The sequence below is a fragment of the Amblyomma maculatum genome, chromosome 3 (assembly GCF_055883805.1).
Source record: "Amblyomma maculatum isolate TAMU_Amacu chromosome 3, ASM5588380v1, whole genome shotgun sequence".
In the NCBI taxonomy this organism is placed as follows: domain Eukaryota; kingdom Metazoa; phylum Arthropoda; class Arachnida; order Ixodida; family Ixodidae; genus Amblyomma; species Amblyomma maculatum.
Window position 1 is genome coordinate 172,515,813 of NC_139346.1, and position 144,179 is coordinate 172,659,991.

Here is a 144,179-nt window from a genome sequence, read left to right on the forward strand (position 1 = left end):
CGCTCTCCGCAAGACAGAACCGACAAATGTAGTCTGGGACGAACAAAAGGAAGCCTCCTTCGTAAACCTGAAGGCTGTGCTGATTAGCCGTCCGGTATTGCGAGCTCCAGACTATGACCGAGAATTCACGGTCCAGTGTGATGCCAGTGATCGAGGGTTAGGTGCTGTTCTCTGCCAGAGAGATGACGACGGTAATGAGCACCCCGTGCTCTACTTGAGCAGAAAACTGAGTTCTAGAGAGAGGGCTTATTGCGCGTCAGAGAAAGAATGCGCTTGCATTGTATGGGCCATTCAAAAATTGCAGTGCTATCTTGGAGGGGCCAAATTCACCGTAGAGACGGACCATTGTCCCCTGGCTTGGCTGCAAACTGCGACATCGAAGAACAGTCGCCTTCTTAGGTGGAGCTTGATTTTACAGCAGTACAATTTTGAAATAAGATACAAAAAGGGGAAGTTAAATGGGAATGCGGACGCGCTTAGCCGCTCTTTCTAAGCGGTCCGAGATGTTCCTCACCATGTATCCAAATTGATAATCAGGTTTTTTTTTTTCGTGCGCTTGTATATGTGTGACTATGTAAAGCAGCACGTTTGGTTTTCTAGGCATACGTGGGTCCCGAACGTCTTGAGAGTGGGCTTTTCTCGAACAACAATGGCAGTTTTCTTTTAACCTGGTCTCTTCAGACGGGAGCCGAGTGCTTGCTTCGACATGTGGTTGAGTTTCAGACAGCTCGAGCAATTTGGCCTACAACAATCAAGACAACGCGACAAGCAACAGGGAGGTTCAAGCGTTCACGTGCAGACCATTAAGTCGTCTCTTCATGCAGCAGCTGGGACTGCTGCCCTCCGAGACTCTTCTGGCGGGGGAGGAGGCTGTTACGACCAAGCATCCGCATTTGCGCGCTCTATTGTTCGCCTGTGGGCATGGAAAAGTATTGTGAATATGTGGTGATGGTCCAATGGCTCTAAGTGAGCCTGTTTCCAGGAATCCTGTTTTGTAAGCCTGTTTTGCTTTGTGGAGGCCTGCCAAATTGACCCTGTCAAGAAGACGTCTGGAAAAACACAAAGAAACGTCCCCCTGCGGGAAATGCAGGAAGTGCTTTCTTTCTTTTGTTCACCCTTCCAGTCGAGAAGCCCTATCGTCCAGTGAGGAATGTCTACTTTCCAAAGGAGACCACAGAGTGACATGTCCGCTGACGTGCAGGACAAGAAAGGAGCATGACGCATACAGCCATTAAGTGATTTCCTAGGAATGCAGGAAAGATTTGCAATTGTCGAAAACGGACAATGCTGGGAGCGGATGCGGCGCCACGTGCACTCGGGTTTCTGAGAAGTAAAACCACTTGTCAGAACCAGCCTGTGGTTTCTTTGCTGAAGAATAGAAATGTACCTCCTCTCCTCGCCGTTCCCAAGCTTTTCCCGCCAACAAGTGATCACGCCCAACGAATGAATGCCGGACCAGTCAGTGCTTCAGACCATCAGTGCAGTGATGTGTTCGATTGGATGCCGATACCTGAGGGGCGTGCCCTGGATTTGGTTGGTCAGCATCTTCAGAGAGGGGCTGGACATAGGGGGTTTTTAAGGACGCTGCAGAGCACGAAATGTCGCTCTGGGCCCTGGGTAAACGGCTCATCCAGTCGCTTCTCGCTATGAACTCTTAACGCTTGCCATTTTGCTGATGTACCCTTCTTTTTCGTGTAAATATTGTAAATAAGTTTTCTCAAAGTGCCATTAAACCTGCTTGTACATATTTCACCAACTTCGAAGATTCAATCCTACTTCAACCCCGAGTCTCTGCACGCTACCAAGTGAAGGCCGGGTCGACGTAGCCCCAGCGTCACGACAGCCCAGCTTAGCCCCATTGTAGTTTGCTGCATCTTTTTCGAATTCAAGCGGCCGTTTCCTGTCCGTTCGCACTCGATGCACTATATATAGTTCAGCTGACAGCTAACCATTTCAATTCCTCTGTAAATTACTTTCGATTCGATATTTTTTTCTGAAGTACTGAGAAATTTAATGTCTATATTTCGGTTCTATGGCCTTTGTAAGCCTGCGCAAGATCAAATAGAGATTACAAAGAGGCGCTATAAAGTGCATGCCGGGAAGACGCAAGATGTACTGGGGCAGACAAATGTAAACTGATCAGGCGATTGGCTTCAAACATTTTCACACGTCGCCTAAATAAAACTGCCCGGTTTTATATAACCATCAGGCAGTATGCAATACAATGCGTTTCCTTTTGGACAAACGCTGTTTCTTCAATACCCGATAGTGAAGGATTAGTCCTCTTAGAAGGAAGTGTCGTGCTGCGTTTAGTTGCGCCTACGCGTTTCAAGCATGTTCACTATGAAGTGACTGCCAGGCGCTAACAGGCCATTGAACACACATCACGTAGAACACCCACACTTTAGCCGTCTCAAGCGGCTAAAAAAGTTTACAATACATTTCTCAGAACTCTGGAAAGGTTGTAAACTAAAAACATATTTCAGGTTCACTTGTGAATTAGATGGCACCTCTATTCAAGGTGTTCCTTTCTCCGAAAACATTACGACATTTGAAAAATGCTTACATGTCTTATTTTTATTTTCTCCTTGATTACGTTGACCTTATAGCTTAAAGCAGTTTTGCGCTAATTTCTTACTATTTCCATCCACCGCCTTTCGTACAATATCGACTTGTGTTGTACTATGCATGCAGAATTATATGTGGCGCTGTCTTCGTAGCATTCCTGATACGTCGTCCTCGCGTTTTCCTCTACAGGCAAAGTCTACGGGCAATTTTCTATTGATTAAACTTTTAGTCATTGAAAATATAGATGCAAACGAAATGGTTGCGAGTAATTTTCTAAAACAAAGCTTCATGATGCTATTAAAAATTACGGGGGACTACTAAGCTCCACCTTTAAATGTATGCCGCGATAACGTAGGCTACCACCCCACGCATAAAGCTCCGCTCTAACCAATCCGTACGAGCTTACCTGCGTGGCCTAGGGGTAACGGAAAAGCAAAGATCCTTGTAGGATGATGCTGACATCACTCTCTAATATGAAATGAGAGAGCCGAGTTGGCAGCTCCTGCTCAGCGTAACGTCACAAAATTCAGCACAAATATAAGTCTCTGGGAGTCTATACTGAGATGAGTGGAAGAAAGATACATTTGAGTAAGCGCAGTTCTCCATAAAAAGCTATAAAACCGCATCGCATAATCTCCATTGTGAGATATACGCTTTTCTTGCGACTAGCCACGACATCTGCACAATATAAGTACAAAGCTTCCGCGCAGAGGCATAGAAACGAAATGAGCGTTGAAATAATGTTTTTTTTTTTCTTTCGGTAATATGAGTAGCAAGAAAGAATCCAAACTCACAGTCAGTGTACGGAGTGATCTCCACCGCCGCAGACAAAAGCACACAGCTGGCCGCCACCACCAACGTGTAGACAACGTAAGCCGAAGTCGACTTCATGATGCTTCCACAAAAAGTTGGACGATGTACAAATAACGACACGACGGCAGGAACCGCAGTTGATGTACTACAGCGGAGCACGATCTCAAATATTCGAGACGGGAGTACACCAAGATCCAACCTCAGCCGAGAACACCGGTGTATCTGACAGGAGAAGACGCTCGCACCGCTACTTTAATAAAGCTCGCGCCGACGACGATGAACGAGAGTGAATCGTCCACCGAGCGCGCGTGAGGAGGTGCGGCGATGTGTGAGTAAACCGCACACGTAAGAGCCTCTCTCGGCTAGGAAAAAGCGAGAAATAATAAAAATTGGCGAAGCTATAGTAGCGAGTGGAGAGTGAGCAGACGAGAATGAACAACACGTATATCGTCGTCGTCTGCAACACAGAATTAGTAATTATCGTCTGCTCCGAAGAATGGACGATGCGCCAGCAAGTGAAAGAGAGTTCGTCCGCTACGTAAGAAGAGGGAGAGAGGGAAACGGACAAAGCGCGTGCCACGATCGGAATTTCTTTTTCCTTCTGTTTCTCTCTCAAAAGGTGAGGGAGTGGCACACTCTGAACGCCAGCGCGATGTATCAGCGCCACCAGCCTCTCTCAGCGGCAGGCAGCTCGCGTAGGTGTTCGCATCGTGGCACTAAGGAGAGTACACATTGCGTCATCACCTGCTGTTGCGCGTTCGTGCACTCTCCTAGAAGTGTGTGTGTGTGTGTGTGTGTGTGTGTGTGTGTGTGTGTGTGTGTGTGTGTGTGTGTGTGTGTGTGTGTGTGTGTGTGTGTGTGTGTGTGTGTGTGTGTGTGTGTGTGTGTGTGTGTGTGTGTGTGTGTGTGTGTGTGTGTGTGTGTGTGTGTGTGGCGCAGCCGACAGGATATGGGAGAGTCACCGGGGCTTCCTTGCCTAGTTTTCCTTCGCGGCCGCTCTCTGCTGGTCCGCTGCCACCGCACAAACACGTTGAGAGGGATCGCGATTACGCACGAGGGAAAGTCAACGTGTGTCGTTTTGCCGAGGCCGGCCTACCGGACGCGGGGCGCTCCGGAATGCGTCTACTGTTGCCGACTTCCGAAAAAGATATGACAGGCTTGCTCGTCGCTATGCTGTACAGAAGGCAACGGAGTCTCCCGTCACGTGCAGCCGTGTTTGTTTGCTGTAGATGGAAAAAGAAAGCCCAGAAATGTACTGATTAGGCGCTTGTAAAGGCCAGTGACCGTACCACGACTCCTTGTTTGGAAACCACTATACTTACGTGTGTCTTAATCGCCAGCGACGTTTGCGAAGGTTTCAAAATCGCCATAGAACTCTTCATTGGCTTGTGAAAATACGTAGCGAAAGGCTGACTTCAAAATCCTGAGCATGTAATTTGAAAGAACCTGAAGGTGGTTTAATTAGTTGATGTTTACTCAAGACATGGAACGCATACGGGCAGAGTCGGTGCTTCAACAAGCAAAGATTTCGCAACAAACAAAATATTAAGTGCTGTAATCGCCAGATGCTTCCGCAGATTACTATGCGGCTGCTTGCTGTCATATTCCGCTTGGGAGCCCTGGCGAAATTATTACGGGGTATGTGTACGAACTGCATACAAAGTGTTCAAGGCAACGCGAAATGTGTTACCATTTCAAGCTCCCAGCCACGGATAGAGAACTGAATAAAAATGAAGTTCAATTACCCTTTTTAACTCCTCCATGAGCGTCCCTAAACATTTAAGAGAGCGCTATTACTCTAACAGATACCCAAAATTTGTATGATGTCCTCCACTCTCTTTTCGACTCCAAATGTATTTATCTTCGTACGATGGTGAACGATGCATGACAAATGTCTTCTGAGAAAGAATAAATACAAGTATGAACTGTATTCTTCGTACGTATCTCATCCGCAACATAAAATAAAGCAAATAAAAAGACGTCAACAGTAAATTTTGAACAACAATGGATACGGTCTAACGCAACGTTATTGTCTAACGTTTGTTTGCAGTTGCATGGATCCACCGAATGAGAGCAACGCCCCCTTCACTTTATTTTGTTAATTGGTTTCCGGGAGTTCCATTTCTGTGTTTAGATTCTTTCAGATTGTAGCAGTTATTGCAGGGGCTGGATAAGGTAGATAGCGGCCTAGTTTTTCTTCACTTATACTCTCACCTTGCTTTTGAGCAAAAATTTCTTCGCAATTTTTACGTCCATACAAAAGCGATGCTAATGATTCCAAAGTGGCATATCTAACTGGCGGGTTTCTCTCGCCCCTTTGGTCGCCTCTGTAACCCTTCCTACGAACCGGGCAGAGCAAAGCAACGGAAAAACATTATCTAGGTCATAAGGAAAAGTAATTTCGTAATCCGACCGCAGTACTATTTCGCGCCGTGCATTTCTAAAAAAAACATTAACTAGCAAATGTGCCAGCTCGATGAGCCGAAGCCAGCAAGGGATCCAGATAGGTAACACTGAAGAGGTTTTGTTATATGTATATGCCGTGGTGCTGACTTGACTGCCCTGTTCACGTAAGCACGCGACTACCTTTGAGCATGTATTATTCACTTGAGAAGGCTCCCGAAGTTAGCCTGCTGATACACCTAACAGAGGCAACAAGCGCTAAGCACAACTTCTTTCCACATGCATGGCAAATAAGATCCGTGGATGCCGATAAACAAAATAGTTTGATAACCCTGCAAAAGAGAAAAAAAAAGCAACAACGAAATACCGTTCCAATGACACAGTCGTAATTGCGTGCTGCAGAAGGCTACCTTGAAGCCCGGTACTGTGAACATTTTCACTCTTTGCACAGCGTAAGCCCCGCCGCAGTGGTGCAGTAGTTAGGGTGCTCGACTATTGTGTCCAAAGGTGCGGCATCGAATCCCAGCTGCGGCGACTGCATTTCGATCGAGTCGAAAAGTAAGGCGCCCGTGTGCTGTGCGACGTCAGCGCGTGTTAAAGAACCACAGGTGGTGTCAATTCCCGGAGTCCTCCACTACGACGTCTCTCGTAGCTCGAGTCGCTTTAGGACGTTAAACCCCACAAACCAAACAAAACCAAACCTTTACGCAGCATGGTCGAGTTCGCGTGCACCTGGACTGTGCCGTGTATGCAGACTAAGTTGCATCTGTGAAATTCAATGGCATCGAACGCTGCCGAAACAGCGCCGTAGTTTCAAACTTGGCTGTCCGTATAGCGGAAAATAAAAAGAACAAATGGCAGTGCGTGTTTCCCCGGACTTCATATACGCATAGTGAGCCGTGGCAGCTGATCGGCCGCTAGATTACATATTTCACAACAATGTAGAGGTGAGAAGGAACCATTTTTATTCTGTTGCTTATTTCGCAAAAGCACAGAGGTGATTAGGACCCATTGTTAATCAGTTGTGTCTCATACATTTGCAAGCATATATGGATATGCATGCATACGCAATGGTTGGGTTGTATACGGGCATCAAAAACGAAGGAAAGCTAGAAACCATGACCATTTCACCGCACAAAAATATGGACAGTCCTCACGCTTCAGAATAACGAGTCCTGGTAAGCAGTCTTCGCTTGCTCGAGCGCCAAGTTTTCAGATATAATAGACCTTTGCGATTTCGTGTCTGAGTTGATATCCTGTACTTCGCCTAGGTGAAAGCGCTTTTTTTCCAAAGAGCTTGCCAATATGTGTCAGTTTTCGAAAACCGAGTTCAAGTTCATTTATTATGAAGTTCCATACTGGTTCTCTAAACGGGAACACAGATTGAGTGAGGTGGCATTTTTTTGTAGTAGAAAGAAATGTTTTTTTTTTTTTTGTATTTACACAAAAACACATCGGAACTACTGTTGCTATAACAGCTCATTTTGCCTTTATATCATTCGTCATGGCAGAGACGCATCAAAAATACCTGGACCACCGACGGGCACTGATCGTGTTAACAGATAAAATTAAAGTGGGAAGAAACCATTGCTGAAATTTCGTTGAAAGGGTCAGTGGTTTTACCCGTTCGGGAAAACAGCATTGCGTTTGCTTCCCTCGCGCACACAAATGAAGTCCGAAAGGGATTTTGTTTGGAACAGACACACCAAAGACGGAATTTGACACGAACAAAAGACACTTAATTTTTAACAAGGGTGCAAATAGCAGGCGCGATCGGTATATCATCGCACGCTTGTTACACACCATGTATATTTGCGCAAGTGGCTGGTACAGAGTCTCGGGAATCGCACGCCCATACTGCCGCAGGTAGCTGCTGGCAGGCGGTCAATCGCGCGCCGTCCTCGTCGCATTCCGGGATACACCCTCCTTCGGCGGCCAAGTGACGACGCACGGTGCGTCAGTGGGTCGTTCGAGCCGTCGGAGTCGTGAATCATGGCCGCGCACACAAGCGCGCATTTTAGCGTTGTGTGGACTCGCCACGGGGAGGCGCGCGTGTACCGTGGCTTGTGATAGCGTCGTTGCGTCCGAGGCAGGTGACCTCGAGCAGCGCGGATGACGCCCCCACAGTCGCAACCCGTTTTCTTTCTCCGGAATCACCGTGACCGAGTCTCTGGCGGACTTAGTCAGTCGAGTTACTCAAGCGGCCTTTCATTCTCGCGTACTCATGTATTCGCAATCTAAGAGCAACATACACGAGTTTTACAGGGAAGTGAATGGCTGTGTGAAGGGAGTTCCCAAAGCGTGGTTCGATGAGTGACTGTGACCCAGTGACCTCAGCTTTGCTTGAAGCCATTCAACGCGAGCTTGTTTGGGCTGTTCTATAGAGACAACTACCTTCGCTTGCGGGCTGTATTCTCCTCTACCCTTTGGCGATGCTGGAGCTGCCTTAAATGGCCATCTATTTATTCGTGTGTGTGTAACAGAATATGCTCTTCGTAAAAAAGAAATAACACAAGTGATGGTTGTGTGTCACGCGACGATATTTGCTTTAGCAATGTACAGGTGTGTCAATGGTGTAATTACGATTCACGCTCGTGATGTTCGAAATTTTCCCACGCGTTTCGCAGTGAAGGTATCAGTATTACTTTGATCCATCTGCGGGCGTATCAGCGGCGTGTATTAACGTATCCATAAAGCCGTTGCTATTATTCGCTAGGTTAAGCATGAAAAAAATTGTAAAGACGATTACTATACTTTTAATTCGAAATTTGAGCGAAGCTATTTATATGTTTTTGCGATGTTTTGAGGGAAAGTATTTGAGATGTGCTTGCATGTATGCATGCGCAGTTGTAAATCACTTTGTATTTTCTCAAGGGACAAAGAAAATATCTCTGCAAAAGAGGAATTTTCTTTGCCTCGTGACTCTCGCTCTTTTACACCGGCAATGGCATTCAAGGTGACGCGACTCAACTGCGGAACGAACACATAACACTTGCGCTCTAAAATTTTTACCATCGAGGCGTGCTCTGTATTGGTATGGCCGCCACTGTATACTATACGGTACATGTACAAAGTACGATGACTTAGACTATGGATACAAAATTTTGACTAGGAAATGTATTTGCTTATGCGTTTTAAACCTCCTTGTATGTAAGGACGACTTGGCAATTTTTTTCGTTATATCCAACTCTTTAATTTTATGTAAGTACTCCGTCTCTCCTCTACAAGAGGAAAAGTACTTCCTCTCTGCATTTTACTCCATGCCAAGTGGAAGGTGGAAAAGGCTTCAGAATTTCAGATATTTTCCTGGGGGGGGGGGGGGGGGGGGGGGGGGGGGTAGATGTGCCTCCTTGTAATAGACGCAGTAAAATGATGAGTAAAAAATGACGGGTGATCACACGATGTGCTGCGACAAATGGCTTTATATTTCCTTTTTATAAAGCTCGCCTTCCCAGTATTTGATTTGACGCTTTGAACGTGTGAGCGTTAGTGATCCCATGTCAGAAAAAAATGTCTGCCGCCGTCGGCTTCGTCCGTTTGGAGCCTTGAAGCCTCGAAAAATCTCAAGCATGTCTTTGGTAGGTGGCAAGTATCATGGCCCATTATGGCCCAAATTAGCCGATAGGTTGAGTGACGTCATGAGACCAGATGCATAGTCGAGTTGGAAAGAGCTTCCATCTCAGGCAGCTCCATTTATTTTAGTTAGTTAGTTTATGTGGAAGTGTGAAATGGCACTCGAATACACCGGGATCCTTGCACAAGCCACGTTAGAAGCATCGTCTTAATCATCATAAGCCTGGCTATACCTACTGCAGGGCGAAGGCCTCTCCCATATTCCTCCAGTAATTCAGTCCTATGCTAGCTGCATCCACTTGACCCCTGCGAACTTCTTAACCTCATCCAACCACCTAACTTTCTGTCGACCCCTGCTGCGCTTTCCTTCCCTTGGAATCCAGTTTATTACCCTCAGCGACCGTCGGTTATCCTTTCGTCGCACTGCATGTCCTGCCCATGCCCATTTCTTCTTCTTGATTTTCACTAGAATGTCAGTGACGAGTTATTTCTCTGACCCACTCTGCACTCTTCCTATCTCTTAATGTTATCCCTACCATTCCCTCTGCGTTGTCCTCAACTTAAGTAGAACCCTCCACGTTTCAGCCCCATAGGTAACCCCATAGGTTAAAAGCATCGCAGCATCGAAAATCACCTATCATGCCTCTGGCGGGGCAGTAATTAGTCGGGCACTAATTAGTATGGACATTATTGGTCCGCGGATAGTGTAGCATTACTAGACCGCAAGGTATGAGCTGGCAGGAGCTGCCATCTTGGGTAGCTTCTTTGAGGTCGGAATCGAACGCCTCGGATCCTTTGGATTGGACTGATTCATAAACGATCGAGTGTCTCATTCATTATGTAGGCGTTAACATAATCATGCAGCTTGCTGTAAAAAAGTAACGCTCACCCATCTAGGCCGCGTAAGTTCATTGGTCGTCTGTGAATATTTGTTTGTAACTTGTAATTAATTTTTTTTTATTGTTCAGCCGCTTTTGGTGAATATCTGCATGTTGGTGGAAACCCTCCGGGTGGCGGAAGTGGGTGGAGGCCTTCAAAAAATAAGCGGAGGTGGGTAGTTGGGTGCGTCGTGGGTGGAGGCTTCGGGCACTTAGCCGAGATAGGGGTATGGTTGCTAACTCAGTCAAAGGAGGAAAACTTCTACAAGAGAAAGAGGATACAGGTGGGGGGAGACGTTCAAGCTCCGCTTTAAAGGCATGACGCGCCAGGGATAATGATTCCCATTGTGTATCCTCGTCCCCGTACATAGACTTCGGTATTTCCTTAATCACTAATTTAATTTGTTCCCGTTATATTTCACTGAAACCTATTAGGATATACTCGTAAGCTTCCACTTTACCTGAAAGACCACTGAAATAGATGCTGAGCACCAACAAACGTTCCTGCGTGGCTTACGGGTAGCCTGTGCGATTCGGGATCCGAAGGTGTCGGAGGGTTAGATTCCCATCCCATCCTTTCATCCCAAAAGGCTAGTTGGTGGCTGCTGCCATGTCATATGGTCTCCTTACGACACAAAGCCCGATGACCAGTCAGTGCCATGTCATGCAACCTGTCATTGGTATGCCCGTGGTTCCTCCCTCAACAAGGATCCTGGAAAAAAATATCCCAATACCTTTCAAGCATAGAATCTGCATTCAGTCGTTGTGAAGTGACAAAATCTGGCCTCCGCTCTCGATCGCCTTGTCATCCTTGTTTCGAATTCCAGCAACATCCGTCTAGATCCCTCAATTAACTAAGCTATATCAGGCATTGTGAAGAGAAAGACGCTAAGTGGACGTTCCAACGGGGCAAACACGACTTTAGAGGAAAGTGCAGATGATGAACCTCGAGTAATTGATGCCAATAAACAAGTTTGCATTTGTTACTGGCACATAAGTCTTGCGCATTTACGGCCACTTCTGCGCTATGATCGAGTATAGTATACTTCAAATGTAGGTGGCACGTGCACAGACATGCAGATCAACTACCGGACCTCCCTTTTTCGAGGGATGTTTGGAGCACTACATTTGTTCGGTACGCATGAATATGTAATTCATATTGGGGAAAAAGCGTTCTATAGCCATTCGGCTCATACGTTCCCTACTAAACAAATTGTACGAGGCAATAACCTCACATTTTATCACACAGTCTCACTGAATTCACAAGGAAATCACATACAAGTCGCATATAATTGCGTAAGATCTCATAGTTTCTTGCACATGAACATAAAGTATGGAAGATATTTTATGATAATGAAATGCACTGTATGAGAGTCTATGTGATTTGATGAGATTGTGCGAGGTTATTGCCCCGTAGAACTTTTCGTTTTTTCAGTAGGGTTGGAATGAGAGGGTATGTCGGGAATGATGTTGATATTCGCCACCCAAAACTAGAAGTTCTTTCAATTGAACTCCCACTTCCGCGGAAGCAGATTAAATGATGATAGTCGTATATTGCGAATAGAACTCGAGGACTGATCCCAAACTAGTCCTATGAAGCTCCTATAGTGATCGGACAAGGTCAGCGGAATTTCCATATCCCCGCTTGTCACGCAATTCAGCAGAAATCTAGAGCAGGCCGAGGTGCACATGTGGCTAAAAACAATTAATGAAAAGGGAGGTAAATTCGACACATTTGGTGTAACGTCCCAAAGTCTAAAATGTATCTCGTTGTGGGGCTCCGCGGGATTTTCGATCACCTGTAGCTGAGAACACGGACGTCTTTTGCTTTTCCTATTCACTTGAAAGTGGTCACCGAGGCTGGGATTCGGGCCATTAGCCTTGGGCTCTACAGCTAAGCGTATTGACCCCTGAGCCCAACAGGTGGCCACACAGTGGAGCGATTGTACAGAACTGCTTGCTCTAGACACCAAATTTGGAAGTGGTTGGAAAGAGGCAGGACGCCGTTGCTTTTAAATACGAATCTTTGTCCGAGAAACTTGCAAGCGACTGCGCTGCCTTCGAGGTTTTTCCCTCGGATGGGTCTCGAAACCCAAAATGAATCTCTAGATTGAATGCAGGACCAGATTCAGGATTCAAGACCATGCGATTCTACTTGCCTGGAGGCAACTCAACGGTCAATGTTTTAGGAAAGAAAAATGACTTGACTTCAGCCGAACGCCATGAGATCATCGAGGAAGTAAATCTTTGTTCGTTCTAAGGGGAAAGTGAAACGAGCACTCAATACGGCCCGAACACAGGAAGTTAGATTGTGGCGCGGAGCCAGGAATGACGAACCTGTATGATTAAAGGTGTAATGTATTTGACGAAAAAAAGAGAAGGCCTGCAATCACGACACCGGAGAGGTCTTCCGCGCCACTTGGCAGCGGAAATTGGCTTGGAAGGCAGGCGTGTTTCGCTTGTCGCAAATCCCTACGCGGTATGGGCAATAATATAAGGAGCGTACAATATTGAAGCGAAAGCGTAATTAACAGAAAGAAAAGGGCATGAGCTGAAATAAACAAGGTGCAAATTTAAGCTGATTAATTCTCACCGTATCGCCCTTTCCCTCAGCTGTGTCATGAAATGGAGAAATAATGAACACTGCTACCAGAAACACTGAAGTTCGCCGGTGTTACCACCAAAGTAAAAAGCAAGTGTTAAAAATAGCTTGCCGTTCTGTTCTTATTTTCATTCGAATGACAGCAGCTATTATTATCACATGTTCTCAACGGGATCGCAAGACATGTTTCATGACTTCCAAATGCGTTATTTATCCTTCCCTTCTCAAGTTTCTGCTGTCTTTGTTTATCTTGTTACATGTGTATTTTTTCTCGTTTCGATCATACTTCATAGAGTTAGGTGGGTAAATGAAATTAGGAACTTTGCGGTAGTAAGCTGACCGCACCTGCCATAGGATAATCGGAGCGATATGAGAGAGGACTCTCCTCCAGTGGATGTAGTCCGGCTTTATGTGGTAATAACGATGATGATGATAATAATTACAACGACATGCTTGACCGCGTTAGATGAAGAAGCGAAAGACTTGCGAGAGAGGTTCTTTTAGCTCTGCTTGCCCTAGTCTGCCCAGCATCCATCTGTAAACAAACCCATCTCCTAGGCAGAAATATAACATACCTAAATATGGACGCGCAGCTTCGTACTCATTTGCTTACTTATTTGCTTGAAGTCTCCGGTACGAAGTCTTATCAATATATGGCATACGAAAAACGGCTATATTTCCCTGAAGTGGTTCTAGCCGCGCCAAACTGTCTTTATAATCTTCAGGGACGTCTTAGGTATCCAACAGACTGATGTGCAGCACTAAACTGAGCCCACAGATGTCTGCGACCGTTAGTCTGACCTTCGACGACCGCATCGCGCGCTAGCAGCTATTGCCACCGCCGACCTAGATCAATTGCTACGAGGGTATATAAACTAATAAAGTTTCCTTTGGAAGCCTTTTTCTATCTTCTTCCTGGCTGAAGGCTTTCCACCACAACATAAAAACATGTACGAATTCACACATCCATTACAGAGGCAAGGCGCTTAATTATCTTGACGATAAACAAATGCCAATGTGCCAAGTGCACATAACACATGTAAAAACGATCAACTCGTGTCACTTGATATCAACGCGACGTAAGCTCAAGAGAAGTTTTCTCATATCGAAATCATATCAATGGTTATTAAATACTGAAACAAAATTCGTATTCCACATTTCATTCCCGTGCAATCATTTCTGTGTCCTTGCCTGATAAGAGCAACCCTTTGGTGTTTGAGGGGGATTTTCAGTTACTTGCATTATTTTACATATTGAAGTAAATTGAAATAATTACTTGATGATTAATGAGTCTTCAGTAAAGAGTCGTTGGGTTGGTTTATATATTTCAAAAGACTGAGGTAATGTTTTACTGGTTCAACGCAGTTGAAAATTCTTGGCAATAAAGAAGAAAAAAAAAACATAAGAAAGGAACATTATCCACCACAGAAGTATAAGTGGTCATAATTGTCACAATAAGCGTCAGAAATATTTAATGATTTTTAAGTAAGGTTATCAAAGCAGGCATTACACGCGAAATTTTCCTGAAAACATGTCACCAGAAATTTTTGCTATGCTCCAGTTGAAGTCGAGCACATTGGAAAATAATATTGTAGTCAGTGTTTAACTGTTAAGCGAGCAAATGTGTGTGTAGATATGTGAGTAATAAGCTGTAAGTTATTATCACGCGTCTAGATGGCAAGTATGGTAAAAATAATTGTCAACAACAGTGTTCTGTAGTTCAAGAAGTGTGGCGAGGTATGCAAAATATTTGTCATCTGCGCGTAGTGACGAGATAAGCAGTGATATGACAATTACCGGTGGGCGTCGTGCTCCCATACTCTCTTTTTATTATTTTTACCTTACCCCTACCCCGTCCTGTCAGCCTGTCGCTCCCATTGTTTATTTCCTCTTACTAGCTGCTCACCGTCGCTTTGCTTCCGCCACAACAGCTCAGGTGCCCCGAGCGCGATGGCAGATGCCGTGACTGAGCCTCACACAAAACTTTTCTTCTTTTTTTTTTTTTTTATGGCGAAAGCAATACTACTCTAGGTTTCGAGCCTTCAGCGTAGCGCGCCCGGTAGCCCCGTCTTACCCACGTGACGCTGTGGCGTCACACCCCACGTGACACTAGGGTGAGAGCTGGGCTACCAACTCAAGCGGTCGGCAGGAGCTCCCAACTTGGGTCTCTCGTTTCACATGGGACGGTTATGTCAGAATCAGCCTGCTAGGACCCTGGCATCCACGTTACCCCTATAGGCCACTAAGGCACGTTCATATGGGTTGGTTAAAGCGGGGCTTTATATGTGGGCTGAGGAAGAAGAAAAAGAGAAGAAGAAGAACGGCTCGGTGACCTGCAGCTAATGCTTTTGCTCAATATTTGGTTCAGCAGCATTGAACCCTTGTAATTTTTTCTTTTTAATTATTTTTAATAAGCTGCTTTATGATTACGATGGCGACGACGAGTCCGGCTACTGTTCATGTCGGTATTATATTCATAACAGATATTTATTAAAGTTTTCATTTCACATGATATGCTTAACCTTGTAGCTTTATCTATCTTGGCAAATAAATGTTGACAATATACTGTACTTGCCATTTTGGCTTCAGGCTTCATCAAATATATATTGCACATTAACGTATGCAACTCAATTACGATGGATGCGCTGCAGTCATACAAGTTACAAATGGATTCAGGCTGAAGCTAGTACAACTAAGTACAACGATGTGCAGCGCCTCCCCTCGGGTTGCGGTGCGTTCTACATTGATGCGGGGCACACGGCTAAAGAGAGGTGGCGCTTCCTAGTTTTAGTGACAAAAAGAACAGTAGGGAGCGATGGTTTGTCTCTATCTATTTCTTTTCCACCGGGTTAAGTGGAGAGATATGGGAGAGGCCTTCGCCCTGCAGTGGGTATAATCAGGCTGATGATGATGATGATGATTTCTTTTCCGCGGCAGCGTTATGAAAGGGCAAAAAAATGTAAGCAGTAAAGCATACCCAGAAATTTTGAACGAGCTCGCCCTCCCCCCCCCCCCCCCCTCCCCAAACAAAAAAAAAAAAGAAGAAGGGTCAACGACGAGAGGCAAGGGGTGCTCATACGTGAAGTGATTCCCCTATGCCATAAATAAAGCTGAAACCACAGAGTAAAGTACTATGTGCAAAAGCCATATGTCTTTACCTTCAAGCCGAACCTAAGCGTAGCCGTGCAGATTGCCCTCGCGTAACGCCAGGCTTAACCACGAGCTAAACCACAGCTATTTTTTTTATTTTGGTCTTTTACCCCACTAATTATCATGATTTATTATTATTTTATTAGTATTTGTTATTACCTACCATCATCACTATTTATCATTTTGCATACCCTGCTAATGCTTTTATTAGTAATTGGCTTACAGCTCACTGCGGTGGTGAAGTGGTTAGGGTGCTGAACTTCTGCGCCCAAAGATGCGGATCGAATCCCGGCTGCGGCGGCCCCTCTTCGGTGGAGGCGAAAAGCAAGGTGGTCGTGTGCTGTTCGATGTTGGCGCATGTTAAAGTACCCCAGGTGGTCGAAGTTTCCGGAGCCCTCCACTACGGCGTCTCTCATAGCCTGAGTCGTTTTGGGACGTTAAACACCACAAACCAATCCAATATAATAATAATTGGTTCACAGGAAGGGAAAGGCGCAGTATCTGTCACACTTGTTTCTGTGGACACCTGAACCGCGCCGTAAGGGAAGGGAGGAAGGTAGGAGTGAAAGTGGAAAGAGAGAAAGAGGAGCCGTAGTGGAGGGCTACGGAGTAATTTCGACCACCTGGGGATCTCTAACGTGCGCTGACATCGCACAGCACACGGATGCCTCTTCGTTTCGCCTCCATCGAAACGCAGCCGCCGAGATCGGGATCGAACCCGGGGAAACGCTGCCTTCAATACCATGATTCGATTCAATGCCACTGAACCATCGCGGAGGGTTCATTGTTGCTTAAAAAGGATGACTCTGTCGTTCTGTTAATACCCCAACGCGTCCATGTATATTTCCCCTTTGTTTTTCGCATGATTTAAGTTGTATTCAATGAAAGCGAGTCGTTGTTGTCGTTCTTTTTGTTATAAAGGTGCCTACTCATCAAGGCATAATCCCCGCATGACGAATTCTTCGTCTTTATTGTTGGTCACCGCTTGTGGTGTCGTAATGACGCTTTTCTCCTTCCAGCATTATTCTTTCAAAAACGATAAGAAAGGGGATCTTGAACAGAAACAGCCTGATTTTAACGGCTCAATTAAAAGAAAAACGAAATAATACATATTTTGTTGTTTTCAATGCACGATAACAAAAAAAAAAAAGGTGCCTATGTCGTCCATATCTCTTAAATAGTGTGCTCCGGTTGGGCTAGAAATCAGAAGAAATCAGAAAATACACTGACCGGGAAGGGGTGGTTATCAGAATCACCAAATTAAAGATGCTTTCACGCACTTTCTGATATTCTGTGTTCAGATTTTCGCTAGCGAAATTTGTACTTTTTTGTTTTTCTTTTCAGAGCTGATGCTTTCACATGACCAGTGTCATCACCAGCGACAGGAGCACCCAGCATGTTCTTTCGACGTGGGCCGTACACGTGGGTGAGCACGTTACCCTCCTGCTGCCTTAATTATACTATTAGAATAGTGACCACGTGTCCTGCAGAAATCCTAATTAATTCGATTAACTAATTCTCTTACTGTGATGTGTGAAGAAGACTGGCTGATTATACTGTTTTTGTTTAGTTTTTTTTTTTTTTGCTCCTGTTTTTCGTGGCCAAACCGCAGATGTGGGCCTTCTTTCATCTCATTACCAAATGGAGCGATTGTGCAGCTCACGGAGAATTTCGTAAGTATTTTTGCAACAACGAGACACCCATTCTGCGTGCTTTTTTTTTTTTTTTTTTGGTAAGGCTTGGAAGTAGGCGTTGGGAAAAGAGCCACAACACTATGCCTCTATGCTACCCCGATCTTTCTATGTATTGAAGCACTGCTATTTACGATGGTGACGAATATGTCGTATTTGAGGGCTCATTACTGTCATCATTCTCGTCCGCATCACTCAATGTTTCATCCCTCAAGAGTTGTGTTTGATGATTTGTCTACTTAATGGCATCCGCCACCTTACGAGCCGTGTTTGAGGCGGTGTCTGCTCAATGATCGGAGTATTTTCGACGGACCTTCCACTTGTCCCAGGCACTCGTGTTGTTGACGCAGATTGCTCTTGCTTCCCGTGCGGTTTAGGCATATCAGCTTCGTTTCGAGGTTAGATCCTTCGCAGGAGAGCTACCTCGTAAACTCTAACAATATTTACAAGATGAATTCGTACACTGCGTCATGGCTTATTCGTAGTCTCCCTTCGCCCACGAAACCGAGTGCACAAGACACAGTTGTCTCCGTTATTTCTATTGATAATGGGGTTAAATTCGACAGGAATATTGGAGCATCATAGATGATGCGCCAAGTCACCAACAGGAGTGACTCATAGCGCCTGTGTAGTGCGTTTTCAGCGAGAATGGGGAACATTCTGGTTCGATTATTTCAGCTGCGCTGACGTCAGCTGCAGGAAACCACTCGCAGCATGCGAGGGATGGGGACGCCCAACACTGGCTGAGCCACGAGAGGTTCATCCGTGAGTGACGTTTCTGACGTGTCTCTGACCCCGCAACCAACAGATGCGGGGCATGGCTAAACGCAACGACCTATTAGTATCTAAATTGTGCCTAGCGAAAAAAACCGTATGAGTCACAATAACCTCATACAGGTTTCTCATACGAAACTCATACTAAACTCATACAGCTCTCATATAATCTCATATATTTCTCATAAGCTGAATATTTGTATGAGATAATATGAGATTTGTACGAGTTTTGTATGAGTTCAGTATGAGAAATCTGAGTGAGGTTATTGTGACTCATAGGATTTTTCACTAGGGATATATATGCTATATAAGGTATACAGGGTACACATGCGGCTGCGTGGTCTATGCGATGAGAATTGTAGGCTACCTATGTCCGAGGGACAGCTTAAAGTTCCCCTGAGTTGAATTTTGAATATGTGTTCACTGTGAACGTACCGAACTTTTTTCTTCGTTTATTATCGTAAAATATTAGCGTAATAGAATAAAAACATTAAGACTGCGAATTCAAATGACCATGCAGCTTATCAATCTTAGCGGCGGTAATTAAAAAAACAGCGCAAAAATATATTTGCCTGGCCAATATTAAGTTTAGAGCGAACCTTACGAGGTTATTATATGTCGATGTCGCTTTTATGTCGACGTAATGAATTTTTACGTTAGGTCCTTGACGGAAGCTTGCAAATTTGCTGTTCAGCTAGTGCACCGATCGAATAGTCGCCATGATGATTAAAGGTTGTGTTGTTCGTAACGCTGCCTACCCTCACCTTCACATCAAAATAGAACATAATGTAACTTTCTCTGTAGAATTAGTGGAAAATATTGACGCCACCGCTACCGTATTCCCTTTCTCCGCATCGTCAGTCATTAGAGAGATTTAGCTTACCGTGAACCGCGATCCGCCAACACGACCATCTACCGCCCGTGGGCGGGGCGCACAAGCTGATTGGTCACGACGTGGCAGGTCTATGTGCCGACATCAAGTATGTGGCGCCATCTATCGAGGTCAAGTGGATCTGGGCATGCGCAGTGGAACGCGCGGTGGCGGATCACGGTAAGCTAAATTTCTCTAATAGCTGGGAGTAAGGAAAGTACTCATGGCAGGTGCCGTACAGCTGTCTCTTTAGCTTCCTTGCGCCGATGTATAGCAGGGCTGATTTTCTTCCCTCCACTCTTATTTTCTTCTCCTGTCTACACAGAGGCGTACAGGAAATGCAGAGCCCTCGATTGGAGCTACGGGGCCCTTCCACCCTGCCCGAAATTCGACAACGCCGATGTGCTGAGTGAGATATTTTGTTATTCATGCCGAACGGCGGTTTGTATTCTCTGCGAAAGAAACATCTTTTCCTTTTTTTTATTTTATTTTTTGAACAACGACACTGCGTGAGAGGCTCATCCGATACGTCTGCGGAGGCACAATTGGTACGACCCAAAGATCAAGCGGCCGTCGCGGTGCAACGCGTTAACAGGAATGATAGTGCACCGGCGGCACGCACCGCCGGCGCTATCTCTTTTGCAGGAACAAGGTTAGACGTTCTCGAAGCCTTGCGAAACATTTCCTATCCTTACCTCGACTAATCTTTTCGGAGACCGCTGCAGAAACGTACCGCATGATCGAGTGAACACCCCTCCCGGTATTCCCATTTGTTTCACTTAGCCATGCAGTGTTGTGGAAAGCAGACCAATGAGCTCATATTTTTAATACCGAACTTTCTGGATCTGGTTCGAGGACGGTATCAGATACGAAGTTTTAGGGGTGGCTTTTTTTTTTGTTTGTTTTTTTTACGCTGCTCGCTTAAAACATAAGTGGGAGAGTTTGACTGCCCACTAGTGTGCAATTAGCGTTTTATTTATCATCATCATCTGAATCCTCTTAATGGAATCTCGAAAATAAAGACATTTACTGGTAGTTCTTGTCTGGAACTCCGAGTATTTCTTGTGACTTTTTTAAGCATAAGTTTTCGGAAGACAGCGTTGATTTTTTGAGTAAAGGGCCAGATAACCATTACTCAGGTTTAGCGTTCCTTTTAAGTAAACTTTCCTCTCTCCTAAACAATCATCACTCAGTCGTCGATCTCGCTAGCGTTCCTTGTCAACTTCCCTCTCTCCTAACCCTTTAGACTATTGCTGAAGCTCAAAATAACTCGTGTTTACTCTTTCCCTACACACTAGGTTCCCATGCTCGGCGAACCTCACAACACCTGCGTTACCTTGATATGGGTACTGCCTCGGCACATGCTTGCACCGGAGCCAACATATATTGATCTATCGACGCGCAGTTACATGTAACAAGTGTTGATTTCCGGCTAGGCGAGAAACGTACCTGTCAGCGCATTATTTTCTATCACGTATACGCCAATCGAGGAAAATTACCGGCGCCAAGTTTTACACCATATGTATTATGTCACAGCTAGGTTTTAAGCCTATGGCGATCTCCATTTGCAAGTATTATATTGAACCATGCACCTCCACCAAACATGTAACGGGTGGAAATCACCCAGTAGGGGGTAACGCTATTCCAGACTCGATGGGCACCTCTTAAATACACACTCAACGTCAGTGCGACCAAAAGCTTCGTCTTCCACTTGCTCGGTACGCCAGATAATAATATTATTATCAAAACTTGTCATCTCACCTTAACTGTTGTCAGATGAATATGACTAATTTCATTTTTTTTTATTTCATTGCTCCTAATGTTTTGCCCAAGCATTGCTATGCTGGTCTCGGAGTTGATAATCTTGCCTCATTGCGCACTGCTCTGCAGTCAGCTATATCATATGTGAAGCATGAAATAAATCAATGTTTAGACACATAAAGTCATTACCTATAAGGATAAATTGATCCACTGATTATATAAAGCAATCAGTCTATATATTGAATCACTACGTGACCATAACCAATGACCTCCGATGTAATATGTGATGACCTTCGACGCGGTCAATTGTCAAGCTATGCCATATTCACGCAGACTCCAGCGGCTGGAATCATCGATACCCTTCGTGCGACGGCTCCCAGCAGTCGCCAATATCGATACTGTTCTCTCAGTCCGAATACAAGCGTTTCGAGCCCATGCAGTTCTTCAACTACGACTCGCGGCTGCAACTCGACGTCGAAATTTTCGGCACCACAGGCAAGCGGTCGAGTTTGATCGTCTTGTTTATCCACTGCGTCTGTGACCGAATCGAATCGTCTGTGGAAGTCGTGATCATTCGCGATTATTACGTAGCGTCGGCGTAGGTACAAGGCCGTACAAGCTGACAGCAGCTTATCCGTCAAAACCCTCGAAAGGTTTACCTAAAAGGTATTGATGGCGCATGATACCACAGTCGCTCGCTTAGGCGCTATAAAACGCTGTATAACTAACTAACTAACTAACTAACTAACTAACTAACTAACTAACTAACTAACTAACTAACTAACTAACTAACTAACTAACTAACTAACTAACTAACTAACTAACTAACTAACTAACTAACTAACTAACTAACTAACTAACTAACTAACTAACTAACTAACTAACCAACTAACTAAAATAAACTAAACTAAAAGATATTGACTTCCCACGAAGCTGCGGCAGTTTGGATGGGAGGTATTCAAGTGACGTCACGGGAGCCATTTTGCGGTGCTGAGCACAGCTTCAGCAGTGCAAGTCGGAACTGATAACGATAAGCTGATTAGATATGCCTGCAGCCTTTCGCGGTGCTTCATGCGCCATAAATTGGCTACCACTGTGACGTAGGTGCATACGCCCTATAGCAGGCGCTGAAATCATGCAGTTAAAGAAAGAATGCAGATAACTTTGGCTAAAATTGTAATATTGCGCGTAAGCGGTGATACACAGGTTTTGCTCGTCTGTCGTCTAGCTTTCTGTTACTGCCCTATTTTTAATTTTTTTGAATACTCGCATATCTGTGACTAATTAAATATTTGTTCTGACTGATTGGCTGGGCTACTGCAGCGCCATACTGTGGGACTTGCGTTGCCTCGGCAACGCGTTGCTATGCCGTTGTTATGCAACTGCTATGCACAGCAGCGCATTGCTTTGCAGCTGCTCCATAACTTAAGACAAGATTTTGCTCGGGGTAGTAGATTCCGCATTTGTGCTTTCAAACTGAAATGCAGTAGGGTTCAGTGCAATGAAGATGTATAGAAACTAGAAGCACTCTCTCTGGCTCATACCAACCAATGAATACCTTCCACATGTTGCAGTTGCCATGTGGCAGCCGTCACTGATGAAACAAACACTTCCAGACAAACATAAATGCAAGAATTTTCGAGTAATTATTCTTAGTAAGTGAACAATTCTAAAGCTGCAGAAATGGGTCGCAAATAGCAGGCGTTTGATCACAAAGACTACATGACAAAGAACGCGTGTCCGAGTAAACAAGTTCACCATGCGGGCTGATCTGTCTTTTGAATGTTAACTTTTCAATAAGAGGAGAAGCGCAGATTATTAAAAATTTTCTGGCATTTTGGCCTTCCTTCAAAGCGAAGAAAAAACAAGCAATAGCCTTCTACTCCGCCGCTTATTTTACGCCCAGTCGAGTAAAACAAGTTATGCTGCTCAACGCCACAAAGCCGCGGCAGGGGCATTCTCCTTGGAGTCTGTTGTCGCCAAACAAACAGGAAGGCACGCGCGTGTGCGTCGGTGTCGAAATATTGTGCGGCTACGCTCCGCCGCAGACTGACGCGCAGGCACCCTGCGTTCGTGTCCGGAACGGCATACCGAGTCCTCTTAACGTCGCGTTTTGCGAACTTGCGACATTCCGTAACAGCGTGAGACCACGTGTTCCTAACGCCAGGCGTACGTTATATACTCCCCTCCAAAAAAAAAAAAGAAAAAAAAAGCAGAGCACTATTTAATAACAATATGTTCCGAAATCCGATTGATCATTTATTTCGATACTCTTGAAAAAAGCTGGGTAACCACAAAGACCTTCAGGCCGATGATGTTAACAAACACAGCAGACAATCCTATCTCTAAAGGAAGTCATAAAAGGCCTCGTCAAGCGTTTCGGCCAAGGTGGTGTGAGAATGGGGTGCAGTTCTGTAGTGCAGGCGTGAGGGTCACGCCGTAAAACAAATGCAGGCCCAAAATGCATATTTGAGGTCTTCAAGAATGGTACGCGCTGGTCACGTTGAACATCAGTTCAGTTCAGTTCAGTCGTTCAGTCGTGTCCGACTCTTCGTGACCCTATTGACCATGTCACGCCACGCTTTCCGGTCTCTCACTATCTTCCTAACATCACATAATTTCATCTGCAGTGCCTCGAGGATGCCATCTAACCATCGCGTTCGCTGCCTACCCCTTCTCCGGCGACCCTCAACCTTGCCCAACATCAAATCTTTCTCCAGCGACTCCTCTCTTCTCATCAGATGACCAAAGTAGCTGAGCTTTAACTTTAGAATTTGACCCTCCAATGAGCAGTCAGGGTTTATGGTCGACAATATTGACTGATTTGATCTTCTGGCAGTCCAAGGAACTCTCAAGAGTCTTCGCCAGCACCACAATTCAAACGCGTCAATTCTTCGGCGGTCAGCCTTTTTCACAGTCCAACTCTCGCATCCATACATCACAACTGGAAAGACCATAGCACGAGTTATACGGATCTTGGTTGGCAGACTAATGTCTCTGCTCTTTACTAGGCGGTCAAGGCTAACCATTGCTCTCTTTCCCAGAAGCAGGCGTCTCCTAATTTCATGGCTGCAGTCTCCTTCCGAGGTAATCTTGGAGCCCAAGAAGAGAAAATCTGTCACAGCTTCCACTTCTTGTCCCTTGATGCTCCAGGACTTGATAGGGCAAGACGCCATGATCTTTGTCTTTTTAATGTTCAGTTTAAGCCCAAACTTCTCACTCTCTTCTTGTACGCGCATCAGAAGTCTCTTGAGTTCCGCTTCACTTTCTGCCATTAAAGTGGTATCATCCGCATATCTAAGGTTGTTGATACGTTTTCCAGCAATCTTCACTCCAGCTGAAGACTCGTCCAGACCAGCCTTCCTCATGATGCACTCTGCATATAGGTTAAATAGGCAGGGCGACAGTATGCAGCCTTGCCTCACTCCTTTCTCAATCGGAAACCAATCAGTAAGACCATGCCCAGTTCTGACTGTGGCCTCTTGCCCTTCATACAGGTTCCTGAGGAGACAGATGAGGTGAATTGGAACTCCCATCTCTTGGAGAGCTTGCCACAATCTGCTGTGATCTACGCAGTCAAACGCTTTCGCATAATCAATAAAGCAGAAGTAGATGGGTTTCTGGAACTCTCTTGCTTTTTCCATGATCCAGCGAAGGTTGGCAACTTGGTCTCTAGTTCCTCTGCCCTTGCGAAACCCAGCTTGCACGTCCGGAAGTTCCCGATCCACATACTGCTGCAGCCTACCTTGGAGGATTTTCAACATCACCTTGCTAGCATGCGAAATAAGCGCGATCGTGCGGTAGATGGAACAATCTTTGGCACTGCCTTTCTTTGGAATGGGGATGTAAACTGACCTCCTCCAATCCTGTGGCCACTGCAGGGTTGTCCAAATCTTCTGACATAATGTATGCAGAATGTTAACAGCGTCATGGTTGAGGTTTTGAAGCAACTCAGCTGGAATTGTATCAATTCCGCTAGCTTTGTTCTTAGCAAGGCTGGCTAAGGCCCATTCAACTTCACTCTTCAGGATGCCCGGCTCGAGATCAGTGACCACAACCGTCTTATGTTGGGTTTGCACATTCGGGTCCTTCTTGTACAGTTCTTCTGTGTATTCCTGCCACCTCTTCTTTATCTCTGCGGCTTCAGTGAGGTCCTTGCCTCGTTTGTCCTTTATCACGCCCATCTTAGCACAGAAGCTTCCTTTGATATCTTTGATTGTCTTATACAGAGCTCTTGTGTTCCTTAATTCATACAGGCCCTGAACACGTTGAACATACAGATTATTATATCTTTGATAAAAGGGGGTGCCCTTTTCTTTTGCGTTTCTCGGAAATTCACGGGCTTTCTTCAGTGTTTATTCCGCAAATCAACTATTTTATTCAATATTATTACAATTTTTCACTTTTTAGGTATTTTATATGATGGATCCCTGTGCAGTCTAATGTGACGCAGAGTTTGTCTTGGCCTCTCATTTAACGCGTTAGCATTAAACTTCACGTTCTGCTGAAAATTCGCTTTGTCGTCGTTCGAAGAATCACGGGCATGGCTATAGCAGGTGGCTGTAGGCAGGTGGCAGGTGGCTGGCGACATGTACGCGTAGTGATTTTAGGCAGTTTGTCCGACTTTACGAGACCATATGACATGCCTCGGGCCTCTACTTTCAAAAGGGGAGGTGATATGGGAATGGAGCCTACGAGTACCCTTGGGCGATGAGTAAGACACGCAATTCTTAAGCTTCGCAGATACGTCTGCAGGACTTGATTGAACAGAGTCCTATAGATATCGTTGGTCGGTCTTTCACGTGACTGGGCATTTTACGACTGTATGCTAATGAATATATGAAAGATAACAGAGGCACAAATTAATGGATTAGACAATAAGCGAAGTGGATATACACGAAAGAGGTCACACAAAAGATGACGTATAGGGGGAAGCCATTAACGATATCACTTCATACTCTTAAAAACAGAAGCTAAGTGCCCTCGATTTCTTTTTTTATTATACGAGCAACCCACGTAGCAGTAGTTAACACAGAAATGACAGTATTCAGATACATCCCAACAGAACGATGTTGTGCAGTCGTAACAAAAAGGAGAAACGTTGTAGTTAGAGGTTCGGGTCGTGAGGCAATGTCGTTAGAGAATGTGCAGTTTTAAAGACTTGTCGTTTATTTACTGGCTGCCCTCAGCGCTGCCATGCGGTTCGTGTGCGTACGAAAGCAATAAAACTATCTCATAACCGTCGCGGAAGCCATAACAGGAAGGACTCTGTGGTTCCGCGTTGACGCTTGCTAGGTGTACGGTTCCAAAGATTTGCCGGTGTCCTCACGTGCAGTGGAGAAACCGGACCGTCAGCTGCACGCCTGTGTTCGTCGATCACTGCGACAAAGCCCTCAGCCACGTTACCAAATTCTAAAGACAACATTATTCCACCGTGCTCTTAGTCCCAATGTTTTCTGTATTTTTTTCCGTGTCCTACTCTAATTTACACTAAATATTTAGAGTGGTCCAATTGCGATATTTTCGCCAGAAATCATCATCATCATCAGCCTGATTATACCCACTGCAGGGCGAAGGCCTCTCCCATATTTCTCCACATAACCCGGTTCTGTGCTAGCTGCATCCACTTGACCCCTGCGAACTTCTTAATCTCATCCGCCCACCTAACTTTCTGCCGCCCCCTGCTACGCTTTCCTTCCCTTGGAATCCAGTTTGTTACCCTCAGCGACCATCGGTTATCCTCTCTTCGCACTACATGTCCTGCCCATGTCCATTTCTTCTTCTTAATTTCCACTAGAATGTCGGTAACTTGAGTTATTTCTCTGACCCACTCTGCACGCTTCCTATCCCTTAATGTTACCCCTACCATTTTTCGTTCCATAGCCCTCTGGGTTGTCCTCCACTTAAGTAGAACTCTCTTGGTTAGCCTCCACGTTTCAGACCCATACTTAACTTTTTTCAGTTAAAATCGAATTTGCAAAAACTGATTCGGCTTACCTTTACCGATGTTATCAATTTGAACAAGTTCGACCGTATACCTGCACAGTAGTAACAAATATAGCGATAGAATAACAGTGCACTGCAAATGCGGACATCATGTTCAGCCTTTACCACACTTTGAAAAATCACCTCAATGATGGTCTATTCGTTTGAGCATTTTCCTGGCATGCGTGAAGTACAAGGTTTGATGCCCCTATTATTGATTGATAATACAATGGCTTCAAGCTTAAGTATCACTAGTACTCGGCCTTATTTGTTGAAACGCTTTGAAAACATTGGGTCACTGACATATCCCCTTGAAAAGGGTGAATACACACTAGTCATGGCGTTATTTATCCAAACAAGCTGATGTTGCCTCGTTAATGATGCTTTTATCAGTGGAATGAACCTGTTGCTCGGCTTGGTGATCTTTTCCCTCTCACCCACCCAACCTTACCGTATAGTGTTCTTCTACCCATTCGGTATGGACCTGGGAGTGTTCGGCGGACCCCTGTACGTGCAGTACAGCTTCTTCATGGGTACCCTGCACTTCGGCATGGAACCGCACTCTGGCTCCGAACACGTTGTCGAAAACCAGCGGTACGCTGCGGAGGTGAGTGGTTGAATCAGTGAAGCCTATAGCTGGTCATGCAGAGTTGCCCGCGTGCACCCAATGTATGACACTGCATGCATAGAGTAACATAATGCACAAGAGGGGGCACTCGGGCCGAGGAAATATGAGGAAATAAAAAAGGGATCAATTTGGAGATAAGGCAGGGTAGGGGTATGGTAAAAAAAAAAAATAATGAAAAGGCAGTATGAGAACATGATGCCTGCCCGCTATTGTCTCAGCACTACACAGCTGGTCACTACGAGCGGGAATGCTGATCGCATAGCGCACACAATTTCACTTGCGCGAGCAAAAAGAACAGATGCAGATCAATTCCATCCGACCCGAGAAAAACGTTCACACTCCTCGAGAGAGCCGAAAACACTTTCGAGAGCGTGCACTAACCGAAGTTGTGTGCGCTATGCGACCAGCAGTCGCGCCTGCTTCGGTCGCTCATAGCCTAGCTGGTGCCCCCACACAGGCTGTTCTGTGCAGTGTACCGCGCGAATGTTGTTTATACTTTTTCTCCCGCCAATAAAATCAAATAGTGATCGTCGCCATAATTCGAGAAAGCACAGTGGAAAGTATGCGACGGTCTTGTTCTCACGCAGTTGCAGCTTGTTCACACCACCGAGATGGCGAGCGATAACGACTGTCTCCAGGAGGCCAATGGTCTGCTTGTTCTGGTCATCCTTCTAGAGGTGAGTTGGGGTCATTATAGTTGCCGTCGGTCGAATGCGTGCTGCTTTTACTAGCTTTGAATGGGGTTTTCTCAGACTAAAGTGTTGCCGTCGTATCTTGTAACTGAGAATTCTTTCACCTATTCCTTGCCAACGAGGGTAATGTTCACCTTGACCTAGGTGATAGGGGACATAATTATGGGGCATTCAGAGCAACACAGACACACACAAGAAAGAAGATAGCACACGTGTGTCCATGTCGCGCTGAATACCATATATAATTATGTTTGAGAACCAATTAGCTCAGCAGTTAACTCTCCTAAAGTGACAGGGGACCTTCGGGCCAAGGAGTGGGTGCCTTCGATGATGCCCCATGTAAAGTCACATAAGTCACCGTCCTTGAGGAAGGCTCGCTACACTATCGCTGTCGCTGAAGGCAATATCCCTGAGAAAGGGGATTTGTCTGAGAGATTTCTTTACTGAGTCACCATTATCGGACAGTCCTTTCCAATTCAGTATGCCGTTTACCTGTCCCGCCATAACTTCTCTTCTTAGAGAACCTTCTGCGTGCTTGTGTGTTTGTCTTGCGGGCTTTTGGCTGAGCTCGTTCCGTGATCCCTTCAGGATGAAATTTAACTGTCGTCGCTGCTGACGCAGTTTTCGCCGCTGGCCTTAACACTGTCGTACCATAACTGCATTTACCCTATTTGTCGTCACTGCTTTCATCTTAACCACAGGCTATAGCCTCCCGTGCCAGCTGCCTGGCAACTTCATGCTAGCAAGATTCCTGATCTCATAGCCCCTCTCTCTCTCTTTCCCCTCCCCACCTAACTTTCTGCGGCGGTCGTTTCCTTTTCTTGCTTTGCCCGATATAGTTATCCGTTCTCCGCTTTATCGATCCCGCTCAAGTTCCTTGAAACCCGGCTCTTCAGTTCAGCTTAGATTAGCATCAACTTGAGTTTGCTCTGCAATTCAAGCTTTTCTATTCCTGTTTCATAATGTTGCATCTATACTCGTTTCTCCTCCTTGATATCAAATAAAGTATTTATCTCGTCTTGTACGTTTCAGCCTCCTTGGTGCAGACCATATATTGGCCATATATTTTTTTTTTTCGGGGGATCGGTAAGCAGCTGCTCAGCGCTCTAGGTGCACACACTTCGACCAATTCTCATTGTTCTGGAGATTTCCTTACAATGTGCCCTGCGTCCTAAAGGTCGATATATTTTCCACTACGATGTTCGACGTCTTAACCATTAATTTGATCGGTCTATGAAGTCACGAATCGACGTCTATGTCTATATAGTACGATACGTCCAATACGCTGTTATTTGTTCGCATTACCGAAATTTGGCTAAGAACAAATGCCAATTTCACACTAGTGAAGAATAATTTGAGAAGGCATTTGTTAAAAACCTCTGGCGTTTCGTTAAACAAGGCGAAAAGAGCTTAGGTGCAGTGAGGAGCATTTTAGGCCGTGCATGGTATGTGCGACTCTACGCTGCAGTTTTTCTCACGCCACTAACAATATAAGTCATACGGAACGGTGCTTCAGTGTGTCAGTGCGAGAGTGCAAAATGTAAAGTAAACAACAAATGGGAAAACCGCGCATAGAACTTCACACTTTATGGGTTGTTTTGATGAGCAGTAGTTTTAAAATGTAAATATTCTGAGCTCGAGCCGAAGCACATACCTGCGATACAGGTGACAAAAATTGTTTTAAATATTGGGAAATAAATGCAGCTAATCCTGCACAAGGTTACCCGAGCTATCTCACGGTGATTCGTTTTTCGCTTATCATGTAGCGGTATAGTTACCGAATTGTGGAAACTGAATTTGAATTCTAAAAATAAAATTAGAAACCGTAACCTGTGCATAATAGTTTAGAAAAGCAGCTTTAAATGCTCGTCGAGAGAAGAGTACCTTGAATGACTTTTAAAGCAAACATGAAAATTATTTGAAAGAAACTCGAACGAAGTTTGAATTAAATCACCAAGGAGCTTCCGTCATATAACAAAATAATAGATAATACGCTCATACATTTGTTTCAGAAATTGGATGCATTTTTTCCCCCGCACTATACCGTTCTTTTGAGGCTGCCGTGCACATGTGCGGCAAATTGTACACTTGGCGGCATAGGGGACGTGCCAGTACTGTTTGGTCGAGGTGCGGAAAACAGGTGCAAAATTTATAGGGGTTCTTCTGCCCTCTGTATTGTCCTCTCCCATAAACCCTGCTCTTCTCCCATGCTTGGAATGTTTCAGGGAATTACTTGCAGTCAGCACTTGACCCACCCTCATTTCCTTCAGGCATTCGTCCACAATTATCTGCTTTCTTGTTTCTTCAGCGGTGACGTGGTACATGACCTAGCCTCAAACGTGCCTATGTTCTCACGAGGTCATCGTCCTGTTATTTTGTCCGTTGCGCGTTCGCACGTACGCTCATATAATGAGGACAGACGCACCCTGAACTCTCGGCATACAGGGATTTGCAGGCTATAATTGCATAAAACAAAAAAGGGGCAGGTAAAAACAATGAGCGATCACCAAACACAGTTGTAGCAGTCATTCAGGAGGAATTCATTCGAGCGCTTGGAGAGCAAAGAAAGAAAGAAAGAAAGAAAGGAAGAAAGAAAGAAAGAAAGAAAGAAAGAAAGAAAGAAAGAAAGAAAGAAAGAAAGAAAGAAAGAAAGAAAGAAAGAAAGAAAGAAAGAAAGAAAGAAAGAAAGAAAGAAAGAAAGAGAAAGCGGATGAGCCGAGCAGGCGCTGTTCGCATGCCGAAAGGGGTAAAGGCTGAGCAAACTAAACGAGAACGCTTCGTACCGTCATTGGATGTCCGTCCATGCTCCCAGATAAATTTTATGGGAGCCATTATAGCCGCCTCGTCAACATTTTCGGCCAGATATGATTGTTATGTCGTAATTGCCGAGTAAAATAAAGGTGGCAAACGATCAGTGAGATTGTTATCACGAATCCCATTCTCCCTGCATGGTTGAGCTTTGGAGATTGCGCTTTTGACAGCGATGTTACGTAATAGAGTCACCCAGTTTGAGGCCTTACGATGGGATCATGTCAGCGCTATACGGCGGCCGCGCTTCCGGTGGTGGTGAATTTGCCGTCGAAGAATTTCCTTCCTTCGCCGAAATAAGTGAAGCGATGTTCCGCATAGTAACCAAACACATTTCTGAGAGAAACATGGCCAATTCTCTGCTCGCAACACACTGTCCAAAAACGTCGACCAGCACGAAAACCGACACGTGACGCACACACGACCGGACAGCGGGTTAGGCTTCCGCGCCCGAAGATCGTGGCCTTCTCTCGCTGTAGTGCCGACGAGAATCCAATTTTCGGAAATATAAAAGCTCCTACCGCTACTCCCAACGACGGTCTACTAATGATTAATTAAAACGCGGCGCCGAGTGATAATAGTTAGAAATTAACTATTCGATATCATCTGACTAGCTTTATAGACAAAATTATTTAGCTGTTTCCCGATGACCAGCGCTGGTAACAATACTACGCTGAAGAAAGTTGCCCCCTGCCAGTTGTATAATAACCCGTTCATAACTCGCAATAACAGCTTGTGGTGAAACAGAAGACTGCGTATATGAAAAAGCAGTAAATGTAACTGCCTGCCAGAGGACAAATTGTTGGTCTGTTTACCTTCAAGTCTGTCACCGTACATCAAATTTCATTTACGCCGTGCTGTATTGGTACAACGCGAGCGTTAGGAAAATGCCGCTTAATGTATGCGGCAAATTTTGTATAAGATTCCACAAACGTGACGTCGAGTTATGTTAAGATTAACACCTTTCACAAAGTGTAGCAGTGCTAAGATGATCGAACGGATAATAATGTCCGCGTTTTTTAAGCGGGTGCGCTGTGACATTTCAATTATAAAGAAATAGAACTTTGGGGACGCTTAAGATTCGCCTTTTAGAGTACAATGCGATTGCGTTATCAGGTCCTATTGGTATCACGCATTCAGTAGGCCCATCTTTACCCAACCTGAACCAGCGAGCATTTGCTGTCGATTGCTGGATGACATTCTTTGTAAATATTTTGTACGTATATCACATTCTTGCGCATAACTGCGTGTAATAAATACCATGCAAAAAAAAAAAAAAAGAACGCATTCGTGGCTTTTGGACGTGGCCGTCTAGCAATTCCAGGGTCCTGATGGTTTTTTTTTTTTTTTATTCGATACGTTTGCCATCAGGCACAGCAAAAAAGGGAGCGGAAAGTAGGAGAAAGAAGTGTAAACAGGTCTCTCTTAAAAATTCATAAAAGTTTCTGATAAAATGATTATCTAGTGTCCACTTGCGGTAGTCACATTCAAGGTCACACCGCAGGCCTACTTTGGTAACACTGTCTCACGGGTCCTGGTTGGAATTCCACCCCAACACAAATTAACCCAATTTTCTTTTCAGCTCACTTGTTTCTTATGGTTTCCCTCCCTCTGAAATTTGGCGTCAATCCTAACATTTTTACCTGGTCCTGATTTTTATTGTTCAATCCGGATTTTCACGGCCGACGACGGCGAAGACGATGTTGGATTTTCTGCGACACGGGACCGTTAAAGTATAGTTGCCTTGAAAAGTTATTTAATTGTGCATGCTGCAAGGCTCTGCTTCATTACTAGGATTCTCCTTGGTCACCTTTTTGAACGCTGGGTGAACTGTGACATTGAGCAATGTACGACACCATATATATATATATATATATATATATATATATATATATATACGCAGTATATGTGCTTGAGGGGTTTATTTCAAAATCACTAGTGATGACGCGTCTATTCGAAGTCGTCAAGTCTTGAGCCAACCCGCATAATTTTTCAACGATAATCATCACAGATATTTTTTTCTTTGGGGCGAACGGTGTCGTCAACTCCGTCATTGTCGAAAAAGCCAAACTGACACAATTTCAATTTCTTGTCGATGGCATTTTTTGTGTGTGCTCAGGCCATGATGTACTTGACCTGTTGACCGAGGCAGGCTTGTTTCTAAACATGGACTGTGTTCTTCTTCAAAGCTCTTAGCACGATACTGAAGCATTGCAGGAGCCACATTTCGCACGTGCCATCACCTGTATCGCCCTTGATTAGCTGCCTTCTCATACTCTATTCAGTAATCGCCTGACGTGCAGGAGGTCGCCGACAACAACCAGGAGCTGCTCCCGTTCCTGTACGCGCTACAAGAGCTGTCCGCCCAGCATAGTACACACACGATACCCGAGTTCCCCATCTCATCGCTGCTGCCCCGGAGCACAATGGAGTACTACATCTACCCGGGCTCACTCTCGTTTCCCCCGTGCACCGAGAGGGTCATCAACGTCGTCTTCAAGAGGACCGTTCCCATCGGGCAGAAACAGGTGCGTGTAGACGTACGTTCACGCTTCGCGTCCTATAGTACTTCGACCACAACAGTGGCCAAAGAAACCCATAATCAAGCTCGGTAGATGACAACCCCAATAGTTTCTGAAGGTTAGCATGATGTTTAATATACGCAATGACAGGCTAGTTGGCTGTGCGTGATTTATTAAGGCGAAAGCCCTTATAGGCTCATGGATGTGCGCACAAAGTGTCCATCTCAGAGGGTGTCACACTATCCTTGTCGAAGAATGACGAAAGAATGGTTCTATGCGGTAGAGGGTGAAAATATGTCTTTGTGCAAAATTTCGTTGGTGTGGAATAATAAGTTAATTAGAGCCCCAAAAATTAATCCAACGTTGAAATAGCCATGAACGCTTGTATAGTGTGAAGACATCAAAACAGCCAAGAATGTCAAAATTGTGCAAAAAACGTGCAAAAACGTTGCAAAGCTTTATTGACAGACCTCGTGATTGCGTTGCAACATCGAAAACAGTCAGCCAAGAGTAAAAGAGGAAACAAAGCAGTGAAAGAGAAAAAAAAAGCAGTAAAAAGCAACCAAAAGAGAAAAGTTGAGAAAAAAAAAAGGGGGAAAAAGGAAACAAATGAGTGAAAAAGCGGCAAATAAGTGCTAAGAGTCGCAGGAAAGGATTTCGCCTTACCGGGCTTACGAGAGATCTGAGTGCCTCCAACAAATTTTTCCCTGTCGTGGAGCAATAGCTACATGGAGGAGCCTGAACACGAGACTGCATGAAACCACGCACGCAAGGGAGGAAGGTGGGAGTGAAACTGGAAAGAGAGAAAGAGGAGCCGTAGTGGAGGGCTACGGAGTAATTTCGACCACCTGAGGATATTTAACGTGCGCTGACATCGCACTGCACACGGACGCCTCTTCGTTTCGCCTCCATTGAAACGCAGCCGCCGAGGTCGGGTTCGAACCCGGGTACTCCGGCACAGTAGTCGGGCGTCTTACCACTGCACCACCCCGGCGGGGCCCGAGCGAGTTGGGACAGACGCGCTGCTCGACTTGGACCGGGGAGAGAAGGTCTCCGGGTTACGCCGAGAGGAAAGAGGGAATCCCGCGCAACATCGCCGCGAGAGGCTGGGAGGCGGTTGGGGGTGGCCAGTGTTAGCGCCATTAGGTGGCTTTGCCAGTGTGCCCTCTCCTCCGCCAACCTCCTTAACAGCGCGCGTAACTCGCGGTGTAATTACGCGCTGCCGTTATTATAAGGACAGGGGATTGTGAATCCCCGCAATTGGGAATAATCGTGAATTATATATCGAGGTATCTCTTCTCCACATTACTTACAACAATAAAGCACAAAACGTATCCCTTTCATGGTTCTACTTGAGTCGATGAGACACTTGAATGTTTTAGGCATAAATTTTCCAAGAAGGACTGTGCGTTACATTCGTGCGCTGCCATATTTTTAGCGCCAACTGCTTGAACATAATATATCTTCTTCAAGTGTTCATGAGTCAGACGAAAACTTTTTCCGAGTGCAGTTTTTGCTACAGGCGTTTCCTAGACGTTTCTGTATAGTGCGCTGAAAACATCATTTGTAGCTGTTTGAAGACATTTGTAAGGCGTTTCCTGCTCAGAATTTAGATGTCTCCCTATTACTGTTGGGAGGCCGCATATACCAGGCGCAAGTAATGCATATTGCAAAGTGCAGGTAACATTCTGGCGACGCTCTTGTCATACAGGTCACGTTTTTATGCTTTTCTTTCTCGGTGTTTGTTCTCAGCTCGAGGAACTCCGCAAGCTGCGCTGGAACTTGGGTAGCGATGCCTCCTGCTTTGGACTAGTGGCCGACAACGTGCGGGCCATTCCTGCTGGCGCCGGCATCCAATCTAAGCGCACCGTGTTCCGCTCCTTCCTCTCTGTCAACGGAGCCACCTCCAGCTCAGAGTTCAGCCGTGCTGCTGTTCTGGCAGCAGTTATCACTATTGCATTTTCCCAGGCCAGTTTGAACCATCATGCCCCAATATAATTTGCACGTCAAGTTCGGGGCGCATAGTCGATCGTTTTTGGATAATATATAAAACGTCTCAGCCCTACAACCAGCGCTACTGGCAAGCGCAAACTTTAAGCACAAGTTCGTCGGGAGGACACTCTACCTCTGCTCTGCACCCCCCCCCCCCCCCCCCCCCCCCCCATGTCGAAAAGCTCCTTCAGTGGCGGAACTTGTGATGGCGAGAACTGTACATTGCAAAGTATACGGGAGCTAGAGAGAGAGCATAATTCGTGGACCACATAGATGAGTGTGAAAGTTTAGAGTATTCATGTGTGTAATAATAAACGGTTTTCTATATTAAGCTCGTTAGTCTGTTTTGTTCAGCAGCGCACATACCGTCTCCGAAAAATTCTCCTCCTGAAGAAAGCCAGCATATCCACTGGACTCTCAATATTTTCTGCACTTTCTCTCTTCTCCCTTTACTAGTATCCATAATTGTAAAACAGCGCGAACAACAGTACACAAGACCCTACCGTGTCTTTCTCGTTCTTGTGCACTGTTGTTCGCGCTTTTTTACAATTATGAATATATATTACCAACTAGCCCAACTGAACATTCTGCTTAGCTACTCGTATCCTGCGTTTGTTTTCTTTGGCTGACTCAATTCAATTTAGTACTAAGAAAAGAAGCGAAAATAATACGCAAAATTTAAATTGTAGAGAACAAATTGAAAAGATTTCTTCCTGGGACTTTAACTGTATTGTATCGCATGGCATATTGTATTTCGCCATCTGACATCCTCGCCACTGGATGCGAAGTTAGCTGCCTGTACGTGCTGGTTCCTCAAGAGGGTTCATGGCTTTGCTCTCGCAACCAAGCGCTGGTCACCCTGTCATGTGTACATGTGCATTAGCGGGCTAACAAGGACGCGGGGTCTAATCCCTGCCTTGGCGGCCGCTTTTCGACGGAGGCGAAAAGCAAGGCGCCCGTGTGCTGTGCGATATCGGTGCACGTTAAAGAACCCCAGGTGGTCGAAATTTCCGGAGTCCTCCACTACGGCGTCTCTCATAGCCTGAGTAGCTTTTGGACGTTAACCCCCACAAACCAAACAAATCAGTAGAGCATTGAAGCAGCCAACATTCACGTATCTTGCCGAATGCCTCACTATCTGGAATAAACTATTGTCCTCAGGGAAGAATAGACCTCTCTCCCTAGAATGCTTCTGATCTCTGAATGTCATGCATTTGCTGAAAAACCAGGTGGCGCAGTATGCATAAATGCAGACAAAATCAACTTGTTTGGCTAATTCCTCTCCTGAAAATTCATATGATCTTTGTGCTGTCGAACTCTCCTTGTGCCTCTCTTGAGCCCCATGACAATCAAGACGCATATTTTCCTCTATTTTCACCCCCACCTCTACCGCTAGGGGTTTGGAACGCGGTCTCAGCTCGCGTCGATGACACCAGGAGGACCTAGATAATATGGCGTCAAACTGCTACATCGTATCTTCCTCTCATTGTTTAGTTCCCTCATCCCTCATCCATGAAGAGTGAACTGAAGCAGAGAGGATCGAGTTTTTGACCAGTTTGGTGATACATTATAATTGAGATTTAGCCTCGGCACAATGACGGTCAGAGAAGCACACATCACGAGCGACAATCAGCAATTGAAATGTTAACGTTCCTTTCCCGTTACAGAAGTTTTGCATACATGCAATATCAGCGATTACCTCTGAACGATGTTGGGTCTGTGCTTGCGGGCTTGCTGTACCTTCAGTTAATCGTTGATTATCTACTTTCTCTTATTTCTGTTCCTGCGAAGAGCCCTGGAGGTGGTGATTAATGGAAGAGGAGGGGGCGGGTAAAATGATACGCTGAGCTATACTCAGCCCAGGGCGTCACTGATCACTTCTCCATTCCCCCAACGGCTCCAAGAGGTGCCCCCTACGAGGGAATGGCAGACTACCAGCCTTTTCCACATCGTATAGCTAACAACATTACCAAAACCAACTGTACGCCTCTATTGCCGTTTGGCGTGGGTGTTGGACTTATGAGATAAAAATCGCAAGCGTGCCTCTGGCAGGGGGTAGTTTTCAGGCAACATTACCGGCCAATGACTGGCCGACAGCTTGCGTGACGTCAGGGGACTGCATGACGTGGCCAAGTTTGCAGGAGTTTCCAACTCGTGTATAGCTTCTTTTAGATGGAAATCAAACCTGGGACCCTTGGATTCCGAGTCGGCCATGCCACCTCTATAATAGCCTTCGCAAGAGCGTTCGCACGGCTTGGTTAATGCTGGGCGTATACGATATAAGCGTTTACGTAATATAGCTACTTAGACCGCATGCTAATAAGTTTGTGTGATACGATATAAGCACAAATTAATCAGTAATTAAACCACTACCAAAATGTATGTACGTGAACGAGGATCCACAAAGGAAGAAGCAGACGGGATTCATTAACTCCGTCGCGTCATTTCAAGTTCCCAAATTTTGGTATAACGCGATTTCGTTAAAGACCCCGTTTTTCAAACACTTAGGTGTCGGCGTTGACGGCGTTGTGAATGAAAAATCACTGGCGTGACTCCTGTGGGTGGTGGTTGGCAGATGACACGGCTGTGCAATGGCGTGGCTTGTCAGATTGTCTGATGTCACAAGAACACACGACATGGCCGAGTCCGAAGGGGCTGTCAACTTGACCATGCTTCGCCTTTGGTATGGGAGACAGATCGGAATGCAGGCCTCCAGGGCCCTTGGATCTATTGTCACTCGGGCACTTTCGTTCGGCTTGCTTAAAGTGGGGCTTTACATCTATTTCGGATGGCCTTACAAAGTGCTTGCTTAATTAAGACTATATACTAATGAAAATGTTTGGAACAATAGAACACATATTAAAAGGTTACTAATTAAGCGAGCATCAAGATGTATGCATACGAACTAGAATCCGTAAGGGGAGCCATCAAACGGGAGCCTCAAAACTGCCCCATCAATTTTGGGGTTCGTGTTCTATCCACCGCAATGATGTATAAAATATTACTGTATACGGATCACCACGTGATATTAGCTTACGACCGCTAAATAATTTCCAGTCGAGCTAATTTTTTCCTCTGTTTCGGTCTTGGTTTCAATAACCGAGTCAGTTAAGCGATGGTTGTGACGTCCAAGTCAAGTCTAGGTAACGTGAGGAAAAAAAAAACAAACAACGCCTGATATAATCGTTCGTGCAAGTCGTTTGAATGCAGCATACAAAGCTAAAGCCAGTCTGCCTGCCTCAAGAATAGGAATTACAATGAGTGAATGGTCGGCGATTACATCGCTGTCATTTTTTTTATCCATTTCGCGCATGGCCAGACTTAATTGTGATGTCACAACCGTCACTCGGTAGCTGAAACCTAAACCATAACTGGTAAGAAAAGAAAATTAAATTAAAATTATGTACCGACCGTAGGCGAAGACCACGTGTCGTTGTTGTTGTTGTTGTTGTTGTTGTGGCTGTAAGAAGAAGGAAAAAAAAAATGCACGGGCCTGCTACTGGCTCTGTAGCTGAGCCGCCTCCGCTGCCTCCTGCGGACAGAAGAGAAAATAGAGAAGAAAAAGAAGAGGGAGAGAAAGACGCGCGTCGCAACACATACACAGGAATTTCTTACGCATTATTAACAAGAGAAATGCCACCAGAATTTGGTGCCTGTACTTCTTTAAATGTCCCTTCAATTTTATTCAACTACGCAGAACCATTCGAAGCTCGCTACCAGCGAAGAAAAAAATGTAGAAAGGTGTAGACATTGGGCCCTGTTTTAGTATGCTCTGGCGCCTAGCTAGCCTCTCCGCGGTTTTCTGAAGCGATATGCTGGGCCTTGGGACGAGACGGATATGCTCTTCTTGCTACGGTGGGGTGCGCGAAATGCATATGGCCCCTTTGGCTGCTTACACTAGCCACAGGACAAATTAACCGAATCGAATTGAATTGCATTCGTTTTATTTCCGTGTAATTTAAAGTAAAAATAACTCGCGGAAACTCTACTTGCCTCATTTAAAGAAAATATTTGAGAACAACGCATTTTAGAGCTCTAGGTCTCGGGAGAACGTTCTTGGACAAGGCGTAGTAGCGCCGGTAGTCGGCAACGAGGCGAACTTGAGAGGCTGTGCCACGCACCCTTTCTCCTCCGTCGCGTTCTTTTTGTAAAGAAAGCGGTTTGGCAAGCTTGTGTTCGCCTTGCGATCTTTAACTAGCACTGATATCGTACAGCACGCGGATGCATATTCGTTTCGCCTCCATCGAAACACAGCCGCCGACGGTTGGGATTGAGCCCGGGTACTCCGGCCGGCACAGTAATCAGGCATCTTAACCACTGCAACACAGCGGCGGAGCTTGTTATAATTGATTAAATTGACCTTGAACTAAGTGTAGGTGTCCGCCAAAAAATGAGGAAGATACGGAGCCTTCCTTTCCCCAAAAGCTAAATAATAAAGTAATAAAATAATTGGTTCAAGGAAGGGAAAGGCACAGTATCTGTTACACTTGACCTGTGGATGCCTGAACCTGCCGTACGGAAAGGGAGGAAGGGGGGAGTGAAAGTGTAAAGAGAGAGTAGTGCTGTAGTGGAGGTCTACGAAGTAATTTCGACCACTTGTGGGTATTAACGTGCACTGACAAACTTCGAGGGAGTAGGTGATGAAGGGTGGCAGTTCCTGGCCCTACGGGGCTGGGACGGTAGGTCAACGCCGCTTGCGGTGGGGGCTAGCCAACCACTAATTTTTATCTGTTGTAGGCCATCATTGCACCCGCCACCGCTTCGGTGGTGGTGGACGACGGCTGTTGCGGCGCGCGTCTTTCTCTCCCTCTTCTTTTTTCTTTGTTGTCTATCTTTTCTCTTTTGTCGGCACGAGGCAGCGGAGATGGCTCAGCTACGGAGCCAGTAGCAGGCCCGTGCATTTTCGTTTCTTTCTTCCTACAGCCACAACAACAACAACTGACAAACTCCCCTGATGGGGCTGGGACAGGTAGGTCACCGCCGCTTGCGGCGGGGGCTAGCCAGCCACTGACTTTTATCTGTTGTAGGCCGTCATTGCACCCGCCACCGCTTCGATGGTGGTGGACGACGGCTGTTGTTACGGCGCGCGTCTTTCTCTCCCTCTTCTTTTTTGTCTATTTTTATTGCGAAGCAATACTACTTTAGCTACCACCTCAGCCCGTGCCATGCCGCGGCCGCATATCCACGCTTGACCTTTCGCGTGACCTCGCTGCGTGACGTCATACCATCTGTGTAAAAACGGGGCCCCATCTCACGCCGTCGGCCGCGGCCTGACTCCCGCTCCTCTCACCAGGGGCGCTGCGCGCTATGTGACGTCATACCATCTGTGTAAAAACGGGGCCCTATCACACGCCGTCGCCTTGCGCGGCGCATAGCCACGGCCGCGGCCTGACTCCCGCTCCTCTCACCAGGGGCGCTGCGCGCTATGTGACGTCATACCATTTGCTTAAAAACGGGGCCCCCTCTCACGCCGTCGCCTTGCGCGGCGCATAGCCACGGCCGCGGCCTGACTTCCGCTCTTCTCGTCAAGCCTATGAGATGCCGCCTCCAGCCTATACGCTTCGGCAGGTTGCAAAGAGAAAGCATCAGCGAGCTACGGAGACAGAAGAAGAACGAGAAGAACGGCTTTCCAAGCGACGAGCTCATGTGTGTGTCGTCATTCTTGTCTGTGCGTGTTTACCCATGCCAAACATAGCAGAAACATAGCACAGCCAAGAGTATCACCATAGCCATACTAGCATAAGCATAACCAGAGCATCACCACAAGCGGTACAATAGCAGAACCCACGTATTGCTTCGCAATTACCAGGCTTAACCAAGCTGAGCCACAGCCAATTTTTTCTCTTCTGTCCGCACGAGGCAGCGGAGGTGGCTCAGCTACGGAGCCAGCAGCAGGCCCGTGCATTTTCGTTGCTTTCTTCCTACAGCCACAACACAACTGACAAACTGGGACAGGTAGGTCACTGCCGCTTGCGGCGGGGGCTTTCCTGCCACCGAATATTTATTTGTTTTAGGCCGTCATTGCACCCGTCACCGCTTCGGTGGTGGATGACTGCTGTTGTTGCGGCGCGCTTCTTTCTTTCCCTCTTCCTTTTCTTTCTTCTCTTTTTTTTCTCTTTTGTCTGCGCGAGACAGTGGAGGCAGGCCCGTGCATTTTCTTTTCCTTCTTCCTACAGCCACAACAACAACCCCTGTATGGAGCAGGTGTCCACAGAGAAATTTTGACAGATACTTCGCCTTTCCTTTCCTGTGACCTATCATTATTGGTTTGGTTTGTGGGGTTTAACGTCCCAAAGCGACTCAAGCTATGAGAGAAGCCGTAGTGGAGGACTCCGGAAATTTCGACCACCTGTTATTATTATTATTATTATTATTATTATTATTATTATTATTATTATTATTATTATTATTATTATTATTATTATTATTATTATTATTATTATTATTATTATTATTATTATTATTATTATTATTATTACATCAACTGTTTTACTGGAGCCCCCCAGACAGCCCTTTCTCATTTTTCGCTTTCACTCCCACCTTCCTCCCTACCTTTAATGGTGCGTGCCAGGTGTCTACAGGTGTGACAGATACTGCATCTTTCCTTTTCTGTGAACCAATTATTATTGTTAATAATAATAATAATAATAATAATAATAATAATAATAATAATAATAATAATAATAATAATAATAATAATAATAATAATAATAATAATAATAATATATTATTATTATTATTATTATTATTATTATTATTATTATTATTATTATTATTATTATTATTATTATTATTATTATTATTATTATTATTATTATTATTATTATTATTATTGACACCAAATATACTTTAACACGAAAATGTTTCTTTACGCTCTCATCTTCTCTGAATTTTATTCCTGCGGCAATGAATTATTTAAACCTCGAAGGAAATAGCTTATTGACATCGAAAAGAATTTAGCTGCAAAAAGTATCCATGGTCTACATAAGCCAATTAAATTGTGAGAAATCATTTTACCAGGGTTTTGCTTTGCGCTATAGCATTCAGAAACTGGCACGGTGATGTCAGCGCGTGTACGTTATAGAATCCCAAATGATCGAAATTTCCGGAGTTTTCCACTGCGGCGCCTCTCATACCTTAATAGCTTTCTTACTCTCAGCTAACCTAGATGTATTTAGTTTCTTTCTTTTTTAAGGGAAAGAAGAGCACAGTATCTGCCTCACTCCTCGGTGGTCACGTACACGAAAGCGGGCATACAGATGTTAAACGATTTTGTTCGGGTCAGCCTCCGGATTAGTGCTTTGGCACTACCAGAAAATCGAATATTTTTATTTTCAGCCCTGCGGGTGGAGCATGACCGAATGATTTTTTCGCCGTTTGTACGATCCCCAGGTGGTCGCAGGGCTTCGGAGTAATTTCGACCACCTGGGGATCTTTAACGTGCGCTGACACCGTGTGCTGTGCGATGTCAGCACACGTTAAAGGTCTCCAGGTGGTCGAAATTACTCCGTAGCCCTCCACTACGGCTCCTATTTCTCTCTTTCCACTTTCACTCCCACCTTCCTCCCTTCCCTCACGGCGCGGTTCAGGTGTCCACAGAGCAAGTGTGACAGATACTGCGCCTTTCCCTACCTGTGAACCAACCAACCAACCAACCGACTGACTCTCCAGCGCTTGCCTTGCGCGCACCGCATCGCGGAATACGAAACCGAAATAGACTGCTCCGCAAAACGTGTTACGACAAAATATTTGTCAAGGTTTAACATATTGGGGTAAGAAACAAGCCAGCACATTTTTTGGCAAGTTTACGAGCAGCTTAACATGCGTGATGAATCAATCAGCTAGCTCAGCTGACCGGAACTGAGCCTTAGCAGGCCAGATGGCGATGAGAGCGTTGCTTACTTTTTTGTTTCTGTCACCGTTCAGGACTTCCGCTATGCGGAATGAGCATCCCCGAAATGATGAGGTTCCGAAATTTTGTACTATGAAGTAATCGCATTCCCGTGACACAAGTGCATCACCATGGACGATAAAAGCATGGACCATCAATCTGAAAACGGAGACGCTGAAAGTGAGTCACCTGTCGGCCCGCGAAGTGGTTTTTTCACGAGAGCCTTAGGCTTAAACTGCATTTTGTTGACGACTCGCAGCCGTGCATGATTCGCCCCAAAGGCGAGACGAACGAATTTTACTGCTACATGTGAATGCAGCTCGTCTAGGAACATGTGGGGCATTTGTGGCGAGGCTGACTAAACTCTGTCAAACGCGTTCACTGGGCGTGTTTCATTTATTAGTATAATGCGCTACGAGAGTATACTCGGTTCTAATACAGTGAATGTGATCAGCAGGTGATCGAGATCAAACGATTGTAATGCTCTGTGCAGACTAGTTCGAACCGGAGAAGCTTTGGGTGTTGGCACGCCACATCACCTGTTTTCATCTTTTTTCTTTTGCATTTACTTGCCGAACACGGAAGAAAACCAACACTGAGAAACTGTCGTGGCAGTGTTGCTTAAATAAACTTCTGGTGTATCGGTGACTGACGTTTCGTAATTTATAATCCTCCTTTATAATTTTGCACCGTTGTCCGCTGTCGGGGCGTTTTCGGTGAAGTTTTGGTATTTATCGCGTGGCAATATGTCAGCAGGAGCTGGGGCCTCAGCGTACAACAAATATTTGAACCTTCCCCTGATCGTTTATTTCAGGGAGCAGGATTTCTGCATTTGTGTTCTCTTCGCTGAAGTTTACAGTACCTGTTGCACCTGCAACAGGTTTGCCAGCTGTGGCGTAAACATCCGTTATTTTTTATTTAAAATTTTTTTGTGTGGCAAGTGGCTTCCAAACAATATTGCTCTGCCATGGACTAGTGTTACACAGTTCAGAAACGAAAGTAACGTGCATTTAGGTGCCGTAAGTAAGCAAACATTTGATTTTTTTTTTTCTAGAAGGATGGCTTAGTTTAATTACATGTAGAAAACATAAAATAAAGGGAAAATGAGAGGAACATGGGAAGCCCCAGTTCTTTAGTCACCGTTTCGACATGAGCACTTGTCTTTGAAGTTGACAACAGAGACAAGTCCTCTTGTCAAAATGCTGGCTAGTGAACTGAGGCTTGCCCTCAACCCTTGTTCACACTTTGTTTTACGATTGACAAGTACCTCCTTGCCCTCTTTTTTGTATGAACCTTGAAAACATGTAATTTTGAACACATTTGGCACATTCAAATGTACTGTGCCATGGTCGCTTTTTGCAAACAAGTGCACACAGTGCAATAACTTCATGATACTTGGTACATTAATGTTATTGCACTCCGTGCACTTGTTAGCAAAAAGCGAGCACTTGTGTACTGGCCTGCTGCTGTTGCTCGGGGGTTAGCAGAACCAAGGGACTTGGGGCAAAATGCAAGGCTCCCGTGTACTGTGTGATGTCAGTGCATGTTTTCCAGGTGATCAAAATTTCTGGAGCCCTCCATTGCGACATCCCTCATAACCCGAGTCGTCGAAGGCTGTTTCATGTATTAGATGTGCTAAAGTCCATTTTACCCATTCTAATAACATTTGTAAAATGTTAAAACCAATCATTTTCAGCTTAGTCTTTTTCTGCTCATAGCACAGCATGCAATTTCGGTGTTTTTGAACTTTTTGTAGTTTATGGCTGCCACATTGTGCAGAGGGTAACAGAGTGTGATCTGGTTTGCCATTGAAATTGAAAATATGCTGTAGGAGCTGTTCTTTGAAATCTGGATGGTCAAACCCCACTTGACGTGTGTGGTTGAGCTTTGCACTGGTTGAAGTTGTGGAGGAGCCACCTAACGTGATAGAAATTTTTGTGTTGCGAAAACACTATCAAATGGAAATAAAGTGACAGGAATGCAGAAGAGCGTGTGTAACTACTCAAGAGCCAGTTGAAATTGAAAATATGTTTATCTCCACAACTTGGAAGTCCCAGGCTGATATTTGACTAATCCATCATCCTTGCTGTAGTCAGAGCTCATGTAGTCCCCTTCGGACACTTATCAACTGCTGTCATGAAAAAAATCCGCAGTAGGAGCAGTGGAATGGTGCCGAATCCTTGGTATGCCCTGATGGGAGGTCGACACCATTTTTAGACAATTCAGACCATCCCACTTCATGTAATTATTTTTTCTACATCGCTGCCTGGCGAAAAATGTAAATTACACAGGAACCGAAACTGTAGTTTTCGTACTGTCTGCGAAAATGGGGCTAGCTAGATGTTCCAGTGCACAGAAGTTTCCTTTCGGCAACGGCTGTCATCTGTGACGCCTTCTTGCAGCTCATTGTTTGCAATTACTTTATCACGCTGTCACTGCCGAAGTTCAGCGGCCGCTGCCCACAAAGCATGTGACCGCCAAGAGCATTCTGGCATTTGAGTCGGGGCTCTCGCCGAAATTCCAATTGCCACCCCCCCGGTCAGCTTCATTGACTGAGTTGTTCCGCTATCTCTCGACAACGCGGCCGTCGCTATGCTCTGGGCAAAGCTCGGAGAGTTTTTTGACTTAGCCCCCAGAGCTAAGCTTTATGGCAGATGTCAAAGAAAATCAAACCAGCACCCGCCTCGACCGCCGTGACTGTGGTGGGGCCAGAAGCAAAAGTGTATGACTCAGGGTTGTCAATAAACGTGTCTCAATTAATTAATTATCATGCTGCTCTTGCGTACATGCCATATGAATATCAATGATCATCTGCAAATTTTTGTGCTTTGCAATACCTGTGAAAACGGAGCAAGCTGGTGTGTTTTAGCACTACTGAGACATTCAGGGCATATAGACTCACCTATTAGTTGTAGATCAGTGTGCACGGTGCACGGAAACACAGGTTTCATTACAGTTGTGCTACTTGCCATTGCGGTAAAAGCCATTTATAAAGATAAGGTGTTTTCCCATGTAGCTAAACACACAATGGGCTATTTACAGGCAAGCTGTAGGGATGTTTGAACTTAATGTAATTCGCGAAAAAAGAAAAAAAAAATCACAAAATTCTTTATAACGTAAGAGTTCAGGAACTCATTTCTACTCTGCTGTTTATTCTTTGGGCAGTTTAGCTTTCAAGAGTAAAGTGCTTGCTGTGCTTTCTGCAGCTTATATTCATTCTCAGAGATCCTTCAAGGAATGTGATCTTCAAAGTAATTAGTGAATGATATTGCACCATGAATTTCGAGAATGTGATATTTGCGAATGATTTGCCCTCCTTCTTATTTGTATTCAAGTTGACAGTTGCCGGATTGCACCTGCCTGCAGCAGGCTATATTTCGGTTGTGGTGAAGTGCAGAAATGCATGTATGCTATGTAATACCGCTGCATTTAACTGCATCCATGGCTCATTTATTTTATGTGCTGCTCTTGTTGCAGACTTGGCATTGCACAGCATTTCCCTCTCTCGCACATTTTGTTCATTAGGAGTGTAGTAATGAGCTGCTCTGTTAAGAATGATAAATTTCACTTATTGCTAACTGAGTGGACTGTGGTTCAGAAGCTCCAAATAATTCTTATGGAGACTCCACAAAGCCGTGAATTTTCATTTTATGTGTTAGCAGTGTTGAAACGTCCGTCATTTTTGTTCCAGTCCTGAAGCAGGAGGTATGTTTTGCGCATGAATATGGCACTGCACTGTTAATTGTCAGTGCACGTAACCCAAGGCAGCCAAGATTACCTTGAGCTCTCTTCTATAGCTTCTGTCCTAACCTGAATTGTTTTAGTATGTTGAACCCCAATGAACCATAAAACCTTCTGTAGCGAAAGCTACCCTACACTACTTTTGAACATTTCACCGGTGCTTGAAAGAGTGCCAACTTGGGTCTCTCCTTTCATGTGGGATGGTGTCATTAGAATAAGCTTGCCTTGACATTTGAATTCGCGTTACTCCTACGCCACGCAGGCACGTTCATAACGGGCATGAAAGTGGGTTCTGCGTAGGACACCGGTGAACTTTGGTGCGGTCAACGAAATGCTGGTTGTGTTCGATGCAACGCTCGGTCGCCCGCAGCAAAAGCTTTTGCTCCACATTTGGTTTAGCAGCTTTGAATCTCCATAATTTTATTTTTTTTCCAGATGTGGAAGAGGGGCCATTGCTGGTACAGCTGCGCAAGGAGAAGGAAACCATGGAGACAGAATTTGGGCTAAAAAGGGCAAAGTTTAAAGAACTCTTTATGCAGAAAGAAGGTACGTCTGCTGCAGAGCTACTCTGTAATTATAGATACTCTTTGCACATGGCAGTGCAAGTGAGAAACTAAGGTCAGCTTTGTTATAGTGCCCTCTTGTGTTTTACATTATAGCCTGCTATTTATAAATGTGGCATGTGAAGGTAGCAAATTGCTGTGCAAACAGCTCATTGGAGACAGCAGAGAGGAGAGAGCAGAAACAGTTGTTTCTAAAGAGCTGCTTTGTAAACATCATATGGTTAAGCAACTCTGGACTGTTTTGTTTGGGGGGGGGGGGGGGGGGGAGGGGTCACTTGGTATGGCGAGGAAATGTGAAATTAACAGTGCGGAGGGGGGGGCACTTGAATGGGCCGGGACGCTTGCTTGGAAATTTAAGGTATATATTGTTGGACACTTTGGGCAATTGTGTGAAGGGGAAAAAAAGGGATGGGGGCACCAGGGGTAACCAGTGGCAGCTTCCCAACCTTGCCAACTCCAAAGGGATTCGTCCCCTTGCTGTGATCCCACCCGCCAGCTGTTAGTTGCCCAGTCCTCGATCCTTTTTGCGGCTTGTAGGCGTAACAAGAACACAATAAAAATGGATGGAGAGGTTGCCTTGGTTATACAGTAATCGCTTGCAAGCTTCTGCTGATTCGGTACACCTTAGTTTGGTGCTTTGCGAATGAAGTGAAATTTGATCCATTATTATTATTTTATATTTTAAGTTGGAATAACATTCATTTTCATTGATTTATTTTTGTTTTGCCCTAGTGGCTGGAACGCATGAAAAATCTTATCAACTGAAATAAATTGGCAGTGAGAAACATTGCCGCATTAGTCCTCAAAGTTGCGGGTCACTTCTCTCGAAGCTGAGGAAGCTGCCTTTTTGCTAGTTGACATTAGAGAAACCAGTTGTTTATTCCTTTCTTTCTCTCTCTCTTAATATCAGCTGAGCACTACCTAGCACGATCATCCGCCCTGCTTACTAGAAGCAGTGATGGCAGAGCTCACCGATCGTCGTTGATCACATATTTTGAAGCTGAAGCTATTAAAAACAGTGTTTGCCGCTCTCCCAGATCAACGCTGTACAAAATAGAAAGGGCCACTGTGGAGCAAGTGTGGCTTTTTCATGCTGCCGTGCTCCGTTGCCCGCAGAGGAACTCCAGGCCGAGCGTCAGCAGCGGGAAGTCTTGGCAGAGAAGCTCCGCGTGCTGCAGGGGGACCTAGACGAGGCACGCTCGCTGCTGCTCGTGGCCCAGTGCGAGCAAGAGAATGAGCTCGAGTCTGAGCGGCGCAGACACCGCGAGGAGATGGCCTCCCTGCGGCACATCCTCAAGGAGAACACTGAAGAGGCACTGCACAGCTCTGGCCGCTACGAGAGGGAGCTGGCACGCTACAAGAAGCACGTCGAGAGGCTCGAGCAAGAGCTGCATGAGCTCAAGGCACAACAGGCCCAGGACAGGTGAGCTTAAAACTGTCATCTCTAGGAGTGAAATCGCCTCTGCCAGTGTTTTACCGGGCTCCCAGTTAAAGGGGCTATTATGCAGCTACGCTTATGTTACGGCTTTTCCTGTGACCAGACCAGCGGCTATATGGGGGCCGTGCCTACATCTCACAAGACTTGCTTGAGTTCTTTTGGCAGTTGGGGCCATCGCTGCCGCAGCAGCTCTTAGAGACTTTGCACATCTTCTTTCACTGTGTCTCACTGCTTTGCACTTTCTGATTTTTTGATTGAGAATGGTCAGTGTTGCTAGCGGTAATGCAATGTGCAGAGTTTGTGGAAACTGTGCATCAAGGCATGGTGTTCACTTAACATCAACTAGGTCCAGTACTGTGGCTGTACAGCGGTTCCAAGTCATTCAGCACTCGTAAATGCATTTAACATGCCAGCCTTGCAACTACCGTTGGGTTCTAGCTACACATCTTTACAGACATGTCATTGAAGTGAGCCATCTGGATCTACTGTTTCGATCACAATACTGCAGGACATGGGAACGCATGGCAGGCCAGCGTTCTACGTCATCTAATGGCACACACCCACTCTCTTTGCCCTTGATGGTAGTGCTGTAATCTCGCGCCTATCTTATGTCATCCGTTCATTGATGAAATCAGTATCTGGTGCCGCTTTGATAGTTTGCGCACCGAGAGATCATACATTGAGTGTCTGTGCTAGCCATTGTAATCGGAGGAGGAGATCTCTTACCACCTTTCGTGGGGTGGCAATTTTCGCAAAAGGTGAAGGGGGCATGTAATCCTGTATTTTTAGTTTACTTTTGCATTCTTCATAGGCGTAGCTTTTAATTTTCGCTGCCGGCAGACCAAATGGTAGCAAGGTTCCAAATGCCATAATAGTTAACGGCTCGATCACAAAGAGAGCTGGAGTACCAATAGAAATGAAGAAACAACAAGAATGTGCAAAATATTTTACACCATACGCTCAAAATCGCAGGCAGTAAAAAGTCTCCCATGGAGTTACACTATTTTGCTCCAGGCTAATATGTTCCCGGATAACGCGATTTCCCGGTTACTACGTTCGAAATTTCCAAAAATTGTGGTCGTATATGTTTTTGTGATCAACAGGGCATGCGCTAATGAGCATTCGCGATCTGAAAAACTGATCAGCTGCACTCCTCTGCCCCAGTTGCTTTTCTGCAGTGCTTACATGCAAAGGGGCGAAAGCGTTGGAGAAAGCCAACGAGCCAACATACGAGGCGCCCGTTCCCGGCGAAAAATTTCATGAGAAGGGACACGGTGGCTTTTTTCCGGTGTCTTAGAGGCTTAGGGGCGATCCATTTGATAACTACAACTAGTATTCGTTTTTCGTACGAGTGGACCAGGCATGGGATTGCAGCACAAGCAAAAACATGGTGGCTGTAGGCCATTGCGACAGTTTCATCGCATCTGACTGGTGTAAGGGAGCGCAGCATCTGGAAACAACCAAGGAAGTCATCTTGGCTCGTCATTGCCTTCTACGAACCAGATCTTTTACTAAATCTCTTCCGTGCTTAAGACAATGCGAATAAGGACTGAATTCTGTGAGATCTAAAAATAGAGCTGTGCATACTTGATGTTTGTAAATGCTGATCTGCACATTTATGCAGTAAAAGTTTCAATTCTAAATGCCTTGGTACCTCAGTCAACAGTTATATTTTCAAGGTCAGGCTGTTTGGATCATACATTTTCCCAGATAATACATTTTTTTGCAGTTTTCTGTTTTCTTAATACATGTACCATCGCGGTTTTACTACATGTGAACAGAACAGCAAAAATTAGGCGGATGCTTAAGCTTCGCTTTAAGAGTAAATGTGATGCAGTAGCCGACATATTTTTTGGACTCCAATAATTCAGACTTGCGCGATATTCCTGGTTTCATTCAGGAGCCGTCACGTGCCCCATTGGAATGTGTACATTTTCACGACCCATACTTCGGACTCGTGTTGTCCAAAAGTTAGATTTTTCGGGCCAATTTTGGCAGCAACAATACTGTGGAGTTGGTTTTTTGGCCAAAGGCTCGTTTTTTTTTTCATGGCATAGACATGAAGGGTCATATTAGTCGCAACCAACTGGTTTTGCGCGGCCATGAAAGCTAGGTGAAGCAGAGTCATTCAGACGGCCTAGCCTGGCTCTGTTTATTTTTGCCATTTGAGGCAGTGTCATTAAGGGACGCTCGTCGTCATCATCATGGTAGCCTACAGAGATTGGCAATTGTACTGAAAATGGAACGTGAGCACCTTCTGCCACGGCTCGTTTAGACACTGCCACTGGCTATGGGGAAAAACAAAAAAAAAAAAGGAGAGGGGGGGGGGGGGGGAGTGGGGGGGCGATGCATTTACGGAAGTCTTGTAGCGCTCACTTTTTTCCTATGAATTCCATTTTGTGATCCTCGCTACCATTGTTAATCATGGAAACTGAACTTTATTGCTTTGCACGGTGCGTGCATTAATTTGTGGAATGAGCGTGACATGCAGCTGCGTCACAGTACGTCGTGAAGTGGCATGGGCATGAGGGAAGCATGACTGGCCGGGATGTTCTAACTGGAAGGTTATAGTGGTTGCAGCATAAGACAATCCGCTCCTTTGGGGCACCACAACTTATGTGGTAATCGCCTTTTACGAGTTGTATGCTTCCCGGTGGCGTGCACACTTGCCGCTTTGGCACCAGTCTGTGCGCATGCACTGGTGGTTGCACCCGCCGTATCGGATCGTGCAAGCGCGTGCGTATGGACGGTGCAGAAGCAGATTGCAGTAGTACATCACGCAGGTCACATTATGCTATAACGACTATAACTCTCTATTATTGACATATAAACGAAGTGTCAGGGGTGATGGAGTTCTAAGTGATTTGTAAAGCTGATTTTTCATAGCAAAGGAGTTTCTTACAGGTTCGCAGATTTTTTGGACGGTTTAATTCTTCAGACCATTTCCTGGGCCCTCCGAGTCCGAAAAAACAATCGGCGACTTAATGTTTTTAATGCTGCCTTTTCACTCTGCGAAATTTTGGAAATTAGAGACTGGCGCAGAGTTTGGCAAAGGGCTAAAGTTGAAGTTTGAGGAAAGGAACATGCAGGATCTGTCTTGCTTCTGAGTGGGCATATACACTTACAGTGAATGGCATACATTTGGAGGTGCTATGCTGTGCAAAAATGGAGAGACCACGCAAATTGACAAAACTGGATGCCAGCATTTTCTGATGGGGCGGCAGTTACTTTCAAGATCTGCATAGGGTACCCCGTTAATATGCTTTCCTGCTTGCGTGAGTACTTTTGTCAGGCTTGCATTTCTATACAGAAAAACGTAGCCCTTCCCACTTCTGTGCAACACTGTATATATCTTGTCGCTTGAATACGTCTCAAACTAACCTCCAACGTGGCTAGCAGACAGATGCTGAATGGGACGCAAAAGGGTATGACACCACCCTAAACTATGTACAAAGAACGGTTGTATCACGATTCTGATACAGAATCACGTGTCTGTTTTTTCTAAATTCTGGGGTACGGTGATGATGATGCCTTTTCGGCCGGACGAGTTGTATACGCCATCACATGAAATATTGCTTCACAACAGGCGATCTTGGCTGTGATGGTACTGATTTTGGCTGTTTTAGCATGAATGGAAGTAGGTTATGTGCTGCTGCCGAGCTCACGCGAAAAAGCTATATGCTGCAAATCATGCTGGAAGCAGAAAGAAATGAGATATACATAGTGCACAAATCTTGTGAAGGAAAACAAAAGACTGGACACAGAAGTTGAATGCACTGCTAATGCTTTACGAAATAGACAGTGATCAGAGTGGCTAGTTCACACGCTTACGTTTAAGTACTTCAGTGTGTGAAGTGTCGAAGCGGCACTTGGTGCCAGTTCCTGTCTATGCACGGCATGCATAAGCTAGAGGGGCTCCCTGGGATAGATAAGAGAGTGGGTGCATGCAGTTAGCGTGAAATGCAGCTTTGGCATGCTTGCCTCTCCCATGTCTCATAACTGCTAATAAAAAGTTTGATTAGTATTTTGCACTCATATGTCTTGCATCAAGCCCGCAAAAGCCAATTTTCTTTAATCATTGGTTCTGTGAGCTTTATATTTTGCTTCACTTAATTGTTTGCCAACAGTAGCTGGGCTCGTGCATTGTAACACCATAAAAAAACAACTAAAATGTCTTATTGCCTACCTAATTACGCATTTTAATTATGTAGTCGGCAATTGCATACCTGCCAAACCTCCCAAATCGCTCGGGAGACTTCTAAAGATTGTTTGAACTTTATGCAAAAGTAGTTTTTGCGAAAAACTTCCCACAGAACCTGCAGCCACATTGTAATTGCTAGCACCACCATCATGTCTTGCGGTAATATCATCGGCATCGACTAAGCAAATGTTCAAAGCCGCATCAAGCCAAAGTTCAAGTGGCTGTGGCTTGTTTTGTTTTCTGGCACAGCATTCTAGAAGACTGCGGTCAGAAAAATGGCGCTCTCCTTATGAGGCTCCCAAAACAAATGCAAGGCCCGGTGTGGCACCGGTGTAGACCGCAATGTTTCCGCTTTGAAAGAAAAGCTCTATTGTGCACCACAAAATTTAGGGTGGTTGCTGGCCCCCTTGGCGTGAATAAAATCTCCTATTCTCGGCCTCGGTTGGTTGGCAGGTATGCAGTTGTATGAAATTCATCGTACCCTGTAATACCTCTTGAAAGTGCAGGGTTTGAATACAGACAAAGCCTGTTGACATCCCACCTTCTGCATGTGGGCAGTCTGGTACACATCTTGTCTTTGTCAACATATGCGTGTGTGTGTCTCTTTGGGCTCATTTGTGTGTGTGTCTTTGGAATGCTGAAGAGGTCAGTGAGGTCTGCTTCTGATAGTATTTTCTTCTCTTTCTTGTTCTCTTCTCGTTCTCACTCCCTGTTTTCCCTCCATCCATGCACCGCTCGGCTTCGCTCTGGGCTCCCATCTCTTCATTCCCTGTGTGTATGTGTATGCCTTCGTTCGTTCCCTTTCTCTGGCTCCACTTTTTCTCCATCTTTCTTCTTTCTCTCCGACCTGTCATTCCTCCCTCCCTTCTTCCCCCACTTTGCATCTCCCAATGAAGGGAAGGCGTGCTGGCGGTGGTGACCAAGTCCCTAAAGCAGAAAGTGGGCAATCTCAGTCCTAACCCCTTTTCCTCTTCCAGCGACAACTCTGTCGAGAACCTCGAGGAGAGCATGCGCAAGGTGAGCAACTTTTCTGCATCTACTTTTATTTTTCGTTTGAAACATTTTGCTGAAACATCAGAGCGGAAGGCAAACTGTGATTGAGCAGCCTCTTCCTCTTTGTCATTGAATTGCCTTGCAGTGATTTCTTGCCAGAGGTTGCTGCATCCCATGTCTCTTTGCTGCAACTTCCTGAGCTGCTCTCAGCTCAAATCTGAAGTGCCCTATCATACTGCGATTGGCTTGTGCAATATTCAATGTCTTGGCCACATGGTTTACAGCAGCTGTCAGAAAGTGCATGTGCAGGTTAGATTTGCTGGCACAGGTAGATATAGTAGACGAGGTGCATAATTTTCAGAATAGGGAAGTAAATAGCTGAATCATTTCTCCACATCCTAGCATGTTCTCGTGTAAATACAAAAAAATGTGCTTTGACCTTTTGAGCGTCGAACATTTTCTAAAAAAAATTTACTCCCTTGTCAAATTTTTTTATTGCTGATTTTAAACAAACGAAATTCTGAATAGTCCAGACAGATTAAAAGGCAAAAAGTATATAGGGAGAGTATTACAGTCATTGCATCAATGTAACTGACGTAACTGAGAGCAGTGACACCCCATGAGTGTCACTAACCTGAGAGAGCACCGAAAGAGAAAAATCAGCCTTCATGGGCTTCAGCTAGAGTCCCAAAAGAGATATAGATCAACTTTCACGTTTCTGTAGTGATCACGCGGAGAAAACGAAACCACGAGGGTGAGTTGCGGCAAGCCACGCGTAGCACCCTAGATCATACTGATTTCTTTTTTTTTTTTTCTGCATGGTGGTTTCGTAAACAACATTGCAGCACTTTTTATAAGTCCTAGAACATTTTCACGGACCTCCGCGAGCATTCTAAACAAAGATAGAAGTTAAATTCTGCGCATTGCGCGAAGAAGCCGAAATCGCGAGCGCGCATGCCTCCTTCAAACAGCGAGCAACAAGTCTGTAACGGTCAGTTTTCTTTTCCTGCGTGAGATGTTAGCACAGACAATTTTAGTACTTCTGGCATGTTCTAGAAGATGGCAGCACCTCCCAGTAAGCACGTCTCTTGAGAAGAGCGTGGAATTTCAAACTCAGGCTCCGCGCAGTACGCTTATGGCAAAAACCTCGCTCTGAAGGAACATAACATTTGCTGCATTGGTTATGGCTGAAGTTGCTTGTTATGCAATTTTCTGCCACTTCATTCACTGCTGTCAAGCCTGCTGGTTAATAAAGCATATCATTTACAGAATATCGCACCCAGTTCATATGTTTCCATTTCATGTTTGCAGCTGTGGCTGGACGTAAGTATGGTTGATGCTTTTGGCATCTTTTCCACTAAGCTGCTGTGTCATGTCGTGAATGCTGTGCTTTGTGGCTCTGTTTTGCAGCTGTGGCTGGACGTAAGTGAGTCTAATACTTCTGCATTTTTTCAATGTTCCTTGGTCCTTGTTTATTTAAACAGAAATAAGAGTGAGTTGTGCTCTTGTGTTGGTACGCGTTGCACGTGTCTTATCTCTCTCAGGGCTCTTGGAACATTTTTAAAAATTTAAAACGCAATGAAAAGGCACTGTTGTAATTAGACTTCTTGTGCTGATTTCAAATATGTAATTACTTTTCTGATATGTATCTTAGTTTTCATATTATTTGACATTTTCACTCCGTTGTTTATTGGAACAGTAGTGAATAGTCCAATAATCAGAAATATATTATTAACGTGTGGCTAGATAGTATTATATATTATGAGAAATACAACATAGGAACTGCATTTTTTATCAAGGCAATATTAGTCATATCACAACTTGTTAATGTTCAATGTAAGAAAGAGCGGTTGATGAGCAATTAAATTAGAGCATGTAAAATAATTAGCAAGCATAAAATGAAACATTTGTTGCCGACATTGTATAGTTTGATCACCTAGGAGCATGCTACAATAAAGATTATGCCTTTTTCTGCTCTAGATGTGAAGGCATATTTGTTATAAACTAGCTAACCATAAAAAATCTGTTTTGAGAAAACGAAAAAATGAACCGAGTCGGAATTTATTAGGCTCGTTTGCACTTTATAAAGTGAAATGAATGACCCATGGAATGAATAAAGATGGGTTGTAATTTTTCAGTCGTTTTCAAAAAGTCTCTTTTTCGTGATTTCTAGCCCTCTCCCCCATTAAGTGGGCTGTACAAATAGCAGGCTTCATTAACTTGGTCTTCTATATATTCTAATGTTGCCATTGTTCTAAAACATGGGCAGAACTTTTCGTTTAAAATTTGTAGTGGTGGTTCCTTTGTAATCGCAATGTTTGTTCATTTATTGTTCATATGACGCTTTATACAGCGGTGGTTATCTTTCCTGTGCTGAGTAATGTGTTGTAGAAGCCAACCAGTGAAGGAGAAGCTGGTTGTGACAGTACTGTTTACAGGCACTTTTAAAGTCCGATGCAGCAGTATGATTGAGAGCGTTTCTTGCTCCAGATGGGGAAGAAGTTGGTGATGGGTGTTTGTAATTCTTTAACAGTGTTCAGTATTTTTCTTTCACTTCGAAGGTAAATGGCGCCACTTCCTCTTTCCTAGGCCAACTATCAGCTCCATTTGATTGCTATCAGTGGGACTCATAACGTTGAGGACATTGTGGTTCTGGTGTTTTTTTTTTTTCACATTATGTAAGGCCTGCTTTTTAGGTGTTTTGGGGCAATTCCCATTTCGTCTTGCTGCTGAAATCGAGAGGGGAATTTTGAACCTTCTGCGATTCGTCCTTCGCAGGTTCCCTGATCACTCCATTGATTTGTTTGGTCAGATATTAAACCTTACAGCCAGATCTATCTTCTGGCTGTTCTTTTGGTAGCAAACAGTGTTTTCTTTGCCGAGAAGTTTCAAGCATAAGTTGCCAGTCAATATTTATTTTGTTTCTAGCCCACTTTGCGCTAGCCGGGGTGATTAATAAGTTGCCTAATTATAGGGCATATGTTTTCTATTCTGTGCAACAAAAAAAAGTCTCTCCTGACTTCATTTTCGTATATTTGTAGAAACAGCCTCTTTCATTTTTTTGGACCTTTTGCAGCTTATTAGATATCTCATTATAGTGAAATGAGCCTCTTTAGCGTGATAAAAGTTGCAATCTATTCCTAATGGTCAAATTCAGCTTGACCTTGGTGTTCCTTTTTGGACAGCCGTGAACAGGTTACTCGCGCAGTTGCATTCTCTTTTTGGCGTTTCATGTTTGAGGCACACTGCCATTTCTGTAAGGGGGCGCCTGTTTTCAACTAGGCGCAAGAGGATGCGGAGATGCTCCGGTCTCTGGTGGTGCCCCTGGAAGAGGAGATCAAGGCCCTGAAGGACAAGCTGCGGTCCACAGATGAGCAGCTGCACGTGTACGAGGCGGCCTTCACGGGACTCGTGCACGGTCTTGGCTCTGGCACATTGAGTGATGCAGTGCGGGGCAGCTCTCCTGCCGAAATCCTGTCGCACCTTGATGACAAGGTTGTGCAGCTTTCTCCTTAGCTGTTCATTATGGGGGCGCCTTCCCGAGACCTTATGGTAGTCGTCTGCCTGAAAAAAAGTATTGTATGGCAAGATACGTAACCCATCGTCAGGTCACATCGCTTGTGATTTGCTGTGGGACCGTTGGTAGATCACATTAATGGTTCTCTCTCCCCCTCGCAAATACAGCTAGGGCTGCAGCTCTCGTTGCATTATATGAATGCCCATTCATCTTCTTTTCTTTCTTCAGAGCATGATACAGCTTGCTGAAATGCAGTGTCTCTTAGCTTTCTTTTTTTGTGTGTGTGTGTGTATGTAACTTGCTTCTTTCAACTGAGGCTGCACTTGTTGCAGTTGTCTGGAATGGTGGTGTGATCTTTGGCCATTTCTTCGGAGCAGGTGTCGCAGTTAAGGACAAAAATTACTAGTATATACACAATATGGCGCATGTGCGGAATGTTTGTTTAGAGGTTACACAAATGGCAGAACATTTTTTGTTTCTCAAAGACGGGACATGCCTGAGGGGTTTTGAACATTCGTCTTCAAAGGAGAAACTCTGTTTACAGGAACCTGCTTTTAATTTACTTTTTGCATTCATAAAAAATTTGAACCGACTGCAAAAGCCACTGCATTTTGTGCAAATTGGGCAGTTGGTTGTAGAGTTCCATTTCTTCTTTTTTTCTCTGGATTTGTCTAAATCTGCAGCATTCTTTCAATAAACTATTAGTGAATGTTAGGAAACACTGAAGTGTGTTCAAGTGAAAATGAGTCTTGCAGAAAGTTGCTGGCTGCCTGGTTGTGTTTAACAATTGCAATAGGCATCCATGTTTTTTGCAGATGTTGATTATGAATATCCTACAATAGGCTTCATTTTCTTTGGTAAACCTGGTTGAATAACTCTATTAGGCCAAATTGTATATGGTGCTAATCATTGTAGTTGGTAACTAAATAGCATCTGAGAGCCTGTAAGCAGCCCAGCGGGATATGTATCACAGTGTTCTTCCGCTGCGTTGCAGTTGACCAGCTTGTTCAAAGGGCTCCAGGCTGAGAAGGCGTCCCGAAGCGATCTGGAAATGTATGTGGCCGTACTGAACACCCAGAAAACGGTCATGCAAGAAGACATGGATCAGCTTCGGAAGCAGTTCCAGGAATGTGAGCTGTGATTCAAACTTTTTTTTGTCTTTTCACACTCCAGAGTGACCAAACTTGAAGGTGGCTCAGGAATAAGGGCACTTTTGAACTACCCCTCATAATAAGAAAGCTAGGAACTGTTGTAAGGGTACGGACACACTGGTGGGAAAAGGCGCGCGGCATGCCACCGGCGGCAAGCTGCTTGCCGCAATACTTGCTGCGGCGGCGGGTAGATCTGCCACTGCCAAATGGGTCGAGGAGCCATTTTCGGTAGCTTGCCATGTGCCGCGAATTGGGAGTGCCAATGAGAGACGTCCGGTTCAGCGACGTGAGCGTTAGCATCACCATCCCCCTGGCTACTACCGAAGTTGAGTTCCAGCGGCGGCAGCGAGACCATAATCAAGCGTTCCGTGCCAGCTGCGACAAAGTAAACATTGTTTTTGTGTTTCCGCATTGAAAACTGAGCCTCAGAGTGCATTATGGAACACTTTCTCGAGACGGTTCGGTTATTCCCCTTTACACGAAAATCATCTGACCATCAATCATTGGCAAACCATCGACATTGCAGGCGAGTTGTTTTCATGCTGGATCTGAGTGCCCGCCGAACATACACGCCGGGAAGAATGTACACAAGACAGTACACTTGTTTAGACTGGTCGAGCGGTGTGCTGTGGAGCAAACACGATCATTGCGGTAGATGACGAGAAACAACGAGAAGCTGGAATGCGGTCTGCTGGCTGAAAAAAGAATCGCAGATCTGCTCGCGTAGTCGGACACAAGGCGAGATCAGCGCTGTCACGTGACTATTGTGGCGGCCGCCGCGCGGAACCGATGTGGCCTTTCTGCCGCGCGGGCATCCTCCCGCTGGCGGCGCGCTGTGCGCATTCTCCCGCCAGTGTGTACGTACCTTAAGTTTAAGTAATGCAGGCACAAGCAAGGCAGTAACATTGCATGAAACTGAGAGGTCTTGCCCCTATTAAAAAGAAAAGCGTGATTGGCCAGCAGTGGTGCTAGTTTGAGCCGTGTGGCACACTTATATGCACTTCTTCTAATGTTTTGATACCCACTGAATTTAGCTCATAGTTCTCACTGCTTTCTTCTTTTGCTCTTTAAATGCGATGGAAGTTTGCGAAAAGCGCCAACCTCTTTTGCATGGCTTGATTGTAAATTCCTTCCAGATTCTAAAACTACATGTCTCCTTTGAAAATAATTGGGAAAATTAATGAAACACTTCTGTATTGAAGTTCAAACGAAAGAAGCAAAAGCTAATTGTGATGCCTTGGTTTACAATGAAAGAGAATTGAGGTGGCTCTCATGTAAGGGTGCTCGCCTTCAAGTGGAGTTCACTCTCAGGCATAGTTGTTTCCACAGTCATTCAGTGCCTCCAACTCATTGCCAGCACTATTGCTAAGGTTGTTGCCCCAACTCAAAATGTCAAAAGACACCAAAGCGGCGGCCTTGTGGTAGAGCAGCTGCCTAGCATTCGGGTAGTGCTGGATTTGATACTCGTTACAACCATGGGGCTTGGAAGTCCGGCGAAATTGATAGGCGAGGAGGTCTAAGCGGACTATGTATCATGTAAACGCTTCGTTTGGAATGACATTTCATGGCAGGCACCGTTTTTATGCATTGGGAGGGTTCATAGAAGCGATAGTCCCAATCGATTTGCAGCCTAACTCGTTACCACGCCCATTCAAATTGGTCACCGACGATGAATGATTTAAATCTCCAATTTCAGCATGTTGGAATAGATTCTCATGCACCTAGCGCCACCCATTGGTTACTCTGGCACTGCACTTATAGAATCTGTATAAATTTTCCTGCTATGGTGACGTTCCTATTTTTTACGGACCTTTTTGAAAACTAATGTGCATGTGTTGTTGCGAAAAAGGTCATGGTGGCCGCACTTGAAAAAAAAAAAAAAAAAAAAAAGAAAAAAAAAAAACAAGAACCTGTCATTCGTGGTAGTGCAGCATTAACATCAAATTTTTGTGGTCAAAAGTCTGCTAGCAAGTCAAATATCAAATCATATCGTCGGCTTTGTTATGTGACTGTGTTGAGTGGTGATAATTACCCAAAAATGACGCCAGCTATTCGCTAGTGAGCTTTAACTCTGAGTCTAGGTGGTCTTAATCAACGAAAACGCATTCCTGAAGGTCCTCCTTATGTCCAACATGTATACCGGGTCTTTACAAGCCAGTTTGCAGCAGTTATGATTTGGTGCCTCACGAAATACAGGAACCACTTCATCGTATGGCACGAGAAATGAGGCTGTTTTCACCTGTAGTTTTCTTTATGTAGCTAAAGGACGGTGCTGTACAAATAGCTTATTGTTTTACTCAGTGTTCTTGGGTAATTGCTCTTCAAAATTTATATTATAAATTTCCTTTATTAATAATGCGTCTGTAGATATCATACCTTTTCTATCTTACTTTATAAACTCGCCACAAAAATAGCAAATTTGATTTTTTGTGTGTTCCCTAATAAATATTTGGTTTGTAACTTACGTTTTTGGAAAATGCATTCATTATGTGCAATTTTGTGTGCTGCAACATGTGTTGCAGTATTATTTATACTGGCAAAAAAATACTATCTTCCGAGACCTATAAAAAAGGGCCATTTTCTCACGGTAACGACCATGACATGAGGAGCAGTACTGCTAGCCAATAAACACAATTACTCCACTACTGTCAATTATCTTGGCCTGGTGTAGTCTATTTAGCTGTGCTGCAGGATGAAAGCGAAGAGTGGAGTTTAAAGTGGTATTCAATGCACGTGCACCATATTAGCATTTGTGTGGGGGTGTTTGATGCACTCGCAGTTTTCTATTGAGGTGTTTCATGTCCTCTGAGGGACTCCATAAGTGGTTGAAGTTGATTAGAATCCTTCGCTATGATATCTTTCGTACTCCAACAGTAGGCCCATCGTTTTTTTTTTGTGTGTGTTGTCCCGCAGTGTGCCAGCTGTTGGAGCGTGAGAAACGGGACCACGCCTGCCTCAAGCGCACGTGGCAGATGGCCAACGACCGCTTCCTTGAGGCCCAGCAGGCACACGTACGAGACCTGGCTCGCCTGCAGGCCGTGCTGACGGCCGAACAACAGCGTCACCTTGCGCACCTGCGTAGGACTGATGCGAATCGAACGGCCAGTCCCCGGAGAAAGGAAGGGGAGGTTGCTGCCATGGCAGCGCCCCCTGCCTCCACTGGTACTTCACTGCAATGAGCACAATGTACCCGAGATTACAAAACTTGCCTCAAGCCAACAGTAACCACACAAAGACTACAGACACCCTAAAATCATAGATGAAGAAGCTCGATTGGTTAATTTCCTTAATCAATTGTCGTTTTGCTGCACTCTGCAAATAATGCTCGCCTTGCCTTACGTCCACCTGCCCAGATGACAGCGGCATATCTTTCATGGCTTCTGAAAATACAAAAAAAGCTGTATTGAATCAGTTCTAATACCTGATATAAAGTGTTCTTAGCTGGCTACCTGACCTGCTGTCCCTTCCTCTCTGCAGGCTCAAATGTGGAGCTAGTCCCCTGCCCAGTGCAGGAACCAGAGTTGCAAGAGGCCCTCCATTCTGTCTCGCCCCTCCCCACCAGTAGCCCCAAGCCTGGCCACAGGTTCACGGCTGTGGAGCCTCGGTTGTTCTCCAAGGCGAGCACACTGCCGGGAAGAGCACCTAATGATGTGAGAGCCATTTCCAGTTGCCTTCGCTAATTTGTAACTTGGCACTACCGAAAGTACCTTTGTCTCATTTGGGGCGATCTCAGCCTGCTTACAAATAATAGCCTTTTAACAACTTTGTCCTCTTTTCTTTTTCATTTAATCCATTCCTTAAAACATAGTATTATTACCTCTATGGACAAGGCATATATATTATAACCATCGGAAGGGGGAGCTTTCTCTCATCCATAAATTAACGCTTCCGTTACAAAGGCACAAATGGCTGTTTTTGATAGATCTCAGACATACTTTTTTTTTTGTAGTAGAATGGCAGTTTGGGTGAGTTGGTTATGCATTTTTCATATAAAGCAGCATGAAGACAAGGGACGAAGCTGTGTGTCTTTTGCTTCTGCTTCGTCCCATGTCTTCGCGCTGTTTTATACGAAAAATATTTTTTTTTTTCCAAAATGTATTGCACATAAAAATGCATAAAATGCACAGAATTGATGGTGATAGAACACATTTTCTTTAAACATTTATTTCAAGACAAGTACTTAGTGTCAATACTGGGGGGGAAAATCCTCAAACAAAAAAAGTTAGAAATAAAATTTTGAAACACAACAATTATTGAAAAATTTCTGGGTTTCCTAAAACTAGTTCTAAACAGTTTTGAGCTAGAAATCTTTTCTTGTGCTATCTGAAATCTGCTCATTCCAGTCTTATCTGATATCAATTTTTACGTTGAAAGAAAAAGTTTTTCAAGTATGTTTCTTTTTTGGCCTAAAAAGGCTTGATAAAAATACTTTCAATCCTAATCAGTTTTAACTGTAATAGCTTTTAGAAAAGCTGAAAAAATATTATAGAAACACAAAAAACACGCACAGTCGCTGGTCGATTTTTCCGAATCGGTGGAACCGGGAAATGGTCCGAATAATCGAACAGTTTGGAAAATCTGTACACTTGGAAAAAGTCGCTTTTCTGCGAAAAATCAGCATTAAAAATCTCGAACTTCCCCGCTCCCCATGTTTCGTTTATATGTTGATAATGGGAAGTTATAACATAGCATGATCTACTACTGTGACTTGCTTCCGCGCACCGCCCGCATGCACGCACTAGCATGATCTGACGGCGGGCACAGCCTTCCGTACATGCATCCTTATTGGTGTCGATGTAGCAGGCCTACGCGCCGCTCGGAAGCATGCAGCTTGCTCAAGGCAGTCACAGCATGCATAGTGGTCCCTGCAGAAGCAGATCATGTTAAGCTATGATTATTATAGCTCTCCAGTTGGACTATCCTGGCTAGTCACGCTTTCGTCACGTCCGTGCCACTTTACGACTGTCACGCAGCTGTAGAAGATGCTCATGCCACTAACAGGTGCATGTACCGCGTGAAGCAGTAACATCCGGTTTGGTTTTCATGGTTCAGGACGGTAGTGAAGTTCGCGAGATGAAGCTCGCAAGGAAAGAAAAAGCAGGCGGAACACCCCCCCCCCACCCCCCTCCCCCCTCTCTCTTCACCACGGTGGCGTAGAAGCCATATTCACATGGTTCTCATGCTTCATTTGCAGTCCGATTGCACACTCTTTGTAGGCTACCGCGATGACAACAAAGAGTGTACTGCTAGTGCCACTGCCTCCTATGGTGACTGTGGATGATGGCGGTTTTCACGTTATGCCTTTGGCCAAAAACCAATTAGTTCGAAAAATCGAACTTTTAGACACTACTGAGTCTGAAACATTGGCCTTGAAAATGTATACGTTCCGATGGGGCACGTGACGCTTCTTGACTGCAGTCCGAAATGGTACGAGAGTCCGAATTATTGGACTTCGAAAAACCTTACACTTTTGGTGTGCGATTATTGAAATTTTTGAATACGAATCAAATACTACAAATACTGGGGGGGAAAAAGGCATTCAAATATATCTGATCAGCAAAAAAAATAAAAAATTTAAATAACAAAAAAAAATTGAATTGTTCGTCTTGTTTGTTTCAGAATTGCACGTAATATTTGTGAGCAAAAATTCTACTGAAGTTTATACGGAAATGTGTACCTTACTGAAAAATTGAGTTTAAATTTTATACAGGGTTACGTATATTACTGGTTTATTGTACAGGAAGGACTTAAGTGAGATCGATTAAAGCTGTCAGCCATGTGCAAAGGCCATGCAGTGCCTTCCACTGCTAGCAATGCACGAGCAATGCTTAATGCCGAGGGGCGTGGTCACAGCTTGTTTGTGTATAATTATCCGTAGTGGGGCAAGAGAGGGTTTGGAACGGCCAAAATTCGGCACATTGCACTCAAGGCACACTAGCCAGGGAATTTTACGAATTCTTGTCATCCTGAAAGTCGTACCAGTCATGTTCGTATCGTAAAGATTTTTCTGTGCACCTAGTTTTCACTGTGGGAGGGTTGATGAAGTGCTTCGGAACATGTTAAAATTTTTCTCATCTACGGTTAATTTCTTAGTATTTGGACTGGAATATTTCTTACCAGCTGATGGGCTGAGGCAAAAAGCCTTTTTGGCCGTAGGATTGTATTTTGCTGTGCTTTTGTGCACTTGAATCGTGCATTGAGCTTCAGCGATGAATAGTCGAACTCAGGTGTTCAAATAAACAAATAAGCAGCTGCTCCGATGAACAAAGGAACACACGCATGTGCACACGCTAAATTAACAAATTGGTCATCAGTAATAGGAATGTCTTTTTTGTTTGTTTGTTTATTCAGCAACGGATGCGAAGCTCCCCAGCTGACCTTGATGCTTTCAAGCTCTCTCCAGCGTCTCTCTTGGCTGCCAAGCAGAGCCATCGGCGATCTCTGTCAAGCTCGGACCTGCCCTCTGACACAGACGATTGTCTAAACACTCCTGCTGCACGAGGAATGGAGGACACGCGGTCCCTCGGTGACTACAGTGGTGCGGTTCTCAATGCTACTGGGGTTGGCTTGACAGGAGACCAGCTCAGCGCACTGTCTGGTAAGGCCGCCATTGGCCTTGTCAGTAAAGTGTATAGTGTTTGGATTATTTCGGAACAAACAAGGATGACTCAAAAGGAGGAAAGTGTTTGGTCTTCCTTAACTAGGCTAGCCTTAGCTAAGCTCAGGTTAACATCATACCTTCCAACTTCCCCATTTCATCTGAGAGACTCCCAATTGTCTGAAATTTCCAGTTGGGTGACCACTGCCCTATATTTCCTGAGGAGCTGCTTCTGCCAAAGCTAGGAGGGTTTTTTATGCAAAACTTTCACCATGGAATCTGCAGCTGCATTATACAGTAAAACCTGAGTGGCATGAACCTCGCGGGAATGCGCAAAAATTCGTATGGTTTGAAAATTCATGTAATTCAAAAATTTGTGTCATCAAATAGGACAAAAATCAGCGTGACACGAAAGGCTTTCACGCTGATCTGTTTACAGCCAAGGTGATTGAGTTACGGCTGCAAGGCCACGGCTCATCATTCACGGCACGTACAGTACAAGAAAAGATAGCGACATCGGCGATGTTTTGACTGCACGCTGCCATAAACTGCCCCCTGTGTGTACAGTGCAACTAGCGATTGCAGAGTCAGCAATGCGCAGGTTGTGCACATTCGCCCCGTGTGCTGCCGCCAACTGCCGTGCATAGCATAGTTGGTGATTGTGACGTCAGTGAATTATTACTCGCACACCGCCATAGACTTCCAAGTGGCGTGTAAAATGAGGGCAGGCGATTGTGACAGCGGGGATGTGTGGGCCACATTGCTGCCTCACACTGCTTGTGGGGCATACAGCGTGGCTGGCGATCACGGAGCGAGCGATGTGTGACCAGTGCGTAGTGCTCAAGGCCGCGGTCATAGCTTTGCACGTTGGTATCATCCGAAGTGGCACTGGAGAGTGTTCGGGACATCTGAAATTCTGGACATTGTACGCATTGCGCTCTGGCTGGGGAATGTTATGAGTTCCTATCATCCCGAAATTCGTGTCAACTAGATTCGTATCACCGAAATTCTACTATCGCCAGCGTCGTCCTCAGTGGCTGCGCTAGCACCATCAGCATCATCGGCTAAGCAGCTGATTGAAACGAATCGAGCCAAAGCAAGAGTGGCTGTTTCTAGTTGCATTTCATTTTTGCTGTCGCAGCTCTTGTATGTATGTTTAGGGTTAGCGAGGCCACCCATGTGCGGTGAACGGTGTAAAGTTAGAGCTCTTGTGTGCTTGAAGTGATGGCACTGTCAAAACCCTAGAAAAAAATATTTGCAAAAACTTTTGCGATCTAATACTTTTGCGATCAAGAAAAGGCGAATATTTTTTTTATTTTGCGCAGTGTTTAATAGGCATGATGTCAATTGTGTGTGATGGTGGTAAAGGGGATTTGAAACTGAAATCAACTGAATTCTCTGCTCATCAACCTGCAATGAAACGTTCTTAACATCTGCTGCCGGTAAAGGGCTATTAGTCAGGACTGTGCTTTGAATCGACTCCAACAGATTTTGAAGCTAGCAAAATGTGCTACTACAAGGTCCTTGCATGCATAAGGACTCATTGGGCATTGGACATTGCAATCTTGAATGAACTCCCCTCCCTCCCCTCCCTTTTCTTTTGGAGATGTCAAAGATATCCAGATTTCCTACCTCGCCTGGTTGGCAGGTATGTTTAAACATTAAAAAGTGCAAACTTGTGTGTAAAAAGGGTTGCAAGGCTTGCTTTTCTTTTAGTCCTTTTGGCATTCTTCATGCAAAATGGGTTCACACTGATGTAGCATGACAATGGCTGGGACTTGGTGACTGACTGGATGAAACATTAAGAATTTATTGGTACAGGTAAATCTCGTTACGAGAGACACTGTTACAAGAGACACTCAGTTATAAGAGACATTTGAAAATGGTTTGGTTGGTTTTGTTATGTCTGCCATGTTAACAACATTGCATACAAGAGACATGGTTACAAGAGACACTGGTTACTAAGGACAACTTTTTCAGGTCCCTAGAGTAAATTCTTCACTATTTAGAAGAGACGAAACCTAGGTGTGCTCATACAATGCAGCTGAAGCGTACCAACTCATACATGATGCACTTCAGGTTGCCTTAGCTAAATTCTGTTCCATATCAGCATCCAAGAGACTGCTGAGGCACCAGAATCTTTTGAGAACTCGTATTTGCAAATGTGGATCTTGTGTGCTCCCGAAGAGCTTACAGAGTATGCAATTCTCATGCAAGTAAATGACACCTGTACCATACAGGATGACTAGGAGGACATTTCAGACGAAAAGTGTCAGGATCTGAGGGTGACGAGCATGTAAGAGTGCTTCAAAGGTATTAGAGCAACAGGAAGGCTCGCAAAGTGAAGTGCTTTACCTCCAGAATTTGGGAAGGAATACACTCTGCATTCACAAAAATACATACTAGTATTGTAAGGTAACGCGAAGGTCGGACTTGGGGGATCAGGCTTTATTGCAGACCTGAAGCCTTGGTCGCACACTGCAGCCAAACACACTCCGCGATGACGATGGGTATCTACAAGAGGGAGCAGGATGAAGATGAAGCAGCACGTTCAGTCGTGTGGAAGATGAAGCGCCACACAGTGCTCACACTATTTCGCCCGCGCAGTTAAAGCGGCCAGCCTGGCCGCAGTTAGTCCGCAGGATTGCGCCGAATAAAAGGTTTCATACGTGAAACGTGGACAACTTCAGTGCCACGGTAACGACTGTCCGGAGGAGGGTGAACAGGGGAGACGCGATAGTTGACCGGGGAGGTTTTTGCAAGAACTGTGTAAGGACCAATGTAACGGTGCTGTAACTTGTCAGAAAGGCCAGGAGTGCGTAATGGGGTCCAAAGTAACACCTCGTCGCCGGGACGGAACGAAACTTGGCGATGGGTTGCATCATAGCGGCACTTGCGGTCTTCCTGGCTGGCTTCCGTGTTGACGCGAGCAAGCCGGCGAGATTTGGCCACTTGGGAAAGGAACTGGTCAGGAAGAGAGGGTGAGGAACTGGCATGTGTAGAAAGGAAAGAGGCGTCAAGAAAGGTAGCAGGAGAACGGCCGTAAACGAGGAAAAACGGGGTGTAACCTGTGGTCCGCTGTACAGCCGTATTGTAGGCGAACGTAACAAAAGGAAGTATTACGTCCCAGTTTCGGTGGTCCTGGTCGACGTACATAGACAACATGTCAGAAAGCGTGCGGTGGAACCGCTCAGTCAACCCATTGGTCTGGGGGTGATAGCTGGAGGTCAATTTGTGATGTGTGGTTGAGGCCTCAATAACTTCGGCTACAATCGTCGACAGAAATGTCCGACCACGATCGCTGAGAAGCACTTGAGGGGCCCCATGGCGTAGTACGAGCGATTCCAAAAAGAAGGTCGCGACCTCATGTGCTGAGCCATTAGGCAGAGCAGCGGTCTCAGCGTAGCGTGTTAGGTGGTCGACGGCGGTGACGATCCAGCGATTACCTCGTGCGGACAATGGAAGTGGCCCGTATAAGTCTATGCCAACAACGGCAAAAGGAGTAGCTGGGCAAGGTAGCGGCTGTAGTAGGCCAGCAGGAGGAGAAGTGGGCCGTTTGCGGCTCTGACATGGCAGACAAGAGGCGACGTATTTTGCCACACTTGAGGCGAGGCCTGGCCAGAAGAAACGGCTTTTCACGCGGTGGTAAGTTTTATGAAAGCCTAAGTGACCGGCTGTAGCATCATCGTGGAAAGCCGCCAGGATACGGGTGCGAAGCGCTCTCGGAATAACGGGGACCCAACGGGTGCCTTCAGAGCAATAAATATAACGGGACAGCACGCCGTTGTCAAGTTTGAAATTTTGGAGTTGTCTGCGCATCCTAGCGGTAGGAGGGTGAGAAGCACCGGTGAGAAGGTTGATTAGGGAAAGACAGTAGGGATCGGCTTGCTGGTGTGAAATAATTGCGTAGCGATCTGGAGCAGCGGCAGGAGTAGCACAGGGGATGTTTGGAGCTCTGGACGACATTGCGACGCCGAGGGTGCACGCAGGAAGGCGCGAAGAAGCACTAGGTGGAGACTCTGGGAGCGGGCAGCGGGAAAGAGCATCGGCATCTCGATGTTTGCGACCTGATTTGAATATGACATCAAAGTGGTATTCCTGCAAACGCAGAATCCAACGGCCCAGGCGTCCAGTCAAATTTTTGAGGGTTGATAACCAGCACAGAGCGTGGTGATCGGTAACGATCGTGAAATGGCGGCCGTAGAGGTAGGGGCGAAATTTCTGAACTGCCCAAACGACGGCGAGGCACTCTTGCTCTGTGATAGTGTAGTTGCGTTCCGCTGGTGTTAGAGTTCGACTGGCAAACGCAATTACTTTTTCCCGAGAAGCGGTGTCACGTTGCAGAAGTACGGCGCCGATACCGAGGCCGCTGGCATCGGTGTGGAGAATGGTAGCAGCAGTGTCGTCGAAGTGAGCGAGAACAGGGTCCGAAGTGAGGGCATTCTTTAGGGTTTGGAAAGCTTTTTCGCATTCTTCGGACCAATTGAAAGTAGTACTGTCGGTAAGGAGGCGGTGGAGCGGTGCAGCAATGGTAGCGAAATTGCGAATGAAACGGCGAAAGTACGAAGACAGGCCAAGGAAACTGCGTAGTTCCTTAGTCCGCTGAGGGCGTGCAAAGTTCAAAACTGCAGCAAGCTTGTCAGGGTCGGGTCGAATGCCATCGCGGCTGACGAGGTGGCCCAGGATCTTGATTTCTTTCTTGGCGAAATTACACTTTTTTGTGTTCAGCTGGAGACCGGCGGATGCCAGGCACGTTAATACTTGATCAAGGCGGCATAAATGATCAGAAAAAGTCGCAGAGAAGATAACTATGTCGTCCAGGTAGCACAAGCATGTTTTCCACTTAAGTCCTCTAAGAACAGTGTCAATCATGCGCTCAAACGTAGCGGGGGCATTACAAAGTCCAAAAGGCATGACATTGAATTCGTAAAGCCCATCGGGAGTAGCGAATGCGGTTTTTTCTTTGTCGGCTTCGTGCATCGGTATCTGCCAGTAACCGGAACGCAAATCCAAAGTGGAGAAATATTCGGCGCCCTGAAGACAGTCGAGGGAGTCGTCAATTCGTGGCATAGGGTAAACATCTTTGCGAGTGACTTTGTTAAGTGCGCGGTAATCAACGCAAAAACGCACGGACCCATCCTTTTTTTTGACCAAGACAACCGGAGATGACCAGGGGCTAGCTGAGGGCCGAATAATGTCTCGTCGGAGCATATCATTCACATTATCTTCTATGATTTTGCGTTCTGATAAGGAAACACGGTAAGGGCGGCGCCTAACAATAGAAGTACCTTCTGTAATAATGCGGTGCTGTGCAGAAGACGTTCGGCCCAAGGTCGGAGAAGTGGCATCAAAGGAGGCTTGGTGTTTTCGAAGTAATTCCTGCAAAGCTTGGCGGTGAGTCGCAGGAAGGTCAGGATTGATGGTGCCAAAGAGAACACAGAGAGAGGCATCGGAGGAAGCTGCTGGTGAGGAAGAGGGGGCGGTAAGGGTGGTGAGGGACACCGGATGAATGTCCAGGGCACAAGGAAAACATGTCCCTTTAGTCAGCACAATGGGCTCTGGAGAAGTGTTCGAAGCAGCGACAAGCGCTGTGCCATGCTCAAACCGGACAAGACTTGGTGGTAGCGCGATTCCACGGGTCAGATGGCGATCAGAAGGCACGATTAGCACATCTCCGTTATCAATGTCAGTAGAAGTAAGCGCGACAAGTTGTTCGCATCCAGGGGGAAACACTGAGTTAGTAGCGGCAAGCAGGCGATGACGGGGCACGGGAGGTTCAGAAGACGGATCGCTCTCGTTCATGTAGATGACCCTGTCGCGACACGAAATGCTGGCTGATGCGGCAGACAGAAAATCCCAGCCTAAAATAATGGGGTGAGCGCACGGTGACATCACGGCAAATTGTACGTGGTGGCGGACACCATCAACAAAAACTCGCACAGTACACTTAGCAAAAGGCCGAATTATTGCCCCATTAGCTCCACGGAGTTCGGGTCCATCATAAGGCGTTTTCACTTTTCTTAAGCGGGAGCACAAGTCAGTGTGTATCACAGAAACAGCGGCGCCCGTGTCAACCAAAGCCTCAACAGATAAACCTTCAACCCACACTAAAATAATGTTCCAGGGACGTTCCGGAGGATTTTTGGGATGGCCGAAGAGTGCAGTGAATAAATTCTTTAAGCTTTCCTGAGCAATTTCCTGTTAATGCATGTGAATGCATTTATATGCTGATGTGCAGTAAACGGATCAATACAGTGCTTTTAGAATGTTTGGTTACAAGAGACCTTGCTTACAAGAGACATCTTTTTCGGGTCTCTTGAGTGTCTCTTGTAACAAGGTTTTATGTATTGCTAATGATTACAACACGACAAATTATGTTCAGCCCAGTGCTACTTTATCACAGCTTCTGATCGCAGCATTCGATAAAAACATTTGAAGGGTGCTCTTTTCATTATGAAGGTGCACTGTAAATGTTGCTCAGGGACCTTTCAGGCCTTTCGTTGAAGGTCACCCGAATAATAATAATAATTATAATAATTGGTTCACAGGAAGGGAAAGGTGCAGTATCTGTCACACTTGCTCTGTGGGCACCTAAACTGCGCTGAAAGGGAAGGGAGGAAGGTGGGAGTGAAAGTGGAAAGAGAGAAAAGGGAGCAGTAGTGGAGGGCTACGGAGCAATTTCGACCATCTGGGGATCTTTAACGTGTGCTGACATTGCACAGCAAACGAACGCCACTTCATTTCGCCTCCATCAAAACGCAGTCGCCGCAGTCGGGATCGAATCTGGGAACTCCGCACAGTAGTCGGGCGTCTTACCACTGCACCACCGCGGCGGGGCACTTTTTTTTCTTTTTTTTCTTTTTTTTTTTTGCATCCACTCATCGGCACTCTTGCCCCCAGATGCGACACCTGAAATGGAGGCACGGAGGTCCTTAATGGAAGTTGCCCGTACAGAACACGATGACAGCTTCGCTGTTGGCAAGCGAGTGGTCAGCGACAAGGAGTGGAGGCTACTTGAAGAAGAAGTAAGTTGCTGCGGTGCCTTTTCTTCTGCCGACATTCACCCAAACATTGAAGCTTGCACTGATTTTCCAACTGTGATTACTAAGCCTCGCGTGAGATTTTGAAATTTCAGACTCTCTCTTAGTGCACTTGCTAATTGGGGAATGCGTGCGTGTATGATCTACGTAGACTGCTGTGCTGCATGTATAGATTGGGTCTGGATACATCCAGTAATGCATGCGTCATTAAGCCGCGTGATAAGGTCAACCTATGTCATCAGATTTTTTTTACTATCTCGTACACACAAACTATGATATCAGCTTCTTTTATAATGGGACATATAGTGCTCTCACATTATAAAACGCCCCTTAATTTGTCAGAGGATGGCAAAAGGCTTTAGAGACGACCTCTCAGTAAAGCTTGCCTTCCTGACTTGATTATTTTGAAATGCTGAACCGCCGTTTGTATGTCTGCGTTTTCATCTGTGAGAGCGCACTTGCAGCGACCAGACACTGCCACAAATTGAAACTACGCGTAATTAAAATATACCTTAAACACGCAGTTAGACTACACTGCTTGCCACTAATAACCGAATTTGAGCATTCTTTGACGAGCCCTATTTCTGCACGCTTTTTTATGACTTGTGTGCGTGGTAGGTAGAAGCGGAAGCCAGGACATACATGGATTCCTCAACACGTTTGGAACGCCATCGGTGTTTCATCGGTGTTTCTTGAGTCTGAATGGGCTGAGAACTCCTGTGCAGGAGTTGACAGCTGTCTTTTTCTGCCCGTGGTTTTTCTTCATTGTGTAGCTGAAGCGGCTGCGGGAGCGCCTGTGCCAGCCCTGCGAGATGTGCAGCAACTATGAGCTGCAGCTGCAGCAGGTGCAGCGGGATCTGGACCGGCACACCAAGGAGCTCGGCACGGCCAGGCAGGACCTGAGCCACGAGCGTGACTACCGCCAGCAACTAGAGCAGCGCTTCGCCGACTCGGCCACTGACGTCCAGCACCAGGTCTCCTTGCTTTGCTTGGCCTTCGTCTCGTTTTGCCTCACGCTGCATGGACACAGAATCCAATTCTAATTACACTGGCATGTTTGTGCTCGTATTCTGCATCGAGGCCTAATTTTGCAATTGGTTATGTTTAGCACGTTCACTGCATCATGGGCAGCTGGTGGTTTGCATTGAGTTTAGGAGCTATGTGGCCATGAATACTGAGTTCAAAGAGCCCGCCCAACGCACACATCATGGTTGCCATTGCCATCTGCTGGCGGCTCTGAGAAGCTGGTTTTGCCAGTGGCTCACTGACGTGTCATGCCGCACAGAAAATATTTCAAGGGGCCTCCTGGTGGGCCGCAACTAATAAGATTGAGTGTGCAAAAAATGCCGCTGCCACGAACGGGTTAAACGTCATGTTTGGAAATATGCTGGTCTTTTCTTTGCAAAACAAAGCGAAGTACAATGTTCTGTGTGGAAGTTTGTAGGTCGTAAGAAATGGCATTTGTCAGCCAAACAGGTGATAGTGGTGCAGTCAAATCCCGTTACTATGAATACTACATTAACGAATTGTTCAAATTAACAAATTTTTTGAAAATCCCCAACTAACTTTCGATGTTTTCAGTGTAAAAATATTTCAGAACTACGAATTTAAATATAGTGCATATTTCAAAATAACATACGTTGTGTATTTTTTCTCCTATAATCAAAGAAAATCGGCATTACGAATTTGGCTTAACTATTAGCGCCGCAACTCGCATGAAACAGAAACTGTCGTTTCGGTGTGTGTGCCATGAGCTATAGCTATCATCATCACTCTATCTAGTGCCAACACATAGTACTACCACAAAGCTTTGGATTAATAGGCAGTAACCAGCAGGCCTAGCCACCTGCCTTTTTTTCTTTCTTGCTCTCTGTGTTGTGCGTCATTTGCTGATCGGTTGTTCGTGCCATTCACGCGTGCAGTATGGAGGAATTTTTTTAGCGTGCGATCTTATTGCGATGTTCGTGCGAGATTCAACGATTAATGCAGCTAGCAATGGTGCCAAGGAGCTAAAGGAGTTATCGCTCCAGGAAAAGTAGCCATATTGCTAGAAATCGACGCAGGGAAAAAGCAAATCGGCCTCTGCTGACAGCTTCGCATTGCCTCATCGACCATAGCGATAACCAAGACAAGATTTTTAAACTTCATGAACACAAAGGATGAGGTTGTATTCAACTGTGTTTTACTGCGCATGAACATTGCAGTGACATAAACGATGGGATGTTGTGCGAAATGGAAGGCGTAGAGAATTTTTAATCAGTCATGTATGCTGCATGTATAAGAAGTAAATAACTGATTTATTCAAGTAAAGAAGCTTTGAAATTAGTGCAACATTTTAATTTGAGTATTTTCTTGCCTGCAAACCTACTGCCTACTGCCAAGGTATGTTATTTTTATACCTTGGTTTGACCTCTAGTTTATAATCGCAAGTTTTTCACTGCAACGGTATTTCAAAGAAAATGATCAAAGGCGGTCCCCAATGATTCATTATATCGAGATTTGACTGTAGTTAGTAAAAGTATTCGTGTTCACTGCCCTTAAGACAGATATTGCTCCTGTTCCATCTGCTTCGAATCTGCCTTTCTGTACTGGCATTGGTATTAGCGTAGACGACTTCACATCTGGATTTTTGTTTTCAACTGATGGCATGACTTGCTTCCCAGGCATGGTATCCGCATTACTCAACGTTATGCCTGCGTAGACATTGCTCATGACTGAGCAAGTGTTTTAGTTCGTAGGGGTATTCTTTGGTGTGTGTGGCAGGTGTCTGAGCTGCAATCGCGACTGAGTGCGTCCGAGGCAGCCCTGGCGGAGACCCAGCAGGCGCATGTCGAGAGCTCGCAGCAGGCGCAGCAGGAACTGGGCCGCCTGCACTCTCAGCTGGTGTCCCTGCGGGACCAGGCCCAGAAGCTGAGTGAAGAAAACGAGCAGCTGCTCGGCCGGTATGTGGCCAAAGCACGGCAGCTGCAGGACGAGCCCATCAACCTGCCAGACTCCCTCGAGGTGAGCACTGTACCGTGTCTCAAGGGGAAAACAGCTGTAGCTCTGTGGGAGGCTTCCTTTGCTGTTGTGCTAGGGTACTTACTGCTAAGACCCACTTTATAATACACTCGCATATAATGTGAGGTGCATTTTTGGGCCGGTAAAAATGAAAAAAGAAAGTTACTCGTACATGATGAGAGTGAGAAAAGCTCGCCGAAAGCAGTAATTTGCACTGTGTCTCACTCTCAATTTGTTATTATCGTATGGATTGGTTAAAGTAGGTCCTTATATATATAAATATATATATGGGCACTTCTTAGGCATAGTATTGTGTGCCGGCTCTCCCAAGCATATGGTGCAGCTGGTCTCCTCACATGTGTGGCAGCAACAGTTAAATTGCATTTGAAACCAGCATTTAGAGGTCCTACAAACAGGCCCCTCGCCTCGCATATATGTTGGCTCACCGTTTGGGTGGGCTCAGTTTCTGAAGGCCATTTTTTTGCACAAAGTTGACTTAACTTCCATGAATGGGAGAAAGCTTTTAATACACTGTTCTTTTTGCGTGCGTGCGTGCGTGCGTGTGTGTGTGTGAAATGGCCTCATATTGGGCCGTTCACTTCTTTTCTGCTCTAGAAGTATATGAAATATTCACTTTAAAGTTATTCGAAGAAACACGTGCTGCTCATTCTCCTGGTTGTAAGAGAACCAGGAAACCACTATTTGCACAGGCCTTCGCACAGGCCTAGAAAAGAGGCATATTCGTGCTGTAATCACACTTCTTGCAGGAGTAGGTATAGTTGCACGGAAGCCAGCTTTTTGCATCAAGGACTAAGATTTAAAGGAAGAGGAATTCTGATGAAGACCTCTGCTGAATTGTGGTTGTACTTTGCTATTTGTGACTTTTATTATCCTTATTATGACAAGTAGATTGCAGTGTTCTCTTTACAGGGTGTCTAGCAACCGGGAAAATCAGGAAATGTCAGGGAAATTTCATGCACCAGGAAAAATCAGTGAAATGTCAGGGAAAGCATAAAAAATTTCACCAAGTCAGGGAAAATGGCGCAATATATTCTGCAGTGCATTTTCATTTTAAGCTGATGCAGAGCAAGTATGTTATATGTGCAGTTTTTTATTTTTTTTTCGCTGTCTCGCCAACGTGCTGCTGTTGTGCAAGGTGAGGTGCGATATTTTACTTTGACGCCAGCACATGGTCGAGCTGCCACAATAGAAAAACCAACACACGTAAGGTGGGTACTCATTAAAATATGCGTAAGCACTGCGTGAGAGTAGTACGCAACTAAAAGCAGGAATAACCTCGTCGGCAGCAGTCTGCGCGAAAGCGACCGATGAGCTGTGCTGCCAAGCGCTCGCATGCAGTCATATTGGATTGGATTGGCTTGGCTGTTTGCGGGTTGGGCGGCTCGTGTGCTCTGAGGCTGGCATCAGGGCACTTTTAATTTTCAGTAAACATTTGATGTTCTTAACGGCTATTGACACTAATGACAGCCTTTTCAAAAATAGGAGCAATAAATAGCTTTTCGTTAATTATTCGTCTTTGCTCGTTATCATCAGCAGCTACATTTTTTAGCCTCTTCACTCGTTAGGGAATTTGATCTGAAATAATTGAGGAAAACCTGGAAAAGTAGCAGATTTTGAAAATAGGAGTTTGCTAGACACCCTGCTTTAGGCAGTTTTGGAGTACAATGTTTATTTTGCTGTTTGTGTTAAAAATGACTTTTCATTTCACTGCAAAATTTATGCACATGCAGGAGCTTCGGTTCCAGTGTCTGCAGCTGCAGGAGGACCTCATCAAGGTGCAGCTGGACAAGGAGACCCTGGAGGAGAATCTCCGGAGCCAGATACTGTTCCTGCGCGACCAGGCTAGTTCAGAGCTCAACTGCAAGCAGCAGATTGAGCAGACACTCACCCACGAGGCTGACCAGCTTCGCAGGCAGCTAGGTGAGACCAGCCTGCTGCTCGTGAATTTCTCGCAAGGTTGCATAGCATAGAGAGAAAAAAGACACAAATTGCAGCCTTCACTGCAAACTATTTGCATGGGCTGTACTGCTATCATGTCAGCTTATTACCATTTATTTGTTCTTGGTGGCCCTGTTTCTATGTGTACCTTAGGAATGTTCTTTAATCACTGCACTGTAGTATTTCAGTTGGGCTTCATTTCATCAAGTCATCTCTCATTTTTAGGAGCTTGTCATTTTCTCGTGTGTACAAAGGGCGCTGAAAGTAATTGCAGCATTGCTTTGTGATTTTATTCTTCTGGGCATTCAGTTCAAAATTTAGTCAAACAAAATGAGCCCTTGTTGTAATTCAGCCTTGAGCTAATTCTTTTTCAATGCTAAGGAGTGTGTGCATTTTTCTGTTCTTTCCTGATGAAAGATCAGGATTCCCTGTTTGTTTTTTATTCTCAGTTTTCAGATCCCCACTTTCACCTGGCAGTTGGATTAGCGTTTTGTAGGCTCTCGCAGCCTCGAGGTTAGGTAGGCTGCGTGGTTAGGGCTCAGGGGAGGAGTTTAGAGAAGTAAGGGGCTTCCTGTTGCTTTCCTTTTATCCCAGAGGTTCCTGGTGACTGCTACCTGTCTTCCCTGTAGTGCCTGTCTGCTGGTGGCCCTTTGCCTCCGTCCCGTCCTTGCTCTTTCTCCTCACACCTACCTGCTGCTGCTGCTGCTGCTGTTGCTGCTGCGTGTATCCACCTGTTCAGCACCCTCGTGCATGGCGCAGTGACTGGGAAATGATGCCTGGCTTTTCATATTTTCTTTTTCTTATATTGGACGCTTTTAAGAGACTCATCTGGTGTTTGTATGTGAGAAACAAGCGCAGCTCTTCGCTCGTAATGCTTGAATGCTTTTGTTTTGCGGCCCATCCTGTTTCTTGTTTTTTTTTTCTTTTTTATTGCTTTTCATCTTTGATCTGCATGTCTCTTGTCTCACTTTTGGTGCTTGTTTGGAGATGTTAGAGCTAGCCTTTCCTATGTTTCTTCAACTTACTTGTGTGCTGACTGTTTGTTGATTTTGCATGTTTGTGCACTCTGGGTTCTTGTTTGCACATAATACACAATCTTTGTTCCCATTAGTGTGTGTCTTTTTTAGTGACATTGGCGCTGTAGCTGGGTCACTGGCGTGACCTGCTAGAGGAGTGATGCTGCAAGAGTGCAACCTGAGAGCAGTGGCAGCTGGCACACAGCTGTCAACCGTTATGTTCAATACACTGTGCCATTTGTGCCATTTTTGGTTCATTTATGAGGATGCAGTGGGCTTTGTTTGTTTGGTAAGAGAAAGAGTGCATTCACCTACTTTGTAGAGGGATGCTGGAAACAATTGACCAGCAATCACTATGATGATTAGGCATCGAAAAAAGTGATGCTCCGAAAACTAAATTTCACCTGCCAGACAGTAACTAGAAATTTTAGTATCATTAATAATGCTTTTCACACTTAAGACTGTTACGGCAGAATGTCTCAAGTAAAGTTTTAGTGGGCCATGGTCACCACTTCATCCAAGGAATTCAAATCACTGTGGCGCCATCTAATGAACAACACTAAAAGCACATCAGGTGATGTCAAAGGAAGGGTGGTTGTTATTGCATGCTGCACTGGATAGAGTGCAAATTGTAATAAAACACGATGAGAACCTCTTAAAAGACACTTAAGAAAGTTTATTTTCCAGAGATGTGGTCACATGGGGTACTACAGAGATATCGAAGTGTTTCAACACAAGAGGTCACTCCGTTTGTTTATGCGATCTTCAGTGCAAAATTAAAATGATAAATCCTTCATTCTTAGATGTTGTAGGGCTCGATCTATACTAGTTCGTATATGAGGCATGGCGTTTTCATTTTCACAGTAATCTCATTACATATCATGGAATGAGATGGGCACGTCGAGATCAATGTGCTCATAACGTCTGATCTTGCTGTGCAGAAAACCTAGGGATGTCAAGGGCGTATTTTCACTACAGCAGCTCTGGTTTGTTTTCTAGCATCGCAGTGCAAAGTTGCTTTTGCCATAGGGAAAAAAATTTAAAATTAAGATTGCCGAGTAAATTGCTCAGATCTTTTTTCTTTAGTAAACAGGGCAGAGGTTTTTGGTATATATTGGCATGATCCTGGTTTTGATGAATGTCTCAGGTTATGTTATCTTTTTTTCCATGGCTACATACAGTGGAATGCGCATTTTCTGCTGCTTCTAAATGCTTCGAAAAATGGCTACACTGCATTTCTACTCTTTACTGGTAGATCAGAAGTAGTTCATAGTAGATTTTGTTGCAGGAAAACGACATACAATCTAGTCCGGTCACAACAGTCGGCGGGAATTGGGAATCACTTCACTATATTCGTTATTTCGTTGTATTTAGATTATGAAAAAAAAGGCACAGATTTGAGTAAATTGTTTTATCGTCGCTGGACGAAATGGTCCATCATTCCCGAAACACGTTTTGCAAGTGCGGTCTTCAGGATTGTGGCCTCCATACAGTCTATCTGAGAACCGAAGTTCTGCACTGAACTCCCGAGGAACATCTGTAGTGTTTCAACAGCTGCGATGGCTACTGTTGAGGTCACCTTCTTAAGGATGCAACCAGGGTCATCACAGTCACTCTCGGAGGGGCTATCTGTACCTTCCACGACGCCCCCGGGAACTTCGTCAATCATGAAGTCCTCTGTGGCAACAATTTCGTTGTCGGCAAAGATGAAGTCCGTGTGGGGTAGACCTGGAGACACAAGGTTCAACTCGCTAGCAGTGCTTCGGGCGAAGCCGGCTTTCTTAAAACAGTAATAGTCGGGTGCTTCACGTCCCTCGAGGCTCCACTTGCAAACTAGAGGGCCGTGGCCCTTCACCATCTCGGCCATATTGTCGGCAGAGTGAGCATCAATCAGAAGGCGTTCTTTTCTCAGCGCCGGTAATGGACCTTGAAGTTAGCAATAACCCCTTGGTCTATAGGTTGCAGCTTGGCAGTAGTTGTTGGGGGCAGGAACAAAATTTCAACGGCGCTCAAGAGTACATTGAGGTGATGCACAATGCAGTTTTCAAGCAACATCAGTACTTTGCGCTTCCTCTGGACCATCTCTTTGTCAAAGTCGGCGAGCCACTTGCCGAAAATGTCTCTTGTCATCCATGCTTTCTTGTTGCTTACATAAGTCACTGGCATAGAGAGCCCTTTGGAGAAGCCATGTGGTTTCTTAGCTTTGCCAATGACCAAGAAGTCTCGCTTGTCTGAACCATTCATATTGGAGCAGATCAACACTGTGATCAGGATTTTGCTGGCTTTTCCTCTTGCGCATTTTTCCGTCTTGGCTGCGAGAGTTTTTGTTGGTAGCAGTTGGAAGGACAAGTTTCGTCTGCATTGTGGATGTCCTTGTCGGAATACACAAGAATCCGATCACGATGCTTGGCCATCCACTGCTGGAGTGATCCCTCGTCAACGGAGCAGCTTCCCGGCGATGTTTGTGCACATAATGGCCTCTCTTTGTATCTCTGGAGCCACCCATTTCCCGGCTGGAAGTCCTCATGACCGAGAGCGAAGCCCAAGTCCTTAGCCTTCACCAGCATAATAGGTCCACTAAGCGGGATGTTCTTTGACCGGACATCCAAGAACCACCTGTAAAGTGCGGCATCTACTTCAGCGTATGTGGTGCACCGGATTCTCTTTCAGTCTCTGCTTCCAACGTCGTCGACCTTGCTGCCATTATTTATTATCATTGACACTGTGGACTGCGATTTCATAGTTCCATGTGACATCACTCTTCTTCACGTTTCGGCACACTTCGTCCAAAATGGCGCACTTCATCTTCAAAGACACCACTTTCCTTTTGCCCGTTGTGGTGCTGGGGCTTTGCGAGACTCGACATTGCCAAGAAATCGAAAGGTTGGGTCCGAGAAAGGGGATAACTGAGTAGGTCCGTTGTTTAAAAATTGTCCAGGTGAAATCAGGGGTCACGGGATATCAAAGGTAAGAAGCAGAACATGGCAGGAAGGTGTAATGGCATCAGCGAGAAAAGCTCATACAAAGATCCACGAAAGGGTAGGAAACACTCTCACTTCTCTCCCTCTCTCTCTCTCCCGCGACGATTTTTCCATGACTCTTTTCTCTCTCCTGGGCCCAGAACCGAGAGGAGAGAAATTTAAGAACCACGATTCGCCAAGTCAACCGCAGGTCTGCGATGTCACCAAAAATTGCTTTTTATTTTCTTACCTTTTTAACCTCCCGCGCAGCCGGCACAAAAACTGCAAGCCAAGCGATGCAGTGAAGCAACCTTTTGCTTTGCGGAAGTGCAGTCGGCTGAATTTTATTCTTATTTTAGCACAAAAATTTTCTTGAAGGCGTAAAAATCTCATGATTGATACATATTTTTCATTTAGTACAAAAGCACTTTGCTATATCTGCTGATGCGTGCTTATTTACTTCGGTAAATGTGGACCCAAATTGTATTGAAAATGCAAAAATGGGAATGGGAAATTGAACTTCCTTTGTTATAACTGCTATTTCACTGTAAGTGGCTTCGCTATAACCGTCTAGACTGTACAGTGACAGCTTTTAAGGGGTCTACATCAATGAATGCAAGCTAAGATATACTATCTTGATAGACTAGATATACTAATATGCCTTGCTTGGACCTGCTGGAATGATGATGTTCACTGTGAGCACTTGTGTCCGTAAAAACATGCTTAAACCGTGCATTCTGCATACATACTGGGTTAAGCACTGCAAAGAAAAGGCATTAGGAGTTTCAGCTTTTCCTTTTAAAAAGGACTAAGCCGAGGGCATCACTTTTCTTGGTGCAATGTGAAGTTTGCAAAAGTTAAGCCCTATGCAGTTTCTTATTTTCCTTTCCCGATGAAAATTACAACTTCCTGGAGCTGCTTCCATATGTTTGGCATGTCTCTTCTACTATACGTGCATGCTGCTGTACACTGTTATCTCGGGGGCTGTCCCAAGCCGAGCACAGTTGCTGAGCCCTGTGTGTGCCCCATTTCAGACCAATTGATTGGCGTCCGTGAGGAGTTGGAGAAAGAGAGGCAAGTTCGGGAGGAGAAGGAAAAGTGCTTGCAGGCCTGTGAGGCCCGGCTCGCCCAGTTGATGAGCCAGCTGGATGAACGCGTCGTCTCGCTGCAGAGGGGTCATGACCAGCTGACCACTACCAAGGTAAGCCAGTGCAGTCAGGGAAAGGGTGAAACTGCAGGCTCTGTCCATTTTTAACAGACTTTCTACCTTGTCTTTAGTTGTACAATTTGTGGGTGGCAGCGGAGCCCTCTGAGGCAGAAACGGCTTTCACTGAGAAATGCTGTCCTTGGCAACTAAAGACAAATAAATAATGCCCAGAAGGTGCAAGTTGACTGGCTGTGGCCACATCCGTGGACACTGCTGTCGTTGAATTGATCTAGTTCTTGTACTATGCTGTAGTTGTTCCAAATTGTTTAGTTTTGCACTTGTATATGAGAAACAAAGTAGGGGTTTGTGACTGTAGCGATTTATCACATGAATCAAAGGCAAATACTATGGGAAAAAATGCCTTCGATTATCGAATACCTGATCAGTGGAAAACAAGGAAAAAAAGTAAAAATATAGCAAACATTGTTCGTCTTGTTTGTTTGGATTTTACATAGTATTTGCAAATGAAATTAAACTAGACCATTTGAGGCAGCAGCAATTAGCGAATGCTCGATCTTTTCACCGCGGCAGCCTATAAAGAGCGCACAATCGGATTTAAAATGGAACTTGAGCACCGTCCGCCGGGGCTCGCTCCGGCGCCGCCCGCCGCCGCCACCTGTGCGATAAAGCGGGGAGGGGGGGATTCAGGGCACTCATTATTCATGTGGGGCTCTTGTTCTGCTCACTTTTTTCTCGCGAGATCCATCTCGCGGTCTCGGCTATCATCGTTAACCACGGAAATTCAATGTTATTGCTTGGCTCAGCGCATGCATTCATTCATGGCACGATCGACTGCCTCGCAGTACATTGTGAAGTGGCATGGACATGATGCCACTCGTATAACTCGTGCTATGGTCTTTCCAGTTGTGATGTATGGATGCCAGAGTTGGACTGTGAAAAAGGCTGACCACCGAAGAATTGACGCGTTTGAATTGTGGTGCTGGCGAAGACTCTTGAGAGTTCCTTGGACTGCCAGAAGATCAAATCAGTCGATATTGTTGACCATAAACCCTGACTGCTCATTGGAGGGTCAAATTCTAAAGTTAAAGCTCAGCTACTTTGGTCATCTGATGAGAAGAGAGAAGTCGCTGGAGAAAGATTTGATGTTGGGAAAGGTTGAGGGTTCGCCGGAGAAGGGGTAGGCAGCGAACGCGATGGTTAGATGGCATCCTCGAGGCACTGCAGATGAAGCTATGTGATGTTAGGAAGATAGAGACCGGAAAGCGTGGCGTGACATGGTCCATAGGGTCACGAAGAGGACTGAACGACTGAACTGAACTGATGGACATGACGAAAGCATGACTGGCCAGGATATTCTAACTGGAGTGTTATCGGGGTTACAGGTTAGCAGGGTCCGCTTCTGCGGGGCACCACTGTCCCAAGCAACCACCGACATCCATCGGACGGCCAGTGGCCATCAGTTTCGGATGTTCCGGATGGCCGATGGACGTCCGCGAACAGCCAGTGGACGTCCATCGGCCGTCCGATAAGCGTCCAAATGGACATGTTTGTCTGGCCAATGGACGTCCATTTCGGACGTCCGTTCCCGGATCTTTCTCGCATATATGCTGCATGCATGCTTTTTTCGCTCCCACGAAGCAATAAAATAGAAAAGCAGCTTAAAGTACAACAGGCATATTTTATTGTAAAATGTCTAATTCCTCAATATGACGTAAAACTTGAAGCGCACATCCATCTTCCGTGATGAAGTGGAAGAAACCAGCTTTCTGCAAAAAGAGAAAAAAAAACAGGTAAATAGTCTGTCGCTCATGCACAGCATAATCCTTGACTCGAGGTTTTCTAGAGGCCAATAACAAGAAAATTGAGTATTTCACATATTGTACCTGCCCTACAGCACTTGTTACAAGCGGTCTCAAATATCAGCGAGGTTCTGCCCTCCTTTCCCTTAGTTCACGCCAGTTATATCGCACCCGCTATCTTTCGAATATCACATAGATTCATCTGCAATGCTTCAAGGATAAAGCTAAATAAGCTAAACAGTTCATAATGCAGTATCATACAGGCCATACCTAAATTAAAATAAGCTGATAATGCGCTTCAATAATTTCAAGCACAGAAAAGGCCACTCGCTATCTGAAATTATTTTTTTTTTTGTAGTGGTGCACAACTTTCAAGCTCGCGAGCTTGGTCGATTATCGCTTATCGCATTGTACAGGAGCAGTTATGCATTTTATCACTGTAATGCACTGCAGCGCAGACTGTGCCCTCGCCTCGCAACCTGCAACTTGCATTGAAAAATGCAGAGCATGCCACTTGCGAAGGCAAGCATATTAAAAAAAAAAAAATCTTTGAAGACCGACTGTTTACCCAGCGCCTTGGTTGACGAAAACAAGGAGGTTGGTTATAAGCCTCACAATATTGCAAGAGTGGAACGTGATAGCACCTCCAGCAATTTCCTAGTTTGCGTAGAGAAGAGGGAGAGCCAACTCAGTTGACAAATACGGACACCACCGTGCCGATTACTCCTGGTTTTCGATGTAACTAGCTCCTTAATGCTATCGCGTTGAAATGTGTCAGTAGGTTCACTGCGCTGTTACATATTCATACAATTTTCGCTGCGCAGATTTTCACGAAGCTCAATCGCAGTACTCACTTTCAAACGCGATCGCTTTCGCCGGAGTCGTCCGTCCTGATGTGTTGTCGTCGTGAACCACTGTTGCTACAAGGGGGTAATCCTGCGCAATCGTAGTCCCTGGCACAACTGCGCAATCGTAGTCCTTGCAGCGCACAAAGATGGGTGAAGGCATTCGAGCATAGTTGCGTGCACCCGCACAGAACGAAAAACAAAAAACTGCTGCCGCGGGCCGCGGCGGCAGGACGACAGCTGGCAATGGCGGCACAGAAACACGTGGTACGAAACTACGGCAGAAACATTCATGCGCAGAAATGAATTGGCTGTAATAAGTTAACACTATATTTTTACCGAATATTGTTAATTTCTTTAAATAGATACCCTTTCTTGTGAGGATATTCAAGCGAAACCTACCATCCCCCCCTCCCCTCCAACACACACACACTGCGATGGAATACGCAACTTTCAACCAAACAGCACGGCCGCCGGCCGGCGGGGACTGGCGGGGATTTCAAACAGCAAAAAAAATTTATTTTTGTGAAGACCCACAGTGCAAGGTAATCCGGCGCTTTCGTTCGCCAAGACGTAGTCGTGGACCATCCTGGATGGCGAAGCCGCACAGGTGGTACATGTAGTACATACGTTCAGGCTCAACTAGAGTAACAATTGAAGATCACGACCGCCGCTACCAACGGATACAACGAATTGCAGCATGAAAGCTGAGAAATTAATGACAATCGCCCCATACTGTGTATGTGTCAGAGTTTTTTAGGCCAACCAGCTAATCATTTGGTATATAACACAATTCGCTATCTCAGGGGCCGAATGGAAGTTGCAAACCTAATTGGATTTCCTATTGGAATTTTGAGTACCATTTGGAAAATCCGAATGGAATTTTACACGCAATTAAAACTATTTGGAATGCCCAATTGGTATTTGCAGAACCATTTGGTTAATCCAACTGGACTAATCCACTGGAGAGGTGGTGTCCAATATTGGGTCCAGATGTGACCATTTGCAGGTCCCAATTGGCCCCAATGTTTTTTTTTTTTGGCTAGGCAGGACACATCTCGAGCATTGAAGACAAGTGTGAATGTTGAAACAGAATTTTGTCAGCGAGGAAATATATGTCCTGCAAACATACTCGTCCGTACGTACATCGGACGTACACCTAGTCTCTCATGCGGATATACAAAAATGGACGCAGTCCGTTCGTACATCGGACGTACACCTCGTCTCTCATGCGGATATACAAAAACGGACGTAGTCTGTACCTTCAACGGACGTACGAATACGGATGTCCGAGACCGGAGGTTGTACGTATGTCCGACGGACGTACAATTTCGGCAAAGGATGTTCGGCTCTAGCTCGGACGTACAACGGACGTCGGTGGTTGCTTGGGGTGCACGCGGTGACCGCCTTGAGCAAGTTGCATGCTTCCCGACAGCGTGTATACCACCTGCCACGTTGTACGCATAGGCGGCGTACGGAAGCCTATTACAGTAATGCATGCTATAACTCCCTGTTATCGGCATATAAACGAAACATGGGGAGCAGTGAAGTTCGTGATTTTTAAAGCTGATTTTTCGCAGAAAATGATTTGTTTTTAAGTTGACGGATTTTTCTGACTTTGATTGTTCGGACCATGTCCCAGGCCCGCCAAGTTCAAAAAAGCGGTCGGCGACTGTCTATACTGTTGTTTTGTGTACAGGAAGGATCTGCTTGAAGCCAGGTGGAGCTGTCATATTGCTGCTGAATATAGTAAACTGTTGCTAATTCGGCTTTCGTGGAACTAAAAAAAATGTCAGAATTCAAAGCTCGAATTATTGAATGAGTCTGAAAACAACTGCTGAAAACTGTTTGCATCATAGTAGTTTTATTTGGTGAACGCCAGCACCATGGTTGTCTGCATTTGAGATGGAATCAAAGTGAGAACGTTTTTTTTTCTTGGTTTCATCAAGTGCACACACTGTCGGTGCCGTTGCGTTTTGAGGATGCTTCAGTGCGCGGCTCACGCGGTCAAGCATTGCGGTGAAGCTACGATAGTGATTTTCAAATATTTGGGAAATTTCGATGATTAGTTTTTTGAAAGCGAGTACAAATTCAATAAATATATTCGATTCGTATTCGAAATATAGAATATGTGAACACCCTTACACAAATTAGGGGGACGCTTAGCTTCGCTTAATGAGTAGACCCGAAGTGCCTCTAACACTGTGTTTTCATTGAGGGAATTTTTAAAAGTTTTTCTTGTTCATATCAATTCAATTTTAAAATTATTATTACCATAACACCAGTACGCATCCCAGACACACATTAGTAAGTCACACGCTCCGCAATGTGTTCTCTAGATGCCCCTCTAACGCGCTTGGTACCAACAACTCTTTGTGGCCTATACGTTGTGTGCCCATCTAGCATGCAGGGGACCTGGATTCAAACCCGAACGGGGATAAAATTTATTTCGTTAAATTACTTCTGATTCCTGAAATGGGGACTCAGCTAGAGGAATCTCCTCGCGAATTTTGGCTTCATTTGGACCCTTCCTCAGTTATATAGCTTTATTAATGTGGGTTGTTCGAGATTTCTGCTCAAGGTCATGAGGTTGTGCCATCATAAGCCTGTCTACTGATCAAAATTTTTCCGCTCAAATATTTCCGACCCGTGGTACCGACTATACCGCTGCGCTGGCGGCTTTTCGACGGAACGTCGTTTCATATAGAACGAAAATCATGTATTAGTGGGATTTGAGAAGGAAGTTACTGTGAATGTGGGACAATTAATTGCTTGCTGTGGTTGGCTTACGAGCACACGAAGGCGGCGCACCTGTAGAAGTGTTCAGCTGCAACCAGTGACTGCTGTTCGAAGATAATAGTCATAAGCGGGTGCATTGTCATAGCCACGTGTTGGGTCTTTTTTTCTTGGACCATTGTTGATCATCTCTTTCTTAGCGGTGTTGTTCGAGGTCTGATGTTACGCGTTAATACCTCATTGGTGTTGTGTGTTATGGGGTTGTTTTGCTTGAACTTGTCCATCATGAAGGCTGGCCCTGTGTGCAGGAGAAACTGGAGGAGGAAGTTCAGCGGCTGAGAGGTCGAGTGCAGACTTTGCAGGCTGAACTGGACAACAGCGAGGCAGTCCAGCGGGACTTTGTCAAGCTGTCACAGTCACTCCAGGTAGTGTGCGCTGCGTTCCTGCAGACTTTGTTGATTGTACACTTAAGAATCAGTCTTGTCAAAGCTGGACTTTCAGGCTATGGCCTGTAAGAATGTATGTAGAGCAGCTTGCTCCCTCTCGCATGGCCAAACTTGCGGTTTCCACCATGAATGAGCGATCGTAATTAAAAGCGGTAAAACACTTCTGATGATTTACTTATTTGAAGAACTTTAGACAGAGTCGCTCGAATTTAGAGCAAACTCTCGTTAATTTGGCCTCCAAGGGACCAGAAAAAAATACTTGAATGAACCGAGGGTTCGAATCATTGAATGAGCCTGAAAAAACTGCCGAAAACAGCTTGCATCACACTGTTTTATCTGGTGAACACCTGCACAATGGTTTTCTTCATTTTGGATGCAGCCAAACAGAGAACGACAGTTTTTCACAGTTTCGTCTAGTACTTTTCTTTGCACACATCGTGAGTAGCATTCAAGGTCTCCGAAACTGTAAATGCCTCCGCTACCCGTAGCACGCAGTAGCCCTGTTACATTTTGAGGATGCTTCACCACACGGTCCATGCGTTAAAGCATCTAATTCTATGATCATGATTAAGGGCTGCGTGATAGTACTTCAGGGCGATCTCCCATCCAAATTAACCAGAGCGAGCCCGCCTATGTCCCAATTAACTAGCGTCGGAAGCTATGGGCTTATATGGTCATCAGCCGGGACCATGGTCCTAGTTCGAATTCTTTGAATTTTCTAATTAAGGGGACCGAATTACAAAGATTTTACTCTTTATATGGACTTGCTTTCTGCATTTGAGGCAAGTTTTGTAGTTGGTACATTGTTCATTGGATTAAATTTATCTAGGGCTTACCTTTTGTTGACTCCCTGTGACATGAAATCATGTGATGGGGCCTTTACACGGGTGTCTAAACATTGCATTGTGGTTGAAGGAGGGGGAGGTTTGAAGTAGTTCTATACAGTTGTTGCTCGCTTTTATTGTTAGGTTTAAAAAACACTTTCGGTCGAAAAACAGCCTCCACAAAATTGTTGGCATTTAATTTAGTATGAAAAATTTAACTTTTGTCTTCCTTAAGCTTGTGAAATACCAGTCGTGATTGTGTACGCATTTACCGTAAAAACCCGTACATGACACGGGGTTCTTTTCCCGATTTTATCAAACCAAATTTCCGCCTCGTATTATGTGCGATCCGAACAAATTTTTGTCGAAATTTGCAATTCCGGCCTCATTACTAATCGGTGCTATCAACATTGGGCTTCTATCGAGAGGTGGCGCTTTCTAGCAGTGGTGTCGGCTGACTGTTTTGGTAGTTTCAGTTTCACAATGCTTACCCCACAATTCTGGCGACCACGGTATGGCACTGGAAGGAGGTCAATCCCAACTTGCACGATGTATGGGTGGTGAAAAAATCACTCCACATGTTGCGCAGGTCTCTTTTGGGCCGCTTCAGCCATGCTGGCCACACCTTACAGCTGAATCGCGGATGCTTGACCAGTATTCCCAAGGTGCGCGTTGGTTGCGCTTTTGAAAAATGCAGGATACCGAGCGTGTTTGGAGGTACCAAAGAAGGGTTTTTACAGAAAGATGCTTCTAAGAAGGGACCCTAGGCCGATTTATCGGACGACGACAGTCGCGAAAACCCCGAATCTGAGAATACTTCCTAGATGCACTTTCTGCGTGCCTGTGCACTGTGCTAGACGTAGACAGGCGCAAGCATGGCTCAAATTGGTGTGGGCTAGTCGGTCGTTTGTCTTAAATAAAAATATAAGCAGCGCAAAAAACAGGACAGCTCCAGTCCTGTTGTTTGTGACTTCCTCTTCTGTCCCTGTTTTTGCACTGCTTATACTTTTACTTAGGGCGAGCATGGCACATGATGGCCGGCAGCTCATGCGCTGCCATCCCGCGTCCAAGCTGGAAGCGGCCTACTGGGTTTAGAACAACCAGAGGACCATGTGGCTTCCAAATCTGTCTAGGCGAGTGTGAGCTGCTCTTCTCCTCATGGTGCGCATGTCGGCACAAGAAGGGGAGCAAACTAGCACCATCATATGAAGGTTCACGGCTCTTATTCTATGCTTGATGTGGGGTGGCGTTGGACGCGAAAGCGCAGAGCGCTTACGCCTCGCAGGCAACCGCGAAATGCAGTGCAAATAAATATGTTTGCTGATTCCTCACCTCCATTATACGCGGATGAAAACGTTTTTGTTGTTTTTGTTTTGGTTTTGCTATCCCGAAATTACACCTCGTAGTTTATGCGCGGTTCGTATTATGCGTAGGTTTTTATGATATATGAGGTTCTTGTCGATCTCTAAAGAACGGTTTATATATGTTGTGGTAGTCAAGTTATGGGAGTCCGAAAAATTGGTCAGCTGTTAGCCAGGAACAAAATGAGTGCAGGGGTCGAGAAGCTTGCTTGGTAGATTTAACATGTGCCACAAATAAAAAAAAAATGTATTCAAGAATTTTGACAGCACTGACTCTGTACCATTCAGTCCTTTGTGACAATGTCTTTTAGTATATATATTTTTTTTCTGTCATGGTGGGATTGTATATTTTTTTCTAGGTATGATAATAACCTTCCTGCTGCTTATGAAAAGAACTTAATTTTCATTCCAGTTGTGAGAATAAGTGGTAGCAGTAGTCTTTTTCTTTGAATTGACACAGCGTTGTGGAAGATAACTGTGCACAAACATGTGGAAGATGAAAATGAAAATGGCCATATGTGACTGTGTCACCAAGGCTGAAGTTTCCTCTAGACACTGGAAATAAATTTGCTGTGGGCGAAAATGGATGACTAGTTGTTTATGCGCACAATCACCGAGACATTCTTATTATCATCATCATTCTGTTGGGCCAACCAGTGGCAAGTGCTGCTTTACTTGGGGCTGTAGACATCTCGCGCCGGTAATTATTTGCAAGTTGCTGCTTTGGCGCATCGCTGCTACTGTAACCTCGTCACTTCCTCACACTCCCTCGGAATCGTCTGCAGGTGGAGCTGGAGAAGATCCGGCAGTCTGACAGTGAAGTCCGATGGCAGCATGAGGATGATGTAAACGAGTGCAATGGTTGCAAGAAAGCCCTGCATTCTCGCAAGGAGAAGGTGAGCATGGTCTTTTTTACCTGGTCTTTCTTTTTTTTTTTTTCCCCCCCCCTAAAGTCAGACTAAACAGTCGCCGCTGCAGAATTGAAAGCATTTCATTGTGATAGAGACTGTTCGGTCAGTTGAAGAACATGTTGTGAACACGAGACTTGGAAGGATAATATTGGCAAGTACTATTAAGCCGCGTTCATACTACGTGCGCATTCGTCGTAAGTACCATTTATCGCAGTGCGCGTAGCGGCTGGAACCCCCGTTTACGTAGCTTGCGACCGCGCATTTTCACACTGGGCCGTTCGGTAAGATGCGTTCTTTACGACTGGCCATTCACTGCTCTCAACATGGCGCCGGTTAGCGTGCGGCTGATAGCGGAGGTCTGGGCTCTTCAAGCTCAAAATGAGGTGTGAAAGAAAAGACTGGACACACAAACAAAAATACGAAAAAGAACAATGGGTATATTAACAATTAACCACTCGAATACAAATACACTTCTTCGTTTTGCACACGCACGTTCACACACAGTTTTCAAACGTTCGCACATTTCTTCACGCGCCCGCTCTCATTGTCGACGCACCGCGCACTCCTGCTCGGGGTCCTGTGATCGGACTCTCGCACCAAAAGGCGTGCGGTCCGCCTGCACCCCTGCTTGCGATATCCAGTTTGCCAGTGCCCCGGAGCGATCTTGGAGACGGGCGGAGGCCGTGACTCAGATGTGGTACTACTGACTCCAAACAATGAGCCGGGGAGTGCGCGACAGACACGGAACCTCGTTCTCCCTCAGAAGACTCTGTTTTCTTTTTCTCTTTCACAGTGAGCTTTCAAACTTTGATAGGTCCGCAACATCGCCCTGCATCGACCTTTCGCTGTAGGCCAACTGTTTCCTCACTTGTGATGGGCTGCGAGAATGCATGGGGATGAAGTGGGCAACCCCTGCCTCCATAACCTCACTTTTCTGAACTAGAGGAAACATCAGCTTGTTGAGAGCTTGTTCGCACATGAAAAAAGGGATTGAAAAACCACTTACTGCTTTGACTCAGTGCACTGGCAATTTGCAGCCAGGCATCGTTTTGCACTTCTTTCTGTGCGATTTCAGCTACTGGTAGTAGAGAGCCGGCCTCTGCCGAACTTTTTTTATGAGAGGCTGATAATTCCACAGCGAAGATTCCACACTGCACAGACACAATCATTGACACAACATCAATAACACTGGGGAGCCGAGACACTGCAGCAGAGTAGGAGCATTGGATGATGCCGCCTACTAGCTGGTTTTCCGCGAAATCCGGGAGGACCAGAAGCCCCGTGACCAGAAAGGGAGAACCGAAACGGCTGTGCGCATTGGTCGCGCATAACAGACGCATCTGTGCTAGTCGTAAAAGTCGCGGGTCCTCCGACATTTACGTCCATGCTGGCTGCGTACGTTACGCATCTTACGCTGAATGCGACAGCAGTCTGAACAGACACATTACGTTTTTTGCGCTTACGCTTACGATCCTTACGAACGATACGTGCGTTGCGCATGTAGTCTGAACGTGGCTTTATTCAAGGAATTGATGTGCTCAAAATACATGCTGCACTTACTCGCATAATGAGCACACTCATGTAATGGATGGATCTCCACTTTGTCTCTGAAGAGTGCAATTTTTCTAAATATTTTTTCTACGTGTAATGAACGCACAACCCCTAGTTTTCAGAGATTTCTTGGAAAAAACAGTGTGTTCGTTCATTGTACCAGCAATTTTCCTGACACTTTCTGCAGTTGGCAGCTGGTTGTCTCAAGTTTTTTCATTTTTTTTTAACTCCGGCCTGACCTTCTTGCATTCCAGCCCCACTGCAGCCACTGTGGCAAGATCTTCTGCACCGATTGCCTTGGCCGGGTGGTGCGGTCGGGCCCCAAGCTGCGGCCCTTTCCCGTCTGCAATGTCTGTCACACCCTGCTCGACCGCGACACTGCACCCTACTTCAGCAGCGAGCCACCCCAGACCCCCAGCTAGGCTCTTCTCATTTGTGCCACTGGAGACTCCTCCCTCACTTTTGCACTCTCATTCCAGAGAGGGAACCGCTTTAGTCGTTGGGCTGTCTCGCCTTCCATTTCGAGGCCCCCCAGTGCACTATTAGTCTGCCGGGCAGGGCTGATTGTTGCGGCCCACACGGGCGCCTGCTATATCTGCCAGGTCACCAAGTTCTTCCAGCATGATCATCTCACTTTACCACGAAATGGCCACGAAAAGCATGGCCCGGTGGGCTCAGTTTTGGGCACTGTCGATGCAGGATAAGTTCTTAGGATGCTGAACGACCTATTGAGATGAAATGCAGGCAAGCTATCGCAACTTATTCGCAAAACCTACGGTGTTTTGAAAAAGCCTCACTAAGACGCCCCTTTCATGAAAGGGTAGGCATTTTACTGGCCCCTGTGTGTATATGTGTGTGTTGGTTTTTTTAACACAGTGAGCTATGGGACTCGGCCCATGGGGCTTGGAGAATTTTTTTGTAATGTTCTGTTTCGTTTTTCACTTTCTGTTAATCCGTTACCGTTTGTCTTTGCCTCCCGGTGACATAGGCTGCGACTGGCACTAATGACAGAAGACCTTCAGGAAATGAAAATGAGACAGAATGTTACAAGACGCAGTCACCGGTCTGTGTATTACTTGAACTGCCCTCTTACTAGCATGTCATCCTAGCACTGTGGGCCTACCTGGCATTTTGCGCACAAGTTGTGCACGAGTTGACAGCTCTTTCGGTTGGGGGTTGTCACTGTGCATTTGCAGACACAGTCACTGAGCTTGTCTATGTGAAAAGGAATGTGTGCGTGTGTTCTTTTAGGCGCAATGCAGCTGTGAAGGTTTCCCCAAAGAGTGCGAAATAAGCCACTCGTTGTGCACGGCGTATGAAAGCCGAAGGTTAGGTTATATATGAAATGGTTGTCAGTATACTATACTGTATAGACTGGCTGGAGCTCAAAAGGGTTCTTGGTAGATGATTGATTTCATGTTCGTGCACTTGTTAATGCACTGTTAGCAGCACACTGAACAGACCTGTGACGAAACGTTTTACTTCTTTTTCAAAGCGTATTTCTCGCCCGTTGTTATTTATTCCTTAGAGCTAATAACTGTTCGTTATTATTTGTGCTATTTATGTTTAAGGAAAGAAACATTTTGGTCTACTGCTTTTGGAGTGCACTCCTAGCTGCTTCCTTCGGAGAAAGAAACTGGCTTTGGTTCCGTAATACCCACTCATTGCTTTTTTTAATCCTTAAAGCTAACTCTAAGTTCACCAAGAACAGGGGAGGCATTGGTCTCTTGGAAAGGGGAGGTCAGAAAAAGGAAGTTGCAGTATGTTTGGCAGCTCTAAACATGGTATGTTTTGAATTGTGCAGGAGAATTATAGGGGGCTGAAAATGTCTTTGATTTTGCCAGTGCCTGGAAAAAAAGAGCTTGGGGGATGCTTAAAGTGCCATTGACCAGGGCCCAAGATATGACATTTTAAACAACCAAGCTTGATGCTTCTGTCAAGTATTGAAGACAGACTCTGCAAAATACTACAGCGATGCCAGAAAGCAACAAAATACAAACCAAAGCTCTCACATTCTTCTTTTTGGAGGGCCGAACTGCCTCATTCTCTGCACTGGCTGTACAGCATTCATTGGCCCGTCCCTCTGATTGATGGGTGAAGCGCATCGCGTTGTCTGCTTGTGTCGTGCATGCTTTTCCGATGCGCCTTTTGTTTTTGCTTTCGCACACACATACAACCACATGAAGAGCAACCACACAAAAAGATGGCTTTTAGTTTCTTGTTCTGGTCCGGATATGCTTCAGAATGCTTTGTGCACTGTGCTGCTCGTACGCTCGAGCAGCCATGAACACAGAATAAACCCAAACACATAGAAGAAGCGCGAAAACGTGGAGACATGCATGAGTACACAGGTTTGCTTTTTCTGAGAAATGCTGGAGAGATTCCCGCATCTACACTTCGGCCTCCCATTGAGCTTGGGCAGCTTTTGAAGGTGCGAACGAGCATGCCAACACAAGCTACGTTTCCCGACTTTCAATGGAAAGGCTGGCTGGGAGTCTCCAGTCCTTGGCCCCTGTATTCAAAAGTGCTGAGGTAGCAAAAAGGGGGAAAAAAATTAGGGAATTTAACAAAGCCGTATTAACGTGCCTGCATGGGAGTGCCTGACTCAGCATGCAACAGCCACTGGAAGTTAGATTCTTATTCCATCTTCTCACCTCGAATCAGCAACCAGAGTTGGCAGCTCTTCCCAACTTTCTGAGACCGTGTGGTCTCGTTGAGTCGCACAAACCGCCGACGAGTCAGTACTCAGCCATGTCAGGTGCCAGTTACCACATGCTAGCGCCATGTCCGTGATGCTTCGCTGACAACGGCGATGCTGCTGCTGCATTTTTAGCGTAACATCCCATTTAACGGTATCTCACATAAAAAATACCTGCCCAGGTGGGGCCATGACGTCGGCAACTGAGGCATCTAAAATCATAGGAGGAGGGCTAATTTTGCTTGCGGGGGCTACTCGACCAGGCAGGAAAAGCGAAACTTTCCAGAGACAGAAGCCAAGAAGAGGGCAGTGGCAATATAGATTGAATTTGATGGCTGCAACTCTGCTATTAATGAGTGTTCGGGAAAAAAAACGTTTTTAGCCGCATATTCAGAAGGCGGTGTCTCACAGCAACCAGGTTATAACACATTTTCGAACTCAGATTGGTCAATGGCTCTTTAAGCTCTACTTTGTGGGTACAATGAAGGCGTTGGTTTGGATCTTCCCGAAGACTTGAATTTTTTCTTTAAGCGAAATCCATTAGTTCTAAAGTTATGATTCTAGACATGTGGAAACATTTAATTCACATTACAAGCCATGCTTACTTATTCATGCCACACATGATAGGCTTACCGTGACCGTCGTGGGATGTTTGGAATTGCGGCATTAGGTCTTGTGGCTGCGACCCTGTTACTAGTCGCGATTTATAGCTCACGGCTGACTGCGGTGACACCGACGATTTCGACAGCAGCTTTTCTGCGACACAGGACCCTTACCCGATCACGTAAAGAGCTAGTGTGCACTCCCTGCAACTGTTGGCCACGCTTGAAATTTGTGGTGCTGTCAGAGCATTCGCGCCAAGATTTCACAGTCCACTAATATTTTAGGTATCTCTGCTGCTGTGGAGGAAGTCACTAGAGCCCATGGTGATTTACACCTTAACAACAGTTCCAGAGGGCTGCAACATGCTAGGCTGGAAATTGTGGTCATCTCTTTAGACCCCTGTGGAGAATAAGCAACGAATCATGCCATTGTTTGTGTTAACAAAAAGGAGCTCAGTAGTGAGTGCAATCCACTGCTCCAGAAATAGACGTGAGCCGACTTTTGTTTTCTTTTCATTAGTTAAGTGCAGCATTCCGGTGGTGCATTTTTTTGGTGCATCTAGCAGATCTGGTGAGGCCGCAAAGAGCCTTTGTCAGTATCTTAATATGTTGCTTGTCAGTTGGGCTTTCTAATTTTTCAGTCTCTTGAGTGGCTCCACTCTTTTAGACAATTAAATTGCCGGAATGCATGTTGGTTTGGAGCTCTAGGAATGAACCCTCTCGTGCAAAACTTCGTCCCTGCCTTTATCATGGCCTCGGCTGCATATTTGTTAGATGATTGTGCTGAATTTGCAACATTATCTGCTCGACTTGGCTTTACTCTCAGTTATGTTTGCACAATTTATTTATTCCGAACGTGCTTAGTTTTGATGAACGTGGGCTGATAGTATTGATATCAAATTGTGACGACCTTTATGTGTGGTGGTCCAGCTTCTAATTTTAAGGTATTTTCACTATTGGAAAGCCATGCTAGCTGGTGATTTATTTTTTGTATTGAAGTATTTAGTGCTTACTGTCTGTTGGAGTTTTATTTTCTTTTTACTGGGCTTAATAAGTGCTCTTTGGCCCAAAGCTTTAAAGAATGCTCTAGAGAGCAGCATTTTATTTATAGCTTTACTGGAAAAAAAAAAAAAATTTTTTTAATACTGGACATTGGCCTTCCTTAGTGAAATTCCAGACAAATGAGGCGTAAAAAGAATGTTCGCTTATTTATTTTTTTCTCACACTGACGTTTGTCACGTTAGTGAAATTTTGCTGCAGACTGCCAGTTAAGAATATTGGGAAGTAACTGAGACTTTAGTAAATCGGCGTGCATAGTTTCTGAACTGTGGATTCCGAAATGTGAATTCAGGGGGGAAAAACGAGCTTGCACTGTGGCCCACTGTGTTCTTTAGAAGCTCTGTGAGATGGGAATCAGATGGGAGGAGGGTGCAAAAAGCTGTGGTACTTTGTGGCTGTTTGCCTACCACTTGTAATGCCGTGCCTGGTCATAATTATCCACCTTGTGTAACTTGTGACCGTGGCATTTTTGGCTCTGCCTGTATCTCGCCCCTTTTTTTTTCTTTTTGTAGTGACATTTTTTCTTAGCCCTGAAGAAAACCATGTGATAGTTATGCACTTGGATGAGTGAATGCAACAGATGATTTGTATGTTAGGTGCAAACGGTGGTCTTGGCATTTTGTGTTTGTGTTTATAGTTACTCGCGAGTACCAAGACCCTCCGCATGGTTGGGAGTTTTCCTGTCTTAGTATCTAAACTGGAGGTGCTTTCTACGAACCAAAGGCTTCTGTTGTTGTACATAGTTTCCCGTGAACGGGCAAGCAGTTTTCTTTCAAGATGTTCGCTTTTCCTTGCTCGTGAAATGCGGGCATGTTCGCTGTCACGTTTTATCTGCTGCTTGAAAACTGCTAGGTGCCTTTATTTTCTAGCTTCGGACATTCAGCTAAACATCAACAGTTAACACCTGGTGATTGGGAGTTATAAAATGGCTTATTTCATACGGTGAGCTTTAATAGGAGCAGGCGTGTTTAATTCCAGAGTGGCATTCTTAGTCTCCATGTTCAAAAGGCCAGTATTTTTAAGCATATATCTATCACCATTTGCTTGCGACAGAGACTGCCGTTTGCAACGAGAGGCTTTTTGATTAGTTTTTGAGTCTGGAGACTGGATGACTGTTTAATGATGGGGTGGTGTTTGAATCATATGCATTGACCTAATATGCTGTTTCAAGACCAGTCGCTAGTATGGTTATTGAGGGCTTGTAAATGTGTCACAAAGCTTAGAGAACACTTCAACACGATAGCTACAGTGTAATCCGGCATTTTGGGAAATGCATTGTAGTCCAGATCATTTTATTGTTAAACGTTGACAAGAAGTTTTTCGATACTTGGGAGAAGCAACGTTGAATCCCTTTTCTTTTTGGTTTTACTCAAAAATGAAGGCTGTTTTCAGTTGGTCACTTTAGTAATTTTAGGTTGTATGGAGCAGTATCATTTTTATAGATCGCACGTTGCACATGCACAGCTTTTACTCTTAAGGAGGCACCTAAACAAGAGTCTTATTTATGACTTGTCCTTTTAGCCAGAAACTTGTTTATAAGTGTTTGGGTGTTTGTAGAAAGCAGCTCATTTCAGACAGAAGGTTCTTAGGTGCTTCAAGGTCTACCTTCGTTTTGTGTATTTTAGTGGGGATATTGATGGCCAGGTATTTTATTCTGAAGGGTACTGCAAATACCCTGCATGCCTTCTGTATATTGTCTAACTGCAACATTGTTTTTAGAGTGCACACGCACGCAAACAGTCTGACTGAAAAAGCAGAAAAGTGGTACTTTGGTTATATGAAGAAATAATTGGTTTACTGGAAGGCAAAGGCACAGTATCTGCCACACTTGCTTCTGTGGACACCTGAACCATGCTGTAATGGAAAGGAGAAAGGTGAGAGTGAAAGTGGAAAGAGTATCATAATGAAAAACATTCATGAAATTAAATGACTCCCTTTTCTAGGTTTTGCATGACTTGTTTGCAAGGGTGGTTCATTTGATACTGGTCTCACTGTTGTATCGAATACATGCAGTTAGCAGCAATCATTTTAGCCATTGCAATCATGCTTTGAAAGAGTGCGTGAATTGAAAAGTGTATGCCTGTCCGCGGCAAGTGTAGCAGGTTTCTTGTGACTGTTGGAATGTTTCTGTCAAGACATATTTTGCAGAAGATGAAAATGAATCTGCTAGGTTGTTTTCTTGCTGTCGTGACAAAATGTTGAATTGTGGAGACAGTGCGAGGTTCGCAGTATGCATTTCTAGATTCAAGGTTCACCTTTGCTCATTTGCTTAAATGCTATTTTAATTGCTCAACTGTTATGAAAGACTATTTTGTTGTTTAAGCTCTTTACAGAGAGGCAATCCTGCCTTGGTTATTAGTTAATGGCGTAAGAATGTGCACATTAGGAAGGTGTCCTCTGTTTTGTGTGCATTTTGAGATAGCTCTATTTTAATTTCTTGTCAGTATAGCATGAGCAGCTCTCTCTTGTCGCAAGGTTTGAAGCAAGCAAAAGATCGAACTCGAGCTTGAAAAGTGTCGCTGCTTTAGATAATGGCTTCTTTGTGAGCATTTTTAAGCCACTGGTTCTGTGTCAGCGATATGAAGCTAAGAAATGCAATGTCAAATGTGTACACTTTGTTTTGATGGAACTGCAACTATGTCTGCTTTGCATTATGTTGCAACACGTATGAAATTTTGGTATTCCTCATTTCTGTACTGGTTTTTTTATTTGGCTTACTGTGATTGTAAATATGTACAGAATGAAAAGAAATCGGCATGTTCACTGTGTATCAGTGTTCGTTCCTTTAAAGCTCTTTTGCACATGCTTGGAGCACTTCGTCCATTTTCTTTATTCTTTATTTAAATACACCTCACTTTGTTCAAGGGTATTTAAGTAGGGGGGGCTTACAGCGTGGCAAAAAAAAAAATCATTATTGTAGCACACTTGGTTCCAGTCTGTTAGGTAAGGGTTCAAGAGCAATACACTGGCATGCTCGAAGTGTTAGCGTGAGCTCACTATGTCAGTGGTTTAAAACTGGTTGAGTCAGCTCGGTATGACTGTGATGGTTAACGGCGTTTACTGGGCAGTGGTTTAAGATGATTTGATGACTCAGTTTGGAGTAGTTTTCTCTATTACACACCACAGTTAATGTAAAGGTTTCATATGCTTTTGAATGGGCACTAATATTTGCAGAAATCGTCAAACAATGAGACGTTTGGGTTACTCATTTTTGTGGGCACAACTGTGTGCAATTGGTTCCGCGTTCATAAACTGCCAGGCCAGAAAATTAACAGCTTATGCATCCCAGTATCTGGTAGCCAGTGTAATAGTGTGATTTGCATTGGCTGCCATGGGATAACACCCCTGTGACTGTCTTGGGAAAGGGAATCGTGGTTCGGTCACGTGCTTTACTGAGGAGGCTTCTGGGAAGGTACGCCATTTAATTTTAGCTTCTATACTCCGTTTCATACATTAAGTGCAACACTGCCAAAGCTACATACAACTCTTGTTTGCGCTTTCCGCATCCGCGATGAAAAATAGTGCCTGCTCTTGACGAGAGCAAATAAGTTATTTTGTCTGCAAGCTTAATACATCTTACATTTGCCATCAACTTCATAAAGAGCACCTTTTTTTAGGGAGAAAGAATCGGATTCGGTGAATTTGTATGTTTTTATGTCGTTTTCGTTTGTGTCGCGTTTTCACTGCCCCGCAACCTTGCCAGCTGTGCCACTAGATGGCGCTGCGCATCTCTTTTTGAGAAAATGGTTCTTCGGTGCGCATTTTCTCTACAAGATTCGCTCTGCGAAGATGTCTAGGCACGTAAAGCAAGTTATTGCAAACGTGTATGCTCGAAATAGAGCCCATTTCCGCTAGAACCACTCGGCCACAAAACGAGCTTGTAGTGATACGCCTCCATTTTTTTTTCTTGCGGACTACCTGCGTAGCTTTCGCTGCGTTGCACCTGATGTATGAAACGGAGTGTAGTGCTGCCTCTGCTGTCAAAGCATCGCAATGTATACACCAGATTTTTTAGCCGCTCTGGGGCGGAGCCATTTTCTGCCGATTGGCGCGCGGACATTTCCTTGGGGACTGCGGGGCCACGTTATCGCCGCAGCTGCGCCTGCCCGGTAGCCACGTTTAGCTAGCGTTTTGGGGGCTAGAGAATATTGCCCAAAATGTTTTCACCGCACGGTTGTGTTGGAGCATGTTTATTGCAATTGTCGTAGAGTGAAAACCGACTCGTTAAATGTTTGTGAACAATTGCAAGCATTGCTCTTGCGTATGTCTCGCATATAGTTCCACTGCTAATGAGCTCTTCTTCCTTCCTGCTTGTGTGGTGTGCGCCAGTAACACCAACAAATTATCGCTGTGCGCTCATTGGAATCGACAAGCTAACGGCAGGCAAGTTTTGTTGCGCTTTACTAATAAACACCACTGCATTAGGGTAGTTTCCTTTTATTGCTGGAAAATCTAGCGCCTATTAAACCGTAGCGCCTGCATGTCAAGCATGATACATTTTTTAATCCTGCACGTACATTGTCGTACATGCCAAAAGAAGAAGCTGCAGCAATGAAATGCTAGCTGGAGCATGACTACTCGGTTTTCACGTGGTATATGGAGTTTAGCTTCCAAAAGTGGCGTCGGCTATGAGGTACGCCGTAGTGAAGTGCTCTGGAAATTTAACGAATACCTGGGGTTATTTAACGTACGCCGACATCGCACACTGCACAAGCGCCTTCAGCATCGTCCTCATCGAAGAGCGGCCATAGCTTCCGTGATCGAAGCCATGTCTTCCGGCTCAGCAGTGAGGAGCCCTATCCACAGAGCAACCGCTGGAGGGCACAACACCGTTTACTTATTATAAGTTTTAAACGAATATTAACACAGTAGCGGCTGAATATGAGTATATTCTATGTCTATGCTTTCGGTGTGTGTGAAATATCTGTTAAGTCGTTCGGGCCAAGTCATAGCATGTAATGAAATTGTTGAGTCTCGGACAGAAACAACAAAAAGCTACTATGCTCAACCGTTTTGCACACAGACTACTATCTGAAATAAGGAAACAATTTGGTTTGCTTTTATCTGAGTGCAGACAGCGCAAAAAAAAAAAGTCCCAGTCTTTTCTTTTTTTTTTTTTTTGCGCTGTCTACCTTCATGGATTACCAACTCGCCCAAGCCTCTGTTATAGTCGGACTTATACTCCCGTTAAGGAACGGCAAACGAATGCCAAAGACGAACCACTGGTGGCCGAATGCACACGTTTTGTCTAAGCAACCTTCAGCGCGAATATCTGCGATCCGGTTACATCTCACACCATGGAGTCGAGTCCAAACTTCTACTTCCTTTTGCGCAGCATAAAAAGGAAAAAGCACAACGTGTCCATATATAATGCGTGAAAAGCAGTCCCAGAAAAAAAAAAAAAACCATCGCTGCGCATAAGCTGCGATTTACCGTTCGCAGTCAACGAGAGAACAGTGTGCTTCAAAATGCTGTAGTACTCTCTGGAACAGGGACAAATGTAAGTAGCGAGGCACAGCGCACCCCTACACGCATAAGTGGTAGAGCGCGTTAACGACAGAATTAAAGAACGATCGCTCATGAACACGTATTCAACGCGAGGCGCCCACGCGACCCGCGGTGTGTTGTTGTTGTTGTTGAAAACTTTTATTGTCCAACAGAGAAGGACCACACCGCCTGGGCCGCTCTGTCTCAACCCCCTGTAAGGGGGAGGGGACTTAGCGGCCCAGCCGCACGGGATGGTCGCATTAGATGCTGGCCGGTTTGGTTTCGCCGGCGGCCTCTGCTGCCAGTTGGACGGCGGTGAGTTGGAGCTCAGGGTCTGAGCTTCGCAATAAGGTTTCCCAGGCTTCCCTACTGCTAATGTTTTGCGCCCTGCCTGGGGAGTAAGCGCACTCCCAAATTATATGGTCGAGGGTTCCTCTCGCCCCACACCTTTTACATTTATCGTCCTCGCAGTCCGATCGGATATGTTTATTTAGTACTGGGTTTGGGTATACTCCAGTCTGCAGGCGTCTCCACGCCATTGCCTGACCTCTATTTAACGCCTTGTTTGGCGGGGGGAAACGCCTCCGGCATTGCCTGTAGTGTTCTGTAATGTCTTGATACGAGATTAATCGCCCTTCTCTATTATGTTCTGCCTGAGCCGAGCCATCCTGTACAGCTCGGAGGTAGAGATCTCGAGCTGCACTGTGGGCCGCCTCGTTACCGCTGACAGATTCGTGCGCCGGGGTCCAGATGATGTTGATCGTCCTATCAATCACTCCTTGTGTTAAAATTTTGGTGGTGAGGGGGTTTACCCTCCCCCTACTGAAATTTTGGATTGCAGTTTTACTGTCGCTAATAATATATCTAGCTTTGGTGCCAACGCAAGCGATCGCTATCGCAGCTTCCTCCGCTATCTCGGTTTCTTTCCCTAGTATGGTAGCCGCCGTGATGAGGGTGCCTCCCCCATCTACCGCCGCTATGGTCATGTATCGACTGCGTCTGTTTCCTGCCGCATCTACGTAGGCAACTTCATTTGGGGGTTTGCTCCGATATATTGTTTCTATCGCTTCCGCCCTTTTCTGTCGCCTTTCCCTATTAAACTCAGGGTGCATGTTTTTGGGTAGGGGAGGGATTCTTAGGTGCGCCCTGATTTTCCTGTCAATGTCAACTGTCAACCCTTTCCTTTTGCCCCCTGTCTGTGGCTATTCCAAGGTTACTTAGCGTAGCTCTTCCCACTCGCGTCGTGCTGAGTCTTTCAAGTTGCGAGGTTTTAACCGCTTCCGTGATTTCTGAAATCGTATTGTGCAGTCCTAGGGCCAGTAGCTGCTCCGTCGATGTACATGTTGGGAGGACTAGGGCCTTTTTAACGCATTTTCTGATGAGCGCGTCTATCTTTCTCCTCTCATCTGCCTTTAGGTTCAGATATGGCGTGGCGTAGCCCACTCTGCTAATGATGAAGGCTTGTACCAATCTCAGGAGGTTTTTTTCCTTGAGGCCGCCTCCGTTACGTGAGACCCTCCTGATGAGGTTTAATGTCTGGGTCGCGTGGTTTTCTAACTTTTTAATGGTGATCGTGTTCCTTCCGTGTGTTTGTAAGTGGAGTCCCAATATTCGTATTGTCTCTACTTTTGGTATCTCCCTTCCTTCCACGTGCACCTGTGGGTCAGAGGGAGGTTTATTCCTGAGTGCCTTGTCATTATACACGAAGATTTCTGATTTTTCAGGCGCACATTTAAGTCCTCTGTCCGCCGCGTACTTAGAGATGACATCTGCTGCCGCCTGCAGCGTTTCATTGATCTCTGCGTCGCTCCCTCTGTTGATCCAGAGATTGATGTCGTCCGCGTACAGGCTGTAATTTAAGTTGTAATTCCCAATTTTCCGCAATTCCTTCGGGAGCCCTCTCATGGCCATGTTGAAAAGGGTGGGTGACAGTACCGATCCCTGAGGTGTCCCCCTGTTGCCTAGCCTGATCACCCCAGATTGTATTTCCTGGAAAGTTATAACCGCCGTGCGGTCCGTTAAGAAATTTCTGACATAGCGATAAGTTTTTAGCCCTATTCCTGCCTGCTGGAGCCCTTCCAAGATGGCTTCGTGCTTGACGTTGTCGAAGGCCCTTTTTAGGTCCAGTCCCATAATGACTTTCGCATCTTTGGTTCTGGAATTAATTATGTCTTGCTGCAGCCGCAGCATGACGTCCTGTGTGCTCAGATGGGGCCTGAAGCCATACATCTCGTCTGGCCATTTCTCTTTTTCCTCCATATAATTTGAAATTCTGGTCTGAATGATGTGTTCCATTAACTTTCCTACACATGACGTGAGCGATATAGGCCGGAGATTTTCCAGTTTCGGTTGCTTCCCGGGTTTTGGGATCAGGATCACGGTAGCCTCTTTCCACAGCGGTGGGATCTCCCCTTTTTCCCAGCATTTCTGCATGTAGCTGGTAAGGGCCTCTATCGAGTTGTCATCTAAATTCCTGAGCATCTTATTCGTGACTCCATCTGGCCCTGGAGCTGACTTGGTTTTGAGTTTCGCTATCTCCGCCCTTACTTCAGCTCTCGTGATGGGCGCATCTAACTTCTCATTTGGAATTCCCTGGTAGTCGGGTAGCTCTCTAATTTCGGTGTCCCCTATGTATGTCTCGACGAGTTTCTTCATGAATATGTCATCGTCCTGCTCTTCGCATGCGTGTCTAACCTTAGCCATTTTGACTCGTGCTTGTGTTTTGGACGTTTCAGGGTCTATTAAATGTCTTAGGATATTCCACGTCTGCGGGAGGTTCATATTCCTTTCCATGTCGCCACATTTGTTAGTCCAATTTTGTTCACATAGTTTAAAGGCGTAATCTTCTATTTCTTTGTTATGACGCGCCAGTCTTCTTCTGAGATTTTTGTTGTTTCTGCCTTGCCTTTTAAGTCGACGTTCCATGCCCTGTTTGGCCTCCCACATGTGTAGGAGTCGGGCATCCGCTATTTCCGGAGCTTTTTCCCCTTCTAGCGTCTTAGTTGTTTTCCTGGTGTCTTTCTTTACCGCTTCGCACCAGTCCTCTATATTTCCTATCTCTGTTAGATCTCTGTTCCCTCTAATCTCTCTAAATCGGTCCCAGTCTGTGATTTTCGTCCGGAAGCACTTTTTTCCTTTGACTTTACTCCTGATTTCAACCGTGGTTTCCACTATTGAGTGGTCGCTCCCCAGGTTGAGTTCCGTATTTAGCCATTGCGTTGTTTCTACGTTTTTAATCAGGGTCAGGTCCGGTGAGGTATCGGCTGTAACGCTGTTCCCCGCCCGCGTGGGGTGTAATGGGTCAGTCAGCAATGTTATCCCCAGATTATGCGTGTCCTCCCACAACTGTCTCCCCTTTGCGTCTTCCTTAGTGTACCCCCACTCCGGATGATGGGCGTTAAAGTCCCCCGCTATAATTAGCGGCTGGTTCCCTGCTATCTTAAGTGCCTTGTTCATTATCGCCCTGAAGCGGACCTTCCGTTGTCTCGGTGGGCTGTAGATATTGAGTAGGAAAGTGTTTGATTCCTCCTTTTTTCCTGTTAGAATTTCTACAAAGACGTGTTCTATGACGTTGTCTTCTAATTCGTGTTGGATTGTTGCTATGTTTCTCTGCACCAGTGTTGTAACTCTCGATTTGTCCCCTTTCCCACTGTGGAAGGCGCGATACCCTTGCAATTTGGCCGGGCCGCCGGTCTCCTGCAACGCTATAGCAAGGGGGGCTGATTCGCGGATCGACAGCGTGCTCTGCAATACCGGTCGCTTGCGTCGATACCCGCGACAGTTCCACTGCCAAATTTGGATGTTATTGGGCGGTCTGTCCATTATTCAACTTTGTTTTGTTCTCCTCAAGTATAGTCACTCTCGCATTTAGGTTGGCGGTTTCCCCCTTTAATTGCTGGAGCGCCTCCGTCATGAGGTGAAAGTGATTTTGCATCTGTATCTGCATATGTTGAATCTGCTTGGCTAAGTCCTCAAGCTTACTGTCTCTTTCCTTAGCGAAATTCTTAAGACTTCTGTCCAGTTTCGCATTTACTTTCTCTAGCTTTTCATCCACTGTTAGGTCTGAGCTGTTATCCTCCCTAACTTTGCGTTTAGATGGGGGTGGAGAGGTATCCTCGACCAGCATATTATTCTCCGCTCCCTTGTTGTCGACTTGAGCTGTAAGATGTTGGCCTTCGATTTTGTTGGGCGCCCCTATTTCAGATCCGCCTGCTTTTGTTTGAGATTTAGTCGCCACTGTATTGCGCTCTGTTTTTAAATTTTGTATTTCCTCCTTTAAACTAAGGATCGTTGCATTCATGCTCTTAATAATGCTTGTTAATTTTTCTATTTCCTCGTCTTTTTTGTCCTTCTTAATATTTCGGCCCTGGGTAACCTTGCCTGCGAAGCTCACGCCTTTGCTCTCACCATTCTCGGTTGTTGGTTCGTCTCGGTCTCGACTGGGGGTCGTGGCTCTCGAGCTTGACAGTCCCCTGGATTGGCTCCTCCGCCTGGAAGAGCTTCGTCCCCTGGAGGCTGTCCGCTGCTCCTCTCCTAGTCTAGGGAAAGAGCTCGTCCTGGGCTTGTACCCTTCCTTCTCCCCTTCTTGTCTGGCTCTAGGGCGGCTTTGGTGTTCTTGGGTTTTTGCGATTTGGTTGGTTGCTCCCTCCGATTCCGCTTCTTTCTTCATCTTCTTTTCCCAGATTCTCTTTTTGATTTCGTACGGTGTACGATGGATCAGCTTGCATTTGCTGTCCCCCAGCATGTGCTCTTTCCCGCAGAGTTGGCACTTCAGCTTGCAGGTGTGGTCCTCTGGTGGATTTTCCTGTCCGCAACCACGGCACTTGATGTTTGTCGGGTTTGGACATACGTCGATTCTATGGCCTAGTCTTCCGCATGCCTTGCATACTTCATATTTCTTCTTATACAGGTAGCATCTGTGCGGGGCTCCCCCAAGGATGACGGTCCTCGGTACTTTCTCCTCCTTGAAGAGTATTAATATAGTCGTGGAATCCTTCCCGAGTCTTCTTACCCCGATAGCCTCCGGGTTTGCCTTGTGCCTTAGCATTTGCATGATGTCCTCTTGGGTGAAAATCCTATCCACCCCGTGCACCACTCCCTTGCCGCACCCGTCCGGAGTGCCCACGTAGGCGAAGACTGCCACCTCTTCTTCTTCCCCTAGCTTAATTCGGTTTATGCTCGCGTATTTCATTTTCCTTTCCCCACTTGTTGTAGCGATGAGAATGGAATGTTGTTTCGTGTTGGGTAACACGATGTCTTCCTCTTCCGTTTCTTCAATATTTACGCCCGCCGACGCCCTGATCATTCTTGTTAAATATGCGGCTCCACGTTTAAGGAGTCTATCTAGTCCTCCTTCGGGTCGGAGAATAATCTTGTCCGCTCCCTCCGGGATTCTTGCCTCTTGTCTTTCTACAGAAAATGCTGCCAGTTTTCTTCCGGCCTGCTTAAGCCTGAACTGCTCGGCCTCGATTTCCTTCTTGCTCTTTTCAAGCGGGACAACCTTCTTCCCTCTGCACTGGAACCACTGTCCCGGCACCGTGAACTCCCGCGGGTCCACTTCTTCACCTTCAACCACCTCCATGGCTGCACTCACTTCAATTTTCCCGCGCGCTTCGTGCCGTGCTGAATTTCTTCGCCGCCGGTGGCGCTGCTGCACCCTCGGCTCCCCCGTCGGGGCCTCGACCACTTATCGTCTGGGTTAGGCTTAGCTCGCTTCGCCCCAAAAATCCTTGATGATTCGAGAAATCGGACTCACTTGGTGGAGAACTTGTTATCCACGTATTCCCAGCGGGTTCCGACATCCGATTCTTCACTCGTTTTCAGTCGATGGGCAGGATTTCTCCCGATAACAGCATCAAAGCACTGAGCTGTGCGGAGACGCGTCCGATCATGCCGGCACTGCAGCGCCGCTCCCCCGCGGTCCCGCAGTGAGCTTTACCGCAGTCCCCTGGCCGTGCGCGCCCGACAGATGTCGCCTCGTGTCGAGAGTAGGAGCGCATTAACAGCCTGCGAGCGAGGGTAAAAAATCTATAATCAGTGCCCTGTCAGTTAGCATTTTATGCGAAGCGTATTAACGTAGGTTTCGGGCCTTCGCGCGACGCCCGGCGGTGGCCACCATTGACCCTGAAGTGGGGTCACGTGACATGACGTCACGTGATGACGTCACACCGGCTGCAGATGGGGCCTCATATCGCGCCGTCGGTTGCCTCCCGGCGGTGGCCACCATTGACCTTGAAGTGAGATCACATAATGTGACGTCACGTGATGACGTCACACCGGCTGCAGATGGGGCCTCATATCGCGCCGTCGGACGTCGCCCGGCGGAGGCCTCCACGCTATCCACGCTTCGGTTCGCGTCATAGAGTTAATACAAAGACTCTAGAGGGAAAGCTGCCCGTTCACCCAATGCATTCGAGGGGTGACCGCGTGATTGCCGCCATTATCCCACTATTCATTGGTTGCCAGATTAATTTTACTTGCTAAATCTGGCGCATGAAGATGGTTTGAAGAGCTGGCAACTTAGATCGTGGGAAGATGGCGGCGTGCAGTTAACCGACGGCGGGCGGCTACTGTTCAGGAGGTGCTGTAAACAACGGCAGAATCGTCGCGTGTGGAGCATTTCTTGTGATATGTTGCGTCGCGTACCTACTGTAACATCACATAGGTGTCCTGATTCTTCTGAGTTGTTATCGCAAGGCCGGCTATCCCTGCGATTGTTCCGCGCTTCGCATGCATTTCGTCCGTCGAGCGCACATGCATCTCCTCTGTGCCCGATCACCTGAAAATATGTCAGAAATTTGCTTTGGCGCAAGACGACGACCACAGTATATTAAAAAAAAAAACAACAGCGACGAATTCCACAGCAACGGCCCTTGGTCTATCCGGGATGGCTAGTGCTGCATACAGTAAATGTCAAAGGGTGCTCGTGTGTGTTTACTGTTGATCTGCTACGTCTGCTCGCAAACATGGTTTCCAATTGTTCTACATCATTCCTTTATGGCCAAGAAGGTGCCTGAAAGATTATATAATATGCTTGAAACTTGAAAACAATGTATAGAAATTTCCTACAGTTGTGTTATCGGCAGCGGTTTTTAAAACTTTTGTTCAAACCTTTGTTCATTTTTGACGCAGTGAGCAGAAACTGTGCTGGCCACAATGATAAATTTGATGATGGCGGCGAACCAGTGAGAAGCTCGTTTCCCTGCCCAGCTTTCCCTCTAGAGTCTTTGTATTAACTCTATGGTTCGCGCCGTCGCGCGCGACGCGGTGGCGGCGCCACCATCGCTGCATCACGTGATATGTGACGTCACGCCAGGGATGAAGCGGCGCGCGTCAGTCTCTGTGCCCGCAACCGCGCCAGCGTCTTTGCGCCGGGCGTGTATACGGTCAAGATGCCTACGACGATTAACCTAAAACCACGTCTCCGTTACTTAGCCCCATCCACACTGAGGCAGCTGCTTAACATGCTTCGCATCCACTGGGCTTAACCTTGATAAGCCTCCAATTTTTTACAATAATTTCACCAATGCGCAGGAATAAGTCAAACTGCATTTCCATGAGACACTAGGGCAAAAAATGTGTCTTCCCTACTTGTACATTGACCCTAGACATGCTCGTGTGGCTTAATTTTCGTCACAAGTGGTTGAAGTCCAGCACTGACACTGAAATCCTAGCTTATTCTAGCCACCAGTGTAGCTGTGTGTGAAGGGCACGTGAAGTGCGAGTGAAGGGAAGCTTTATACTCCAGTCACACGGGAAAGTTTAGTGTCACTTTCACGAAGTGCATCCATAGAAAGAATGACATATTCGGTTCTCGCTGTCACACGGCAAAATCAAGTGTCATTTTGAAATGACGGCAGTGCCGATGCGGATACTGCAGCTCTATGTGGAAATTAATTAGTTTTCACGAAAATACCTTAAAATTCCATTCTATCGCAAGCACAATTACCCCAAGCTAATGTTCAGTTTATTCGTGCATTTGAGTACATGGTTTTGACTACAAAAGCATCGCGATGTCGCACGTGCATGTTAGCCTGACTGCGTTTTTCGCTAACGTGCATGGTCACTGCTGTTTACATGCAAAACCGACCTCGTTTATGCTATAAAGTTACGCTGCTAACCGCGGTTATCGTGAACGTAGCTTTACGACTTTGATTTGCATCGTTAACCGAGAAAATGCCGGTAGCGCCTACGTATGGAGCGGAGTCGCCGCTGTTCGAGCGCGAAAAGTGCACGAGCTGTATGATTCACTGCAGCGTGCATTTTTCACACGAAATCATGTCCGACGGCGCTTCTATGCAGCTTAAAATGTCCAGCTGCGCAGCACCACGTACGGCAACATCGTCACGTCTTCGCAGTGTTTGCTTGGCGTGTAGTTGTACACAACGAAGGTCCAGTTTCCGCAGAATCGTGAAAGTAGGCGAGAATTTCGCAGCGTTCACAGCACCGGATGCTATTGTAGCTTTTCCGCTGCAGTGCCGCCCGTCAGAGCTGGGACAGGTAAATCACCGCCGCTTGCGGTGGGGGCTAGCCTGCCACCGAATTTTTATCTGTTGTAGGCCGTCATTGCACCCGCCACCGCTTCGGTGGTGGACGACGGCTGTTGTTGCGGCGCGCGTCTTTCTCTCCTTCTTCCTTTTCTTTCTTCTCTATTTTCTCTTCTGTCTGCACGAGGCAGCGGAGGTGGCTCAGCTACAGACCCAGTAGCAGGTCCGTGCATTTCGTTTCCTTCTTCCTACAGCCACAACAACAACGGCAGAGCGCGCGGTGCAAGTAGCGCTTCCGTGCGTTCCTCCGTTGTCGTCGCTAGGCCTATAGTTTGTTTCGCATCGAAGTATCAGTGGGTGGCGCTTTCGTATGGTCAGCTTAATAGGATATATCGCTCATTCGTGGCACTGCCTAACCTTACTGTCTGTTGATAATAAGAGAAAGACGCGATTCAAATCGACGACGACATAGGAGCAGAGCTAGCGTATACAGTGTTCTGAAACTTTATCGGAACCATCTTGGAAAATTTTCCCGCCTCGACCGGTGGGAAAATTTTTCAAGACGGTTCCGATAAACTTGCAGAACACTGTACGTATACTACAAGGGTGAGCTGTGCCGCGCCGCGCCGCCGGCAACCATGGCTATGAAATTCTGAGCAGAAATTTGCCAGTTACTTCTAGCGACTCGGTACGGGTCAACGATTCTCAAGTAGGATTAATTTCTGACAATGCTTTACTCTAGGGATTATTACTTACGGGAAAAAGAAATTCTCGCACACTTTTCTGATGCCGGTGACAGCGGGGCCGGATGCGCCGGCTTGGCGCTGGCGGCTTGCGGAAGAAAAAGCGGTGCTGTCTCCGGCCGGCGCTTGAGCGAAATGCTGCTGTGTCAAGTGACGACTTTCTAGAGATTATATACTCCAGCTTCGTTGATGATACCGCATACCATCGCTTCGCCTTAGCGCTAGCACTGAGAGCGAGGGTATAATAGCTATTCAAGTGTACGCATCGTTTATATTTGGTGACAGCTTAAATCTCTTGCTTATTAAAAGAAGCGCTCATGAAATTACGATAAACATTTCAAAACATTGTAATTCTCAAAAAAAAAAATGTATGGGTGATATGTGAGAGCTCTGCTGTCGAGACTACACACTCGCCTGCCGGGCAAAGTGTAGTGCATCTCAGTGGCTCGGCCCTCGGCTACTGTTCCCAAGAATGCGGGATCGAATCCCGGCCTCGGCGGCCACTTTTCGATAGAGGCAAAAACCCAAGGCGCCCGTGTGCTGTGCGATGTCAGTGCACGTTAAAGAACCCCAGGTGGTCGGAATTTCCGGAGTCCTCCATTATGACGTCTCTCATAGCCTAAGTCGCTTTGAGACGTCAAACACCACAAACCAAATCACATGTTCGTGGACCTGTCGATGCTGCTGATTAAATGCACATTTAAGGTAGCATTTTTAGCAAAAACACTTATGTGGGGCTAATTGGCAGGGTTTAATGCTCCGCAAGCTCCCAGACTGTTCACCCTTTGCAGGGCTGGCGTTCGCTGTCATCGCAGAGCACATGCGGACGTGCCGCAATTTCGCCGCCGTAGACACGTGACCCTCGCAGTTCAGCAGCGTACGAAAGTCGTCTGCCAGAAATAACGGCACTTGCTGTGCTCATGGGCAACCATTCCTGTAGTTGATCTTCCCTGATGGGGCTGGGACAGGTAGGTCACCGCCGCTTGCGGCGGGGGCTAGCCTGCCACGGAATTTTTATCTGTTGTAGGCCGTCATTGCACACGCCACCGCTTCGGTGGTGGACGACGGCTGTTGTTGCGGCGCGCGTCTTTCTTCCCCTCTTCTTTTTCTTCCTTCTCTACTTTCTCTTCTGTCTGCACGAGGCAGCGGAGGTGGCTCAGCTACGGAGCCAGTAGCAGGCCCGTGCACTTTCTTTTCCTTCTTCCTACAGCCACAACAACAACAACAACCATTCCTAAGCCGTACTGAGGCGCATTGGCGCGCAGCGTAACGAAAACATTCGATAGAGCCGCGTCGTCGGTCATCCCCGTCGAGCCCACCAGCGTGTCGCTCTGTTCTTGTCCAATGTCTCGTACTGCCTACTTTTTCTCATGAGCGATGCCAAAGCTGAGCTTTTCAACTGGGCCACTCGCAATCATTTGGCAAGCACGCACGGACACAATAGACACGCGTTCTCGTCACGTTTGTTACGCTCTTTTGCGCAGCTGCCCTGACCAAGATAACCGCGCGACATATTGGGATCCGCTTTCCGCGTAACCTCCGTATCATTTATCATCTCGGGGCCTGGACCCCAAATACATGTCCATTGACGGCGCGATCGAATTTGCATCGAACAAAGTGAGTCGGCATGCTTTCCTGAGGTTGTGATACAGAGCGTATACACACTATGAAAGGCGGGCATATCGCCGCTAGTGAATATAGGTGGTCTTTTAATATACTTACACTTAGCGAAACAAATGAATGCTTTCGTCTTCCAAATATAGCTGTTAAGCAAAATTAGCCGTGCTTTAGCTGTGCTTAAACCGATGAAGGCGTGAAAAAGCATGATTTGGCGTGGTTTTTCTTGGCGGTTTAGCATTGGCAAACTGGCACAGTGATGTCAGTGCACGTAAAAGCCCGTAGGTTATGAAAATTATTCCGCAGCTCTCCACTCTCTTTGTTTCACTCTCACCTTCCCTTCTCGTGTACAACGGCCCCGACGGGGTGGTGCAGTGGTAAGACGCCCAACTACTGTGCGGGAGTCCCGGGTTCGAACCCGACCTCGGCGGCTGCGTTTCGATGGAGGCGAAACGAAGAGGCGTCCGTGTGCTGTGCGATGTCAGCGTTGTTGTTGTAGCTGTAGGAAGAAGGAAAAGAAAATGCACAAGCCTGCTACTGGCTCTGTAGCTGAGCCACCTCCGCTGCATCGTGCAGACAGAAGAGAAAATAGAGAAGAAAGAAAAGGAAGAGGGAAAGAAAATCGCGTGCCGCAACAACAGCCGTCGTCCACCACCGAAGCGGTGGCGGGTGCAATGACGGCCTACAACATAAAAATTCGGTGGCAGGCTAGCCCCCACCGCAAGCGGCGGTGACCTACCTGCCCCAGCCCCATCAAGGGAGTCCACTCACCAAGATGTCAAATGTCAGCGCACGTCCCCCTGGTCGAAATTACTCCGTAGCCCTCCACTACGCTCCTCTTTCTCTATTTCCACTTTCACTCCCACTTTCCTCCCTTCCCTTACGGCGCGGTTGAGGTGTCCACAGAAAACAAGTGAGACAGTTACCGCGCCTTTCCCTTCCTATGCTATCGTATTCAGCAGCGTCCGTGTAGCGCACATAATTGGATCTATACCTCTAAATCTGACCTGTAGGGCCAAAGCCTTTTCTTTGCTGCTTCTTGAAATACCGGATGCATTTTCTTTGGCTGGGTTGGAATTTTGAGTCTATCTATAGTTGTTCTAGGCAGGTTACCTGTCCGTTTCGAACACTCCGAGGGTTCGAACCCCAGCCGCTCCATGATTTTTCTTACAGTTCTGCTTCTTGAAAGTTTTTAATGTTGCGACTCCGTGGCGGTTTTTATGAGCTCATCTAGGTGGTGTTGGTTGGACACACTTAGCCTTAGAAGCTACAGTCGAAGTGTTCGGAGCGAGGTCTAGTACGGGTTTGATCCCTGTTCTGATTGTACTTTCAATTTTGTCCTTTTCTGCTTTGCCCAGTTTGAGATAGGGGATAACATATAGCATACACTTAGGGCAAAAGCCCGAACCAATCTCAAAAGATGGTCTCCTTTATCCCCGCATGCTTGGTGGAAATGCGTTTGAGTCGCCGGCATGTGTGGCTGGTACTCGCTTCGAGTCTCATGATTGTTTCAGTGTTTTTGCCATTCGCTTGTATGCGCAGCCCTAGGACTCTAATACTGTCTACGGGCGCCAAGCCAGGGGGGTCAGCTTCGTATATAGGTGTGAATGACGTCATGACTGGATGTGAAGTCATGATGACGTCATGTCCGGGTATTCGACACGACGGTATGTGACGTCATGATGGCATTTCATCCGGTCATGATGTCACGTGATGGTTGACGTCTCACCTTGCGATGACGTCAGAGACATCTTTGTCATTATCACCACTGTCACTATCACTAACTACTACTATTATTATCGGTCACTATCTACCACTGACTAAAGTACTTCACTGACAGCTTTAAAGGCAAACAGCGACAGTGGTCTCAATGGCAACCGCGTTGACATGACGCTATAGATATAGTGAACTAGAATACTCTAGTTCACTATAGCTATAGACAAGAAGAAACTGCCCGATGTGGCTGTCAGGATAATTGAAAGCTATATTGTGACCGAACGAACGGACGACAGTAAGAGCGGTTAAAGGCTTTCGCCTTAATATCCCTTCGGCCATGTCGTAAAAACAATCTGGTTACGATAGCGTCAGAAAAAGTGTGATAATCACATTGCCTTCCGTTGCGGAAGCCATGGAACAGACTGCTGCGAGTGACAAGTACGTACCCATTTTATCTTTGGAAAAAATTAGCTCTGCTAGCTGTTCACAGTTTTCATGTAGAAACCAAAGTGCCATTGGGACGTTAAAAAAAAAGAAAAAAAAACAGCGCCCAACGTGGGGCTCGAACCCACGACCCTGAGATTAAGAGTCTCATGCTCTACCGACTGAGCTAGCCGGGCGACGTAACATCGGCGGTTTCCGGGGATACTTGGAGTAAGCCTAGAATGGTATGGACGGATATTTTGTGGTTGTTGCTGTGACGCGCAGATACAAGCAGGCATAATAAATAATTACTTAGAAGCGATCAATTTTGCTAATACGGAGAAGCTGTCATAGCACTTCCGATCTCCAATATTTTCCTTTCGATTCCATTGTCTTTTACTCAGTCTGAAGTCCGCTAGTATAGTGCCTAGAATATACTTATTCTAGGAAAGAAGTGTCCCTGCTGAGGTGGCTGCTTATCGCTTGAGTGAAAACCTTACCTTTCGCGTAAATACGATCCTTACATCAAGAGAATTGACTTCTCAGAGTCCGAGGAGGTTCCGACCGCTCATGTATCATCTGGTAGTGTGGCATTCATCACATAATTCCTGCAGCTGAACTGCGCTCTGGGATTAGGCCTAGTGCCGTCCCTGGCACGCTGGCGGAGGTACCTTCGTCGGCGCCGCCTGTCTCGACGGCATTACCGACCGCACAATTGACATCCGAGCCTGGGTCCCAACTCCTGGTTCCTGCTCCTGGTCCATCGGCTGCAGCACATATCCTGCCGTCTCAAAATGCGCATCAGCCCGTGAGTGATCTGTTCCGAGGGCGGAGGTCGGGAATGGCTGACCAGCTTCCACTTGGTGATGGAGTTTCCACCAATGTGAGTGAGCAGCCGAGCACGCCAATGGACGTGTCTTCAGCGCTACCATCTGGACGGGCGGCACAGCGCGGTGCTCAGAAGCGTCCTTCAGAAGACATTGCACCGGGATCATCTACCGCAAACAACAGTTCACAAGGCAAGCGTTCCTGTACAACAACTGATCACCCGGTATTTTCAACACCCGGATCACCATGCTATAAAGTGACCATTAAGGCTCTGACAACCAAGTGCCTTACTGAGATACCAAACAGAGTTATTCAGGCGAATCTGGACGCATGTCTTGGAACCAAGGGTTTCCGTGGTTTCACGGCCAGGAAGAAGTCGAATACAATTGCTGTGTGGCTCCCGAGTTTGGCTGCTGTTGAGTGTCTTCAAACACTTAAGTGTATTTCAGTAACAAGCGAAGTCTCGGTTCCAGTCCAGGTTTATCTTGTTGATGGTTCCGATCTACAACGCTGCATTGTCTACAACGTAGACGTTGGCGAGGACCAGGCTACACTTCAGCGTGAGCTCTACTGCCCTACTCATCGTGTGATCCAAGCTCGTCGCATGGGAAAGGGGCGCTCTTGCATCGTCACCTTGCAAGGCCCCGTGACTCCCCCAACTCGCCTATACTATTATGGCTGCATTCTACGCCCTCGACCATATAAACCAAGTGTCGTCTACTGTTATACCTGTTTCCGACCTGGACATATGCATAGGTCCTGTCCTTTTACAACACCAGATGACGCTATGCCAGAAGAAACAGTATCTTACCGATGCGGACTTTGCAAAGCTAATGACCATGACATCACCTCTCCAACTTGCCCAACAAAGCAGAAAGCAACTCAAAAGGTGCGTCGTGGAATACAAAGGCAATGGTCTCAACATGTTACTTCACCACCGATTCAGACATTCAACAGATTCGAGGCTCTCCAGTTGGACAACGATGAATGGTGTTACGACCAAGCATCCGCATTTGCGCGCTCTATTGTTCGCCTGTGGGCATGGAAAAGTTTTGTGAATATGTGGTGATGGTCCATTGGCTCTAAGTGAGCCTGTTTCCAGGAATCCTGTTTTGTAAGCATGTTTTGCTTTGTGGACAACCTGCAAATGCCAAATTGGCCCTGTCAAGAGAACGTCTGGAAAAACACAAAGAAACGTCCCCCTGCGGGAAATAGCAGGAAGTGCTTTCTTTTGTTCACCCTTCCAGTCGAGAAGTGCTATCCTCCAGTGATGAATGCCTCCTATCCAAAGGAGACGACAGAGTGACATGTCCGCTGACGTGCAGGACAAGAGAAGAGCATGACTCATACGGCCATTAAGTGATTTCCCGGGAATGCAGGAAAGATTTGCAATTGTCGAAAAGGGACCATGTTGGGAGCCCTATGCGGCGCCACGTGCACTCGGGTTTCTGAGAAGTAAAACCCCCAGAACCAGCCTGTGGTTTCTTTGCTGAAGAATAGAAATGTACCTCCTCTCCTCGCCGTTCCCAAGCTTTTCCCGCCAACAAGTGATCACGCCCAACGAATGAATGCCGGACCAGTCAGTGCTTCAGACCATCAGTGCAGTGATGTGTTCGATTGGATGCCGATACCTGAGGGGCGTGCCCTGGATTTGGTTGGTCAGCATCTTCAGAGAGGGGCTGGACATAGGGGGTTTTTAAGGACGCTGCAGAGCACGAAATGTCGCTCTGGGCCCTGGGTAAACGGCTCATCCAGTCGCTTCTCGCTATGAACTCTTAACGCTTGCCATTTTGCTGATGTACCCTTCTTTTTCGTGTAAATAATCTTGTAAATAAGTTACTCAAAGTGCCATTAAACCTGCTTGTACATATTTCACCAACTTAGAAGATTCAAGCTTTCGTCAACCCCGAGTCTCGACACGCTACCAAGTGAAGGCCGGGTCGACTTAGCCCCAGCGTCACGACAACTGGTGGCAGCGGTGGGATCTGAATCTACAAGCACGACAACTGGTGACCAGCGGTGGGATCTGAATCTACAAGCCACAACATCTGGTGATTGGAGGTGGATCTGAAGCTACAAGCCACAACACCTTGTGATCGGAGGTGGCATCTCAAGCAACAAGCAGGAGCAACAATCGGCCAACAAGAGGGCAGCTCGGAACATCGATCGCATGTGTGGGTGAGTGCTTGGCTTTTCTTCTGATGTGGACCAGGTTCTAGAACAGGGTTAGATTTTAGAACTGGTAAAGAGAGTGTGGAAACGCCTTTAGGTTTGGTAGTTTGCACTGTTGTTTTGGAAGTAGCCGACACTCGGAGCGATCATGGACCTACAAAAGCTGCAGAAACCGGAACTGTTGCAATTGTGTGAGGAATTGGGAATTGATACAAGTGGTTTGGCACGAAAACCTTTGATTATAAAGGCAATCACAGATTTGGGAGCCGATGATGAGGAGCTCAGTGAAGCATGGAACCTCATCGGTCAAAAAAAGGAACAGCTCAGACAGCAGAAGGAGCGGGAAAAAGAGCAGAAAGAGCGGGAAAAAGAGGAAAAGAGGCGTGAGCGTGAACTTGAGAGGGAAAAAGAGGAAAGGGAGCGCGAACGTGAGTGGGAAAAAGAGGAAAAGAAGCGTGAAAGAGAAGCAAAAAAGCTGGACCAAGAAATTGAGCTCCGGAAATTAGAACTAGAGTTGAGCAAGAGGTCGGGCAATTGTCCCCAGCTAGCGGTACCTCTTCTCAACAAGGAGGCAGATTTCAAGATGTCAAAGTACATGCAGCCATATGTGATATCAGGGGATATCGGTCTGTATCTGGCTAACTTTGAGCGAACCTGCGAAAAACTGTCCTTCCAGCGAGACACTTGGTCTCAGAGATTATTGACGGTTCTGCCCTGCGAGGCAGCGGAGGTTGTCGCGCGGCTAAGCAAGGAGGACGCGGACAACTACGAGAAGGTCAAAGCTTGCCTTCTGAGAAAGTATAGGCTTAGCGCCGAGGCGTTCAGACAACGTTTTCGGAAAGCTACTAAGTCCAGGGACGAGAGTTACCCTGAATTCCTGTACAATTTAAGAGTTAATTTGGGCGAGTGGCTAAAGAGCACAGATTCCTACAGTGATAGGGACGCTGTAGTCGAGCAAATTCTTTTGGAGCAGTTTTATAACTGCCTCCCAGAAAAAGAAAGAAATTGGTTACAGGACCGAGGCGAAATTAAGTCGGCAACTGAAGCTGCCGAACTTATTGAGGAGTATGCTTCGCGCCGACAATTCAGCAACCCAGCAGTGGATAGGCCCCGCAATCCCAAGTTCAGTATGAAAAACCGTCAGGAAAGGCACTTTGCTAGAGTTGGAAACGAAGAAATGAAGGTTTCTTCAGGCAAATTCCCTAGAAAGGACGGCAGTGAGAAAAGTGGGGAAGTGACCAACGTGCAGAACACAAAGAATAAGCTTGAGGCTAGGAAGCCGCTCACATGCTTTAGGTGTAATGAGCAGGGTCACATTGCCGTCAACTGCCGGAAAGAAAAGATTGCTTTCTCGTATGTCAGGGACTGCGATGAAAATATGCAGCTTTTAGAACCCTACCTGCATGACCTAGTAGTCAACGGGAAGCCTTGCAAGGTACTGCGCGATTCGGCCGCAACGATGGATGTTGTCCATCCGGCGTATGTATCGCCTTCCGACTATACAGGACAGTGTGCATGGATCCGACAGGTAGTTGAGGAACAGAGTGTGTGCTTGCCGATCGCGAACGTGGTCATCGAGGGCCCTTTCGGCGAATTAACAACCGAGGCTGCCGTTTCAGGAAAGCTTCCTAAGTGCTATCCGTATTTGTTCTCCAACAAATCGGACATGCTGCTGCGAAAGAGGGGCATCCTTTTCGGAGACAGAGTTGTGCAAGCCTTAACACGTTCAAAGGCGCGAGAACTAGCTACACTGCTCATTCCAGAAAAATCCACAGCGGAGGAAACGGCAGTTAAAACAATGGTAAATGCGGAAGATAGCAGGTCAGAAAACTTTGAGAGCGAGGCATCTCAGATAAGTCAACTTGAAAGTGAGCTTGATGAGACGCGGAATGAGGACGTTCTTGAGAGTAACCTCTTGCCGCCAGTGTCTAGTAATCTCACGAGACTTTTAAGTGGAACCCGAGAGGACTTAGCTATAGAGCAAGCCAATGATCCCAATATACAGGAGATAAGGGAGCGCCACCGCGCCACTAAGACAGCAAACAATATTTCTTTCGAGATGAGAAAGGGAGTGCTGTATCGCTTATTCAAGGATAAGCGCGGAGTAGAGCGGGACCAATTAGTCGTTCCCCAAAAGTACCGCGGAGACTTACTGCGACTTTCCCATGGCAGCTCGTGGTCATGTCACCTTGGAATAAAGAAAACAAAGCAGAGGCTGTTGCAAGAATACTATTGGCCTGGATGTTTTAAGGACACGGAAAATTTTGTACGGTCATGCGACACGTGCCAGCGGGTTGGAAAGGCGCAAGATAAGTGGAAAGCTCCGATGGTGTTAGTACCAATCATTACCGAGCCGTTTCACCGGTTAGTAATAGATATAGTTGGGCCACTTCCTGTGACCGAGTCAGGGTACCGTTATATCCTCACTATGTTATGCCCAGCCACAAAGTTTCCAGAGGCTGTTCCGCTGCGCGAGGTGACGTCCGAGAGTGTAGTGGATTCGCTGCTGTCAGTGTTTGCACGAGTTGGATTCCCTTCCGAGGTACAAAGTGATCAGGGTAGCGTTTTCACGAGTGTCCTCACCACCTCATTTCTCGAGCGATGCGGCATTAAGGTAGTGCATAGCTCGATCCATCATCCGCAGAGCAACAGCGTAGAAAGATGGCACTCTGTTCTCAAACGAGTCCTGAGGGGACTGTGCTATGAAAACAAGCGCGAATGGGATACCTGCCTGCCTGCAGCGCTTTTCGCTTTGCGGTCAGTGCCGCACGAATCCACTGGATTTAGCCCAGCCGAGTTGGTGTACGGAAGGTCACTGCGCTCACCTTTGCGAATGGTGCGCGAAGCCTGGGAGGGGCGCGGAGAAGACCCAACAGTAGTAGAATTCATTCTGAACCTCTTGAATCGCTTACATAACACTAAGGAACTCGTTGAGGCCAGCATGAAGTCAGCCCAGGCTCGTTCCAAGGTGTACTATGATAAGTCAGCCCGTCAAAGGACGTTTTGTATCGGGGACCAGGTGATGTTGCTGAGAAGTTCAAGGCAGAATAAGCTCGAAGTACAGTGGGAAGGACCGGCTGAAGTCGTTGCAAAGCTTTCTAACACTAACTACGCAGTGAAAATTCCCGGTAGGCGTAAAGAAGTGCGCATTTATCATTGCAATCTTATGAAGCCTTATGTGCAGAGGGAAGCCGTGGTAAATCTAACGTTAAACCTTCCCGAGGAGATGGGGGACAACTTGATTTGCCTCAGCGGAAAAGGAAGCAACGCTCAGGAGCTTCTCAAAAAGACGGAGCAGAGAGGAGAACTAAAGAAATCCCAGCTGTCCGATCTGGGCGAGATAATAACAGAGTTTGAGGCCTGCTTCGTGGACAGGCCAGGCAGAACTGATTTGACTGAGCACGATATTGAGCTGACTTCAGACGTGCCAGTGCGATCAAGGTGCTACCGATTTTCTCCAAGGCAAAGAGAAATTCTGGATAGGGAAGTAACTCGCATGCTGGAATTGGGAGTAATAAAACCCTCGGAAAGCGATTATGCTTCGCCTATGATCTTAGTAGAAGCTCCAGGTAAAGACCCTAGGCCTGTGGTAGACTACCGAAAGCTAAATTCTCTCACCAGGGATCAAGTGTATCCTATTCCGAATATTGAGGAGAGAGTAGAACAGGTCAGTAGAGCGGCATATGTGACTACGCTGGACCTTACTCGAGGATACTGGCAAGTACCGCTCACTGAACGCGCCAGCAGATACGCGGCTTTCGTCACTCCGACGGGCAGCTACCAGCCAACAATGATGAGTTTCGGGCTCAAAAATGCTCCATTTTGTTTTTCCCGACTCATGGATAGGGTTTTAAAGGGGTGTGAAACATTCGCGGTGCCTTATTTAGACGACATTGCGGTTTTTTCCGACTCATGGGCGGACCATATGGTACATCTAAGAGCTGTACTGAGCCTTTTGCGTCAAGCTGGACTAACCGTAAAGGCCGAGAAATGTTGCCTGGCAAGGGCGACCGTGGACTACTTGGGTCACAATGTAGGTCAAGGTTTCAGGAAACCCAGCGAGATTAAGATTTCTGCGGTAGCAGACTACCCGCGGCCGAGCACGAAGACGGAAATTCGAGCATTCCTGGGTCTGACTGGGTACTACAATCACTACATCCCTAACTATTCAGCTTTGGCTAGCCCTCTGACCGACGCTCTCCGCAAGACAGAACCGACAAATGTAGTCTGGGACGAACAAAAGGAAGCCTCCTTCGTAAACCTGAAGGCTGTGCTGATTAGCCGTCCGGTATTGCGAGCTCCAGACTATGGCCGAGAATTCACGGTCCAGTGTGATGCCAGTGATCGAGGGTTAGGTGCTGTTCTCTGCCAGAGAGATGACGACGGTAATGAGCACCCCGTGCTCTACTTGAGCAGAAAACTGAGTTCTAGAGAGAGGGCTTATTGCGCGTCAGAGAAGGAATGCGCTTGCATTGTATGGGCCATTCAAAAATTGCAGTGCTATCTTGGAGGGGCCAAATTCACCGTAGAGACGGACCATTGTCCCCTGGCTTGGCTGCAAACTGCGACATCGAAGAACAGTCGCCTTCTTAGGTGGAGCTTGATTTTACAGCAGTACAATTTTGAAATAAGATACAAAAAGGGGAAGTTAAATGGGAATGCGGACGCGCTTAGCCGCTCTTTCTAAGCGGTCCGAGATGTTCCTCACCATGTATCCAAATTGATAATCAGGTTTTTTTTTTTTTTTCGTGCGCTTGAATATAGATGACTATGTAAAGCAGCACGTTTGGTTTTCGAGGCATACGTGGGTCCTGAACGTCTTGAGAGTGGGCTTTTCTCGAACAACAATGGCAGTTTTCTTTTGACCTGGTCTCTTCAGACGGGAGCCGAGTGCTTGCTTCGACATGTGGTTGAGTTTCAGATAGCTCAAGCAATTTGGCCTACAACAATCAAGACAACGCGACATGCAACAGCGAGCTTCAAGCGTTCACGTGCAGGCCATTAAGTCGTCTCTTCATGCAGCAGCTGCGGCTGCTGCCCTCCGAGTCTCTTCTGGCGGGGGAGGAGGCTGTTACGACCAAGCATCCGCATTTGCGCGCTCTATTGTTCGCCTGTGGGCATGGAAAAGTTTTGTGAATATGTGGTGATGGTCCATTGGCTCTAAGTGAGCCTGTTTCCAGGAATCCTGTTTTGTAAGCATGTTTTGCTTTGTGGACAACCTGCAAATGCCAAATTGGCCCTGTCAAGAGAACGTCTGGAAAAACACAAAGAAACGTCCCCCTGCGGGAAATAGCAGGAAGTGCTTTCTTTTGTTCACCCTTCCAGTCGAGAAGTGCTATCCTCCAGTGATGAATGCCTCCTATCCAAAGGAGACGACAGAGTGACATGTCCGCTGACGTGCAGGACAAGAGAAGAGCATGACTCATACGGCCATTAAGTGATTTCCCGGGAATGCAGGAAAGATTTGCAATTGTCGAAAAGGGACCATGTTGGGAGCCCTATGCGGCGCCACGTGCACTCGGGTTTCTGAGAAGTAAAACCCCCAGAACCAGCCTGTGGTTTCTTTGCTGAAGAATAGAAATGTACCTCCTCTCCTCGCCGTTCCCAAGCTTTTCCCGCCAACAAGTGATCACGCCCAACGAATGAATGCCGGACCAGTCAGTGCTTCAGACCATCAGTGCAGTGATGTGTTCGATTGGATGCCGATACCTGAGGGGCGTGCCCTGGATTTGGTTGGTCAGCATCTTCAGAGAGGGGCTGGACATAGGGGGTTTTTAAGGACGCTGCAGAGCACGAAATGTCGCTCTGGGCCCTGGGTAAACGGCTCATCCAGTCGCTTCTCGCTATGAACTCTTAACGCTTGCCATTTTGCTGATGTACCCTTCTTTTTCGTGTAAATAATCTTGTAAATAAGTTACTCAAAGTGCCATTAAACCTGCTTGTACATATTTCACCAACTTAGAAGATTCAAGCTTTCGTCAACCCCGAGTCTCGACACGCTACCAAGTGAAGGCCGGGTCGACTTAGCCCCAGCGTCACGACAATGGCCACAGCTATCTGAGACAGAGCCACCGGCAATCTGTACACCACATGCTTACAGCGCTAATGTGAGTGCACAACGTCGTCACAAACAGAGTACAAACGTGAAGGACATGCCGGAACCTCCGCAGGACGATGTGACAGCAGTTGACGACCAAATTGAAAGGCTTTTAGCGGAGGTCTATAAGCTCCGCAAACATCGTGAACTGCTTGCTCGTCGTAGGCGAGCAACGGAATCTCAGACCGCGAATATCAAAGCTGCCTCGACAACGATTATGTCCCATACTCCCATGCCGTTCACTGACTCCCAAAAGTCTTCTGCTGCCCTGCCTGATAACTCTTCGAAATCGTTACTGAGGTTTATGGTCACTCAGTTATCTAACCTGACATCTGTGCTTTTGCGACATCTGGACTCATAATCAAGATGGCGACTACAAGATATCGCGGTGTGCTTCAGTGGAACTGTAGAGGGCTCTCCACAAAGGTTGGAGAGCTCAAATCCCGTCTTCGCATGAACAAGCTTCATGTATGGGCCATGCTACTGCAGGAGACCAACGCGTTGCCACCCATTCCTGGTTTCAGTGGATACGTGTCTCCTTCCATGGACGATCGACGTGTTCACACGGATACTCCTCCGGGAAAGGTGGCTGTATATGGTGACACAGTATCTGTCACACACAGTATCTGTCACACTTGCTCTGTGGACACCTGAATCGCGCCGTAAGGGAAGGGGTGAGGGTGGGAGTGAAAGTGGAAAGAGAGAAAGGGGAGCCGTAGTGGAGGGCTACGGAGTAATTTCGACCACCTGAGGATCTTTAACGTGCGCTGACATCGCACAGCACACGGACGCCACTTCGGGTTGCCACTACGGTACTGGAACAGGTGGCATCATCATGTTCCGGCGTTTCCACCAATCAGATGACTCGAGGTCGGGGAGATAGCGACACTTTCGATAACGACGCAAACTGGGAATACTGGCCCTGAACTGCGCTGTAATGGAAGGGAGGAAGGTGGAGGAAGGTTTCGCCTTCATCGGGCCTCTGGCGTTGCAAACGGCTGTCACTTCGCTTATTACATATCCGCCTGACCGAAGTGCGAACATAAAATCACTGGCCGCAGCATATATATAATGGTGGTTTGTACCATCTGACCTTAAACGAAAGATATCGCGTGACAAACTGCTGGGCATCTCTCTTTCCCAGTGCACATGCAAAGCCCCATGGGAGAGAGCGCTCCAGAAAAAAAATTACCGACGATTACGTTACTTCCTAATGCGAAATTTGAGCGCAGCAAATAAGCTGTTTCACCTTTTCGATAGATTGAGGCAAAGAAATCGAGCAACACATGTATGCGCTATCACAGATTTTTTTTTTTTTTTCACACGTATTCCTTTAAGTGGTAAAAATATTTTAATGAAAATGATTAGGAGGTTGTAGCGGCGGTTGGAGTCCTCAGTCCGGAACCCCATTGGCGTAGGCTGCTGTCCGCGCTCTTCCGATGAGTTCTTTTTGAACCCTTGCGTCCGAGCTGGTCAGAGCTGCCTCCCACCCCTCCTGCGTTGGCTGGTTATTAATAGTGACAGTCTGATTTCGCTGGCATGCCCACACCATATGGTATAGGTCCGCCTTCTCCCCGCAGAATTTGCATTGTGAGTCAAATGACTCTGGATCTATTGCGTGTAGTCTGCGTGGATTGTTAAAAGTGTTGGTCTGTAGCTTGCGGAGGTGTATCTCCTCCCCTTTGTCTAGTGTCTTTGCCGGTGGAGGGTAGACCCGGCGAGATAATCTTAAGTGCTGAAGTATTTCGGTGTAAGTTAGCAATGGGATAGGAGGTTCCACGAGATCCGTATTGGGTGCCCGGGGGAGAAATGCTCGGGCTGAGGCGTGTGCGCTCTCGTTCCCTGGGATGCCCTGGTGACCTGGTACCCATACTAAGTGTTTATCCATGGGTTGGTAGCCACGGGTGTAACTATCTTGCAGGATTTTAGCTGCTAGCGGTGCAATCCTGCCCCTGAGGTAATTGCGATATGCTGTCTGTGAATCTGTAAGAATGTATTCTGAGGTAGTGTGTGTCGCAGCTAGGGCAATTGCCACTTCCTCCGCGGCCAGTGTGTCATGGCTGTGTAATATTAGTCCATCCACTGTTTTATCTTGGTGTACTACCGCAACGGCCGCCATTCCCTGTTCAGGACCCGCAGCATCGACATAGAACACGCCCTCGCGCCCGCCGTAGTGCCTTTTTATAGCTTCCGCTCGTGCTTGTCTTCTTGGCTGGTGAAAGTCGGGGTGCATATTCCTCGGTAATGGAGTTCCCTTGAATTGTCCTCTCCATGAGGCTGGGATGTCGCTTTTAGGGTCTAGCTGTTCGGGGCAATTGATGTTCAAATCGTTCAAGACTTGTCGGCCAGTCAGAGTCGTGGAGAGTCGTACCACCTGCGCCGTGAGGTGTGCCTCAATCAGCTCGTCTACCGTGTTGTGGACGCCCAGTCGTAAAAGCCGGTCCGTCGATGTCGTAAGAGGGAGGCCCAGGGCCTTCTTGTAGGCTGTTCTGATTATGACGTCGAGGTTCTTGATGTCAAACTTCTTGAGACGAAGGTAGGGTGCCGCATAGACGATGCGGCTCACGACGAAGGCCTGCACCAGTCGGAGAGTATCTTCTTCGCGCATCCCTGATTTCCGCGTCGTTATTCTGGCGATCATCCTGCCGACTTGCTCGCTCACGAGGCGGAGTTTCTGGATGGCGAGGTGGTTGTTGCCCTTGTTATTGATGCATAGACCCAGTATCTTAACGGTCTGAACTTCCTTTATGGGTGAGTTGTCAACGTGGATGTCGATCGTGGCCTGATTTTTGTGCTGGCGGAAGACTAGGAGTTCACATTTTTCGGGAGAGCAGGTTAGTCCACACGCTCGTGCATAATTCTGAACTGTTGTTGCCGCTGTTTGTAGTTGTTCTTCCATCATTCCCATACTACCCCTAGTTGTCCAGATGGTTATATCGTCAGCGTACAGGGCGTGTCGTATGCCCTGTATCTGATTTAGAAGAGGTGGAAGATTGCGGAGTGCAATATTGAACAGAAGTGGGGATAATACTGCCCCTTGCGGAGTGCCTCTCGTGCCCATCTTCACTTGCTTTGTTTGTTTAGTGCCGATGCTGATGTTGACTGTTCTGTCTTTAAGGAAATCATAGATGTATGAGTAGACTCGCTGGCCACAGTTGGTGGTCTGGAGATTTTGGAGGATTGTGGAATGTTTGACATTGTCAAACGCTCCTTTGAGGTCGAGGGATAGAAGTGCTCGGTCACTGTTTCTGCGTGCTGGATCAATGACTTCGCGTTTGAGTTGCAGAAGCACATCATGGGTGGACAGATGTGCTCTGAATCCAAACATCGTGTGTGGCAGTAGCTCGTTGTTCTCTAGATAGTTGGAGAGACGTGCGTGGACTGCCTTTTCCATGAGTTTGCCTGCGCACGACGTGAGGGATATGGGGCGTAGGTTTTCAATGCTGATTTTCTTGCCGGGTTTGGGGATAAAGTGTACATTGGCTGTTTTCCATGCCTGTGGAATGGTGCCGATGCGCCAGCATTCGTTAACGTAATCCGTAAGTTGCTGCAGTGCCTCCGTGCCGAGGTTGGTTAGAAGTCCGACCGTAATTTTGTCTTGTCCCGGGGCTGTACCTCGGCGCATATCTGCTAGTGCTGCTATGATTTCTTCTAAAGTGAAGTCTTTATCTAGGTCTTCGTTCGGTTCCCCCCGGTATTCTGGATTTGAGGGTTCTGCGTCTCTCGAAGTGCAGATATAGCGACGCGTGAGTTCATCCATGAGTTCATCATCCGTGCCTTGAAAGTTGTGTAAGGCTCGATGCAAATTTCTACGTTGTTCACTCTTCGATTTCGGTGGATCAATTAGGCATCGGAGAAGGTTCCACGTAGTCTTGCTGTCTAGGCGACCTTTGAGGGATTCGCACCTTTTTAGCCAATTGGTGCGAGCGAGGTCCCATGCGTATTGGTCTGCTTGAGTAGTTAGCTTCGCTATTCGAATTCTGAGTTTTCGATTGTGCCTTTGTTTCTTCCACCGTTTTATGAGACTACGCCTAGCTTCCCAAAGGTGTAGAAGATGGTTGTCAACAGCTGGGTGGTCCTCCGTGGTGGCAAGGGTTTTTGTGAGGTTTTCTTTAAGGTCGAGAATAGATGCCGCCCACTCTTCGTAACTAGTTATTTGTTCCGATGTAACTAGTTTAGTAGCCTTCCTGAATTTCTCCCAGTCTGTCATTCTGGCTTGCCCACGAGGTTTGCTGTGCTTGTTGCTTTCAAAGATGGTCTGCAGCATGTAGTGATCGCTGCCTAAGGTCTCTCCCGTATTGAGCCACTCATAGTTGCGGGCGTTGCGGACGAGCGTCAGGTCGGGGGAGGTATCCCGAGTTATGCTGGTACCGACTCGAGTCGGATGCTGCGGGTCAGTAAGTAAGGTGAGTGCCATGTCAGCGATGGCGGAAGCTAGTTTCCTGCCTTTAGTGTCTTCCTTTGGATATCCCCATAATGGGCTAGAAGCGTTAAAGTCGCCGACTATAGCTAGGGGAGCTGTGTGAGCTTCTCTTAGTGCTTTGATAAAGATAGCGTCAAAGGCTGCGCGGCGCTGTTTGGGGCGACTATATATATTGAGTATATAGGTGCCCTTGCTGTTACGGTGTTGTGGTAGCAACTTTATGAAGGTATATTCAATGTCGCTGTGTAGGTCAAGGTCTACAGTGGTTGCTGTGCATGATTTGTGGACCAAAATACATGTCGAGGGGTTTGTTTGATGTGTTGAGTATCCTCTGATCTTAGCCTCCATATTTACTTCTTGCAGGGCTATTATTTGCGGCGCATGAGAATAAGAGTCTATGTATTGTTGTAATGTTTCCCTCTTGCGCTTTAGTCCCCTGCAGTTCCATTGTAGGATGGTGAGTTTAGGTCTTGGTTGTGGCGCCATGTTGAGGATTAGAAATGTGTGTCGGATCCTGTGGTGTATCTTCAGGTTCTTTATCAAGTTCAGGGATGACTAGGCGACGATTTCCCATTTTGCCCTGTAGTTTTGTGCCCTTGTTGTGAGAAACATCCGAATATTCCTGAATTTTTCGGTCAATTCTAATCTCCTGCGCTTGCATCCTGATTAGAACTGGTTCAAGTTTTTCCATCATGGGCTTGATGACTGATTCTAACATGCTTTTGATTGTCGTCTCGATCATAATTTGTAATTTATTGGCCATGAGATCTTGGACTGTGTTTTCCAAGCGGGTAATGCGGTCCTGTGTTTCGGTGTTCTCAATAAATTGCGGCATGGGTGCCTGCGGTGCTGCTGCCTGCGGTTGTGGTACCTGCGGCATTGGCGCCTGCTGTGGCGTCTCTAGTGCAGTTTGCCTGTCGATAGTGCTAGTATTTAGCTCCTGTGGGTACGGAGGGTGTACCTCTTCCTTGTCCTCCTCCATCGGACATGCCTGTTGTGTCAATGGAGGTAATGTGTTCTTCGGGTTGGCTGCGACGCCTAATTGCTCTTTTAATTTCCTATTTTCTGACTTTAGTTTCTCGATCTCTGCTTTAAGTTGTTTGTAAGCCAACGCTTCGGGGGAGGAGGCAGCTACATCTGCCCAGCTCACCTTGCCGTCGTTGCGCTGGTCCTTGTAATGGGGTCCTGTTGTTTTCTCAGCTGGACGACTGCCGGTGGGGTGCGACGCCTTGTCGCTAGTGTCACGTCCTTTGCTTGATGACCGGGAGCCGCGTGGTCCTGAGTTGCTGCTGTTGGACTGGGCCCGTTGGGTCAGTCGGTCCCCGCTGTTAGATGTGCCTCTGCGGCTGGACCGGTCCCGAAACTTGGCCCTGGACTGGTGACTGTCTTGACCTGTCTTGGATTTGGCTGGTTGTGATGTTCGGTACTTGAACTTGCATTGATTCGACCCCATGGGATGTGGGCCTTCGCACACTGTGCACTTGGGTTGGCAGTCATGGGCTTCTTGAATGTCGTCCTGGCCACACTGCGGACATCGTGACTGCGCAGGGCAAGGGCAGACATCCGCCCGGTGTCCAAGTTTCCCGCACAGCAAACAGGCTGGTGTTGTTTTCTTGTAGAGGCGCACGGGAAGCGCCTCTCCGTAGTAAAAGACGTGAAAAGGGACCTTTCTTCCTTCGAAAGTGACGGCCGCTTTGTTGGAGGAACCTAGTTTTCTCACGCTCACCACTGGTGCGTCCGGGGAGCGAAGCGCTTCCGTGATGTCTTCGTTGGAAACCCTAGGGTCCACCTGTATTACTCCTTTACATGTGTCGTCAGAAGGCCGGAGGTAGGAGTACACTGCGTGTGCTGTGTCCCCTAGTTTAAGTTCTTGAATTGCGAGGATCTTTCTGATTATTTCGGCATCTCGTACGCCGACGACGATGATGTTTTGTTCCCAAATGGGCCAAACGCTGAGCGCTGCTGATGTGTTATTAATGCCTGCTGCCATGTGCAAGGAGCTTCCGAGAGTGTTGCTTCCCCTGAATTTGCTGAGATCCAGCGTTCCTCTAGGTTTGATTATGATGACTGCATCTTGCTTGTCGAGACGCGGCTGCGGAGGAGGCTTCCAACGCTTGACTTGCGTGCGTGGCGTCTCCTGCAGCGGCGTATCAGCTGCGGCGGTGAAGTGGCCATCTGGCGTTCGTCCTTTCTGCCGTGCCGAGCGGTTGTTACGGGCTGATGCGCGTTCCCACTCTTCTATCTTGCGTTGGATGTTGGCTTCTGTTACTTTGTCGAAAACTGGCGTTTTCGCCTGCGGAATGGTGACGATACGCATTCCATCCGGGTCGTACCCCGTCAAGGTTGTCATGATTTGCGGCAGAGTTTGCCCGCGGAGCCGCGGCGGGCAGCTGACTCGAGGCCTATCTGTTAGGCTTAGCTACTCGCTCGATCCGCTTGAACTTGAAATCCTCGTTGAAAATGGTCCCACCTGAGAAACGGTGGTCTCCTCGTTGTTCTGAAGTGCCCGGGAACAAGTCCTGCTGCTTTTGAAGCGCTTTGGAAATCCTTGTCCGGGAAAGGAGCATAAATTCGGCGGAGCCGATGTAACACACGGCCGTCCTTCCCGACTGCTCGCAGCGCCCCCACGTATTCCTTTAACAATGACTCCACTAACAGTTCTGGCTCTCTGATTGCCACCGCACAGGGGTTGCATTGGAGGAGGAGCGAAGAAAGGAATTAAGTTCGAGCTGGCGCTTTGACAACCGGAGACTCGCAGGAAGAGGGGGGAGGGGGGCGGCGTGTACACCCAGCGGCAAACGATGGGGGCAGAAGCGCGCGCAGCAAGCGGACAACGCGATAAAGGGAGGAGGGAAGAGATAGCAGCGACTGACTGATGCTGCTGACGCCGATAGTGAGTCAACCCCAGCTGCGGAGTTGGTTTCAGGGACAACGCCGCCGATGCTGACGCAAACAATATGATACCCTCGCTTCCGCAGCGCCAAGAACCAGGTCTAGCCGTGGGAAGGTGGTCACGTATTCGTCGACGTGCCGGAGCCTACGTGAAATAACCGGCGCGTCGGCAACTGAAGAGCACCCTATCCGCCACACAGGAACAGGGGGGGGGGGGGGACCCTCCCCTCCTCTTTCTGCATGGCGGCGACGGTGTTCTATGCAGTCACGTTATCTTGACTCTCTAGCGGCGTCAACGGTATCCAGCGGTATCAGTCGGTCGCTGCTAGCGCAGGGGGGATGAAAGGGGGGCGGAGCTGGTTACGAGGCCGACGACGACGCCGACGCGAAACCCAGGAACGGACGCCAAAGAGCTGCGCTCTAAAAAAGGCTTTCGCCTTCTCGGATGGAAGGAAGAATGCACTAGGTGCGATCCTCCTGTGTGAGTACAGACCTCAACCTGCGACCATCATCATCCTACGGCTACCCTAGGCAAGGCCTCTCAAACCATGAAGTTTGTTTTTTTTTTTTTTTTTTTATTTCGGGGAGCGGGCTTTTCCCAGCCAAGGGGCTCATGCAATCCGGCCTGTTCCCACCGGGGCGGGGTCGGAGTGCATATGCACCACGTCCGCACCACCCCGGTGGGTCGAAGCCTGACGCGAGCAAGTATTCTAATATCTCACTTCTAGTTTCCCGTTTTCTTCTTTGAAGATCACCATGGGGGGTGGGGGGGGGGACGTGACCCCATTCTTCAAAAAACTTCTTGCCCCCCTAGTGGCGTCTCTCTCTCTCTCTATAGGTGGAACCATAATTCTTTTCTGATTTTGGCCTTCACTTCATGGAGGCTTGCAGTCCTGTTCGAGTAGGCCGCTTTGCAGCGGGCCAACCCCACCTGATAGTTGACCTCTGTTAGTGTCAAGACGAAATGCTTGCGCCATTCCTTTGGAAGGGGGTTGAAGTAGCGCGCGGTGGGGTATGGGATCCCGGGGAGGCCGAACATATCTCCCAGACCCTCTAGGAGTGCTGCGGGAATTAGGCAGTCCAAAAAGATGCGCTCCGCTGTCTCTCGGGCCAAGCAGAAGGGACACAGGTCGTTATTTCCCGACGTCGTAGGGATGAAGGCAGGCGCGCCGTCTGATTGGTAAGATGCCTCTTGCGAACTTCCACATCAGGGAGGCTCGGCGTGCATCGAGGAAATAGGTGGTGATGTACTGCCAACTGGGTCTTTCTGCACACGTAGCATGTAGCTTAACAGGCGGGCAGGGAGCGGAGGGGTGATCACCTTGATAATATCTTTCAGGGCATGGTTCGTGGGTCAACGTCATCGAGTTTTCCTTCAGGAAGTCCGTGGCTGCGGTTCCTTTAGTCAAGGAAACTCATCAATATATTGCTTTCTCGAGTTACCTGAATGTCATGCTGAAAGACCGGCACTGCGGAAAAAACAAGTTTGAAACTTTTGTGGCTGCTTTTCATAAAAAAAATTTATGATGTGAAGAATGAGCATTTTTTTTCGTTTTATTTTCTTATAGCATACATGACTGTTATCTTAAATATTAAACGTAAATGATGTACTTGGATTTGAACCCGGTTGCGGCAGTCGCGTTGCGTTTCGATGGAGGCGAATCGAAGTGGCGTCCGTGTGTTGTGCGATGCCAGTGCACGGTAAAGATGCCCACGTGGTCGAAATTACTCCGTAGTCCTCCACTACGGCTCCTCTTTCTCTCCTTCCACTTTCACTCCCACCTTCCTTCCTTCCGTTACGGCGCGGTTGAGGTGTCCACAGAAAACAAGCCAGACAGTTACCGCGCCTTTCCCTTCCTATAAGTCAATCTGTCAACGGGAACCAACCAAAGAGGATGTGAAGGCACGTCGTGTGGCTGATCACTCCACTCGAGTTTCTGAAAGTGCATCTGCAACCCGGACATTTGAATCAGACTTTGTGAACAATCGAGAGAATGTGGCACCAAATGGACTTGACACCGGTGGGTAATCAATGTACGAGACATTGCGTTTGGAAACAGCCAAATCGAAATACTGAATAGACAAAATTGAGACCGCTGCATGCTATGTACTTCGCAGATCATCGGGCAGTCTGGCCCGTATTCCGAGTTTGCATCGTTATCGAAGTGTCGCTATCTCACGTGACCCCGAATCATCTGATTGGTCGAAACGCCGGAACTGTGTGTTGCCACTACGGAAACGGAAGAAGGGGCAACATGTTCCGGCGTTTCCACCAATTATATGACTCGATGTCGGGGAGATAGCGACACTTTTGATAACGAAGAAAACTCGGAATACGGGCCGTTGTCTCCGTCAAGCAAAATGAATAAAAGGTGTATATACCCAATATCTCTCATTGCTAAACATACATGACCACAACAAGCTCAGCCAGGGAAACGTACTTCTCGCTACGTATATCTTCGCATATCTGAGCTAAGGCACTGCCATTGCTTAGTATGTAAGGCCCCCGAATCTGCAATTCAAGAAAGGAAGATTGCCGGATAAAGCACGACTCTCCGTTTAAAAAGTGTTCTTGGAGTGGTCTACACTATTCCCTTAACAAGTGGAAATATTTATGTTGGCCAAACTGGCCCCTTCATCAACTAGCATTTGGGGGACCATGCCCGAAATGTATCAGATTTAAAGGACAAGTGCACGCGTTTGGTGATGCAAGGCGCGGATGAATGAGACGAAGATTCTTGGAAAGAGTAAGGGTAAAAGGGCATGTGTTAGCTTGGAGGCGTTTTACACTATGAATGCGGTTTACATAAAGTTTGGCAGTAGGTGTACCAGCACACCTTCTTTATCTCATTTTGCCTCCAAATTTAAGTTTTTAGATGTTGTTATACACTAACGATACTTTTTTTTTCTGGGCTGCTTCCTTGCCTCTGCGTTCCTGATAGTTGTTTGTGTTTACCATCTCTCGAATTTTCATCTGTATGAGGCGCCTCCTGGCTTTAATAAAATTAAAGGGGATGGGTCGCCGTTCCTGGGGCCCTACGGGGCTGGGAACAAGAGGGGGGGGGGGGGGGGGGGGCTCGGCTGCCACTGTTGCTCGTAGCTGTTGTATGCCGTCATTGCACCCGCCGCCGTTCTGGTGGCGAACGACGGCTGTTGCGACGCGCGGCTTTCTTTCGAATTCTTTCTTTCTCTTTCTTTACTTTCTCTGTCCGCGCGAGGTGGCTCAGTTGTTATTGTTGTTTACCAAGTAACATATGACACATACCCACACAGGGGGATCGACCAAGAATTGGGCAGCAGAGAAAGTTTTGAAGCGAAAAGCTCCACTACGAGGGTCGGAGCCGAGCTTCGCGTATGCCGTATGCCGCGACCGAGTGACGTTACAGCCAAGGCCAGCAGCGTAGCCCTCTCGCCAAGTTCTGCCGGCGTTGCCTAGCAACGCTTAAGAGGTGTGCGACTCCTCCTCATTAAAAAAAAAAAAAATTAGTTTCCATCCGGGAATCAAACCTCCATCCCTTGGATCCCCCAGCCGAGCGCTTTACCGATTTGTAATGAATCACGCAGCCCAAATCGCGTGGTTTTAACCCATGTTGTTCTTTATGTGCAAAAAAAAAAAAAAAAAAAAAGCTGTGCCATGCCCCGGGCAGGTAATCATCAGATCTTGAAATATGTCAGGTTTAACCAAACGCTTCTCCGAAACATCGCTGAGGTGATGTACGCTGTCGTCGAAATGATAGGTAATACAGGGCCTTTGAGGGACTTTTTGCCAAGCTATCAACAGATTCATTTAAAGTCATATTCCTGTGACTTGGTACACATGCCATGTGTACAAGTATCAAATGTCGAGGAATCACGGAGAGGATGCTTCTTACAACTGCAGAGTCCACTGAAGGAGAGAGGGACGAGCACAAGGATAGAGGCATTTTACAGCCACCGCAGGAAAAGAGGAGTTTAGTTTTCGTGGAGCAAGTACCACCGTCGGAAACCGCGCTTGAAAAATTAGGGTGAAGTCCGGAAGACGCACAGAAAAAGACCAGTCTAGATGCGGACAATATATACTCACACCTGCCTTTTCATTACAATGAGATGCGTTGGTTGCTACTGTTAAACTATAGCAGGAAGGCTTCCTAAACGATCTTTTAATATTCCGTTAAGATTAAAGGATGATAAATATTTAGCATTATTCGGGAAAATGTCGTCGAAGACAGGAAGACAATTTCAACAGAAGACCCAAAGAATGCTACGAAGGGTAGCATTCAAAGCCTGTTTCAAATTTTGGACCATAATTCCCTGCGGGGTGTAAAATTTAGGCCAATGAACACCGAAAAAAAGGAAAAAAAAAAGATGTCGGTTGGCAGCAAAAAACAAACATAGATCGGTGCAAATGTCACTCATATATCTCTTGTAATCTACATGTAATTGTAATTTTCTAATTGTAATCTACATAGCAATTGTGAAATTCAGACTGCAAGGCATAGAGACCATTGTTGGGAACACATTTTGGAAGCCCAAGGTACAAATGAAGCGCTTCCCGCTCCAAAAGAACAAGCGGACGAATTTTTTTGAGTTGGCAAACCAGAAAACAACACTGACACGAACAATAAAATTGGACGGATATACATTACATAAACCATTAATAGCGCATCTCTCCACATTCTAGACAGGGGACGGCTTATTCGGCGCAACATGCCCACGGCCCGGAGCTCCTTTCGTGGCGACATGGTAAATGTGTGGCTGCCATGTAAGGTTATCATCTGATAAATGACACCTAGATACTTTAAAGACCTAACCTGAGGAATTATTTGTTGCTGATACATTAAAGACAGACTCACAGGATCTTTTATATTGAAGAGAAAGACACCGGTCTTGTTCACATTTAACGTGAGTCGCAAGCCACACAGCCAATTCTCAATAGAGTTTAGGTACGTTTGCAAGCGGAGACAAAGGGACTGAATATCTGATGCAGCCGCAAAAAAAAGAAGAAAAAAAAACGCTATATTATTTGCATATACGTGGGTACAGACTTCATTATTAATTGGAATTGAGCTGAGTAGTATGTTGAAAAGCGCAGGTGAGAGGACTGCCCCTTGAGGAACTCCCCTGGCTTTCTTGCATATGCAAGAATGGACGCCATTTAATGCCCAGAAAAATTCTCGGTTTTGAAGGAATGCAGATATCCACGCTGCTAATTAATTTTGAAACTGAAGAGCATTTAGGTTTTGCAATAGAATGCTATGTTCAACGCTATCATAGGCTTCTATATCTAACGTTATCAAGGCAGCGTGCATTTTTTGGCTCCGTGCTAAAAGAACTCGACTCTGAGGTCAGCATGGGCATTCCGGATGGAACACTTTGAATGGAAACCAATTTGACTAGGGCTATGGATATTTTCTTGGTTCACAAAGTCCGAAATATGTATGACTCCTTAAATTAATTTTACAATGTTTGATGTTAATGAAATTGGTCTAATATTATCTATAGAAGAGGCACCGCTATTGTTCTTAAGTAAAGAAATCACTTTGCCAAGTTTACATTCTGGAGGTATCCAAGCATGTTTGAGGGAATAATTTACTAGCTATAATAACGAGTGAGGTGACTCCTCAAATAGGATCTTTATCATTTGCGAAGTTACGCTGTCAGGACTCGGAGCAGCGACTTGCAATCTTATCACTATGGGATAAAGCTCAGAAAGGATAATTTGAAGGCCATACTTAACTGGATTCGTTGGCACTACACACATCGAGCATGACGGAAGTGCAGACGAGAAACACTCGTCCAGTCCTTTGGCAATTGTTTCAATTGTGTCTATTACTTTATGAGGAGTAAAAACAAGAGAAGGTATAATTTGTCAGGCCGGAATCTTTTTCCGCGACAGTTAAAAGCCTGGAAAGAGCACTTAGGTTGCCAGATTTAGAAAGGAAATCGAAATGTTGAACGTCATACTCGTCCTTCGCTTTTGCAATTGTACGTTTAAAATTAGCTGCGATGAATTTGTAATCGTGCCAGTTTTTCGGGCCCTGATTGTGGAGGAGCTTCTTCCGTACAGCCTTTATACGTCTGTAATATCAGGAACAATCAGCATTCCACCAGACAGCTGTAGTATTCCCTTTCGAACTCCGTACCAAGAACTATGACTTCTTACGGCAATCATCAAGCATAAGCGTTCAGATTTTTGTTCTTCACATGTGTTATTAACTGATTCAAGAGTAGAGGGTAAAGTTAACTGAAACGTATACCTAATAAATTACTTCAACTGAGAAGTCGCAAGCGTTAAGGGGCAATTAACATAAAAAAACAATTGATATGTGATCACTAGAGGTGCCACATTCATGTGTCAACCAATTATTAACAAAAGGGCTGAGAGAGAAGTTAAATCTAACACAGAATGAGTGTGTTTTCGTATGAAAGTGGCCAAACCCGAACTTCTGCAGGAAAAGTTGTTATATGTTACCGAATCCCAAATACGCTTGCCGCAGATATCTGTCTTATAGCCGCACCGCACATGACGTGAATTAAAGTCACCAACCAAGAGAACTGAGTTTAAAGATCTAGACGTCTAGTATCTAGGGAAATAAATATTCACCAGCGAAAACGAACAGCGCCCTGGAATTTCAAAGTCTAGAACCAATAAAAAGATTTAGTTTACCGCGATCCGCTACCGTGATCCGCCACCACGCGTTCCACTGCACATGCCCAGACACGTGTCGAAATGCGAAAGGGTCGTTCCACGCTAAGTGATCCACGCTGTGCACCCGCTATTTTTTTTTTATTTCTTTGGAAAAAATTCAGCTTGATCAAGTTATCGTGAGCAACATTTTTCCGGCTTATTTCTCGTGAAAAAAAAAAAAAAAACGCGTTCGCGCCGTGGTTGCCATCTTAAGTTTTCCAGCAGCAGCATAACCTAGTCGCAGAAAAAAACAACAACAAATCTTTACACACATACCTATGAAACGTCTGTCGCACAACTACTCTATGTTGTGCTTTTTTACGAAATAAAGTGAACAAAATTTGTTTTATTTTTTATTAAATAAATCATACAAAAAGAAGATACAAAACATTCATATTTTAAAATGTTTATCTAAATCTACTTTATTACAGTAGTCATTTCAACTATTTTTCCATATTGCTCATAAGGCAAAGACTGTAATTAAATTATTGCAAGGATCAAGAAACGTAATGTATGTAGGCTAAACAACTTTGATTATCAGAAAATACGCGTTCTCAGCCATATTTAGCCATCTGCTGAGTAGTGAGGTGTTCCTAGTAAAAATATTGTCACGACTGAAGTCACAGGGAGCCGTGAAGGTACACGTAGCCGAGGACCAGAGAAAATGGTCGCTTGTCGTTCCGAACACAGAGTCCAGCACCAGCGCGCCGCTCGTGCCAACAACAACCGCTTCGTCGTCGTCGGCGCCAAACACGGCTGTCGCGCGGAGCTAGGCACGTGGCATTATTCCCCCCCGTGAACGAAAACATCGTCCCGATGACAAGGTGAGAGGAGAAAGTAAAAAAAAAAAAAAATAGGCGTGAGGTGAACTGTACAACTGTACAATAACGCAAGTTTTCACTTGCAGGAAGCGCTCAGTCACGCGAAAAGTACGGCTTTAAGCGCACCACATGCACAATTTCAGGCCGCTGGCGTCGAACACTGACGGTCACAATATGATTACTTTCAAAGCATCAGTCACCGACCTTTATTCCTGAAAAATTAATCAGAGTACTTTTTGTTTAAAGCGAGGAAATAAATTTTCAAATCTGAGTTGAACGCACGCGTCTCCGCGCTTGCTGTTCACTGCAGCGTACGTTCCACCGGCTGCAAATAGAGATAAGTCAGCACGCAGGACGCCACTTCTCAGTTAAGGCTAAGCAGGGCCTGGACACTGCCAGCTCCGGCAGTCCAGAAATCTGCCAAAGGCATGAAAATAAATAAAAATGACGAGGCAGCATTTCATTATGATCATGATACATACTCCGCGCGTTAAAGCCCGGCTCCCACATAGGACTCGTTTGGGGATGGTACGTGCGGATAAACTGCCGCGTCACTGCTTAACGCACATGACTGGCTCGTGTCTAGTCATGGTCGCTGCAGACTGCTCAAAGCATTGTCATTAAATTCACGCCGGAACAGCTCTCCTCTGACTCCGCAATCCTGTCTGCTCGTCTGAACCGGCCTTAACTAGCAATGAGGATCAAAAGGGCTGCGATCATGGTCTTCATCCCGCAAGAGCAACGAGATCTATCAGATTTCCCCCCTTTGGTCTGAGCTTGAACAGAGCGGCAAGTGTTCTGCGACGTTGACAGGACAGAGCTTCTCTTCGACAGGAAAACCGGGTTTCCTTTCAATGTGGTAGTGTCCATGGCGAAAACAAGGCGAGGCGAACGAGGTCGTCAGTCTACGTCTCTGCTTTTTGGAGAACAAGGCGAGTTTCAAGAATTTCAATACATTGTTTTGTTGTGCTTTCTCCGTGATTTGGTTATGCCACTTTAAGAGTAGTGTGCAGGTAAAAGCACACGATTCTTTCCTTCCGAACGAGTTTCTCCTGCTTTTGAGTATCGCTGCTCTCTTTCGTTCTCTTAGAAACAACTGAAAATTGCGAGAATATGCTGTTAGCGACTGATGTATACTATGCGTTTTGCCATATCGTCATTCAATGTATGCGAATATTTAGAAACTTTGGCGCAGTTTCAAACTGCATTATAATTAAATTTTCTTTGCCTCGTACGGAATGCAGTGCATCTTGAAGATCAGGATGGAACTGTGCAGGTACAACAGTGGATCAATGATTTTTACTGTCGTCTAGAGACAATTGTTTCAACCGCAAATAGCATTGTGAGAAATTCGTGGAGATGCTGAAGCACATAACCATTCATCACTTCATCAGCAAGGAACAGACAAAATGATCGAGAAAGCTGAAAAAGGAATTATTTATTTATTTTATTTATTTATATACCCTAAAGGCCTGAGGCTAGACAATACATAGGGGAGGATGTTTCAAACAAATCAACAGCCAATTATAAATAAAACACGTAGACCTGGCAGAGTTCAGTTAGTATTTGGGCTTAAAAAGTAAAATCAGGAACTTGGCAAACAAAAAAGCAGACAAAGCAAGCTTGGTTACAGTTCAGTATAGCACAAGTAATAACGGAATTAAAATAGACGAGGCAATCATACTTATGGATTTTGCTGAGAATTAGTTTTATTGTCCAGGATGCTCCACAATCATACCACTGGGCCAGTACGCAGGCAACGTTGCATCCTATTGTCCTTTAACACCGCGCACAAGAGACCAGGGCAGAAATTTCGTTCAAGACATTTGTTGTGGTTTCAGACTCGCTAGAACACAACACAATTACCACTTGGTCGTTTCAAAGGGAAGTGTTCAAGAAGTTTAAAACTGATCTTTCAGAACTTAAAGGTCCACGGAAACGGCCCCCAAGAAACCACTGATAAACGTGTTCAGTGTGTAGAACACATCCTTTTGAGCATTAACGCAAAGTATAACTCCTTGGAACAAAGCCAGCGATTTATTATTAATTTTTAAAAACAGCGTTTTTCGAAATTCGCGGGCAGAGGGAATGTCTCTTGGTGGTGTCGCATGGAACTATTTCCTAATCCCGTGACGTCACGGGTCGGTTGACTGGCAAGGCTTGCTAGAAGCTGCCATTCGCTGCGGTCACTGCAACCATGACGTCACGAACACACTTCCGGTAGCTGCGAAAGTCGTCTGCTCGTGCGCTGCTCGAACTCTGTGCGGGCTGTTACAGCTCGCCGCCCTTATCGGTTAGGTGGCCATTGCCCATTAAGTGCAACAACCGAAGCGACGCAGGGATCGGCAGAACAAAGCTGCATTTACAAATATCTTATTTATATAACGTGGTTTCAGAGGTATCGGAGTGTCGTCCGACGAGGCGTCAACAGCACGGTCAAGCACCGCACGATGGCAGCACCTCCTTGACCGCCGTAAACATCGCCGCTGTGGCCCCTCCTCCCGCATACCGTTCGCGAATCACACGGCGGATCGTTAGCACCGATGTCCGAAATAAAGCGTGCTAAAATTTGTTGGCGTCTGGAATATTGAGCCGAATATCAAGTACGAAGCCCTCGTGAGGATCGCTGACCAGCAGCAAATTGCTGGTAAGAGCGATAGCCGTGATACAAGCTACTTTCTGCTCAAGCCAGCTGCCGCTGGTGCATTTCGGCTGATCCGATCTGCTCGTACTAGCTCTGCGATTAATGCGTCGGCAGAGTTAATCCTATAATTATTTTACTATGGCAGGATAGGAATCACTATAAGGCAGTTTCATAAGTAGACGATTTACGACAGCGTTAATCATGTTCCAAAGCGTCGACCGCCGCGGCTTCGAAGCGAAACAATAGGCCTAGCGACGACTAGGGACGGTCACGCACGGCGCCGGCGTTCGCCGCGCTCGCACGTTCCACCCCCGCGGTAATTGTGTAACGTACCTCAGCCTGCTCGCGGCATCCCGTGCTGCAAGCGTTGCAAACTCGTGTACTTTCATAGCTAAGGCCGCGTATTTTTTGGCGTTCTGCTCAGCAACAAGCCGTTCAAACGATACTGTAGGCACGACAAGGCTTCAGTACGCAGTCGCTGCGCTGTCGGCCGTAATCGAAGACGTCAGGCGGCACCATAATCTATACACCGATCTTTAAACGTGATACTGTGGGCAAATGAATAACTTTGTGAAGCAGACCCGCTCGTACGTTTCGCGCACTCGGGCGCCGACGAGTAGCTTCCGTCAACAGACGCCGTCATAACCTCGGTTAACGACGCAAACCGAGGTCGTCAAGCTCGGACTCACAACTAAACCTAAGCCGTTTACTCCAAGGCCCAGAAAAACAAACATGAAGAAAATGAAACAGTCACGTGAAAAATCCCTGGGTTCACCTGCTGCATAAAAATCAGTAATTTTTATGCAGCAGGTGAACCCAGGGGTTTTCCACGTGACTGTTTCGTTTTCTTCATGTTTGTTTTTCTGGGCCTTGGAGTAAACGGCTTAGGTTTAGTTGTGAGTCAGCGCATGTACTGTGGCTTTCTTGTTTCTTGTCCCTTGTTTTCGTGTTCGCGCTGTTTATATCAATAATGAATAAGTACCGACTCGCCCAACAAAGTATCTTGGTACGTCAAGCTCGGTTTGCGGTAACCGCGGTTAGTGGTGCAACCATGGTTTGGTCCGCCGTGTAACATAGGATAACCACGGGTTTGTGGTTACACTAACCGTCGCTGCGCGAACTGGCGAACTCCTCAGGCGTGTGCAAGCGAGGACGGGTTTGGCGGAGTACGCCAGCGAGCGAGCGCGCGGAAACCGGAAGTTCGTCGAAGTGACGTATGTCTGGGCGGAGCTTTGAACTTGCTTGTATTCTTTGTTTTTTTTTTTTTATGGCTCCCTTCGGCGTACGAGTTGAGAGGAAAAATTGGAAGGGTCATTTTTAATCGCCGATATCTCTGGTGTTGCAGAAGCTAGATCGAAAATTTTTGCGGGAGAATGATGGGTGG

At 46.3% G+C, this 144,179-nt stretch overlaps 3 protein-coding genes and 1 non-coding gene across 6 annotated transcripts in view; 2 read left to right on the forward strand and 2 right to left on the reverse strand.

Annotated features, from left to right (window-relative positions):
* Window positions 1–3,882, reverse strand: part of LOC146196950 (uncharacterized) — a 22,779-nt gene extending 18,897 nt beyond the window's left edge. The window contains exon 1 of the mRNA XM_084598671.1: window positions 3,363–3,882. Coding sequence (XP_084454797.1) covers window positions 3,363–3,459 — 97 coding nt within the window. The 5' untranslated portion in view covers window positions 3,460–3,882. The remainder of the gene's footprint in view (window positions 1–3,362) is intronic.
* Window positions 3,883–19,541: 15,659 nt separating this feature from the next.
* Window positions 19,542–35,861, forward strand: LOC146196951 (carbonic anhydrase 1-like). The gene is made up of 7 exons (XM_084596423.1): window positions 19,542–19,553; window positions 19,649–19,732; window positions 21,418–21,579; window positions 27,528–27,676; window positions 28,285–28,374; window positions 33,501–33,725; window positions 35,472–35,861. Exons 1-7 carry the CDS (start codon window positions 19,547–19,549, stop codon window positions 35,715–35,717), a joined length of 963 nt encoding a protein of 320 aa, XP_084452549.1. The 5' UTR covers window positions 19,542–19,546; the 3' UTR covers window positions 35,718–35,861.
* Window positions 35,862–43,607: 7,746 nt separating this feature from the next.
* On the forward strand, window positions 43,608–100,547 carry LOC146196952 (rab GTPase-binding effector protein 1-like). Of its 3 annotated transcripts, none has more exons than XM_084598672.1 (17): window positions 43,608–43,782; window positions 47,779–47,889; window positions 49,023–49,329; window positions 54,442–54,562; window positions 57,821–58,033; window positions 59,050–59,185; window positions 62,120–62,368; window positions 62,684–62,856; window positions 65,558–65,804; window positions 72,705–72,829; window positions 73,618–73,818; window positions 75,608–75,847; window positions 77,596–77,785; window positions 82,814–82,980; window positions 88,636–88,752; window positions 91,744–91,854; window positions 93,675–100,547. In XM_084598672.1, exons 1-17 carry the CDS (start codon window positions 43,734–43,736, stop codon window positions 93,840–93,842), a joined length of 2,925 nt encoding a protein of 974 aa, XP_084454798.1. In that variant the 5' UTR covers window positions 43,608–43,733; the 3' UTR covers window positions 93,843–100,547. The 3 variants fall into 3 exon arrangements, with proteins under 3 accessions (XP_084454798.1, XP_084454799.1, XP_084454800.1); XM_084598673.1 differs by having other exon boundaries at window positions 65,558–65,744; XM_084598674.1 differs by having other exon boundaries at window positions 54,523–54,562.
* Window positions 100,548–116,375: 15,828 nt separating this feature from the next.
* TRNAK-CUU (transfer RNA lysine (anticodon CUU)) lies at window positions 116,376–116,448 on the reverse strand. Its single transcript has one exon. It is a non-coding gene; the product is annotated as a tRNA-Lys (tRNA).
* Between the last annotated feature and the right edge of the window lie 27,731 nt (window positions 116,449–144,179).

Coding starts and splice junctions, on each gene's coding strand:
- LOC146196951 (XM_084596423.1), top strand. Junction 19,733..21,417: donor CGACAACGCCGATGTGCTGA/GTGAGATATTTT, acceptor ATATTCACGCAG/ACTCCAGCGGCTGGAATCAT. Junction 27,677..28,284: donor ACCAGCGGTACGCTGCGGAG/GTGAGTGGTTGA, acceptor GTTCTCACGCAG/TTGCAGCTTGTTCACACCAC.
- LOC146196952 (XM_084598672.1), top strand. CDS start 43,734: ATGGACGATAAAAGCATGGACCATCAATCTGAAAACGGAGACGCTGAA. Junction 65,805..72,704: donor CCAGCTCAGCGCACTGTCTG/GTAAGGCCGCCA, acceptor TCTTGCCCCCAG/ATGCGACACCTGAAATGGAG. Junction 91,855..93,674: donor TGCATTCTCGCAAGGAGAAG/GTGAGCATGGTC, acceptor CTTGCATTCCAG/CCCCACTGCAGCCACTGTGG.